The following is a 121896-nucleotide window of genomic DNA, read 5'->3' as shown; positions in this document are numbered from 1 at the left end:
AATAATTATTTTTTATAATTTAAATATATACTTACATAAATATATGTTTTAACAATTAAATATATGATTTAACATCTTCTAATCGACATTATTTTAGAGAGTTGTTATTAGCACCCCAATTTTACTTGTTACACCCTAATTTTTTAAATTATTTATCACACACCAATTAAAGATTAAAACACACTTCAACATTACAAAAATTTGGCTCAAATTATAATCTTAACATTACGGAACATTATAACCTTTGTTGAAATAAATTCAGTAGTTGTTAACAATTATATTTAGGCTCATATAAAATTTTAAACCCTAAAAATATAAATCTAGTAAAAAAAAAATTGAGAAAGCTTTTACTAAAACCCCAACTTTTACTTATTACGTCCATTTCACTTATTTTCTTTATTTTTAATCGGTGTGTGATAAATAAAAGTTGGGGGTGTGATCTGTTATTGACACACCAACTTCTACTAATGCCACACCAGTCCCACAAAGTTGTGTTTCAATAGTAACTCTTTTATAACATTATAATTGTAATTCAATGTTACTTCAGTAGTAAAACGAGATAAAAGGGCAGACAACTCGTTGAAAACATGTTACATATGATTGGAGTGGCCTTAGCAAAAGGTTTGTGTATCAATAGAACCTCTCTTTTTGGAAGTTTCTTCGTCACCCGTAGCAGCTGAAGGGTTAGTGCTGGAGCCGATCTCGACACCATTTTCTTCGATTTGAGCCCATCTCGACACCATCTTCTCCTGTGGAAATCGTTCAGGTATGTTCTCTCTCTTCAACCTGAGTCAAAGAAATCCAAAATCAAAGATCAAAGATGAGTTTTTTTTTTTTTTTCTTTTTCTAATACACCTTGAACGGGAAGGTGAGTTCATTAAGTTTGTAAAGAACTCAGAATCGAATCAAATATTATTGGGTATTCGACAATCTAATCGAATTCGAATTTAGACGTAGATTTGTAGTTACGTGTTATTAGAATCTCTAACTCTGAAATATTCATTTTTAAGTTTCTGAAACTCAGAAAGGTCGTTAAGATCAGAACCATGGCAACATCAACATCTCTTTCCCTTAAAGAATATCTAAAAAAATACGAAGCCAAAAACGAACAGGACAAGAAAAAGAAGAAGAAGAAGAAAAACAGGAAATCAAAAACAGATGCAATGGGTGTTCTTGTCGTGGATGAAGACCCGGTCTGGCAGAAACCCGTAGAACTTGGTGAAGAAGATAACTCAGATGTTTCAGCTGGTAAGCAATGAAAACCCTAACCCTAACCCTAATCTTTACTTTGGATTCAGTTAAAGAAAAGGAATTTTGATGAAAAAAATGGGTTTTTGTTGTTTTTTCTTATAGATGAAGAGAAACCCCAAGTCAACGAAGATATTGAAGTCAAGCGCATGAAGAGATTGGAGCAAATTCGACTTCAGCGTCCTTATGATGCTATTTCCCAGGATGGAAGTGGTTGGGTTTCAATATCTGATGCCCCAAAGCACTCAAATTCTAGTTTGCAAAATCCTGACATGTCCCCTCCTCGTCAGCGAAGAACTCGATACGATACACCCTCTCCAGAACCCGAACTAAAGGCTACAAGTTCAGGTAATGGAGATTCTGATCTTTCGCCACCGCGGCAGCGGAGACGTTTCACACCATCGCCAGAATCAGAGCAAAAGCGATCAAAGTCCATTAGCCCAGATCGGGATTTCTCCCCACCTTGGTTCTCCAAGTCTCAAATATCATCGGATTTCAGAAGGAAAAAGTCAGAAAGGCCTGACTCGCTTGATCTCTCCCCCCCTCGACGAGTTCATCCCCGTTCTGTGGAAGGCGATGCCTCTGTTTCTCAAGTGGAAGATCTTTCTCCCCCAAGGAAAGGAAGGAAGGAACGTGGGATGTTTGAATCAGCTGACCTTTCTCCCCCACGACGTATTCGTCGCTCCTCTCCAGATGGTGTGACAGATCTTTCTCCTCCAAGGAAAAGCAAGAAGGATACATCTTTGAAAGAGGGAGCGAGGTCTGGTTTGTTCACAGCCCAAGAAATTAAGAAAGAACTCGACCAAAAAAAGAAGGAAGAGTTGTCTCGGTAAGCCTCTTACCCAAGTTAATTTAGGCTTCGTCGAGTATAACCAAAACTTCAAATTGATAATTTGATTTTACCTTAATCCTTTGCAAGGTCTTTTATATGTCAAATTAATTGAGGAATGTTTATCTGAAAGACATGTTTCCCCAGGATGATTAGCTATGAGTATTTCTGTAGCTCCAGATCGTGAATTTGTTTACATGAAATGTTAGTGTATTAGTAAAATCTGCTTTAAGTACCTTTAGTTTAGATTGCGTTTAATTTCGTGATGAGAGCTCTATTCAAGCTGTTTTTCTGATGCATGTCCTTCACACAATGGTTACTAGAGGATATCTGGTATGCCAGTTGGAATGCCAATTTTTCGTATAAAAATTGCATTTGGGTTATCCTCTCCAAAAAATAAGTCATGTCAAATCCTCGTTCTCCATTCCATTTTCTCTAAATAAAATGTTTTCATTTTTCGGTTCACTGTACCTTAATTCACGTTCTTTTCACTTTTTTAGAACCTTCAAACTTGTAGATTACTTCTAACGTATCGATCAAAAAAAAAAAAGATTACTTCTAACGTCGCTGTTGTTGGTCTTAGTTGCACATGACTAAACAATCTCAATTGACTTTTGATGACATATTGGGACTCGTACATTTTCACAAGTGCGTTTGTTTCAGAATCCTCATCTCTGATGTGCCAATATATGAATATTATATACTTATCAAAAAAATAATAATATGAATATTATATTCCTTGACTGCCCAACTTTCAGCTCCGTAAAGCTTGTGCAGTCTTACTGCCTAAAAAAGAAAGAAAAAAAGTTCTTTATTATTAAAATGCAGCTATTTTTGTTTCCCATTTACCTTATAAGAAGTATACTAGTAATCAATGCTATGACTGGTGTACGAACCATAAATGTTTGTTTATATGCTTTTAATTTTGGTATATAATTTCTGAGGTGGGTTCATTAAATGGCTGATGACTGGATATACGATATCCTTGTAGGTATAAAGCCATGGATCCTTCTATGAGTGGAAGAGGTGCGGAACCTGTTTATCGTGATAAAGAAGGTTAGAGAAAGATCATGGTCTATAGTGTTTTTTTATTATTTCCCTTTAAATATCAGTACTTCAATTTTGGTATATTATGCCGAGAACTTTTCACTGCTTACATCTACTTGTTATGTGCATCTGACTAATCCGTACTGCAGGAAAACGGATATCGAAGGATGAACTCTTGAAATTGGAAAAAGGAGAAGAAAAGCCAAAGGTGAGTATACATAAGTAATTTTTTTCTTATCGATAAATTACTTGCATTAGTTACCGTATTTTAATTAACTGTAAGTTTCATAGAAAATAAAGAACAGGGTACATCAGGAGGCCAAGAAGACCTGTCTACAAGGATCTTACAAGAGAAAGATAAAACAAATGAAACACCTCTTTCCACAAGACATTAGCTTTCTCCTAAGCACGAAATCCTCGAGAAATAGTCCCTGAAACTCTCAGAAGTTTTGACTATCAGAAAATGAGAGCTTTAATATTACATCATGCATAGAAGCTTGATATTATAAAAAAACCCTTCTATTTCTTTCTTTCCAATGACCCCAAAAAATCATAAACAAAATCAATTATTGCATAATTATTTCCTTGAAGTTAAAGGTCATGGTATGCCAACTTTATAACAAGGATGAAACAAAGTGGGGAAGTTGACTTTAATTAGGAGTACGTTGTCTACTATTCCAACTCATTTCTTATCCATGTTTGTGTTGCCCCGGAAGATCGAATTGGAGCTTGAGAAGTTGGTTAGGGACTTCTTGTGGAATGACAGATTGGGCAATAGAATATTCCATCTGGTGAATTGGAAATTGGTTGGTTGACCTAGGAAGTTAGGTGGTCTGGGATTTAAAAGATTTAGATCAGTGAATAGAGATTTGTTAGGGAAGTGGTGTTGGCGTTTTGGTGTTGAGAGGGATGAGCTTTGGATGAAAATCATTGTCGCCAAGTTTGGGGAGGATGCAGGAGGGTGGAGTAGCTTGCCTAGTAGACTTTCGTTTGGGTGAGGTGTTTGGAAAGGCATCTTGAGATTGGGAGGAGCTTGGGGAGAACATATCCATTTTGAGGTAGGGAGAGGGGAGTGCATTCTTTTTTGGGAGGATTGTTGGTGTAGCGACATCCTTTGCAGTCTCTGTTTCTGGGCATATACTCTATGTCCCCGAGGAAAAGAATGCATGTTTCTACCTTCTTGGTCCCAAATGAGAGGGGTGAGTCTTGGGACTCGGGTCTTAGAAGAAGATTGAATGACTGGGAAATTGAAGATGCAATCTCTATCTTGGATATGCTAGCCTCAACGAGTCCTTCGATGGATAGGAATGATTGCCGGATTTGGAAAGTAAGTACTGACGGTCGATTTTCTATCCAGTCTTTTATTTCGTACTTGAAGGCAACCAAGAGGTGTCTTTTCCTTCTCTTCTTATTTGGTCTTCTAAGGTTCCAACCAAAGTGTCTTTTCTTTTGTGGTTGGTGGCTTTAAACAGACTTCCCACTATTGATATCCTTCGGTGAAAGGGCCTTGTGTTGATTGATTATTGTTGTATGCGTAAGTCAAGTGGGGAGTCAGTTGAGCATATCCTTATTCACACTAAGTTGGCTTCCACTATTTGGTCTCATTTCCTCTCTTTGTTTAAGGTCTCTTGGTGTCATCCTCGTTCGGTTTCTTTGCTTTTGTTTAGTTGGAAGGCACTTTTTCTTTCTGGCAAGGTAAAGATCTTATGGAACTTAACGCCCTTCGCAATTTGTTGAGGCTTGTGGAAAGAGAGGAATTCTCGTACCTTCGATGGGAAGGAAAACACTTTACAAGAGATTTTCTTCAATATCATTGGTTTGCTCTTTTATTGGTGCAAGCAATTCAAGGAATTTAGGGGCATTTTTTTTTTGAAGATCTTGTCTTTAGATGGTATAATGTTACTAGGGAGTAGTTGTTTTGTTCTTGTTGCTTTGCTTTGCCTCTTTGTTGTTTTCCTCTTTCTTTGTTTCTTTGTATCCTCTGAAGACTCCTTGCCTCCCATCAATAAAACTTTTACTTATAAAAAAAAAAGTGTGTGAAGGATCTACCGTAAAAACATCTTTGACATTGTCTAAGATACGTTCCAAAAGAACCCTTTTATGCACTTTTATTTCTTAAAAAATTCTGGTATTTCTCTCTTTCCAAAGATACAAAATGCTTGAAGAAAAGATAACTAAAAAAGCAGAAACCAACATTGGATATTCTTTGGAGTATCTTCTAACCTTCAAAATCTCCTCATTAAGGGTTCCAACTCTTGATCTTTTAATCCCAAGTCTTCTAAGAAGGGATCTCCAAATCCAGCTTGGATATGAACATTTAAAAAAAAAATTGTTCATGTGATTCGTACTCTGACAAACATAAGGAACAACGAGATGCCAGATTGAATCCTCTCTTCTTAAGATTATCCAAGGTCAAAAGCTTATTTTGCATCAACAACCAAGCACAAAAAGAGTGCTTGTTAATTCTCTTCTTGTGCCAATAAGTGTTGATCAAATCCCCTAAACGATTATTTTCCCCCAAGCAGATTTAATCCAGACCACTTCATCCTCTAATTCTGGAAAGGTTCTTGGGCAAGGCTTTTCAGCCAACATGCTCCATTCTAACTGTATAAGGTTGCTGTAAATGAATTCTTTGACCATGAAACACATCTGATACTCGAGCCTCAACGTTACTGCCAAACTGAAAGATAATTCTGTGTCCAAACAAGTCCACCAAAGGCTTTTCAATCCACGTATCTGTCCAAAACTTGGTGCTTTCCCCATATCCAATCAGATACTTGACCGAAGACTTCATAGTATTTTTCATTGCCACGATATTCTTCCAAACATTTGAACATCCCACAAAATTGGAATTCCAAACATTTCAAATATTTCCATATCTAGCAATACTCCAATTAGGCCAAAGGGAATCATTCTTCGAGATTAGAATCCAAATTAATTTAAGCATTCCAGCTTTATTCCAATCCTTGATCTGCCTGAGACCCAAACCTCCTTCTAGAAATGGTTTACAAACCTTTTTCCAGCTTAATGGATGAAAATAATTTAGTAAAGTAGGCCCTTTCCAAAGAAATCTTGGAAAAATAATTTCAATTTTCTTTATACCTTTGTTTGGAAGCATGAAAGCTGAAGTCCAAAACACATGATAGGAATTCAAGATTGGTCTGATCAATTCCAATCTTCCTGCAAACAATAAAAGAGCTGATTTCTACCCCTCAAGCTTCTTTTGGATTTTATCAACCAAAGGTTGGCACAAATACACAGTCAACCTTGAAGAATATAAAGGCAACCCTAAATATCTTACTGGAAGATCACCTCTATTTACTTGCAAAACATCCACACTATCCTGAATATTCCCACAAGCCAAACCATGAAAAATTTAGCTCTTTAAAATATTAGCTTGCAGACCCAACACATCAAAGAATTCATCCATAAGACTTTCTTATACCTTCAGCTGAATCTTTGGTATTTTCAGAGAACAATAACGAGTCATCTGCATAAATAAGATGATAAATACTAGGAGCATCTAGAATAGTTGTGGAGCAGTGATTTTATTTTCCCAGATTTTCCTTTTGCTGCACGCATGTAAATGCTTCCATAACTATGGTAAAAATGATAGAGGACACCCTTGTCACAGCCCACAATTAATAGGAAAATAACCGTGAGAGGATCCATTGATCAAAATAGACAACTTTGGAGATGTAATACACTTTATAACCCAAGTTATCCATTTACTGACACAACCTAGCTGGTGCAATATATTCTCTATAAAATCCCACCTCACTTGTAATAAGCCTTCTTCAAGTCAATCTTGATGCAAAATGCTTAGGTCCCGATGGGAGATGAAATTTTCTCACCATCTCATGTCCTAACAGAATATTATCTGTAATGGATCTCACTTTGATGAAAGCCGGCAGATTAGGATCAATTGTAGAAGGGAGAACTCTTTTTTTTTTTTTTTGAAAAGTATAATATATGATAAAGGAAAAAATACATGAAAACCCAAATACAAGGAGGCCGAGGAGCCTCACAAAGGACAAGAAGAAGAAAAAGAAGAAAAAATAAAAAAGCATCTCTAATTACAAAGGTCATTCCATCTAAAGACAAAATCCTCGAAAGAGAATCCTGCAATCTATTTGCCAAAAATTTCGAAATAAGTTTGTATAAAAAGTCACATAAGGCAATAGGTCTAATTTTTTTTTTTTGAAAACTTTGGCCCCTTGCCCTGTAGGAATAAGGCAAACCAAAGAAGAGTTAATGGATCTGAGCATTTGACCTGAATAGAAGAAAATTTCCACAACTTTTATTACATCCTCTTCCATAATATGCCAAAAGCTTTGAATTCTGCACAAAACCCATATGGTCCTGGAGCTTTACTCTTTGGAGAAGACAATTACATTAGTAACTTCTTCTCTAGTTATCCAATCCGCTAAAATCTTATTTCGAGCAACCAACGTGATGGACTTGAAATCAATGACTGGAATTTCTCCATTTGACTGGGGAGTATAAATATTTTGGAAATACTCTATCACCCTCCTCCCAATTTCAATCTTATTTTCCCAACTTCTTACCTTGGTCTCCCTCTTGGGGTGGATTAAGTCCAAATTGAGCTGGGACGGGGTTGTTGAATGAATTATTTGGAAGTGTGATTCTTGGTAGACTAGGTACTTGTCCTACGGTGGTAAAATCAAAAGTTCCCCGTCTGATATCCATTTTCTCCATTCTTATGTCAATTGTGAAGCAAATTTATAAATTGGTAAGAGACTTCTTGTAGAATGCTAGGGTGGTATCCTCAAATATCATTTAGTGGTAGGAAGTGTACCCGAAACCCAAAGAAAGGGGTGATTTACCATTTTGTAATCCAAATTTACGAATATAGTTTTAGTGGGAGAGTGGAGTATAACTTTCTTGCATTTGGAGGAGAGTCATTCATAGTAAATATTGGAGCAAAAACTTTGAAGGGAGAGTTATGGGTAAGAATTTCTTATGGATAAAAGGGTGTGGAAAGATATTCGAAGTGGGTTGGTTGAATTCAGCTAGGGACTTGGCTTCAAACTAGGTAAGGGCAACAAGGTACTCTTGTTCTTCTTAATATGGTTGCTGTGGTGTTAATTACATTAGGGATCATACTATGATTATTAAGGAATTTAAGGCATCTTTTTGTATCCTGATTTTTTCTTGCATATCTTTGTATATATATATCTATATTGGGCTATACCAATAGCCATATTTTAAAGTTTAAACCTTGGTCCTAATACACGGTCTGAAGCCACAAAGTTCCCATGTAAACAACCGTTAAAACTCTATAGTATAACTTGAAAACTTTGGACATTAACGCTCTGAATCCACCAGCTTATGATGAAAACAATACTTGGGATAAAATAGTTATCATTCAAGTTTACACTTGGGGGAACAGAGGGCTTTGACTGGTTGCTCTCAATTTATACATCTTTTGATTAAATACAAACTGATTATAATTTCCTTTGACCATCCTTAATTCTGTCACCATGGTACAAAGGACTCCAAACCATTTTTTCCGCCATCTAGGCTAGTCTATTCCCTTCACAATAAAAATTATTCTTAGCATTTTTCTAATAATGAGGTGTACTTTCTAGAAAGGGAGATCAGAGCTTCTGCTCATCCTTTTTATCATTCACAATTGCCTCTAGGAGCTGAATCTTCAATACGTCTTCTTGATTAGTCATAAACAACTTACCCATGGCCCTTAACACGACCTCAAACATTTGCGATTACCAACTTGTTGATTACCTAACTTCCTCACATATTAGAGAAAAAAGTATTCAATTTTCTTCTAGATCATTCTCAAAAGGCTTTTCAGTGCCCATAGTTGAATTTCTAGAATTGGTAGTTTCTTGTAAGAACTTTTCAGGTTATATTACTTACAATTGTATAATATTTTTATAGCTTTGTGACTTAACCATATTTCTTATACAGTTAAAAAATGTTCTGAACAAGACGTCATTAATATTCCCAACTTTGTGGTGGTTGTCCGATCCCTGCTTATTTTTTCCAAAAGAGATCATTCTCAGGCCTCGTGCTTTCAAAAAATTAATAACTATTAATAACCTGCAAGTTCAATGCTTATATAACTGTTTTGCTTATATTCCACTCATTATTGTTAGTGTTGAAAGCTCCATTCATTATTGAAAGCTCCATTCCTGTGAAAGCACATGTAATTTATACATCCATTCCTTCATGTTTACAGTTGATAATCTGTCATCCTTTTCTTGATCAGGAGAAGAAGTTGGAATGGGGGAAAGGCTTGGCTCAAAAGCGTGAAGTTGAAGCCAGGGAACATGAGTTAGAACTTGAGAAAGACAAACCTTTTGCTAGGACCAGGTGAATTTACACTGCAACAACCATTGTCTTATGTTTTTTTTTTGGGAGCAACTACTTGCAGATCACAAGTAACCCCCTGTGCACCTCAACCTTGAAAAGAGAGAGCTGCTATTGGCACTCCCTACTTTTACTTATTCCACCCCAATTAAAATAAAATAAGGCAATGGCTGAAAGTAAGTAAAAGTTGGAGTGCCAATAGAAACTCTCTCTCTTTTTGTGTAGATATCTATTTGTTAGATTTAGGATTTTATACAAGCCTAATCCTAATTGTAAACAACAGTTTAAGTTCTTTGAATGCGTTATAATACATTATAATATTGAGGTAATAACTTGAACCAAGCTTTTGTAGTGGTTGAAGGGTCTATTTTAATCTTTAATTGGGGCGTGATAAATAATTTAAGAAATTGGGGTATAATAAGTAAAAGTTGGGGTGCCAATAGCAGCTCCCCAAAAAAATACAGATTTTTTTTAGGTGCAAGAGACAACTTATGATCTACAAGTCTCCCAAAATTGTGTTTCGTTTTCTTCTTCCCTTCAACAAAGACACACAAAAAGATCTTTACGAGGTAATTGTATGTTATCCAAAAAAAAGAAAAAGAAAAAATACAGGGTCTGTCTCTTTACTTGCACTAACCCTCTCTTCAATTCCATATCTGTGCATCCACACTTCCCTTAGCCTACACTTCTCCATCTAATGGCATCTCATCATCACCACCGTCAGGACCATCAAACCCACTAGCTATTATTGTTGCTGTTATGGCTGCACTTTCTTCCCATCCATCGCCACCCTCTTAGTTGCAGTCCCACATCACAAACCCTTTTCTTCAAGTCATTGCCACCCTCACCTCCTTCAATCTTCACAAATTCCATCCCTTATTATCTCACGCAACTGTCGGATTGATCCCCTTGAATCCTCTCTTCACAACATTCTGTTTTCCCTCTACTCCTCCTTGTCTCTAGGAGATCCTGCTGTTCCTATCATCCAAACTCACTTCCGCACCCTCCTCGTTCGTAGATCAAATGGGCATCTGCAATCTAATGAGGCTTTTGTTTGTAGGGAGTGGTAGATGATTGCAAAGGGAAAAGATCGATTAGCTGAGAATTGGTTTAGTTCTTAAAGTTTGTTGATTAGATTTCAGTGAGAAAGCATGATATTTCTTCTAAAGCAACAAAAGCCTGAGATTTGCAGAGAAGCAAGGAAAAAAATCCTTCCTTTCTTCTTCTTTCCTTCAAGGAAAATAAAATTAGAGAGAGAAGGGTGTAACTTATTTCTTTTTAATTGAGTGTGCAAGCATAAAAATAGAGTGCAATACCGCAGTGTGTAAGTAGTTGCTCCCCTTTTTTTTTTTGTTTTTGTTTTTCCATTTAGATGTAAACATGTAATATTCTTGATATTAGAGGGCAAACATTTAGATACTTAAATCTTTTTCTTCAGAGAAACTATAACTTAAATCTTTTGCAGCATTGGCACTATCACCTCAACTCCATATCAGCACCTTAATGTTACTAGATGCATCCAGCAGGCAACTTAGGTTTCTTACAGGAGTGATATGTCACTTTGAAGTGGTCTATGGTCTTGTGGACAGTCTTAATAAGGGTTGGATTAGCCACTTGAGAGACCTTGATATTGGTTGGATAATCATGACTTCACATTTTTCCCCCAAAACATGCACTTAGAAAAACTGTTTCTTGTTCTTGGCTTACCTTATTGTGTATACACTGATCTCTAAAATGAATTTTGTTTGTAGAGATGATCCTGAACTTGACAAAATGTTGAAGGAGAGGGTTAGATGGGGGGATCCTATGGCACACTTGGTCAAGGTAACGGATTAACTTGCACTTGTATGGGTTCAACTAATGAAAGTGTTAATTTACACATGTTTTTCTGATTTTTTTTTTCTTTCAGCGGAAGCATTCTGAACTGATTTTGGAAGATTTGGGTGAGAATGAGAAGATGAAAGAGTCAGGGTTTTTGATTCCTCAGGACATTCCTAGTCACAGCTGGATAAAAAGAGGAATAGATGCCCCGCCAAACCGTTATGGTATAAGACCGGGGAGGCATTGGGATGGGGTCGATCGTAGCAATGGTTTGTTTCCTCCCCTCTTCAGTCTATAATTAGATAATTATGTTTTATCATGGTTCTCTTGAGCATTTCTTTGAACTGATTACTATCGATAAACTTTAAGGACTAGGGTTCAATTGGGATCCAAAATTTTGGATTCTTGTTAAAGTTTTTCTTATATATTTAGGGAAAATGTTGCATGGACTGAAGGAACATGTAGAGCTTGGACCGAGGTCCTAATTTGGACTGCTATGTTGGTCCAACATCACCTCAGCCCTCTAGATTTCATGGTCTAGATTGGGTTTTTAAAGAAAATTCTGTTTTTTTTTGGGGCCAGATATTGCCTTTGAGAATGGACGACCACTATACTCTCAAATTTGAAATTTAAATCCAATGTTGAAAAAAATGAGTTCCCCCCCCCCCCCCCCCCCAACACACACACACACACACAAAATATGAGTCCATCTATAGCTACTCTCTAATCATACTCCCAATTATTACACCCTATCATAGCCGTTGAGGTAATAGATCTGCTGGTGGATGTCAAAGCTGACATGGCGGTTTTTAGTTGTTTATAGATATGAGTTCATTTATAGCTACTCCCAATTATTACAACCTATCATAGCCGTTGAGGTAATAGATCTGATGGCGGGTGTCAAAGCTGACGTGGCGGCCTTTATAGTTGTTTCTTTGTGCTCATCTCAAGCCGACCCAAGCCAACAAATCTACAGCATATAAACAGCTGCACTTTATAATATTCTATTTATATAATTAAAGAAAAACACTGAGCACATTCTCCACCATTTTTAATGTTTTATGTATTCTCTCTAATCAGGGCCTTTTAACCATTCCTGGAGGTCTACTATTTTTTCCTTTTTTATGATTATTTTTTGGATTTAGAACTTGGGATTTTTTAGTTGATCATATACATGAATGCTTGGAGAACTTAGATGAGAACCGTTGAAACTTGAACAATGGAAACAAATAAACGTCAAGCTTCCATGGATTTTGGGTTTCCCATCTTTTCAATCATCATGATTGTCCGAACAACTAGACACCAATTGGAAGATTGAGAATTTAAACCCTTGTTGGCTAAAACATCAATACAAGGTTCACTAGTTTGGATTGACTGCACATGTTCTTGATGGGTGGGTAATTGTCAATGATCATAATGTTATTAGATGGACAAAGGGACTGATTTAAAAATAATAAAAATAGATGGACTAAGGCTTCTGATCTCAATTTCAGATCAGATCTGAAATTCTAATGGGCATCTCTCCTAACTGATATCTATTCAGGTTATAGATCTTTTCGATTGATGAATTTGCTGGAGAAATGGATCAGGATCATTTTGCTAGAAGAAAATATTGTCCCAGGATAGAAAGGGCGAGGTCCATCCAATGGAGTAGTTAATGCCAGGAGAAGCTTTGGCTAGTCTCTTGGAGAGGGCGGACTTGATCCAAAGGTCCCAAGTGAGTTTAGGGTTTATTAGGATTTAAAAAGAGATCCAGTCAAAAGAATTCATGTTTAAGAGGAAGAAAATCTAGTAATAATTTATATGACTTCAATGTTTAAAAAAATTCTGCATCACAAAGATCAATAATCACTTTATCAAGAATGTTACAAGAGGAGAGAGAGATAGATAGGGGTGAAGAAGGAAATAAGAAAGGAAAGAAAATGTGTAAATAAAGTTTTTTCTTTTAAAAGGGCTTGGCTAATCTTGAGCCGAGCCATGTTGAAGTTGGCTCACAAAAAATCAGCCCATTCAGAAACTTCTAACCCCATCAAAAGTGGTTTACGAAAGACCGTTGTCACGATTGTTGTCATTATTATTGTCCCTTGAACTGCCCCCATATATATATAGGGTCCCGTTGGGCAACCAACATTAGGGAGCCAACGCCTTTGTCCTATATGGGTTAGAAGTTTCGGAGTGGGCTGATTTTTTGTGAGGATGGTCTCTTTGGCGAGGAGGTCATCTTCACAAAAATCAGCCCAATCTGATACTTCTAACACCATCAAAAGTGGTTTAGAATTGTGGACTGTCGATTTTTTACCATTAATTTGTAAACCACTTTTGGTGGGGTTAGAAGTTTCAGATTAGGCTGATTTTTGTGAGGATGATCTCCTCACCATAGAGATCATCCTCACAAAAAATCAGTCCAATCTGAAACTTTTAGGCCATGTAGGACATTTTGGCTCCCAACGTTGGCTGTCGAGCGCTACCCATATATATATATTGTGTGTGCGTGCGAGATCTTTTAATTTTAACAAAAAAATTCACAAACATGTTGTTTACTTTGTTTTTGAATTAAAAGGTTTCCATCTTCTGCCAGTAGCGTAAACTCAATATTTGGAAGTATAGTGCTGTGCTCTGTGCGGGAGTGCATGCTTGACGTGTAATTTTACTTTGTTTTCAGATTAAAAAGTTTCCCTATTCCACTATTAGTGGCTCAATATTTCGAAGTGTTGTGCGTGGTCATGTGATTCTTGTTATTGATCTCTTTCTCTCTTGATAATTTTGCTCCCCATGTTTTGATACAGGAACCGAGAAGGAATACTATAAAAGAAAGAACGAAAAACAAGCTTCAGAAAGGGAAGCGTACCTTTGGTCTGTCTCTGATATGTGATGAGATGATCCAAGTAAGAAATATCTTATCGGCAACTGCTTCGTCATTGTATTCCTTGTCATTTTCAATCTAACAATGACCCTTTTGTGGCTTTTAATTGGAACTGATGCTTTAATGTGTGTTTTTTTTCCTTCAAAATCTCAAAGAATTGATTAGAACTGTATACAATTTATTTCAAAATGGCTAGATAAAAAGTTCTCAAGTTTCTTTCAGATATTTGCTTTTGAACATGTTGAAACCCATGCCAGTTTTGACAAGAGGTTTTTTATTATATTTTCATGTTTCGATGAGGAAGTGGTTGGAAGTTGGAACAAATCCCACACGAAAAGCACCTTGGGCTCCAAACAGAGTGGAATAGAGGACCAAGATTCATTGAACCGACCCCAAATCTTTGGGATATGGTCAGACAGACTTAAAACAATTCAAGTTCAAGGTCGGACGAGACATGCATCCAGTCCCATTATTGATCTCAGCCAAGTTTTTAGTCTTCCACTGTTGTTACGTCAAGTTCCTCGTATTAAGATTCCTGTCCGAGTACTATCCAAAAAGACCCTCCGACATTCAAATAAGCTTCTCAGAATGGTAAGTCTCCTGGTAAGTTGAAGAGGAAGAAGTACCCTCATTGGTTATGGATATTACATATCAACGAGTGCAAAGGACAGCAACAACCATCCTTGGTTTGTTGGCTACACTAACATGAAAATACCCATGTCTACCCAATCCAATGGCATGGACCTGACAACAAGAGTGTGGCATTGACACTAGTTGCCTTGCTCTCGAAGGCAAGGCCACAGAAATGTATATAAGGAGAACTCTTAAAAAGAGGTGGCAGTGGATTGGAGGATTGCTTCTTTCACACAAGACAAGACGAGACGACGAATTTGCTCCCCTCTAAATATTACAATATTGTCTTTGTAAATACTCTCTCTACCCTTTCACCAAATTCTCTCTTTTCTTATTCTTTGAAATGAAGGCTATTACTCCATTGACAACATCTACCTTCTCACTAGACCAGGATGGACCAGGCCAGCCTGAAAATTTCTTATACATAAATCATATAATAATTAGAATAAGTAACAAACAATTCTAATATACGATACGGGGTTGGGTTGAGTCACTCAACAGGTCTAACTTCCAAACTTGAACCTAGGTCGGACCTTGAACTCAACTCGACCCACAATAGACTGGGACAGGTCAACAAAATCTGACCCATTGATAGTCCTACCTCTCACACTATCTCAAACCGTATCCCAATACATTATTTAGTGGTACATATACAATTCTTAGGGTAATATACATGTGCTCATCTTGGTAGGGGGAGAAGTTGGCATTGGGTGATCATCAATAATCAAAACAAATTTTTTTTTCTTGCTGAACCAAATATATGCAATTGATCGATAAGCATGAATATTAATTATAGAGTAATGCCTCAGGATATGTGTTAAATTTTGAGAGATTTTATCGCCCCCTCAAATATGTGTTAATTCTTTTGCAGAATATGAATTGGGGTGGCATTAGCAAAAGTTGGAGTGGCAATAGATTCTCTCTAAATTTTTCGAAGAAAGTATTGTATGAGATACACGACTTTAGGTATTACGGCCTTGGTAGTTGGTATGTTGCAATTCATTTTCTAAAATCAATGTTAATGTTACACAATGCAAAAGATTTGCATGGATCACCTAAATTTTTAAGAAATTTTGGCAAATGATTTGTGGTACAAATAGTATTGCAAATCATTTGCAAAATCACAAGGAAATTTTTTATTGTAAAAATCACAAAAAAAAAAAAAAAAAAAAAAAAAAAAAAAAAAAAAAAACACAAACAGATTCGCAAAAAATTTCCCAATGATTACTAAATAATAGTAGATTATTCATAACAAAACATTTGCAGTGCCAATCATTGGCAAATGCAAATGATTTGTAGTGTACCAAACAGGGTTTGCATGTTTGATATGTCGTCACTTACATTGATGAGTAACACCCCCAAGATATCAACAAAGAACCGTCAGCAAGATATCGACATAACAATAACAATCTGATTATGCAAACTATAATACATAATTTAAGTTGATAAATATTCAAGAATGATTATGGGATTGATCAATATTAACCAATAATTATCCAAAGGGTTTCAAATCTTATGGATACTTACAAGGAAGTGTAGCCATTGCCATTGAGTCGATGTCCTGAGAGCAACGAATCCCCTTTGGTGAAGTACTTGGATATCTAGACTCATCTTCTCCTCCTGGATCTTCTTTCTATCTCCAAGAACTCAACACCTTATCATATCTTGTACATGTATACCATATATGGGAGTTTTTCAAGTTTTTGACTGAAAATCATACACATATAGGGGAATTGATGCACACTTAAATTGATGGAAGTAGAGGGCCTAGATCCTCTTTAAATTAGAAATCCAGCAATCACAGAATTCTAATCCTTTTCAAATAGAGGTTTCTCAAAAATTAGAAACTCTCAATCCACAACAATTCTTTTATGAGAAAATCCACAGCAATATAAAATGCAAAACCAAGGTTATAGGCTTAATGGGCCATCCAGCGGATCATAAGTCCAATAACTTTGTCTTTTATTCAATTAAGAAAATAATTAAAAGAGAATGTAATTTTGAGAGAAAGTACTTTTTAAAAAGTAAAAAATAATTTTTTCTTATTTTTCTTTTAGAAAATTAAAATTTTTATTTTTAAAAAAGTTAATACAAACAACATTTTAAGTTTTTCAACTCTTAAAAATTTAAAAAGTTACTCTTTAAAATGTATCCAAAATGATGCCTTACAATGGGAATTGTGAAATTGGATTAATTCAACTTTTAAGAATTATTATTAATTTTTATCTTAATGTAAAAAAATTCCTTAAGAATAAAAGAATGGGGTTCAAGATGACCAAGCTGAGTCCCCACTCAAGTCATTGGAAAAATCGGCCATGTCAACTGGCTTTTGTCTTTGGAGTAGATTGGGTTTTATGTTTTCTGAGGTATAATAATTTTTTTAGTGATTTAAATATTTATTAGAGTTTATCCATGCTGTTATGCACTCTTTGAATAAAAATCCATTTTCTGAAAGATCATGGTTTTCGTGCTTTGGTGGGTCATCTGAGATCCTTTCGATGATCTATGTTGTGTTGAAGGGATATCTATATGATCCGATCGATTGTGTAAGGCCTATGCTAGCAATAAAATCAGGGGAAGTGTATAAAAAAGATAGTTCTTTTCTATTATATTAGTATTTGTTAGTGATCCCGACTTGATGAGTCATTTCTTCCGTGATGAACTGTTGACACCAATCTTACATTTTTTCCCTCTGTGTATCAAGGAGAAATGTGGGGGGCTCAGTGAGAAGAGGATTGTACCATAAGAGAAGTAAGGATAAGGAGGTCAATCTGTTTCAAATATACAATATAGATTCTGGTAATGCAATGTAGTTGGACCTCATGTTGATTTGAATGAAGGTAAATTTTTGCTTGCTGGGCAAGAAGATAGCAAGTTACAAATTCTGTTTCGATTTATTTAAAACTAAGATTTTGTGTTACCATTCCACTTTATTATAAGAAAAATCATAATTATTTATATACAATATATAGTAATTTTTTTTAAAAACTAGTTTAAATGGTTTGATGTGTGTGAAATGAGATGACTCGGATGAGTGAGATATCGGGTTTTGAAACCATGTTTAAATTCTTGCTTTTGAATATCACGTTATCCAAATAGATCCACCATTAGGACTACAACTTGGATGGGTTGGGGATTAACAAACATGATTCTCTTGGACGTAACTTCCCAGACTCTGACCTTTTGCTTTTTCTAGACATAAAATCCCAAAGTAAAAGTTGGAATCTATAACAAATAAACCTTGAACTTTTATTTTCTAAATGGTCCCTCATTATTGGTGAACTTAACACTTTATTTATTTACTGTCGAGATCATCACTTTTTAATTATTGTCGAACTCGATGCTTTTTATTTACTATTGAATTCACCACTTTTATTTACCGTCAAGTTCATAATTTTTATTGTTGAACTCACCACTATTTACTATTGAAATCACCATTTTTTATTTACCGTCGAACTCGACATTAGTAAAACCCACCCATTTTCAAATTTTGAGTTTTTTCAACTAAAATACATGGAAAGATCGACTAAAATCTTAAGATAACGACTGATTTTGATGATTTCAACCTAAATGAATCATTCTTGATCGGTTTTCATCCAAGAACTAAGAAAAAAAATGAAAAAATCCTAATTTTTTATATATATTTTCAAAACGTTAAAAGAAATCCTAGAAAAAGACTTTTTCTTCCTTTTTAGATCCTTTCTGATGGAATGGAGTCTCCAAAGCTCAATTGAGATGTCAAAAACTAATTTATTTTGAATGAAAATGATGATTTCAAACGGTCAGGGCATTAATAGTAAGAATTGTAAGAGATAAGGTCCGGGACTGTTAAGAAAAGAAAAGTTTACTAGATGAATTATATAGATTCCGCCCAAAACTTAGGGACTGTTTAGAAAGAAATCTTTCTGTGAGGGTCCTTTTAAGCAATTTTCCCTAAAAGCTATGACGGTTAAATGTACAACAGTGTTGATTTGATCATTAAAAATATTGATACAGAACCTCCCATTGCATGCCACGTGGCACGTAACTTGCCATTAAGCTTGGCAATAGTCAAGACTCAAGACCCGAGCATCGTTATTATAAGGGCAGCTGCGCACAATAACACCATTTACCTTTAACGTGCGCCTCTGTCTTCATGGCGACGAGCTTGCCATGGCATCCTTTACTTCCTTCCTGCGCCTCCTCCTCAAAATCTCACGGGTACGGCCAACGACGTGTCCTCTCGACACGTCACGTAGTGAGAATCCATGCTTTTCGCAGAAGCGATTTTGATGGATTCGCGAAGCGAGTGGCTTCTGGGGAGGTGTGGAGGGACGCGTGGCGGAACGCCAATGATGGATTCGAACAACTTGTATACGACGGCAGGAAGACGGCGGAGCGTATCGACCGTCGATTTTCCGTGTCTCGTCGCTTCAGCTCTGTTGCTCAATCTGCCACTTATAGGGCCCGCGAACTCGATCGCGATTTCGAAATCGGGCGGCGTTGGCGCTCATTAACCCTAGATTTCTCTCGTAATTTCCCCAGGGTTTGTTTCCTCTTTCACTTAAAAATAAAAATATAGTGGAATTATGATATTTTTATGTGATTTATTTTTTAAATATATATATTTTTTTGTTTAATTTATAATTTTTATTGAAATTAGGAGAAGGGCATGTGTGAGTTAAAGTGAGGAATTGCATTTAGAATAATGGAAACATTCTTGATATATGGAGGGATTAATTTATTATTGAAATATTAAAACTGAGTAACTATGGAAGAAATGATTTTTTTAGGAAAGATCTCTTCAAAGAGTTTCATTTTTAATGCAAATGTATTTAGTATAAGTGTTTAACTTGAACTATCTATCAAAAAAAAGGTTTTAAGTGTTGAACTTTTGAAAAATCTCTAGGAAAATATGTTTTTAAAGGAGGGAAAATGGAGGGACCACGTGTTTTACAACATGAACTATGAAATGATGAAAGTGAAAAAGGGAGAATTCAAGTAATTGTTAGGGGGTCGCTTCAAGTGTTGAAGTTTAGGTGGATAAAAATAGAATAATGGAAATTGCTTTGAGACACGTAGTAATCTACTTTGTCTTATAGGCAACAGACGTCTCACTCTTCTTAAAGTCGAAGATGCAAATGAGTTGTTGGCGAATTTGTCTTTAGGATACAATAGAGCCCAGTTTTGCACTAACCTTGAGAGAATTTGTCACACATAATTCCTGATACATGATTGCCTCCTTTGGTAGAAAACAGAAAACAAGCTTTTTTAAAGAAGAAAATTAGAAAGATAGAGATTAAATTCTTTGATTAATTTTTCTTGACATAAATGATCTCTATATATAGAGATCAGTCTCAAAGAACACATACATTCAAAAATGGATAAAGGAACTCAATAGGTACGGAATCCATTGGAGGGTGTCCTTTGTGAGGCACCTTTTACACCGAAATCCAATTACACCTTTTGGAACGACTAGACACCCGTTTGAGTCTAAGAACTTGTTAAGTTCCCCGTGAGCCTATCCGGAACCCTTTGGGCCGGTTTGGAGCCTATCCAATAATTTGGACGGGCCCTTCTCTTTATTTCTCTAACTTTTTCTTTTCTTTCTTTCTTTTATATTATATTATAAAACCAAAAATTGTTTTATTTTTCCCATATAGCTAAAATGTAATTAGGGGCTCTCAAGGAGAGAGTCTTTGGAATGAAGAAAGAAGTGAGAAGAAACTTTTATTTATAGGTTTTAGAAACCTTCAAAAAAATTTAGAAAGCAATGTGAGATTTTAAAATATTTGAAAAAGAGAGGCAAAACCAATTTTTCATAAAACAAACTTTAATCAAAGTGACAACCAATAGAATTCTTCAATCTACATGACTTACTTTTTCGCTTTAACAAAAAACACAACAAACTTAAAAGTAATTTTCAAATGACCATTTAAAATAAAATAATTTTATTTGAATCAACACTAAATAAATATAAAATAAATTTATTTTTAACGTTGAGTAGTGTAAATAAAGAGAGCGAGGTTCTGGAATGAAGTCTTTTGTTGTTAAGAACCTAAATCAATACGCCAAAAGGCCTAGACCTATTGGATGCATCAAATTTAAGCCCACTTTTTAAGTTTGAGTCACGGAAAAGGTTACTTGGGAGGGCTATGGGCTACGGGAAAATACCCTAAGAAAAGCCCCAAGAAGTGTCCCAACCAGAGCGAAGTCGTCATGGACGTCGATTGTTGAGCATTGTCATTTGTTACGTGACTAAGTAGTTAAGGGATCAAATTTGATGCATTCCAACAGGTCTGGGCCTTTTGGTGTATTGGTTTAGGTTCTTAATATTTGTTCAATTCTACTTTGAATGATGAAACACGGTTCATGTCACCAATCCCAAATAGTTGAGATAGGGCATTGTGGATGACAATAATTTAGAAGGATCCTGTTTCATTTCTTATTCAAGAATGGACATAGGTTCATAGGTTGGTATATACTTACCTCTATTTGAAGTCCTTATTTGTAGATTTGCTAGTGGGATCCACCTGGATGTTGTGTTTGATGATCATTTTATTTATTTATTTGTTTATTTTGGGTGGTGGGGGTTGAGAAGTAATTTTAGACATTCCAATCTTATGTTATGTTGTCTTCGCCATGTTGTTCACCATCCTTGCCAAAAATCAATCCATTCTAACTTTGTTCAATAAACAAAAAATTGGCATGAAGTAAGGGTTCAATTGAGTAATTTTGTTTTTTATTCAAGTCAACTTTTCATGAGGTTTGGAATTTATGATTCGATTGATTTTCCATTTGGATTGTTTCTACATTGTGGACAATCATTGTGCATTTTGATTGTCCGATATGATATCAATGTGCGCCACAAAAGCGGGAGTATCTATAGTGATTAATTTAGACTAATACTATCATAGTTAATTGAGGCAATGTTTGTATATAAAATAATAGCGGCAGGGGTTAGAGTTGGGAAGTTTATAACTTTTTACATGGTGAAATTGGAATCTTTCTTCATAACAAGATGGATATGGAGAAATGTGGCCTAAATGGATCATAATGAATGACTTTCATTCCTCTTGCCTTAGTTTTTATAGAGTCGTTATTAACAAGGATACTTTGGTAGTGGAGTGGTTTTAATCGGCGCTTTAAAAGCATTTGAAGCATATGCCTTTAGGTGAGGCACCCCAATATGTTTTGAGGCTTATTATAAGTGAAGATGCATGTATGAAGTATTAGTAATAGAGTAATTGACTAGAGTTTTGTTAGGAAAGAATTTTGTGATATTGAAGCCCAAGACAGGTAAGTGATTGGAAATCAAAGGATGGAAGTGCCAGAGAGTGTTATGAATGCATAGTGATGGAAGGAATGCTCAACTTTAATTTTAGTGTAACATAAAGTTGAAACCCGGGGGGTTGTCCACCACTCTTGGAGGATGTATGGAAGATAAGAAAATGACTTTTTATTTTCCAATTTTCTTGAAGGTTTCTAACAATGTCAAGGTCGAAGTGGGCCCACACAAAATAATTAATTGGTTGGGACCATATAATAACTTTCATCTTTCGGAAAAAAATTATGCCATTTTGTGACTAGCCATTTGTTACCATGGTTTTGATACTGATAGTTAGAACAACACTCCCATTTCCTGTTAAAATTCAAGTATCAAAATGAACTCTTGCATTCATTATCTCTTCCATACTGATGTTCCATTATCTAGTCATTTCCTTCTCGATATACTATTTTTTTCGGCATTATAAACTTTTAGATCATTGATTCCCATTACCACAACCATATTTGATACCATATACTGTTAGTGAATAAGATGCATTGTATTAAGATGCATGAGATACACTGTATCATTGTTAGTGTATCTCATCACAAATGGAAGGTTGTGATGGAAGATATTCTAGATATTTATTGATATTTAGAATATATCAATAAGGATATTCTAGAATATTTATATTAGGTAGTTTCCATATATCTTGGTTGATTTAATGCTTATAAATACCTTATTGGGGTTTATGTAATATTCATCCAAGTATTATCCTTAAGAAATCACATTTCTACATTAAAAAAAAAAAAAAAAACTAGAATAATAGCAAAGAAGAAAATAAAAGAGATTTAGGTCCGGCGATGGTGCAACAATGTTGGTAGCGCCATCACTGAAGAAAGACACACCAAGATCGAGCTCCTAGTAGAGCTTAGTCTCCGATACCATGTAAATTTGCGGGTCTAACTCAAAACCGATTGGCTATGAGTGGAGAGGCCTAGGAGCTTATAAGGAGAGAGACAAGACAATTTGTATCAGAGTGGGCCTTTCTCTCTTTCACGTCACCCAGTTCATATCTCCACACGTGCAGGGGTGTGTAGAGTATAGTCTTACGTCGGACACAAATTGCCTTGTGCCTCTCCATTCATAGCCAATTGGTTTTGAGTTGGACCCCCAAATTTACATGGTATCAGAGATTAAGTTCTACTGAGAGCTCGATCTTGATGTGTCTTTCTTCGGCAATGGCGCCACCGACATTGTTGCGCCATTGTTGGACCTGAATCTCTTTTATTTTCTTCTTTGCTATTATTCTAGGTGTTTTTTCCCCAATAAAGACCACACCTCCTTTTATATCTCTACAAATCTCTCAATTTCACACATTCATGTTACACGATCTCATTTTTTTTCTATCTAAAATCTCTCCAATTAGAGTTATCATTTAAATCGCACGATCCTACTTTTTATGCTTTTGAGAGAGATCATGACAGGTCTGGTCTAGTAAGCTATCGGCTTTGACATACTCAAAAAGATCGGGATGCGACAGTGATGGACTTCATAGATAAATGGTGACCACCAATAAGCACGATTGACACTTCGGCAATCAATGACCATATCCATTAATGAGATCAAACAATCATTCAAGAAAATCAATTGCATATTCTTCTTCAAAGGACCATGCAATTGCAGGAGGATGTTAGAGAAAAAGATGCATTGTATTAAGATGCATGAGATACACTGTATCATTGTTAGTGTATCTCATCATAATTGGAAGGTTGTGATGGAAGATATTCTAGAATAATTGATATTTAAAATATATCAATAAGGATATTCTAGAATATTTATATTAGGTAGTTTTCATATATCTTGGTTGATGTAATGCTTATAAATACCTTATTGGGGTTTGTGTAATATTCATTCAAGTATTATCAATAAAATCATATTTCTACATATACATATTTGTGGGGATGTTCAATATTAGGTATGTGTTACTTGACACATTTGGCGGGTAGAGTATTTGAAGGTTGTATATAGCTTTATGATGCTCTACACAAGACTATTGTGTAACTCTGGTTGTATCTTCGCTTCATGTATTCTCATAAAATCATAGTTGTATTTTAACTGTGGGAGACACTTTGTCGATGTTTGACTCAAATTATATATATTATGAAATTCTGTGGAAGGCATAGACATAATTGAATACAATTATAAGACTTCGATGATTATATATATATGGGTCCCGTTCGGCAGTCAAAATTAGGGAGATAACGTTGGGTGCCAAAATTTGTCTTATATGGGTTAAAGTTTCAGATTGGGCTTATTTTTGTGAGGATGATCTCTATGGTGAGGAGGTCACCCTCACAAAAAATCAATACATTCTGAAACTTCTAACCCCATCAAAAGTGATTTACAATTAACGATAAAAATCGATGGTCTACAATTCCTCAACTTTGTAAACCACTTTTGATGGGGTTAGATGTTTCAGATTGGGCTGATTTTTTATGAGGATGATCTCTTGATGTAGGACATCTACAATCCTAACAATCCTAGTTAGAGTTTTACTAGGATTTCTATTTCTATTTCTACTTCTGGTAGGATTTCTATTTCATAGTTATATTAGGAGTACAATTCCTTGTTAGTTTTTAATTTGTTTTAAATTCGTTTTTATTATTTAGGCTATAATTAGAAGTGCTTAGAAGTGTCAAATTTGAGTTCTAATAGGAGTAGAAAGTTAGTATTATATTATAGATAGGTTAGGAATATTAATTTTTAATATTTTAGTAGGATTTTAAGTTATGATGGAGTTATCTATATAAGGAGCTCAAAATCCGAAAATCAAACACTTTAATTATCTTTCTTTTTTAATTACTTTTTAGCTTTATATTTTATTTTCTTTCAAGCTATTACTTGTTTATCAATTAAATTTATTGATTCAAATTGATTTTGAGTGTTTCATTGAATATAACTTATCGAATTTATTGATTTACACGTTTCTGTTACATCAAGTGGTATCGGAGCTTTTGCTATGATCTACTAAAACTGAATTGGAAGCCCAATTTGAGAAGTTTAATGAAGGTGAACATCTAAGTTGTGTTATTCGCAACTTATTGTTTGTACAACTTTCTTCTCGCTCCAACTCAAATATGGCAGTCAATGATATGATTGAGAACCTTCACAAGCTCCACGGACAAGTAAAAAAGAACCTTGAAGCTTCTAATGAAGAATACAAAGCACATGCCAATAGCATAGACGATTTAAGAGCTATGAAGAAGGAGACTTGGTCATGGTTTATCTTAGTAATGATCGCTTTCCTGCTGGAACTTATAACAAGACCAAGCTAAAGAAAATTGGGCCCCTTATATTTTGAAGAAAATAAACGATAACGCTTATGTGGTAGATTTTCTTGATGATATGTACATATCCTCGACATTCAATGTAAATGACATCTATCCTTATTTTCCGGAGGATGGCTTTTCTACACCTACATCAAACTCGGGGACGAGTTTTCTCAAAGAAAGGGGTATGATGTAGGACATCTACAATCCTAGTTAGAGTTTTACTAGGATTTCTATTTCTAATTCTAGTTGGATTTCTATTTCATAGTTATGTTAAAAGTACAATTCCTTGTTAGTTTCTAATTTATTTTAAATTCGTTTTTATTATTTATGTTATAATTAGAAGTGTCCAATTTGAGTTCTAATAGGATTAGAAAGTTAGTATTATGTTATAGATAGGTTAGGTATGTTAATTTTTAATATTTTAGTAGGATTCTACGTTATTATGATGGAGTTATCTATATAAGGAGTTCCAAATCCGAAAATCAAACAATTTAATTATCTTTTTTTTTATTACTTTTTAGCTTTATGCTTTCTTTCAAGCTATTGCTTGTTTATCAATTGAATCTATTGATTCAAATTGATTTTGAGTTTTCCATTGAACACAACCTATCAAATCTATTGATTCACACGCTTCCGCTACGTCATCTCTTCACCATAGAGATCATCTTTACAAAAAATCAGCCTAATCTGAAACTTTTAATCCATATAAGACAAATTTTGGCTCCCAACATGATCTCCCTAATGTGGGCTGCCGAACATGTCCCTATATAATAATAATTTCCAATTACCTTTATGTGCAAGCATATGAGTCAATTCATATTCCTACCTTTAACTATTATTGTTCTTATTTTCTTAAGGCCGATCAATTAAGGTATAGTTTTATGGACCAAAATTTCTTGAACTTTTAAGTCTATCTAAAATTTCCTGATAAATGACTATGGTGCTCTTGAAATTTGTAACAACTTGCTTCCCTCTAATTAGTAGTTGATACAATGAAATACTTTGTTGCACTGTTGATTGTCTTTATCGTTCTGCAATTGAGTTATTTGACTTTTTTTCCCTCTTAAAAGTTCAGTTTTGGTTTTTTTCAGATGTCAGCATGGTAAGTTTAAAATTCTTTTACTCCATTGTCCTTGCAGTACAGAAGACGGCTGAAAGATTTTCTGAATTCTCCACTGGGAAGAAATTTCATGGTGAGTATTTCCAAATGAAAAAATTGATTTATTTGGTGCTTCTCTTTCAATTTGTTGCCTAAGCTTCTTTTTCAGTATGTTGTGGTCTCCGCTTACGCATTTTTTTGTTGTTAAATTTTATCTCTTTGGTCTTTTGTAGATAATTTTCTTCCTATGGTTTGCATTATCTGGATGGTTGTTCCAGTTCTTGGTTTTTGCGACTTTGGTATTACCATTCGCTGCTCCTCTTCTCATTGGGACTGTTTCCAATAACTTTCTGATTGAGGTACTTTTACCGCTCCTTATCTTGCATTGTCAATGTTGGGTTAGCCTATTCAGTCTTATGCTGTAAACTGGTTTCCATAATATAATAATATATTCATCTAATAGCTGTCTAACCCATAGTCAGCAAGTTGGAGTTTGGGAATAAGCCGGTCAGAGGAAAAAATTGAAAAATTTGGTAACATCAGGAAAAAATCGAAAAAAGTCAGGAAAAAAACATCTTATGGATTTATCCTAGGGATAAGTATCTTTGAGATTAGTGTTATCAAGAAATTCATAAAATCTCAACCATTGGATTTTGTGTTTAAAGGGTTGGGATCATGTGTTTTTTTCATGAGTCATTCTTAGGAGTCAATGGATCCCAACCCATCATTAAATACCATTTTGAATTGTAATAATCAATTATTAAACCCATATTGATTTCATCCATGCATGCACAAGAACTAACCACATGTTCACAATATAGTCAAGATTTATATCGTTCAAAATATAAAAAAGATAACTATCATTAGTCCGAGTTAGGATTCTTCAACTGATCAAAAACATCAAAATCAATGGCATTCTCATTTACATCATTATTATTATATATTTTATTGGTAAAATGGTTACCTTTATCTTCATCAAGGTCATATTCTCTTGCTAGTGCGTCCATGTCATATTTCATAATTCAATTGCGAAGTTCATGATTTAATAATGAAATTCAAGATTTAATCGCGAAGTTCGTAAAAGTTGTGTCTTATTAAAAAGTTGCAATTAAATTGGTGAAGAAAAAGTCACAATTTAATCGCGACTTTTTCAATAAGTAGGAGACTTTGGTGACTATCTAACCATGCCGTTTACCCAGACTTTCTAATTATTGCAATTCCTTGGATGGACCAAGGGCCAATTTTTTTTTTTTTTTTTTGATAAGTATAAAATATATTAAGAAAAGAGAGGAACAAATACAAGTAGAGAAGGCCGAGGTAGCCCCTCAAAGAAAAGCAAAAACGAACAAAAAATACCAAAACATCAAAGATTACACAAGGAATTCCATTTAAAAACAAAGTCATCAAAATTAGTTCCTGCAAACCCTACGTTTAGATTTGACCAAAGGTACAAAAAACCCAAGATCTCCAAGAAAACGTCATGAGAACTTCTCGCCTTACTTGTGAACACCCTGCTATTTCTCTCGTTCCACAATCCCCAAGCAATAGTTGAGGGAAGCATAGCCCAGAGGAGTCTTTTTCCGGAGGAGAAAACATTATTGGCCCATTCTCCTAACAACAAGAATTTCCAAGGTAAGACCTAGTTAATACGAAAAAGCTCAAGGAAAAGGGACCGAATATCATGAGAAAAAGAGCAGTGAATCAACATATGGTCAACTGATTCTCCATCCCTCAAATAAAGGGGACAGTAGTTGGGAGTGATCCATCCTCGAGCAATCAAATTGTCCATCGTAAGAACCCTCCCTAAGAACCAAGGGCCAAAATTCACCTTGTTTTTGTTATTCTTACCATTTGATCGATCCATTTACTTATCAAAAAAATAATTGATTTGATTGATCCATTTTCTGTGGAAAAAATCTTAAAGTTAATGGTAGTTCACAAAAAGTACATATGCATGCACATGCACAGGGAGAAACACATACATACACACGCGAGTCACAGTCCTGTTGAAAAAATGAATTCTTTCAATATGCAACTTTTCAGTGTTACTACTTTCATGCTTTGTCCTGTACCTTAATCACATGTTGTTAAGGGTCCTACTTGTATTCTTCTTTTCCGTCCTCTAAAAGCTTTTGCTTTACAGAAGTGACTTTCCGCTTCTTTAGCACGTTTCACCACTCGAAAATCATGCCCTTTCCCTCAAGTGTTCCCACAATCTGGAATCCTGTTGTTAAAATATCAAATTTGTAGTTGAGCATTACGACCCTAAAATTAGTTCTCATCATTCAGAAAAATCTTCTCCTTGGTGAAATTTGTTCCCCTCTTCTATCTTTGTACATAGGTCGAGTGAGAGGAGTCCTTTTGGTTTTCCTCGGGAGAATCATTGCATATGAAACTTTCATGTTGAACGTTAATCATATTTTATTTTTGTTTTGTTTTGTGTGTGTGTGTGTGGGGGGGGGGGGGGGGGGGGGGGGAGGGGATGGAGTCGGGATGGCGGCGATTTTTTGAGATTCCCATCCACAAACTCGAGTGGATACTCGCACGATCAATCACATCCATGCGCAAAAATACAAAACGTGGTTCATCGACCAAACCAACAACTGCATCTTCAGGCTCCTAAGAGCCAATTCATTACTCTCAATTGTATTAACATCTCTCTCTATACAAGCTATATGGCCTTTTTTTGCATGAATTCTTCTCCCATGTCTCATAGGTGAAGAGCTTTTTATTTTAAAAAAAAAAAGCCTACCCAGACCAAAGATAGGAATAAACCCCTTAAATCCAGGAGTTGGTTCTATTTCCTTGCGGGATAAATTGCAATTTAATGTTTACCTCATCAGTTATGCCACATGGGCGTCCTGAATGGGAAGGTGCATATTCTGACCTTGAGATATGTAGAAGCTGAATTTGGGATATGTGCCAGACTGACCTTGGGATTACCATTGGATTGATCTCACTGACATATTGTTTGTTATTATTTAAGTTTTTGACATATGTGATATGTACTCCAATTATGACATTTCTGGTTTGACTTAACCTTATCCGCATTCTACAACAACAAAGCCTTACTTCAGCTTATCGATCAAAACAAGTAAATCTTGTGGTCTACTGAACAGGGGGAATGTCCTGCTTGCAAGCGGCAGTTCAGGGGCTTCAAGAACCAAGTTGTACGTTGCACGAGCTGTGGAAACATTGTGTGGCAGCCGAAGGGTGACTTCTTCTCTAAAGGTGGTAAAGGCTCTTCAACCTCCGAACCTGACATCATTGATATTGAATTCGAGGAGAAATGAGAAAAACAACATAAAATGGTGGCTGGTTAATCCTTGGGGTCACAAATAATTGAAGTAAAGAGAGATCCCCAAAAGCTTATAGTTTGCTCGAGTTCACTTCTCTCGTAAATGAAAGGTATTTATAGGAAATTTTCAAAATTTTGTTGTTATATTATAATCTAGCTTAAGCACAGGAAAGAAGGGTTGTTTGGCTGCGGGTCGCTCTATTCTATTAACATCAGTAGCTATCCACAGTTTGGCATGTTATGGAATATGGGAATCTGGATTACTATGTCCTCCAAGAGCTGAATTTATTTGTGTGTGTGTTTTTTTTTCTTCCTTTGTAATAGTGGATGACTGCATTGTTCTTCACTGCATGATTTTCACTTAACCAGTGACATGGGTTGTGGTACAAACCTGCCTTTGATGTTGAATGCTGTTGTGCTGTCTAAAACAATCCAATAGGCCACCCAAAACTCCTTCGATGTTGAATTGAAGATCTCACAAACAGAAGCGTATAGTGCTGAATTCAAGATGCAAATCTTCGAATTAGCCCTATATGTTACCAAAAGCTTCCATAACTATGTGAAAAAAGGGGAAAGTGGCTCCTCTTGTCTTAAATAATTGAAGTACCAGATGAAAGAAAACACTTACCCATTACCAGAAGGACGTATTTACTTGTTTGATAAATCTTTTGTAGTCTTCTTGTTTTTTTTTTTTTTCTTTTTTCTGAATAAAAAACTGGATTCAAACCTTTTTTGAAAATTTATCCCTAAAGCCTATTCTTCTTATTATGTTCCAAAAATTTAGTTCACTTTTTCTACATCTATCTTTTTATTCTTTGAATTATGCTGTGGTGAGCTCAAGATTGTACCTCATATTGCACATCTTGATGTGATAGTGTGTAGAAACCACATACTTTTCATTGAGATATGAGTCAAAAACATCCCGGGTTCCTACACATTTTCATGTAAGAATGTGAGATATGAGGTCCAATCTTGAAGTCACTCCAGCATGACTTTTTTTGTTTTTTTTTGTTTTTCTATTATCTGGAAACCTGTTTTTAATGAGGTCAGTAACTCACTGTTGGCGGGATTTGAACCTAGGTTTCTCGTAATATCACCCAGAGACTTTACCAACTAAGCTAAGCTAGGGAGCACATGCTATATCTATCTTACCCAGCACTTGTAGATAAGTTTCTAATTTGACATCTACTCATTAGTCGATAGGGCAAAAGTAATCTAATATTTTAGAGCTCAAGATAAAATGAAGCTGATAAAGGTGGTGTTGGGAAAGTTTTCTGAACTTTGAGGGTGAATATGTAAATTGTCTTAATGTTTGGGTACATTCCGTCTGAAAGATTAATTTAGGGACCAACTAGTTGCACACCAACCTAAAAAATTCTTTATTTTTTTATAACCTCTATTTTAACCGATTGCTTGCACGCCAATACATAACTTTTTAGGGTTTTATTCTTTATTCTTACTTGTAGCTTTGTATTCTCTGCTTGTACATTATTCTGCTAGTGCTTTGTGATTGATTTTGCTCGCACTCTCTTTGACTCCAACTTTGGGTACTGATTTTCTAATCTTTGTTTAGAAAATAATATAAACCCATGTATTTCAAGGGAACATAATTTTGTAAACATGGTTCCAACACGACAAAATATTTCTTGCAAAAATTATTGAACCAATAATAATTTCTGTGGGCATGGTTGAGGAAGAATAATTTTTTTTTTTTTTTTTTAAATAAAAAAAATGCAACACTATTTAAATTATTTCTGGATGTGAAAATGCCTCACAGGAAAATTATTTTTGCTCCACTGAATGTTATTCGCCTGTGCTAGTGCCGCTCTTAAAATAATAAATTTTATTTTCCTATATGCAACCAATCAGAAGGAATTCATTTTCCCATAACCATTTTCTTAAGGAATTTATAATCTCTTAGAAATGAATTTCCTACAATCATATGGACACCCTTATACCTTTTTTTCTCATTGATTTACAAGACAACAAAACAATAAAGTGTATATAGTAAATAATCAAATCTTATGACAAATAAGTAGCAATCTTGTTATCAAAACACGACATTTTCTAGAAATGTCTGGTAGCGAGTAAATAGCTTTACGAATGAATGGATTAGATCCATAGTTCAGTTGGTTTGCCACATTGCAAAGTAACTTTGAAGTTGTGGTGGGTTCGAGCCCAACTTACCCATCGAAAAAAAAAAGTTTTGCCACTGCTTTATGAAAAATTGTTAGGTATGAATATGTTAGATACTTTTGTCTCAATTAGGTTTTTTTGGAGAGATAAAAAAAAGAATAATGATTTTTTGACGCACCCCTTTAACATACGCCCCATGACATGGCATGTGTTAGAATCATAGATCTATTTTCCCGGGATACCTAATGTGTAATTGTACATCCTAAGAAAAGATTTGTGGTTCCAGACCATGCCACGTCTGGGAGCGTATGGGGGTGTATGTCAGAGGGGGTGTTAGAAAATCACGACTCAAAAATAAAATAAAATAAGGGTTTGACTTTTGAGAAGCAGATTGAGGACGAGGGTATTTAGGTCATTGCCAATTAGGGTTTTTCTTGTCATCAGTTTGAAAACTCATGAGGTATCTCAAATATTCACCAAAATCTGAGGGGTATATTTAAATTACACTTAACTTTTAGCCTTCTTAAACTCGCGCAGTTTCTTTCCCGCAAAAATTCAAAAAAATGACCGTTATAATTAACTCCACCAAGCCTACAATTCGCTTAACTTCTCTCTCTCTAGAAAAAATCCTCAGAACCCAACAAAACCTCTCCAAACCATCTCCAAGAATATGGAACAAATACGAACCCAAAACCAACGAATTCGAACATGAAGGGGTGCGCACGTTAACACTAAACCACCCTATCCTGCGCATTTTAGAATCATGCAAGGGCACCATCCAAGAATTCAACCAAATCCAGACCCAACTCATCATTTCCGGTCTCTTCCAACACTCCTTAGCTGCTAGTCGATCCATAAAGAAACTCTGCTCTTTGCCGTCTTTGATCCCTCTTGCTATCTCTTACTTCTTTCACCTTGACGAACCTGATGCCTTTATCTGTAACACAATTATCAGATCCTATGTGAATTCGAACGACCCAAATAGCGCAATTAGGTTTTATTATCGCCAAATGATCGGACATTGTATCCCACCCAATTTCTACACATTCCCTCTTTTGGCTAAGATTTGTGCTGAGCTCGGTTCGATTCGAGAAGGGGAGAAAACCCATGCCTTGATTGTGAAATTTGGTTTAGAAATCGATTTGTTTGTGAAGAATTCGATGATTCATATGTACTCTTCGGTACAACAAATTGCGTCTGCACGACAGATGTTTGATGAAAGTTCTGAGTCAGATTTAGTAACTTTGAACTCAATGATTGATGGGTATGTGAAGAATGGGGAAGTTGGTGTTGCTCGTAAATTTTTTGATGAGATGCCTGAGAGAGATATTGTGAGTTGGAATTCGATGATTGCGGGTTATATAAGCATTGAGGATATGGAGGCTGCAAAAGAGCTTTTCGAGTGGATGTTGGTTAGAGATGTTGTTACTTGGAATTCTATGATTGATGGGTATGCGAGGATTGGAAATGTTTTGGTAGCTCGTGAGCTTTTTGATCAGATGCCAAACCCAAATGTGGTGTCTTGGAATTCGATTTTGGCGCTTTACGTGCGAAGCAAGGATTACGACGAGTGCCTGAAATTGTTTGATCGGATTATAGTGGAAGGAGAGGTGAAGCCGAATGAGGCAACGCTCGTTAGCGTCTTGACTGCTTGTGCAAATTTAGGTAAACTTGATAGAGGCATGTGGATTCATTCCTATATAAATGATAACGGAAGAATCAAACCCGATGTGTTACTATCGACTTCTCTCTTGACAATGTACGCAAAATGTGGAGCCATGGAATTGGCGAGAGAAGTCTTCGATGAGATGCCTGAGAGGAGTGTTGTTTCGTGGAATTCTATGATAATGGGGTATGGCATGCATGGGTATGGTGAGAAGGCACTTGAGATGTTCTTAGAGATGGAGGAGAGAGGACCAACGCCAAATGAAGTAACCTTTATATGTGTCTTATCCGCTTGTACCCATGCAGGAATGGTGTTAGAAGGTTGGTGGTACTTTGATTTGATGCAACGGGTTTACAAAATAGAACCAAAGGTTGAACACTATGGTTGCATGGTCGATCTCCTTAGCCGTAATGGGTTGACAAAAGATTCACAGGAGGTTATAAGGAAGATGCCAATGGAAGGAGGATCGGCTTTGTGGGGAGCTTTGTTGTCAGGATGTAAAACCCATTCAAATTTCGAGCTTGGAGAGAGAGTGGGAAAGCGGTTAATTGAATTAGAGCCGAGGAATGTGGGGGCTTACGTGATGTTATCGAACATATATGCCATGGCAGGTAAATGGGATGATGTTGAGAAGGTGAGGATGATGATGAGGGAGAAGGGGTTGGAGAAAGTTGCCGGGTTTAGCCTTGTGACGCTTCCTGAGGAGGATGACTGTGATTCTGTTACGGTTACGAGTGATGGATCAATACATAAGAAGAGCATGGTGTACTCTATGTTGAGTGAAATGGGTGCTCAGATGAAGTTGTCATGTAGAGATGTTAGGGAAACTAGAGAAGGTTGGAGCTTTCTAGACCATAGCATTCTTTGATTTAATAGAACTTAAAAAAATCATGTAATTTAATAAACATGTTATACATCTGATGAGGATGGGTTTCGATTATCATATATATATTTTTAATTTTTAAAATTTCAAGATAAAATCAAATCTAAATGTGCCCAAACAAGGGTGGTAATATGTGTGGATTGAGATGGTTAATTATGGTGTTTGAAGTATGGTTAATGAAAACTCTTATAGCCGTTTTCACAGTAAAAGCCACACATTTGTGTTACTGTACTTTCATCCTGAGAACCAAGCATGGTTTGAAAACTCGTTATGATGTCTTCGTCTCATCCATGAACGAGACCAAGTCGTCTTGGATGAGTTTTCCGATACGTTTGAGTTGTCTCATTAAACAATGAGAAAAATGAATCGTGGTTTAAATCTTGTCTGATACGTTTGACTTGTCTATCTATCTTGTTGGTGGACGACAAAGCTACATATCGGACTAGTTGTCTCGTCTTGGACGAGATTTAAAACCATGATTGAGTCTCCATCTGATCAAGTCCGATTTGACATACAAATTATAAATAAATTTCATGTATTTATAAGATACAATAAGTTACCAAATCAGGCCCCTATTGGAGTAGAAATGATTGATCCGTAACCTATCCAATAAGTTACCAAATCAGATTCTAATCGGAATCCAAATACTTGATTCAGACCCAACTGTTTGGTTTAGTTTTTTTTTTCAAAATGCTAATTTTCAATCTTTGATTTGGTTGGAAAAAATAGTATTCTTATACAGCAATAGTCAAGACTTCTATAACAATACTCATTATTAGTTTTTTTACTAAAAAAAAATTATTTATATTTTTTCCTATAAAATCTTCAGAAACTTCGATTTTCACGATTAAAGTTCCATAAATCATCTACACAGATTCCATTGAACAATGTTAACAAAATCCCTTTTTCCCCTAAAAGATAAAATAGAAATACTTTTGAAGCAAACATTTATGGAAGAAAAATGATTGTAGAGGTTGCTAATGTTCCATTGAAGTCCTATATATTGAATGGTAGCGCCACCCAAATACAAAGGCATTTTTAACAACCTCTCGCCCGTGAAGCTGCAAAATATGAGGAATACTGATCAACCATCTAAAACATCAATCTCTCCAGACAACGATGGATCATTAAAAAGTTTATGGTGAAATGTTGCGACTATGGTTTCAACTAAGACACAACCAACACGTGCATTATTCATCACTATGTAACTAGATCATAGAGCTTCCAATCATAAGGTGGAATCGTAAGAGCACCAACTTCAAAAATATGCTAATGAAGTCTAGAAGACATCCTCATAAGCCATCTGATCCAACTCGAATATCAATCTGATGGTTAATGTGACCCTTTTACTTTCCTCTTTTTTTTTTTTTCCCTTTGGGTGAGACTAATCCCACAATCACACACACCACCCCCTCAGAGAGTCCTACGTGCAACTGGTTGAGTCAAGGGTGAATCGAGGGTCAGTCGGACCTTGGAGGGTGGCCCCAAGTAATTCATTGCTTCGTGGGGTTTTGAACACTTGACCTACCCTTCCTGAGGAGCTTATCAAGGCTTGGCTTGGCACTAGGCCAACCCCTTGGGGTTCTTTTACTCACCTACTTCATCACCCTTGATCAATCTTTTTATGTCCTTAGTTTATTAAATTTCCATTCACCTACATACATTGCTTGCTTTGTAAATTTGTTGGATTAGATTCCAACAGTTCAGGACAGAGGATTGAAGAAGAATCATCTCTAAAAAAAAAAAAAATGCACACTAAATTTCCAATATAATAAATATATATCTTCCTAAAGACTTTAATAGTTTATGAAATGAAATTCTTACTTTTCTCTAAGTCCCTACAAATTCCCATCTTTAAACTATCAAGTTTTCTCTCAAACCCAACTCAACAGAAACGTTAACATCAACGGGTATTTTCATTTCCATGTGATTCTTATTTACTCAAAAAAAAAAAAAAAAAAATCATTATCAAACCAAATGCTTATTTTACATTTCTCCATCTCTCTCCTACAATTTTCACTTTTTTTTTTTCTTGAATTGTATTTATTAATATGTTCAAATAAACATAAAACGTGGCCGAACTTTTTTTAAACATTATAGAGTATCAGCAGATTGCCATCATCATTTACAAGGGATATATGAAATAATTGTAGTCTCACAAAAGATAGCTTTCAATAAAGAGGTCAGCATTGCACCAAAAATTCTATTTTCTTTATCGAACAAGAATCAGAACAATCCTAACAAAAATGATTGAACTGAGGTTCCTCAAGATTCAAAATCAAGGACATTCTAGTTGATCGATGGGGGGCATGTAAAGCAATTTTATACTTTAGAACTGTTAAATCCAGAGAAGCCCAAATTATAGAAGATCGGATAAGGAGATCAGAAAGAGAATATTTGACATAAGGAAACCCTGAAGTACCTCTAGCTTTCAATGATATTTTGGTTTTTGATCTTGGCCAACTGAGAAACCAGAAGATCATGAACTTTACTCTTCAGCTGTAAAATGCAAACAGACAAAAAAGAAAACCAGAATTAGCTATAAAACCCAATTTCAAACTTGATGTATCTTTCGTGGAAAACAGCTTTAAGAATCCCGATGAGTAGATCATGAAACACAAATCCGCTAAAATCAGAAATGTAGAGGAACCCATTTATTATGTTTTTAAAATCTGTTTTTTGTATAACTACAGAAATATGGTCAATCCAACGAGATTCTGATAATAAAAAAATTGTCTGGAATCAGAATCTAATAATCTGAACCAAATGCGTTTTCCTCCTAAGAAATTTCACACAGAAAAATTTATAGAGCTGCTATTGGTACCCCAACTTTAACTTATTAAACCCTGATTTCTTAAATTATTTATCACACCACAATTAAAGATTAAAACACACCCTTCAAACATTACAAAAGTTTGGCTCAAATTATAATCTCAACATTACAAAACATTATAACACTCGTTCAAACAATTTCTGTAGTTGCTTACAATTATGATTAGGCTCATATAAAAACCTAAACCAAAAAAAAAAAAAATCTAGCCGAAAAAATAAATAAAAAATAAGTAAAAGTTGGCGTGCCAATAGCAGCTCTCAAAATTTAAGATGGCCATTTTTTTGGTCTGATTGTCCAAAAGAAATCAATAAATAGGATCATTTAATAATCTATTAGATTTGTAGAACTTCTTTGCAGAAGTGGAATCCCTGGATAGTGCATCACAAATTCACAATATGCTTTATGTGCGCCATATGTATATTATGCCATTGGTATACCATTTCTAAAGTCTTGGCTTACTCTGTTCTGTGGGTCTTGTGGGAAATATTCTATGACAAGATCAACTTGAAGTGATTGTCTATGCCTCTATTGAATTCCTTTCCATGATCACCAAAAATGGGAAAGATTTTTTATTTTTAAAGAAATTTTTAATGGATTGGATGGTAACAGTCACCCCATCAAGTTGGTTTTTGACAGAGACCCATCAAATGGTTGGTGGCAACCTCCTCTGCATGTGAGCCATTATCTATAGATTTGGGGACGGAGAGCATCCACTAAGGGTACCCCACTCAGAACCTAGGATCATCCTCAAATTCATATGTAGTTGGGAAAAATGATGGCAACAAAGTAGAATACAAAAAGGAAAAGCAAGTGATGTTAAATAACCTCGTTCAATCCAATCTCACTCGTCACAGATACATTGATGGCACCATCGGGTCCAGCCTTTCTATATCTCGCTACCTCAAGATCTTCCGCATCACCATCTTTTGTGATGAAGACAACAGGCGACTCTTTCAACAGATCACATTTCGAGACGACGTCAATCCAAAGGTGATCACTGAATCTTTCACGTACTTCTTTATATGTCACGAACTGCACAAGTAGTTCCCATCAGCACCAGAGTTGCCATAATAAAATGCATTTTTGAGAATTTAATCATGAAAGATATGATGTCGGTTAAAACATAAGATGTGGTGACAGTCTGAGGTTGCTCACATGATCAAAAACAAATATTTCTACCAAATTACCCAGTTGACTGGTAAAACCTGAAACCCAGTTTCCAGATCCAGGATTCTCCCCATAGCAAACCTAGAAGAAATTGTGAATCTCTATTTTATCTCACAAGAATTTATGAAATTATGTGTCATTACTTATTCTAGACCTGTCTTTCCACCCCCACTTTTAATGTCCTTGTCTTTATTTGGTTATAGTTGTTGTTGGTAGATTAACTGACTTCTAGAGAGCTTTTGAAGTTGAGTAAATTAATGGCAGTTTATGTTCTTTCCTTTTACGTAGGCATTTTATCTCAATTTCTTCCCAAATACCCAACCAACATTTAAAAAGAAGGTTATTATCATCATCTATACCTTATCACAAGTTGAAACATGAATCCTTTTTTTTTTAAATTGGTCTAAGAATTACATTAATGGAAAAAAGGAGTTCAAGAGGACCAACCAGATACAAGGAAAGCAGAATAAAGGCCAAAGACAGCCAACTGAAAATGAAATAAAACACCTTATTCTATAAAACATGAACTTTTTTCTTTTCATTTAACTCTATCAAGAGCCATATCTTCAGTCAAGGCATGTGTCCTCAAATCTTGTCTTAGTACCTCAATCCATGATTTCTGACCTCCAATTAATTTTCTTAGAGCCTTCAACTTGCACCAAAGTGCTCATCTTTAGTCAACAGTCTTTGTTTCCTTGTATATGCCCAAACTATTCTCCATCGACTTTATTTTACTTCCCAAGGGCAATTCCTAGATTTCTCTAATGAACTCGTTTATGGTAACACTCGTCCATCTAAACATATTCATAGCTACTACACTGATTCTACGAACATGTTTTTTGACTGGTATTATTGCAGTCCTATACAATTTTCCCCAGTTTTATTAGCATACATTGGTCACATAATACTCTAGAACTGTGCCTCCATTTTAGCCACCAAATGCTCAAATGCTAAAAGGCTTTGGAGGCATATCTCGGAAATTAATCCCTATTATCCTTGGTCCTCACTAAAGTTGCACACATATATTCTACCGCGGTCCTGCTAATTCTTAAATCTTACCAAAGTATCCTCCATAGGTCTAGTTTTGAATTCACTCCATCCAATTAGTTCAACCAACGCTACATAATTTGCAAATAATATAACCAACACTATATCCTCGCTTTCTTTCCTTTACTAATCCAAAATCAAGAAACAATATATGCATAATTGAGTGTAAATGAGGATGCCAAGATGGAAGAATGGAAAAACTAAGAAAGATAAAATTAGAAATGAATAGAAGCGTGAAATGTAGGAGTAGCCACGATAGGTGATAAACTAAGGGAGAGCCAATTGAGGTAGTGAGAGTGGATATTTACACACTAGAATTAACAACAAAGATGGCTTTAGAGATAATTTAATGGAGGAACAAGATTCATCCAGCTAAACCCAAATTTTTGGGATAAGCCTTGATGATGATTTCTTAAGTCTGGCTGAGCCTGCTGATTTGCCACTAGATTCAACAACAAATTATAAAAAATCAATTATTAAAGAGGATATGAGGCTAGCCAAGAGACTCCATGATGGGAACTTACCCAATATCTGGGGTACAAAATCTCAATTAAATACTTTACATCATAACTCTAATACAATTAAGTAAGAACCGATTCAAATCTTTTCCTGCTAAGAAGGTTCCCCTATCTTATATTAACAAAAGTAGTTTTACAACACCCTACCCACCAAAGTTCACTCTCTCCTTGCCAACATCAAAGTTAAACATCTGTGCTTCAGAGCATGTGATATGTAGAGCCTCATACGCATGGTCATGTGGTCATTAATTTGGACCAGTTAAATGTTTAGTGATTTCATGCTGCAAGCACCGTCAAGTGGTTCATGGTGGTCCCTCTTGTATTTTCTCTTTGGCACAAATTGTACTATGGAACAAGGTTCCAGAGTTACCCAATTCGTTAGTATGGAACCGAAACCGCGAACCAGTTCGCAGTACGGTTCGCTCTGGTCGTCAAATGCAGTGAATCAAAACGAATTCCATTTTACTTTAACTTTTTTACACCCCCCTCCACATATTCATAATATTTGAGATATCCCCCTCAAATTTCAAATTGCTAGTATGCCCCTTTGACCTTGATCTTTACTAATAGATTAATTAAAAATGACCAAATACCCTCATCGTCAATATATAAATAAAAAAACGATGATTGTTTTTTTTTCCCCAAAATATGTTATCTTCAATCATTTTTAACCTACTCATCACTTCAACCTTCAAATTCCCTCATCTCTGTCAACCCCTATGAACCGGGTTCATTCTTGAGTGGTGAACCCAAATTTGAACCGAGTGAACCCACGAATCAGGTAACATAGCTCTAGAACAACTTCTTTAGTTTGTTACTGTTATATGAAGTATTTATCGAATTAATGATTTGCATGGAGCCAATGATACACTTTTCCAATGAGAGGGCACGAAGGTGCACCATACCTGACAGACTTCATGGTGTTCGCATCATGAAACACCACTCTTAAATGCTAAGCGGCCTTTTAAGGCCAACAAATTGTATGCATAATTCCACATATATTCACTTATTTGTATGCATGCAGTCCATAGGGGAACTGTTTGCACAGCATCTAGCCTTGAGCTTACATCAAATCATTCGAAATATGATGAAGAAATAAAAGAGATAGATCATACCTGATCAGAAGGTGAGGACCCACATTCTCCTGATAGGTCATGGACATATAGTACTGCGGTTGGAAGATGTGAGAGGACGGCTAGCGTTAACTTCTCCAAATTATTTCTGTCCTCTTTAGGTTAAACAAGATGAAGATGAGAGAACAATAAGATAATAGGTACCGATCTATTCACAAAAACACACTTACCATCTTGTCTCTTCAAAAGGCCAGGAGTGTCTGTCACCTGTAATCAATCACTCAATTTCATCATTTTCTAGGAGTAATTAATATTTAGCATCATAAAATAATAACTAACCTGAAAACGCTGGTAGTTTACAGTAATGTGACCCATCAGAATCCCTCTAGTTGTGAACGGATAGTTGCACACCTGCACAAAAGAAGCAAAGTGTAACTGTCAAGGGAGATGTAAAAAATAGAGGTTATATACTGAACTCCTAGGAAAAAAAATATATATTTATGCAAATTATTATACCTAGAATTTTTAGAGAGCTGTTATTGGCACCCCAACTTTTAATTATTATACCCCAATTAAAAATAAAGAAAATAAGTGAATGGTTGAGAAGAAGTAACAGTTGGGGTGCCAATATAAGCTCTCTCGTGTTTTTCTTGTTAGATTCCTATTTTTGGGTTTAGGATTTTATATGAGCCTAACCATAATTGTAAGCAACTACTGATTGTTTGAATGAGCATTTTAATGTTTTGTAATGTTGAGATTATAATTTGAGCCAAACCTTGGTAACGTTTGAATGGCATCTTTTAATCTTTAATTAAGGTGTGATAAATTATTTAAGGAATTAGGGTGTAAAAAGTAAAAGTTGGAGTGCCAATAACAGCTCTCAATTTTTAGGAGAATTGCTTTTACCACCAAGCTTTTTTAACTCTTCCACCTTCCCGGAAGTAAAAGAGCAGTAAATAACCAAATCCAGAGGGGCAAATGGCTATTTGTTACTTTAAATATATCTATATATATATCTATATATATATATATATATATATATATATATATAGCTTTTCATTGAAATCCTTTAAACTATTCTAATCCACATAAACTATCCCAAATCTTTGGGATAAGGCTTTGATAACGATCATCTGCCTACCCTTGCAACTTGAACACAGATTAGATTTTGAATACATTACTAGTATAACTGGTATGGTTCAAGCATACCTCAGGTTTTCCTGTTGAGAGTACACGGACCAACGATGATTTCCCCACATTGGGAGCTCCAACAAGACAGAGTGTTGGTGTTTCTAGATCAACTACTGGCACAGCACGCAACGTCTGCAGACCCATTATCAAGGTTAATCCTTCAAAAAGAAAATCGTAATAATAACACAAGCTGATTGTTTTGAATATCAAGTTTAGAGTTAAAGTCATCTCAATGAGAATATGGTTAAGGAGAGACAACTCAAAACCAATTGGCAATGAGTGGAGAGGCCCAGGAGCTTTATACGGAGAGAGACAAGGTAATGAGTGTCCGATGTGGGATTAAACTCAACACGCCCCCACACGTGTGGGCCGGACTGGGCCAAAGCACGTGAAGATATGAATTGGGTGATGTGGACGAGAGAAAGGCCCACTCTGATACCACGATAGTGGAGAGGCCCAAGAGCTTATAAGGAGAGAGACAAGGCAATGAGTGTCTGTTGTGGGACTAAACTCAACAAATAAATCCAACAAAGACCTAATAAAGCAAACTAGGCTCTTTGTTTTCTCTGTATTGTGGGCCACCTCGGCCTCCTTCTCTCTTTTTTCTTTCTAATAAAATTTTACAGTAATAAAAAATGCAAACTAGCGGAACTGAAATATTACAAACCCAATCCCATATCCCCAAGAAGTCTTCAAAAAATACACCCTTAAACTCTCTAAAAATCTTACACAAACAAAAAATAAAAAATAGAAGGCTCAAAATTGATATGAGTATGTCTTGTAATGGGAGCTCTCTGTTCTCAAAATGCACATATTACGCTCCTAGAGAACCCAACAAATTGCAAATGGAAAAATGCTCCAACTCTCTTAGCCACCAAAAGTGCCGACCCAGCCAAGCCCAGATCACAAATACATCTCAATTGGAATAAGGAGGGCAACCTAAAATGCCAAACATGGATAAAAAATGGCACCACACCGACCTAGCCACCTTACAATGAAGTAGTAGTCTAGTAGATGATGCACATATTCACCATCTCTTTTACACATAAACATAAAGATTAGCCATACAGATTCCCCACCTAATAAAAGCTTCCAAAGTCAGAATTTTCATTGACACTGCCAACCACATAAAAAATGACACCTTATAAGGAACTCTTGATCCCCAAATCTGAATAGATGAAACGACAAAGAAGCCAAACACTGATAATCCATGGAGTTTATAAAGGGACTTGACCAAGAACTTATATACTTATACGAAATTTTGACAATAGGATTTATTTGTAAGAATGAGGTACAACTCCTTGTTCCCATGTCCCAGATACATAGACCTTAATAAGTCATACATTCTTAAGATTTATGCCAAACAATTAAATTCATCAGATAATGTGCTTTGACATTACTAAGATGCAACAAAATGTTATGAGGGCCAGAACTCGACAATTCAAATGTTAATTGGCTCATTTTATGGTTGAAAAGGCAGTCAACTACCTTGGCAATGTTTAAAAGATCATCTACTGCATTTCCTTCCAGTTTAAAAATCTCTTCGAGCTTCTTCATACCCTACAGATAAAGCCATACATATTTTGCTTAACCTGCTAGCCAAGGCAAATATTGACATATGTAGATGCACCCGAAGATGTCTTTCACAAGGATAAAGGCACTGACCTCATTCAACCGTTCCTCTGCTTCACGTTTTGATAACGACTGCCAACAAAACAATTTGAGTTCAGTCTTGTCTTTATAGAGAGAAGAGTGCATGAGATAAAATATACTAATATCCCATGAATTATGCCTTCAAGCATGTTAGAATTATAAAAAAGAAAAAAAGAAAAAAAGAAAAAAAAGAAAGAAGAATAAGAAGAAAAGGGAAAGTAAGATCATTTTAGGAGGAATCACAGCCGTAGTTAACTCCAACATAAACTAGGAATTGACTTTGACCACTTATACAGGTTTCTAGTTTCAGTGGGGAAAGTAAGATCGTCCTCACGTGCACCCTAAAAGTTATCAAATAGTATTAGGTGTTAGCATAATTCCAACCTTAGCACAGAGAGCGGCATGTTCCTTCCCAACAGATACCACCTTCTTTTTAAGAGTATTTACCCTTCCCAATACCTGCTAAAACCATAAATAGAGTCAGAAGAACCATAGCATGAGGCCAAGAACTTCATCTCTGAAAGCTCAAAAGCTTTTAAATGTACAAAACCATATGTAAAGCAATAGATACACTAAAACACCTCCATTGAAAATCATTCAGAAACTTTTTCTATTGCAATGAACAACAATAACCAAGAATGCATAAAATGAATGCTTGTGCATGTTTAAAAGACAAGTCTTTCATAGACTTATAACTATGCATCCACATAATGGGAGGTACGCCTATTTCCAATTTTTGAATGAAAATCTTTCAAGTACAATAAAGAAATTTATCAGCATACCATCTTCAATTTATTTAGAAGAGTGGGAAGCAACATTAGGATCCTCTATTCATGAAACTTTCATATAAAAGGGAAATATTACCGCTTCATAATTCCCATCTCCAAGAGTCAACTCAATAAGAGATCGTTCATATGGGTGCACATGTCTTTTGTTTGGAAACTTTTCCACATATTCTCTCAGTGGAAGCGCCAATTCCTAAAATTGGGGGAAAAAACAAATGTTAGATGCTAGTCTAGTAGCAAATAGTTACGCATTCAACCAACAAGAGGGCTACTACAAATAAGAACTTACTTTCATTAGAGCGTCGAGTTGCTTCGCACCTCTATTTCTCTCCCGCTTTGCAATATTGGCAATGCCTACGTTACATGCAAACTAAATATCACCTCCTGCACCTGGTTCCATGGACCAAGCTTTGAGCTAATTAACATCCATAGGAACTAGATGTGTAAATATTGCCACAAGAACATGTTACTTCAATCATTACCCTTTGTAGGTGAAACCCTTTTTGCCTTCCTCAGAGCCGAATAAAGAATATCAACTGAAGGCATCACCATGGGTAGCTTTTGAAATGCTCCAACAGTCTCAAGTTCTGCAGGAGTTTTGTCCTAGAAATGGAAAATTGTATGCAAAACAGATTCCAATTGACAATGTTTAGTGCAGTCTCATAGTTAGGTTAATCTATAATCTCCAATGAATCAACAAGATATCAGGAACAAGAGCTTGGAAGAAGTGTTCTCAAAACAGTTACGACCTTAAAAGTGCTAAATAATTATTTTTTTCAATGGTTATTTTTTTGCTTTAAAAGTGTTAAATAATTCAAAACTTTGAAAATGAACACTGTCGAAGGTCTTTGAGAATTGACTTATCCTCTTTTAAAATATATATATATATTTCATTCTTTCAGACACCCTTTTCTGTAGAAAAGTTCAAGTAATATTGTAGGGAATACCTCCTTGGAAGTTTCTGCTTTATTTCGGGTTTCGGGAACATAGCTACCATTCACAACTTCATAGGTGGTGGTCTGAATTTTCCTACAAAAGCATAATGTTGCATGGATCTCTGTTCCAGACACCGAAAATAAACCTGCATTTACCCATAAAAAGTACCAATAGAGGGCATGTTATTATGCGTACACCATTATCCAAGTAAAAAAGAAATATGAATTTCAAAAAGACTCAGTGGATTTAAATTTTACTCAAGAAAACCAAATATTATGGAAATTAAGAGATAAAATAGAAAACCAAACAGAAGACCCATTTTCTGGAGAGACACTCCAAACTTTTTCACTGCAGCAGCATTGTGTTCTCTGTAGATAGCGGCTGAAGTGGCGGGTCTAAAGGGAAGATGCATTTCTCCACCTCAGGCTCATTCAGCACAATAAAACTCTATGTTTATTTTATTGAACAAAGAGTTTCATTGAGGTTTTATTTTCTGAAGATTTTGTATTCAAGTGGGAAGAGCTTTGTTCTTTGTAAATTGAGTCAGGCGTGGTTGTTTCTTTCTTTTTTGGGGTTTCTTTTTTCTTCTTTTTTCTTTTCTTTTTCTTCTTTGCTCTGTAAGGGGGCCACCTCGTCCTCATGTTCTTCTCTTCTCTTTTTTAATAAAAATTATACTTATTAAAAAAAACATCTAAAAACTAAATGGACGCTGTACATAGGGAAAAAGGACGGGACATAGTATAGGGCACAGGCATGATGTGTACAAGTTCACTATCTGCGTGGCCAAACCATATGGTTGTTTATTAGATGGACAATCTTAATTGGCCATGCCATCCCTCCACATGGGGAGAAAAAAACAGCCACCGCATATAAGAGGTGTGAAGTTTCATGAGAAGATATAAAGAAGTGTGGAGTGTCATGAGAAGATATAAAGAAGTGTGGAGTGTCATTCTAGAAATAATTACTCAATGAACACAAAAATCGGCGATACCCATTGCAAGAAATGAAAGCATAAAACATAAAAAAGTGATATATGAGCTTGCTATCAAATGGGTAACCTCACCAAAGGATAGAAAAGAGATGGATTCGAATCCACTGAACTGTTTATCACAGCAGGAACAATAACCACTCAAAATCAAGAGATATATAAGGTTGAAAACAGTAAATTTTGAGAGATAATATAAAAACAGAAAACATAAGGGGACATTTGAGCTTCCCAGAAAAATGGTAGCTCACCAAAGGATAGAAATAGATGAATTTGAACCCATTTAAAGAGAGAGTTTTTTTTTTTCTTTTTTCTTTTTAGAGATTCTACAAAAATATGCTATAGGTGTCTATGCAGGAACACACCCAAAACTGTATGAAACACGAGCAGAAGGGGTAACAAAGTTGTAGAGAAGTGAAATTTGAGCTTCCCATTATACAGATACTTCACCAAATGATAGATACAGAGGCATTTGACCTCATGTGAGAGTGAAAAATAGAAAATTTCCTACGATTCTACAAAACTAATATATGTTGGCACACTTGCACAATCAATAACACCTATCAAATGGGTACTTCATCAAATAATGGAATGAGAAGGATTTGAAGTCGAGTAGTATTAAAAATGCAGAAATGTTACCATTCCTTCACACTTATACCTATCAAAGAAAAAAAAAATGAAAATTTGAAAGATTATACAGAACTCGGTATATGGGTATCAAAGTAGGAACAAAAATCGAACAAAAATCTACATGAAACTCCAACAAAAGAGAAAATAAAAAAATGGGTAATTGATATTCGAGCTTCCTATCAAATGGGTAATAAGAAAAACGAGAGAAAATGATGCATTTGGTGCTTTCGAATGAAAAAAAAAAAATTAGTAACTAAAAATTGTGTTTATTGCTTTTTTTAAGGAAAGAACTTGAAGAGGGACAATATTGAGAGACAGAACCTTTGGAAAGCTTGGAGCTCTTTAAGAATAATTTGGTGGTGGAAGGAATCTGCCATAGCTGCAAGAGATTGGAGGTAGTCCCGCTCATCCTTCAACAGCTCTCCTCCTCTCTCTCTCTCTCTCAATTGTGATTTTTAGTTGGGGCCTTGGGGTGTGATTGAGACATACCGCTCCACTTTTTGGTGAATAACTGATATACCCTGTTTTAAAAGTAATGATATGCGTCCTTTGACCTAGGTCTTCTCTATGAGATTTATCACTTTGACCTAAATGCCTTCATCTTCGACCTCTACTCCCTGACCAAAATCCTAGTATTTTCTCCCAAAATTTGTCATCTTCAAGCTCTTTGATGTAAACCCAACTAATACATCAAATAAAAACTTAGGTATTGATAAGTGATAGCGTATATAAACGTTGTCTTCTCGACCTCTCAGTTCTCATTACGGTTTTTGTCATTTCAAATTTAAGGTTTTTGTTAGGACTCTATGTTATTAGATCTAGTTTTCTATTTCAATTAAGATTTTAGGTGTAACTTAATTATTGATTTCGTTGGTGTTTTAGTAAGAGTGAAATTAGTAAGTTGTTAAGTGTAGGACTCTTAATTTATATATAGATATAATTTCATCACTAAAATAATAAGTGAATATTTCATTTAAGCACTCAAAATCAACCTTTCTCTCGTTTGAGTGGGACGGTTAGGAATTAGGCTCCTAACAGTTTTAAACTATTTTAGTAATTTCTTAAGTTCAAGTTCAACCATGCTATTAAAAACAGTTTCAACTGCAAATAATTGTTACAAACCAAGCTTATTGGCTTTCACTCTAAATTCCACAATTTAAGATGATGACAAGGAAGACTTGGAGAGACATTGCAGACCCTTAGAAGAGGCAAAAGAGCTTCAATTTCAGTTGATTACAAATGGGCTTAATCCAATTTTATTCGCGATGTAGAAAATTGTTGAAGTGTGTTTATAGTATCATCGAATCGATGAAGCGTGAAATATGTTTGATCTAATTACTCAAAGAGATTTGGCCGCTTGGAATTCTATTATTTCTAGGTACACTCAAATGGGTTGGGGAGGAAAGCACTTTAGTTGGTTTTACGAATTCAAGATGAGGAAGGATGATGGCCTAGTTCAATCATCATTGTTAGAGTAACTCCGACGAGACTCCATAATGACTAGACATTTTATTATAAAGAGTCATTGTAGATATTCAAGGGGTATGCATTCCAACAAAACTATCCAAAATGGCCCTTCCTAAATCTGCAATCATCGGTCAACTTCTTTTGCCTATTGAAAAAGTTTCTCTAAAAAATATTTCAAAATAGAGAGTCGGATGCAGAGTACATTGGAGTCCTTTCAAAGTCCTTTGGCTCTCCAAAACGATAGTTGGGAGGGGATGTAAAGCTCGAGTGCGTTGGAGTTGCTCTTACCAATTTGTCTATTTGTGAAGATGTTGGATCAATTGTGAATATTTCAGTTTCTCTCATCAACATGTAATCAAAATGCATGTTCAGTCTATTATGACCCGGATCGGATCAATTTTGAATTGATTGAATATGTAGTCAGATCAATTTTGGTTCAACAATTTAGTGATCCTATTGGATCCAAATCATATAACATAAAAACTGGATCGGATCGGTTTGATATTGATCTGGTATTGAACCAACTCATGCCAACCCTAGTTTGGAGTTTGGACAACATGAATGTTTTGTTGTGTGTGGGAATGTATGGTACATGAGTCATGCACATTATCACAGACATGAGCACACAAAGCTTGAATAGTTTGGGTTGACTGCATTAGGAGAAGTTTTACAATCTCGAAGAGAAAAACAAAAGACATGTATGATGACCAAGATAGTGAGAGAATGATATCCCACAATTTAATACTAAAGGGTTGTTTCTTGGAACCCCAAGGGTTGGCCTAGTGGCAAGCCGAGCTTGATAAGCTCCTCAAGAAGGGTAGGTCAAGTGTGAAATCCCACAAGCTATGAATTCCTTAGGGCCACCCTCTAAAGTTCGATCGACCCTCGACTCAACCAGTTGCACATAGGACTTTCTGAGGAGCGGTGTGTGACCGAGATATTAGTCTCACCCGAAGGGTGGGGACACCCATGATAAGCAACAAAAAAAAGTTGTTTCTTGACTTCCCACAACATAGGAACAAATAACAACAAATCTTTTACCAAAAAATTTAGGACTGGCTAAATGAATCTTGCTCCTTTGTTTTCACATTTTTTAAATTCTAAGTCTTTTTTGATTGAAAGTGAGTTCATATCTCCTTTTACTTTCTTCTGAGTCTTCCGCTCACTCTTTTATGATCTTCGAGTAGAATGTTTCTTTTGGATCTTTAATTTCCTTTGACATATGTCATACATCTTGATGTAGAATTTCTAGTATCCAAGCAACCAAACAATAGTTTCATTTAATATACGTCAGATTCTCCTCTTTTTTCCTGCTCTTAAAAATATCTGAGTTTGAGATGGTGACCCAACACATCCATTGAATATCAAGTATTTAGATGTAGGATTGTTATCTATGAATTAATCCTAGTCATTGAAATTTGAATTTACAGAGTCTGGATAATGTGTTTGTTTGTAAGGCATTTTTCTTGAGTTGAGTCATGATCAAGGGTGGAGTCAGGATTTTCTTATAGTGAGACAAACTATAGTTGTCCGATAAGATTAAAGAACATGAAGATGAGTGGTTTTTAGGAAAAAATTCTAGGATTTTTTTTGGTAGAGATTGTAGAAAAAGGCATTTAGGTCATTTCTTACTAGTCTATGAGAGAAGACCTAAGTGAAAGGGAAATGTCATCCAGGAGTGGGGGCAATTGCCAAAAGCTTGTTTTTTTTTTTTTTTTTTTTTTGGGGGGGGGGGGGGGGGGGGGGGGGGGGGGCTCAAAATATATCAAATTATCAAGAGGTTGACCTAATTTTATTTTATTTTAAATGTGGGGGCAAGTGCCCCCATAGTAAATCTGCCCCCATCATGATCCCGACCATCACCCCTATCGAAAGTCAAGTTCGGGGGAGGGGAGGGGGGAACTCAAAATATATCAAATTATCAAGAGGTTGACCTAATTTTTTTTTTTTTATAAATGTGGGGGCAAGTGTCCCCATAGTAAATCTGCCCCTATCATGATCCCGATCATTAAGTAAAAATTGTTTAGCTTAGTGATGCCCAAATTAAATAAACCCTATCGAAAATCAAGTACTGAAAGTACTAGAAATAATTTTATAACCATTACCCTATCCAAAACAACAGTATCAATTGAAATTAATTAATGAGACTAATCCTCATTACGAATATTCATATTAGAATCTCGTATCGAGACACATTTATTGTTTAGCAATACAATCAAGAACTTATTGAAACCCTAACAAAAGAACAACTATACCAAGAATCCAAAACCCTATCAAATATTACAAATGGAATGAAATGAATGATCAAATGTGCATATTGGCTTATCACTCCACTTGTATTCCTGTGTCGTATACCTCCCCAGCTTTCCAGTCCTGAGGTATATTATTGGTGGGCACAGCCCATGTCTCGTCTCCTTCGTCAATATCGCTCAACAACATTCTTATGGATAAAGGTCCACTTGGGGGTGAGACAACAGTCCATACCGCTCCATAACTCCGATCCAACAGTTTGCATGAGAAGTTTTGAGTCTGCAATTTTCGAATTACCAATCGTTGTTAAAAATATTTGTCCTTCCACTAAAGTATCATTCTCACAAAAAGAAAAAAAGAAATTTTTTTTTTAATATCTAGCATGAGCTTGTTTTCCGAGTTGACTCAGTAAATTGGTGCAATTGAATTTTGGGGTCGAGTCACCTTGAAATCCAATAGAGTCAAGTGGACTATGTGAGTTTCAAAACTATAGGTTTCCGAGTCGACTCGTCTTAGAAAACTGAATTGTAGAGGAGTGGGAGAAGAATTTAACATTACCTCACATAGCTGTACTGCAGTGACATCGTTCTTGCCTTGTTGATACCTTATAACAAAGGCTAAGTAATGAGGGTAGTTGCTGTTCTCATCAATCTTTATGGTGATGTTTCTGTTTGGATAGCTGCATGAAACCCTACAACAGAGGAACCTCCCATGTCAGTGTGTTACATGCATGCATGTCTTATAGTTTTTAAGCTATGTTTTAAAACTCTGCCCAAAACTTGATGGAACCAATTTACTGAGTCAACTCCAAAAATACACTGAGTTCTGTAAAAGTCCAACTCACCGAGTTATTATGCTATATATAATGATTTTGTGGAGATTGATAAAAAAATTAATAATAATTATTAAGTATTTATAAATTTAATCATTTTGTTTGACTTGACTGAGTTGACTCAACATGATGGACATTTGAATCAAGTCAATTCTATGAGTGTCGAGTCGATTTGGAAGAGTTAAATAAATGTATTAAAATTTTAAAATGCTTTAAAAATAATTTTAACATTATAAAATTTAGAATATATTAATTTCTGTTTTTCTTTTTAAAAACATTAAATAGAAGTTGCCACCTTGGTGAGTTGGTGAAGTCTACATGTAGTAATGCCAACCTGGGATCAAAATCAAACCTATAATAATAATAATAATAACCATCATCATCATAATCATCGTGATAATCTGACTCTAGCTCTTTTTTGTACGCTCTCTGACCTGGCAATTCACAGAACCGTAAATCTTTATCCTTGTGTATCCGAAAGCAAAGGATCTACGATTGTGTGATGGGCGCGTACAAAAAAGAGAGTCGGATTAACCTGACTCTAATAATAATAGCTTAGTAAACCTTCTAATATTCAGAGTAGACTCGAGCGAGTTCGTTTTGACTCGATGAGAGTTTTAAAACATTTATGGTTTTAAGACTTTGATCTCATGTTATGCTCTTACCGTCTGTATTCAATATCAACCACGCCAAGGTTTAGTAATGACGCAGCTGCATCTGTAGTTTGAGCCATCCTTCCAAAGGCTCCTCGAGTCATTATGAAGTCAGTGCGATCACTTGCACCATGATCAGTGATGACTACATTTACTCCCTTGTCCGAGCAATAATTACTATTGGTGCATCTCACCTAGTGAAAAATAAACAAGTAATTAACAAGTTTCGTGGATAAGTAATTGTCTAATAATGAGCAAAGATGTCGTTATGCTCAAGAAGATCTATTGAACTCATAATTCATCATATACTTTTTATGAATTTCAATTAAGGACCAATATGATTGTGCATGTCAAAAGAGTAGGAAAATTATTTCATTTGGAAAATCTAATTTAAATGGCGTATGCCTGTGGTCGCTACACATGCATGTCCAAAGGAATTCAATTTTCAAATCAAAACGATTTTCCACCATATGAGGGAAAATATTTTTCCACCTCCTAATATTATTCTCTTACATTAGACCCACCCCCAAAAATCTAAAAATCATAATTTTAAAACTTGGATGTGTCCATCCTTTCATGTCAAGTTGACAACTAGAGCCGGGATATGACAAGTTTATATATATATATATATTTTAAATATTTTAAAATAAATAAAAATAATTTTTTTCAATGATGGGGTGTCTGAACCCGTCCAACCAACAAAGGTGAGGCAACTGGCCTCTTAAAGTATCATATCTCACCAAAATCCTTTACATACATGTAATACCCTAGAAATCACACCTACCAAGTAAGTAAGGATAAATCCCTATAAAGGACCAAGGGCCTTGAAGACCTCTCCTTTTTTTAGGGAGGCCCTGACCACTGACAAAAGTAGAATCGTGATAATCTAACTCTCTTTTTTGTACATTTTTTGACCTAATAGTGCACATAATCATAATTAAATCTTTTTGCTTACAATTATGTGAAAGAAGAGCACCAAGAGCATTTGAAAAAGAACATCAAATTATCATGACTTATAAAAATAAGTATCTTGTGTTCATAAAAATCGTATATATAGTCAAATAATTCCGTTGAGCTTTTAACCTAATTTAGTGCATTTAATTTTGAGTTGATAAGTTGACTTGATAATTTGCCGAGTTGGCTCCATCAAGTTTTGGTGCTGAATCACCCCAAAATCCAATTGAGTCAAGTCGATTCAGCCAGGTTTCAAGTCGAGTTTCCAAGTTTTAAAACTATTCTAAAAGCTATGCCAACTCTTTTTTTCTTTTTTTTGAATAGGTGAAAACGAAACTGAAGAATCCATTTTCTTAAAGAATTCATTTTTCCAAGGAAATCAAATTCTCAACAAAAGAAAAAAAAACCATTCTTTACCTGGTAACATGCACCACACCCTACACCGTCCCTGTAGAGATCTGATGCTGCTGATACATCCCCACCATTGATTGTTGCTCCGAATGAACCGAACCCACACGCTCCATCTGCGAAATAAATAAGTCAAAAAAAAAAAAAAAAAACCATAAAAGCCGACTTTCCTCTAATTTTTTCCTTTTTCTGTCACCTTCTGTTCCATGTTCGTCCGAGTTCGGGTAGTACGCGGCACGAGAATGAATGAAACAGTCGTTACAAGTTGCGGAATCCGCTGAAGTTCCACTAAGAATCAAATATACAAGGAAGAACAAAAAGGTATGAAGAGGGAGGAGAGACATTGTAGGAAGAAGAACTGAGAAACCTTGAAGCAATGAAGCAAAGAAGAAAATATGGTGGGGAAGAGGATGATGAGGAGAGAGGACTTGAAGTATATTTATAGTGAGTTCTCTCTCTCTCTCACACATTTTTTTAATGGTAAAACTATACTTTTGAAATTCTGTTAAGAGGTTTGGTAGAGTGGAGGAATGTTGTTGTTAATTGACTTGCAAATGAAGAAGGACCCTTAGCAACCTTCTTAGACTTGCAATTACTTTTAACAAATAAACATGATTTATTATTTTTTTTTCTCTCCTTATTATTATTATGTTTTTTTTGTTTTACCTGTTGTATTGCAATTTTCCCTCCTATGTTGAATGGTTTGGTGTCTTAACTTAGAAAAAAAAAAAAATCACTTATATAGTTTTAGAAGCTAGAACCCATTGAGTCAACTCACACAAGTCGACTTGATTGGATTTTGAGGTGACTTGACCCCATGACTCGATGCAACCAACTCGTTGAATCAACTAATTAATTGAGAAGAGTTAGCTCGAAAATACACTGATGAATTGGGTTAGAAACAGTTGTGTTACTACGCGGCGATATATTTAAGATTTTCTTGGAGAGCGAAAAAATATTATTTAATTTAAAATACTAAAGTTCTAATGTTTTAAAATTTATAACCACCATGGGGGTGGCTGAATGGTAGTAACTTGGGGCCAAGGAATCTGCTCTTTCTATGGTCTCAAGTTCAAATCCCACTACCCATAAAAAAACCTTGGTGGCCACGCACCGCTCCACGTAGTGGGGTATAGCCTGAGTGCGGGGCGTAGGGACTAGTCTGGTGCGTGCAAACTGGCCCGGATACCCTTCGTTATCAAAAAAAAATAAAATTTATTGATCGTTTTAATTAATTTTTATTTGACTCAGTTGAGTCAACTCTTGAATCATTGACTTGATTTGATTTGGATTTTTTTTTATGTCGGGGGTGTCTAAACAGTAGGGGCGAGGTAATTGGCTTCTTAGATCACCATATCTCGTTCAAATCCCCTGAGTGCATGCAATACCCCATAAACTACACATACCAGGTAAGTTAGGATAAATCCCAATATGTGGCTAATGAGGAAGCTTGAACTCAAGATCTAATGGAAGACCCTACTTAGCCACTATACCTAACACTCGTTGGTTGATTTGATGAGCTTTCTAGTTGAGTTGAGCCCTGCGTATTAAAACTACACGTAATTAAGTCTAAAATTCTTTCACAATTTTTAAAAATATCTTGAAAATAAATGATAAATTTGTGATATTTCACACATTCTTTGAGATCATTTGTGAATCGTGTAGAGTGAATCAATGGCATACAAAAAGTGTGGGGTAAAAGAAACTTTTTTTTTTCTTTTTAAATTTGATCAAATATGTATCACCACAAGATAAGCATCACTCTAAACTTTGATCTTCAAGATGCAATAGATATTAGTCGAACTTGAATTCAAAACAATGTACATAGATTCTCTCATGGTCACGACTAAGTAAAGGAGCCAAAACATCTCCCCGGGAGGTTCAATGGTAATTTCAAATCCAATAAGCGATGAGAGGTCATAAGTTGTGTTGTTGATACCCAATATGAACAATATTTCCTTAGGGCCACCCGTAAGGATGTTCCCTCATTTACTTGGTGCGCGTAATGTGTGGGCGTTGCATGTGCCCGGGGGAGGGTCCCTTATGCCTTGGTTCCATCCTCAGTTCATCCGATCCCCCTAGTCGGACGTAAGTCCAAACACCTCATTATTAGAAAGAAAGAAAAAAAAAATGTCAAAACAAAAGGAAAGATATTAATTTAAAGGTTAGGATGTAGGTATAAATGTTTGCCGAACTTGAGTTCATAGTAATATACAAAGGTACTCTCACGATTCTGACCGAGTTAAGTAGCCAAAACAAAAGGGAAGACATTAATTTAAGGCCGGGATGTAGATATAGATATTTGTAGGACATGAGTTCATAGTAATATATAAAGATTCTCTCATGAGTCATGATTACGAGTGAGTAAAGTAGCCAAAACAAAAGGGAAGATATTAATTTACGGTTGGGATCGAGTGACTCGTGACAAGATAAGCATCACTGACACATCCAACCTACGAGACCACCAAAACATAACAGATGATATTAAGGGTCAAGATTTAGACAGATCCTGATCACACATATCCCAATAATATATATCTCTAGCTATAATAAAATCCCATGTCTGGTTTTGTGTTTTAATTATCAAGATCATGTATTAAATTGAGTCAATTTTCATTGTCACACGATCCCAGCTCTAAAGTCAAATCCTTAAAATCATAAAATAAAATAAAAAAAATCCTAATGTCACGTACAAACCTTTAAAATTTTTCATGAAATTAGTATAAAGAAAATATATAAATAAGACAATAAAATTAGAATGAGAGTACATGAAGTGAACCAAGAAGAATACTTGCACTTGTCATCTGACTTGAATGGTGGAGTGTAATCAATAAGTACTCCTTTGACATAAAATCGAGGTAAAATCATGAAAGGATTACGACTCAAGTCCCATATCTCAAAGTGCATGAAAATCAAAATTTCTATAAAAAAAGGCATTTGAAAACCAAACTATAGTCAACTTTTTGTGGTAATTGTCTATGTTTAGCTGTAAAAAAAATAATTAAGTTGACAATGTTGGGATCGAACCCTTGGCTTATGGGAACACTACTTGGCGTCTGGATCACGAGGCTATCGGTTTTGACCATAAAACTTACCTACCTCGGAAAATATTGAAAGAAGAATAATGTCGAAATTTCAAGGGGGAAGGAGGGGGACCTTAGTTTGGTGGCAATGCACTATGGTGCTCAAATCCCTTTAGCATCCCCTCCCTAGTAATAATGATGACACCTGACCAGGGATTAGGTTTATTGAATGCTTTCGAAGGTGATGGGAAAGACCCACGTCTTTATCAAAACATCACATTGTCCCCTCTTGTACCTTGTCTACTTAAGAGAGCTTCTATTACCATACTTACTTTTACTAAAAGCACCCAAAGATGTGTATTAGTTTATGGTGATTTACATATGGATTGGACTGCGGTTAGTAAAATTTGGTGTGGCAATTGAATCTCTCTTATTTAATTGGATGAATCTCCATTTCGTGCTCTGATTACGATGAAATTCCTAGTTTGGTATTGTTTATCTTAAAAACATGCATTCATCATTTTATAACTTACAAACCCTAGAGTTTGTCACTTTTGATATCTACGAATTCATTGGTGTACCAATGAAGTCATTGCTTATAAAAGGGACAAATTCACTCGTCATGAATGTCTTGAAAATTAAAATGAACAATGCACCGAAACTAGAATTTGGACATTAGTTGTGCACGTTTTGAAAAAAAAATCCTTTTTTAAATTGTGTTTGCTTCTTCAACTTGAGAGTTTTTATTGATAACACACCAAATAAGGATATAGATACACCAAAAATGATTTTTTTATTTTAAAAAAAGAGAGAAATTTGAAAACAAACGTGACAACAACCCGACAACAATCAAACTTTGGATTCTTCCTTGATTAGTTTATCGCTATATAGTCATTTTTAATAAATAAAATGATCATTCAGACTCCAAATTAAACACCTATTTAATTTGAGTTGTGCTGGTGTAACATTGTGAGAGACATCAGTTGACGTGGATGTGTATTAGAACCATAGACACTTTTTATCGAGATACGAGTGAGATCTCAATGAAAGCATCTATGGTTCTGTGCACACCAATGCCCCTCACGATGTCCCTCACAATGTTACTTCAGCATTATTCATTTAATTTAGAGACCTATTGCCACATCGACTTTTACTTATGGAAATGCATTAGTTAATGAAATTACATATCACACCCCGAAGAGGTGAATAGAGGGGGAAATTTCTCTTCGTCAAACTCTTTGGAGAAAAAGAAACTTTTTGTAAAAAGAGGTGGAAGAAGAATGAAGGCTCAATATTTTTCTTATGAAGCAGTAGTAGTAGTAATAGTGGTGGTGGTGTGATCATAAAAGGCAAAGATAGATCGACTCCAAAGATTAATGCATTGAGTCGTGTAAATTGGTGCGCTCGAACGTATGTGATTGATACGAGGTTGATGTGGCAAGCGCACAGAACCATAGATCTTTTTCTTCAGGATACTCAAAGAAAAAGATCTATGATTTTGTGCACTTGCCACGTCATCACCGCTTATGTTTTAGCGTGCCCTTTTATCATTAGTATAATACATTATAAGTAAAAGTTTGTATGATAGTTCTTATTATTTAGATGAGTAATGACAGTGCAGCCCACACACCACACTCATTAGGAGCATATCGATCCGATATAATTTTAATAATTTAAATAAAATATTATCAAAACGCCCTTCTCTGTCGGCAAGTATTTTAAAGTATTAATCTTCTAACTAAGAAGAAGAAAGTAAGGGTACAATAATTTAAAAACAAAGAATGATTAACTGCATCTAGCTGACATTTTGATTTGGAAGATTGATGTATTACAAGTAAACATTGGTGCGACAATAGAAGTTTTCTTGATTTTGAACAGTGCACACGTCACATCAATTAGAGGCCCATTGACACCCAAGTGTATTTTTGATTGAAATATACACTTGTTGGCCAAAGGGGTATCCCCGACTTGGTGAAAATAAGTCTCTTTAGAGGCCCACGTTGAACCCTCAACCCCGTGTGCCAATATCCAAAGTCTGCACTCGATTTCGAACTCACGACTAAAGAGGAGTAAACTCTTTTCGCTACATCTTACCCCGAACCACACCCTTGATGTGCTAAATGAAAGATATTATACATTGATGGATTTTTAGTGTGGAAATGGTGTTTTTCTTATTTACTGAATAGGGGAATCTGGTTAGGCAGACTTGGACTATGTGATGGCAGACCAGGCAAAGGAAGACTCCCTAAAAAGTTCACAAGGTTGAGTGACATAAAGATCCATATGAACACATCAGCAATGACATGGATAGCAATTTAAGGGTGTGGACCCCCAAATACTTAGGATATATATCTAAGTGTCATTTTCAAAGTTATATAATCTAGTCTTTGTTTTTATCAAGACCCTATACATCTTGGCACTCTTTCAATGATTTAGACCCAAATTAAGGTTTGGGATTGGTAATCAAAGAACAAAAACAAAAAAGGGTTTGGGGTCTTCTTTACTGAGACTAAGGGTGTGTTTATTGCTTTGTGGACTTTTGATTCCACATGGAAAATCGGATTCTCACAGCAAAAATAATTGGTTGGAATCTATTGCAACCAATATAAGAGAGTCCGACTTAAATAAAAATCAATTATTTTCAAATGAAGAATAAGATGGGCATATCACATTTTCATCAAAATTTTGATTTTTTGACAGATTTTTCTAGCAATCAATCAACCCTAAGACACTCACACATGTACATACATGCAAAGGCATGCCTGCTATGCATTGCGAGACATGTTCTTGGGGTAATATTTGACAAGTAATGAACATGGTCACAAAGTTGGAATACGGATTTAAAACGGCAAGGAAAAACTTATAAAAAAATCATAGAAAACACAAAAAAAAAAAAAAAAAAATCTATATATTTAATAATACATAATATATTGTTTTTATTTATTCTATATTTCCAATATATAATGTTCTCAAACATAAACATGTTATGATGCCAAAAAAGGTTTATGTATATATGTTCTAATATATTTTTTCAATAATAAATTATTGAAAAAAATGAAAAATCATAACATCATGATATTATAATCAAATCCCACATTAAAAAGAGAAAGTGTTTAATTTTAATTTTATTTTTTTGAAAAAAAGTTGTTTAAAATGAAAAAAAAAAAAAAAAAAAATGTTACTTTATATATATATATAAGAAAGATGTGATTTTTTCAAAAAGTCGAATTTGTTTTATTATTTTAATCTTCGCCTCTACTCCCTCACCAAAATCCTAGCATTTTCTTCCAAAATTTGTCAGTCTTCAAGCTCTTTGATGTAAACCCAACTAATACATCAAGAAAAACTTAGGTATTGATAAGCGATAATTTGATATTAACATTGTCTTCTCGACTTCTCAGTTCTCATTAGGGTTTTCATCATCTCAAATTTAAGGTTTTTGTAGGGACTCTACATTATTAGATCTAGTTTTTTATTTCAATTAGGATTTTAGGCGTAGTTTAATTATTGATTTCGTTGATATTTTAGTCAGAGTGGAATTAGTAAATTGTTAAGAGACTCTTTATTTATATATAGATATAATTCCATCACTAAAATAATAAGTGAATATTTCATTTAAGCACTCAAAATCACCCTTTCTCTCGTTTGAGTGGGACAGTTAGGAATTAGATTCCTAACAATTTTAAGACTATTTTAGTAATTTCTTACAGTTGTTCAAGTTCAACCATGCTATTAAAAACAGTTTCAACTGCAAACAATTGTTACAAACCAAGCTTATAGGCTTTCACTCTAAATTCCACAATTTAGGGTCTTGTTTTACCAAGATGATGACAAGGAAGACTTGGAGAGACAATGCAGACCCTTAGAAGAGGCGACAGAGCTTCAATTTCAGTTGATTACAAATAGGCTTAATCCAATTTTATTCACGATGTAGAAAAGTGTTGAAGTGTGTTTATAGTATCATTGAATTGATGAAGCATGAAATATGTTTGATCTAATTACTCAAACAGATTTGGCCGCTTGGAATTCAATTATTTCTAGGTACACTCAAATGGGTTGGGGAGGAAAGCACTTTAGTTGGTTTTACGAATTCAAGATGAGGAAGGATGATGGCCTACTTCAATCACCATTGTTAGAGTAACTCCGACGAGACTCCATAATGACTAGGCATTTTATTATAAAGAGTCATTGTGGATATTCAAGGGGTATGCATTCCAACAAAACTATCCAAAATGGCTCTCCATAAATCTACAATCATCGGTCATCTTCTTTTGCCTATGGAAAAAGCTTCTCTAAAAAATATTTCAAAATAGAGAGTCGGATGCAGAGTACATTGGAGTCCCTTCAAGGTCCTTGGCTCTCCAAAACGATAGTTGGGAGGGGATGTAAAGCTCGAGTGCATTGGAGTTGCTCTTACCAATTTGTCTATTTGTGAAGATGTTGGATCAACTGTGAATATTTCAGTTTCTCTCATCATGTAATCAAAATGCGTGTTCGGTCTATTATGACCCAGATCAGATCAATTTTGAATTGATTGAATATGTAGTCAGATCGATTTTGGTTCAACAATTTAGTGATCCTATTGGATCCAAATCATATAACTTAAAAACTGGATCGGATCGGTTTGATATTGATCTGGTATTGAACCAACTCATGCCAACCCTGGTTTGGAGTTTGGAGTTTGGACAACATGAATGTTTTGTTGTGTGTGGGAAGTATGGTGCATGACTCATGCACATTATTACAGACATGAGCACACAAAGATTGAATGGTTTGGGTTGACTGCATTAGGAGAAGTTTTACGATCTCGGAGAGAAAAGCAAAAGACATGTATGACGACCATGATAGCAAGAGAATGATACCCCACAATTTAATACTAGATGGTGAAATAAGTTGTTTCTTGGAACCCCAAGGGTTGGCCTAGTGGCTAGCCGAGCCTTGATAAGCTCCTCAACAAAGGTTAGGTCAAGTGTGAAATCCCACGAAGTTATGAATTCCTTGGGGCCACCCTCTAAGGTCCGGTTGACCCTCGACTCAACCAATTACACGTAGGACTTTCTGAGGAGCGGTGTGTGTGACCAAGAGATTAGTCTCACCCGAAGGGTGGGGATACCCATGATAAGTTAAAAAAAAAAAAAAGTTGTTTCTTGGCTTCTCACAACATAGGAACAAATAACAACAAACCTTATACCAAAAATTTTAGGACCGGCTAAATGAATCTTGCTCCTCCGTTTTTACATTTTTTAATTGAAAGTGAGTTCATATCTTCTTTCACTTTCTTCTGAGTCTTTCGCTCACTCTTTTAGGATCTTCGAGTAGAATGTTTCTTCTGAATCTTCAATTTCATTTGACATATGTCATATATCTTGATGTAGAATTTCTAGTATCCAAGCAACCAAACAATAGTTTCATTTAATATATGTCAGATTCTCCTCTTTTTTCCTGCTCTTAAAAAAATTTGAGTTTGGGATGGTGACCCAACACATCCATTGAATATCTAGTATTTAGATGTAGGATTGTTATCTATGAATTAATCCTAGTCATTGGATTTCGAATTTACACAATCAGGATAATGTGTTTGTTTGTAAGGCATTTTTCTTGAGTTGAATCATGATCAGGGGCGGAGCCAGGATTTTCTTATAGTGGGACAAACTCTAGTTGTCCAATAAGATTAAAGAATACGAAGATGAGTGGTTTTTAGGAAAAAAAATTCCAGGGTTTTTTTGGTAGAGGTCGTAGAGAAAGGTATTTAGGTCATTTCTTATTAGTTTATGAGTGAAGACCTAAGTGAAGGGGCAATGTCATTCAGGAGTGGGAGCAAATGCCCCCACAGTAAATCCGCCCATCATGATCCCAACCATAAAGTAAAAATTCTTTGGCTTCGTGATGCCCAAATTAAATAAACCCTATCGAAAATCAAGTTCAAAAGGACTAGAAATACTTTTATAACCATTACCCTGTCCAAAACAACAGTATCAATTGAAATTAATTAATGAGACTAATCCTCATTACGAATATTCATATTAGAATCTCGTATCGAGACACATTTATTGTTTAGCAATACAATCAAGAACTTATTGAAACCCTAACAAAAGAACAACTATACGAAGAATCCAAAACCCTATCAAATATTACAAATGGAATGAAATGAATGATCAAATGTGCATATTGGCTTATCACTCCACTTGTATTCCTGTGTCGTATACCTCCCCAGCTTTCCAGTCCTGAGGTATATTATTGGTGGGCACAGCCCATGTCTCGTCTCCTTCGTCAATATCGCTCAACAACATTCTTATGGATAAAGGTCCACTTGGGGGTGAAACAGTAGTCCATACTGCTCCATAACTCCGATCCAACAGTTTGCATGAGAAATTTTGAGTCTGCGATTTTCGAATTACGAATAGTTGTTAAAATTTTTTTATCTAGTATGAGCTTGTTTACCGAGTTGACTCAGTAAATTGGTTCAATTGAATTTTGGGGTCTTGTCATCCAATTGAGTCAAGTCGACTATGTGAGTTTTAAAACTATAGATTTCCGAGTCGACTCGTCTTAGAAAATTGAATTGTAGAGGAGTGGGAGAAGAATTTAACATTACCTCACATAGCTGTACTGCAGTGACATCGTTCTTGCCTTGTTGATACCTTATAACAAAGGCTAAGTAATGAGGGTAGTTGCTGTTCTCATCAATCTTTATGGTGATGTTTCTGTTTGGATAGATGCATGAAACCCTACAACAGAGGAATCTCCCATGTCAGTGTGTTACATGCATGCATGTGTTATAGTTTTTAAGTCATGTTTTAAAACTCGGTCCACAACTTGAGGGAACCAAGTTGCCGAGTCAACGTGTTGACTTTTCTCAGTCAACTCCAAAATGCACCGAGTTCGGTAATAAGGTCCTCCTCACTGAGTTATTATGCTATATATAATGATTTTGTGCAGATTGATACAAAAATTAATAATTATTATTAAGTATTTATGAATTTAATCATTTTGTTTGACTTGACTGAGTTGACTCAACATGATGGACATTTGAATCAAGTCAATTCTATGAGTGTCGAGTCGATTAGGAAGAGTTAAATAAATGTATTAAAATTTTAAAATGCTTTAAAAATAATTTTAACATTATAAAATTTAGAATATATTAATTTCTGTTTTTCTTTTTAAAAACATTAAATAGAAGTTGCCACCTTGGTGAGTTGGTGAAGTCTACGTGTAGTAATGCCAACCTGGGATCAAAATCAAACCTATAATAATAATAATAATAATAACCATCATCATCATCATCATCATCGTGATAATCTGACTTTAGCTCTTTTTTGTACGCTCTCTGACCTGGCAGTTCACAGAACCATAAATCTTTATCCTTATGTATCCGAAAGCAAAGGATCTACGGTTTTGTGATGGGAGCGTACAAAAAAGAGTGTCAGATTAACCCGACTCTAATAATAATAGCTTAGTAAACCTTCTAATATTCAAAGTAGACTTGAGCGAGCTCGTTTTGACTCGACGAGAGTTTTAAAACATTTATGGTTTTAAGACTTTGATCTCATTTTATGCTCTTACCGTCTGTATTCAATATCAACCACGCCAAGGTTTAGTAATGATGCAGCTGCATCTGTAGTTTGAGCCATCCTTCCAAAGGCTCCTCGACTCATTATGAAGTCAGTGCGATCACTTGCACCATGATCGGTGATGACTACATTTACTCCTTTGTCCGAGCAATAATTACTATTGGTGCATCTCACCTAGTGAAAAATAAACAAGTAATTAACAAGCTTTGTGGATAAGTAATTGTCTGATAACAAGCAAAGATGTCGTTATGCCCAATAAGATCTATTGAACTCATAATTCATTATATACTTTTTATGAATTTCAATTAAGGACCAGTATGATTGTGCATTTAAAAAGAGTAGGAAATGATTTCATTTGGAAAATCTAATTTAAATGACATATGACTACAGTCACCACACATGCACGTCCGGTGGATTTCAATTTCCAAACCAAAATCACTTTCAACCATATGAGGGAAAATATTTTTCCACCTTCTAATATTATTCTCTTACTTTAGAACCACCCCTAAAAATCTAAAAATCATAGTTTTAAAACTCAGATGTGTCCATCTTTTCATGTCAAGTCAACAACTCTAGAGTGAGAATATGACAAGTCAATAAAATATTTATTTATTTTTAAATATTTTAAAATAAATAAAAATAATTTTTTTTAATGATGGGGTGTCTGGACCGTCCAACTAACAATGACAAGGCAATTAACCTCTTAAAGCATCATATCTCACCCAAATCCCTTAGGTACATGTAATATCCTATAAACCACACCTACCAAGTAAGTTAGGATAAATCCTTATGAGTGGCCAAGGGTTTCAAACTCAAGACCTCTCCTTTTTTTAGGGAGGTCCTAACCACTAATAAAAATAGAATCATGATAATATGACACTCTTTTTTGTACGTTTTCTAATCTAGCAAATTGCAAAATCATAATTAAATCTTTTTTATTTGTGTATCCCAAAATAAAAGATTTACGATTTTGTGAAGGGAACGTACAAAGAACATCAAATTATCACGACTTATAAAAGAATTTATCTTGTATTCACAAAAATCGCATCTATAGTAAAATAATTCCGTTGAGCTTTTAACCTAATTTAGTGCATTTAATTTTGAGTTGATAAGTTGACTTGATAATTTGCCGAGTTGGTTCCAACAAGTTTTGGTGCTGAATCACCCCAAAACCCAATTGAGTCCAAGTCGATTCAGCCAGGTTTCAAGTCAAGTTACCAAGTTTTAAAACCATTCTAAAAGCCATGCTAACTCTTTTTTTTTCTTTTTCTGAATAGGTGAAAACCAGACTGTAGAATCCATTTTCTTAAAGAACTCATTTTCCAAGGAAATCAAACACAACATGAAAAAAGCCCATATTCCATGGTCCAAGACGTCGAATTTTTCATCGTCGAATATATATATATATATATATATATATATATATAGGGGACGGTTCGAGGGACGTGCTGAAAGCCAGCTGAGAAACAGAGGATTGGGAGTCGTTGGATATAAAAGAAACAATGGTCTGGATTGCATGATACGTCAAATCGTTTCTTTTGAAACAAAGGTAATAAATTTCAAATACCTCCTTTTATTTTGTTTTAATTGTTTTTTTCTATTTAAAACCCTTTTTTATTGAAATTGTTCTATGGAAAGATACCCACTTTGATTGGGTCTCTGTCTAGTCTTGAAGAGCTCTATCTAGCCAACAACCGTCTTCAAGGTCCAATCCCAGAGAGCTTCAATGGGTTGATGAGCTTAAAAAGGCTTGAACTTCAAGAGAACAAGCTATCATGTGAGTTTCCCAACATGGGTTCTCTAAAAAACCTCTTTTTCTGAGATTCCAGCAATAATGGTATCTTAGGAAGATTTCCTGCTACCTCCTATATCCATCAAGTCAAGAAAATAGAATGAGGGGCCTCGAGAATCTGTCAAAAGTGGAGTAAATTTCACCTTAGATGACACACCCCCTGTCTCCAAAAGGAAGGTATCCTGTTGAGCTTGACACGGTTGGAAGACCATATGAGAAAATCCCTCCATATTTTTTAGTTGTCTGAGACACAACCAACAATTTGTCATGGCCGAGGCCAAGCAACTCAGCAGCCAACCCAAAGAGCCCTCTGTTTTGTTGCCTGCAACCAAATTGGAATTTCGGGAACACATCCGATGGAGATAGGGTTAGTGTTTCTTGTGCAAAGTATCCTAAAGAGTATGATCGATCGCCATATTGGATACCGTAAATTCAAGTAGAGGTGGATTTAGAACACTTAGGAATAGTGCTCATGGCCGATCTGAGTTGATAGCACTCGGTAGTTTTGCATGAGATGTCGGAATACGATGTTGACTGAGATGGATCGAAGATTGGTTCTTGTTGTCAATAGCATGATCTAGTGCATGGGTTTGAAACCGGGCTCTGCTAACGTGAGCCTGGTGGATAAGAGGGTTTTAAATAATAATAGGTGTCCAATGAGTTTCTTCTTCTGTAAAGGTGGAGTTCAGAATTTGTGTTAGACAGTGAGACAGTGAGAGAGATAAGAGGGTTTTAAATAATAATAAATAAAAAAATAATAATTAAAACAAAAAAGAAGGAGGTATTTGAAATTTATTATCTTTGTTTTAAAAGAAACGATTTGACGTGTCATGCAATCCAGACCTTTGTTTCTTTTATATCCAACGACTCCCAATCCTCTGTTTCTCAGCTGGCTTTCAGCACGTCCCTCGAACCGTCCCCATATATATATATATATATATATATATATATATATATTTTACGGCCAAATTTGTCAAATTAATGGAAGATGAGAGAAATTTGACACCTTTAAACCATCAAAGATGGGGAACATAACAAAACTTGAAGGCACTTGACAGTGAAAATTCGATTTCTACAATTTGTGGGCCTTGGCCTGTCGAAATTTCCTCTAGAAAATTTTAATTTTCAGATAATGATATTCTCCACAAAAAAAAAAAAAAACCATTCTTTACCTGGTAACATGCACCACACCCTACACCGTCCCTGTAGAGATCTGATGCAGCGGATACATCACCACCATTGATTGTTGCTCCGAATGAACCGAACCCACACCTTCCATCTGCGAAATAAATAAGTCAAAAAAAAAAAAAAAAACCATAAAAGCCGACTTTCCTCTATTTTTTTTTTTTTTTTTTTCTGTCACCTTCTGTTCCATGTTCGTCCGAGTTTGGGTAGTATGCGGCACGAGAATGAATGAAACAGTCGTTACAAGTTGCGGAATCCACCGAGGTTCCACTAAGAATCAAACATACAAGGAAGAATAAAAAAGTATGAAGAGGGAGGAGAGACATTGTAGGAAGAAGAACTGAGAGACTTTGAAGCAATGAAGCAAAGAAGAAAATATGGTGGGGAAGAGGATGATGAGGAGAGAGGACTTGAACTATATTTATAGTGAGCTCTCTCTCTCACACACACATTCTTTTAATGGAAAAACTATACTTTTGAAATTCTGTTAAGAGGTTCGGTAGAGTGGAGGAATGTTGTTGTTAATTGACTTGCAAATGAAAAAGGACCCTTAGCAACCTTCTTAGACTTGCAATTACTTTTAACAAATAAACATGATTTATTATTATTTTTTATCTCCTTATTATTATTATTATTTTACCTGTTGTATTGCAATTTTCCCTCCTATGTTGAATGGTTTGGAGTCTTAACTTAGAAAAAAAAATCACTTATATAGTTTTAGAAGCTAGAAACCATTGAGTCAACTCACACAAGTCGACTTGATTGGATTTTGAGGTGACTTGACCCCATGACTCGATGCAACCAACTCGTTGAATCAACTAATTAATTGAGAAGAGTCAGCTCGAAAATACACTGATGAATTGGGTTAGAAACAGTTGTGATACTACGCGGCTATATATTTAAGATTTTCTTGGAGAGTGAAAAAATATTATTTAATTTAAAATACTAAAGTTCTAATGTTTTAAAATTTATTGATCGTTTAATTAATTTTTATTTGACTCATTTGAGTCAACTCCTGAATCATTGACTTGATTTGATTTAGATATTTTTTATGTTGGGGGTGTCTAAACCGTAGGGGCGAGGCAATTGACTTCTTAGATCACCATATCTCGTTCAAATCCCCTAAGTGCATGCAATACCTCATAAACTACACATACCAGGTAAGTTAGGATAAATCCCAATATGTGGTCAATGAGGAAGCTTGAACTCAAGATCTGATGGAAGACCCTACTTAGCCACTATACCTAACACTCGTTGGTTGATTTGATGAGCTTTCTAGTTGAGTTAAGCCCTGCGTATTAAAACCACACGTAATTAAGTCTAAAATTCTTTCACAATCTTTAAAAATATCTTGAAAATAAATGATAAATTTGTGATATTTCACACATTCTTTAAGATCATTTGTGAATCGTGTAGAGTGAATCAATGGCACACAAAAAGTATGGGGTAAAAGAATCTTTTTTTTTTCTTTTTAAATTTGATCAAATGTGTATCACCACAAGATAAGCATCACTCTAAACTTTGACCTTCAAGATGCAATAGATATTAGTCGAACTTGAATTCAAAGCAATGTACATAGATTCTCTCATGGTCATGACTAAGTAAAGGAGCCAAAACATCTCCCGGGGAGGTTCAATAGCAATTTCAAATCCAATAAACGGTGAGAGTCTATAAGTTGTGTGGTTGATACCCAATATGAACAATATTTCCTTAGGGCCACCCGTAAGGATGTTCCCTCATTTACTTGGTGTGCGTAATGTGTGGGTGTTGCATGTGCTTGGGGGAGGGTCGCTTATGCCTTGGTTCCATCCTCAGCCCATCCGATCCCCTTAGTCGGATGTAAGTCCAAACACCTCATTATTAGAAAGAAAAGAAAAAAAAATGCCAAAACAAAAGGAAAGATATTAATTTAAAGGTCAGGATGTACGCATAAATGCTTGTAGAACTTGAGTTCATAGTAATATCCAAAGATACTCTCATGACTCTGACCGAGTTAAGTAGCCAAAACAAAAGGAAAGATATTAATTTAAGGCCGGGATGTAGATATAGATATTTGTATAACATGAGTTCATAGTAATATATAAAGATTCTCTCATGAGTCATGATTACGACTGAGTAAAATAGCCAAAACAAAAGGGAAGATATTAATTTAAGGGTGGGATCGAGTGACTCGTGACAAGATAAGCATCACTGATACATCCAACCTACAAGACCACCAAAACATAACAGATGATATTAAGGGTCAAGATTTAGACAGATCCTGATCACACATATCCCAATAATATATATCTCTAGCTATAATAAACTCTCATGTCTGGTTTTGTGTTTTAACGATTGAGATCATGTATTAAATTGAGTCAAATTTCATTGTCACACGATCCCAACTCTAAAGTCAAATTCTTAAAATCATAAAAAATAATCCTAATGTCAAGTACAAATCTTTAAAATTTTCCGTAAAATTAATACAAAGAAAATATATAAATAAGACAACAAAATTAGAAGGAGAGTACATGAAGTCATGAAGTGAACCAAGAACAATACTTGCACTTGTCATCTGACATAAACGTTGGAAGTACCCCTTTGACATAAAATCGAGGCAAAATCATAAAAGGATTATTACTCATGACCCATATCTCAAAATGTGCATGAAAATCAAAATTTCTATAAATAAATAAAAAAAGCATTTGAAAACCAAACTATAGTCAACTTTTTGTGGTAATTGTCTATGTTTAGCTGTAAAAAAAATAATTAACTTGACAATGTTGGGATCGAACCCTTGGCTTATGGGAACACTACTTGGCGTCTGGATTACAAGGCTATCGGTTTTGACCATAAAACTTACCTAACTAGGAAAATATTGAAAAAAGAAAGATGTCGAAATTTCAAGGGGGGAAGGAGGGGGACCTTAGTTTGGTGGCAATGCACTATGGTGCCCAAATCCCTTTAGCATCCCCTCCCTATTAATAATGATGACACCTGACCAGGGATTAGGTATATTGAATGCTTTCGAAGGTGATGGGAAAGACCCACGTCTTTATCAAAACATCACATTGTCCCCTCTTGTACCATGTCTACTTAAGAGAGCTTCTATTGCCACACTTACTTTTACTAAAAGCACCCAAAGATGTGTATTAGGTTATGGTGATTTACATATGGATTGGGCTGCGGTTAGTAAAAGTTGATGTGGCAATTGAATCTCTCTTATTTAATTGGATGAATCTCCAATATAATGAAATTCCGAGTTTGGTATACTGTTTATTTTAACTACCAATACATGCATTGGTCATTTTATAACCTACAAACTCTTTGAGTTTGTCATTTTTGATATCTACGAATTCACTGGTATCAAATTCATTGGTATACTAGTGAATTCGTTGCTAATAAATGTGACGAATTCACTTGACATGAATATTTTGGGAACTAAAATGAACAGTGTACCGAAATTAGAATTTGGACATTAGTTGTGCATGTTTTGGGAAAAAATCTTTTTTTAATTTTGTTTGCTTCTTCATCTTGAGAGTTTTTATTGATAACACACCAAATAAGGATATAGATACACCAAAAATGATTTTTTTTATTTAAAAAAGAAAAAAGAGAAATTTGGAAACAAGTGTGACAACAACCCGACAACAATCAACGTTTGGATTCTTCCTTGATTACTTTATCACTATATAGTCAATGTTTTTAAAACTCGAAGAACTTCTCACTCGATTAGAAACCTGGTTAGAGTGCAATCTTTAATAAATAAAATGACCATTCACACTCCAAATTAAACACTTATTTAATTTGAGTTGTGCTGGAGTAACATTGTGGGGTGACATCGGCTGACGTGCATGTGTGTTAGAACTATAGATACTTTTTATTGAGATACGAGTGAGATACTAATGAAAGCATCTATGGTTCTATGCACACCAATGTCCCCTACGATGTCCCTCACAATGTTACTTGAGCATTATTCATTTAATTTAGAAACCTATTGTAACATCGACTTTTACTTACAAAAATGCATTGGTTAATGAAATTACACATCACACCCGAAAGAGATGAATAGAGGGGAAATTTCTCTTTGTCAAACTCTTTAGAGAAGAAGAAACTTTTTGTAAAAAGAGGTGGAAGAAGAACGAAGTCTCAGTATTTTTCTTAAGAAATAGTAGTAGTAGGGGTGTGATCATGAAAAGCAAAGATAGACCGACTCCAAAGATTAATGCATTGAGTCGTGTAAATTGGTGCACTCGAATTAACGTGGTCAATATGAGATTGATGTGGCAAGTGCACAGAACCATAGATCTTTTTCTTCGGGATACTCAAGGAAAAAGATCTATGATTTTGTGCACTTGCCACGTCATCACCGCTTATGTTTTAGCGCGCGCCATTTTATCATTAGTATAATACATTATAAGTAAACGTTGGTATGATAGTTCTTATTATTTAGATGAGTAATGACAGTGCAGCCCACATACCACACTCATTAGGAGCATATCGATCCGATATAATTTTAATAATTTAACTAAAATATTATCAAAACGCCCTTCCCTGTGGGCAAGTATTTTAAAGTATTAATCTTCTAAATAAGAAGAAGAAAGTAAGGGTACAATAATTTAAAAACAAAGAATGATTAACTACATCTAGCTGACATTTTGATTTGGAATATTGATGTATTACAAGTAAACATTGGTGTGACAATAGAAGTTCTCTTGATTTTGAACAGTCCACACGTCACATTAATTAGAGGCCCATTGACACCCAAAGTGTATTTTTGATTGAAATATACACTTGTTGGCCAAAGGGGTATCCCCGACTTGGTGAAAATAAGTCTCTTTAGAGGCCCACGTTGACCCCTTGTGCCAATGTGTCAATTTTATCCAGTCTACACTCAATTTCGAACTCACGACCAAAGAGGAGCAAACTCTTTTCGCTACGTCTTACCTCAAACCACACCCTTGACGGGCTAAATGAAAAATATTATACATTGATGGATTTTTGGTGCGGAAATTGTGTTTTTTCTTATTTACTGAATAGGGGATTCTGGTTAGGCAGACTTGGACTATGTGATGGCAGACCAGGCAAAGGAAGACTCCCTAAAAAGTTCACAAGGTTGAGTGACATAAAGGTCCATATGAACACGTCAGCAATGACATGGATATCAATTTAAGGGTGTGGACCCCCAAATACTTAGGATATATATCTAAGTGTCATTTTCAAAGTTATATAATCTAGTCTTTGTTTTTATCAAAACCCTATACATCTTGGCACTCTTTCAATGATTTAGACCCAGATTAAGGTTTGGGATTGGTAATCAAAGAACAAAAACAAAAAAGGGTTTGGGGTCTTCTTTATTGAGACTAAGGGTATGTTTATTGCTTTGTAGACTTTCGATTCCACATGGAAAATCGGATTCTCACAGCAAAAATAATTGGTTGGAATCGATTGCAACCAATATAAGAGAGTCCTACTTAAATAAAAATCAATTCTTCTCGAATGAAGATAAGATGGACATGTCACATTTTCATCAAAGTTTTGATTTTTCGATGGATTTTTCTAGCAATCAATCAACCCTAAGGATATGAATGATGTCAAGAGAGAATGATTAAAGGAAAATGCAATTTTCCACATACCCGACTTGATCATAGAACTTCAGGGCAGAAAAATACTTTGACTGCTAATGCGGAAAAATGATCAGACATTCACAAACATGTACACACATGCAAGGGCATGCCTGCTATGCATTGCGAGACGTGTTCTTGGGGTAATATTTGACAAGTAATGAACATGGTCACAAAGTAGGAATACGAGTTTAAAACGGCAAGGGAAAACTTAAAAAAAAATCATAGAAAACGAAAAAAAAAAAAATGTATATATCTAATAATTCATAAGATATTGTTTTAATTTGTTCTATATTTCCAATATATAATGTTCTCAAAGATTATTATACATGTTATGATGCCAAAAAAGGTTTACATATACATGTTCTAATATATTTTTTCAATAATAAATTATTGAAAAAAATGAAAAATCATAACATCATGATATTATAATCAAATCCCACATTTAAAAAAAAAAGTGTTTAGTTTTTTTTATTTTTTGAAAAAAACTTGTTTAAAATGAAAAAATCGTGATTTTATATTTACATATATATATAGATGCTATTTTTTCAAAAAAATCGAATTTGTTCTATTGTTTTAATCGTGAGAGGTATAAGACGCATTTTTTTTTTCTTAAAAAAGCACAATTTTTTGTTGCCATGGTAGTAAATGAGAAAAGATTATTCACAATAGCGTTAAGCATATGGAATGGGGGTGGAACCAAGATTTTCTTTTAGTGGTGGCAAACTTATAGTTAATTGGAGGGGGAGGGGACAAAAATTGGAGGGAGTGGGGGCAACAGGGCCAAACGGAGCATATCAGTAGTTCAAAATACATGGGTATCTCGAATTTAAGCATAAATTCAAGGGTATCTAAAATGCCCAAAAGAGTTGAGTGGGGGCAATTGCCCCCAATGTCTCCTTACTAGCTCTGCCCCTAGTAAGGAATGACTTGTAAGTGCCCAAACGCACCACACATTGTGTATGAATACGATGGCTTTGCCGCCTAGAACTATAATTAGTTTCTTTCAATCAATGAGGAAAATGAAGTTTCAGGAAAAGAAAAAAAGACAAAACTACAATAAAAAGTGATCATTTTGAAAGGATAACATCAGTCAATGAGGAAAATGAAGTTTCAGGAAAAGAAAAAAAAGACAAAACTACAATAAAAAGTGATAATTTTGAAAGGATAAGGCCAACCACATTGCATTGATCCATACGATACATTTGAAACATGTTGATATCCTTATCCTTGCATCTTGCTTCTCTCATAATACAATCCTCTTTCCACATAGCCTTCCTTTCTACTCAATCCACAATAGTAAATAAGAATAAGAGAATATTAAAAAATATGTATATTAAAAAAAAAAGAAAGATAAGAGTAATTAGTTGTGACTCGATCTCTAAAAGAATCTTTTTGTCGCTAATTATTTATTGAAAAAAATTACGAAGCTCAACATGAGGGCAGAAAAAAAAATTGTAACTTGATATCGGAGATATCCCTATTATTTAAATGGAATTATTTTAGAATTATGAGTCATTTTCATTGATCACCAGATCCCGACCTATTTCTCAATGAAACGTTGAGCAAGATTGAGAGTGAATCAACTATAATAAAATGAAACAACTCATATGTAATAAAGATTGGTTTAGTAAAGAATGAAAAAAAAAAAAAATTGTAACTAATTGATTTTGTAATTTTTAACAAATGTAATTATCCTTTTAACTTCATTTATGTAGAAATTCTCAATATGTGTATGATCGTAATGAAACTCAACTTGAAAGATGGACCTAGACCCTATCAAGCCTGATTAGATTCCATGTCTCCATCATGAATAAGAGTACTGGCATTGAAAGAAAAATCTATTTATTCGAATGGATGTCGATATCAAAATCAATAATATTAAAAAGGATCCTAACCTTATTAAAGCGAGTCGGGTATCTGGGTAATGGGAGAGTATTATGCCAAAATGTTTGAACCAATGTAATCATTTCTTGATGCCCACCTACGTCCCGTTCAGAGAACTACAGATCATTTATCTCGGGATATATATAATTATAAATCTTTTTCTTGTGTATCCCGAGACAAATAATCTACGATTTTATGATGGGGTGTGTGTTAGAGGGGGCGTCATATTATCACGACTTTGTTTTTTTAATAGAGTAAAAAAAAAATAGTCGTGATTTCTAGCGCCTACTTTGACACACACCCCTTGATCCATAGATTTTTATCCCTCAAGATACACAACTATACATCCCCATAAATATGTGCAATTGTGTTTCTCGGGGAAAATAATTTACGTCAAGGGGGTGTGTGCCAGAGGGGGGCGTCAAAAAATCATTATTCTTTTTAATATTTACAAAAATGGTTGCATACATAATTTCATAACTACTTTTACCAAGACAGTTATATATATATATATTGGAATGCTAACGTCCAATACGTCATGGGGACGTATTATTGAAACAAAAATGTTGGACATTGCTAACGTCCCTATGAGGTCTTGGATGTTAGCATTCCCCATATATATATATATATATATGGGGAATGCTACTTCGGTAAGACGAGCAACCCTTAAACTAAAAAAAAAAAGGTGACCATCCCCCTGCCCTTATTTCTGCATTTCATTCTCTATTTGGCTCGTCTAATTTAAAATGAGAAAGGTCTTGGATGTTAGTGTAGACACCCAAATTTAAACGAGTCCTTAATACAAAATGTCCAAAAATACTCAAAAATTGGAATGGGCCTCAAGACTCGAACTCTCAAAAAACTTGTTTATTTGTCGAAATAAATTGTCTAGGACCCCTTCTTGCTTGGCCCATGGTCTAGGAACCTTCCCCCCTTTTCTTACCATCATCACCTCACCTCTCAACTCAACCCTAATCAAATTCAACCAAACTCAATCCTACACATACTCTAACCCTGTCAATTTCAACCCAACACATAAGCCCTTTGAACCTAAAACCCAATCCAAAACCTAAGCCCAAGTCACAACCCAAGCCCAATAATCACAACAAATCACCATAAGATATCAATGATCATCACAATATAACACATGTCACCACCACAACTCACCTCCATAATTCATCTACCAATTACATCACATTTATATAAAATGCCAATCTACCCACATCTCAACCCACACCCATATCATAACCTACCCCTTTCATTATCTCTAAATCCCTTATCACAAGCCACTCCCACATTCTTTCCCCTAATTAATTCACCTAATACACACCCTTACATCTCTTTGACACATGTCACTATCTCTTCCACCCTCCCAAAAAAAATTAACAATCACTCTTTTATACCACCATTCTTCTAACCAAAATCTACTACATTCAACTCACCTAACACTCAACTCAAATGGGTTAAAAGATCTAACTCATTTGAATCAAAAGAAACCTACTTACACCCCCTTCCACAAATACCCTTCACCCAATCCTAAATTTCACACACTTTATTCATAAACCTCAGATCATTCTACACTTTACCATTTCACCTCATTCTACCCCTAAAAATCCTTCTAAAGTCCTATAACCCTCCCCTCCCCCTCCCAAACTCTCAACACAATTTCCCCCAAGATTTGACTCTCCTATCAAACTTCAACACTCTCCACTATCTCAACCTCTCTAAAACCCTTACTCAACTCTTCTAAAATTAACTTCTTCACAACCTTAAATCAATATTAAAGAAGCATTATCCATTATCACCTTCAAGGCTTAAAAGTTCGAAGTTAAGAAGCTCATCACTTAAAGGTCAAGAAGAAGACTCAAAAAAGAGGAAGAATAAGGTAGGGTGTGAAAAAAAAAATTAAAAAAAAATCCTCTGCCCCCTTCCATAATCCCATTTCTACTTCTCCCCTCTCATTCTTTTTATTATTATTTTTAGATTGACTCTAAGATGTAATCCAAACCCTTCTCTACTTCTTGTAGATTGGGCTTCAACTCGATCGAAAGGATAAAGATTGAAAACCCCTTTTCAAAATTATCTCTAAAAAATCCCTACACTAATGCATATATCATAAAAATATTTCAAAACTAAGTTATTAGGCCCTTTTATTATAAAAATAGGCCCTTGACCAAAAAATCTAGATTTTTCAAGATCTTCCAAGGTATGGACCATGATAGGACCTTTTCTTCAATAAGAAAACCCTCATTGTTTTAAATTGAAATCGAAGTCCTTCTTACTCGAGGATACAAATTGGATTTTTCTGATTTTTTTTTTCTAAAATTGATCGAATCCAATGTTACCATCAATAATGGAGGGAATAATGTGTTTAACACCTTCCTTATTCCCTAATATGGATCCCCTTACCTAAATCTTAGGTGGACCAACATGTTTATCCATATGAGAGACACTACTAAAATAATTTTTACAAAACTACTTTTCGGTTGCCCATTTACACCATTTTCTAAAAAATAATAGTGGTGACTCCATATCCAAGTAATAGAGATCATCGAACTCAAAAATCTCATGTCTATAATTAGCATTGTCCAACATTTTTTTTTCAATAATACCCTTTGTTTTATTTTTTAGTGAAAAAGACTGGGGCATATTAGTCTTTTACACTATAAATACATTTATTATGCCATTAATAAATGCATTTATTATGTTGGTATTGATTGCCAAAGCATTTACTATAAAAATATATATTTAATTGAAAATACTTAAATGATCATAGCATTTATTATGTAAATAAGTATTTATTGTATAAAAGATCAATACATCCTTTACTTTTTCACTAGGACTTAAAATGGGTTGAATTTTATCCGAAAATCGAGTGAACCGAATTCAATTTTTAGTGGATTTGATTTCTTTAAGCATATCTGAATTAAAATATGAGTTACATATGGGTTGATGTCCTTTGGCCCGAGTCGGATACGGGTCGAATAAAGACTCATCCCTATATCCGAATGATATTTTATTTTGTATATTGTATGTTACATTTTTTATATATTTTTAGTCTATCATTTATCAACAAATGAGTATTAGGTGTAGTGGTCAAAGCTTCTTTTCAAAAGGAGAAAAGTCTTGAGTTCAAATCACATTTAAGCCATATTTTTTAATAAAATACTTTGTAATTGTTTGAAATTATCCGACCCGAATCAATTAATTCAATTGGATCAGACTCGAATATGGGTTTAGTGAAAGTAAAAAAATCGGATATAATTTGAGCTAATAGGATTTGAGTCGGATTTGGACCCGAATTAAAAATCCAGATATGGATATAGGTAAACGCATATCCAACCTAAACCTAACTTGTTTAAGTCATCTTTTTCACTAAGAAACAAAACGGTGAAAAAAGTGTTAGACAATGCTAACGTCCCCAAGACGTATTAGACGTTAGCATTCCCCATATATATATTACCATGTATTTGTTTACTCTTCAAGTGAACCTACATTCAACTTAAGGGCATAAAGGTAAATTTAATAACTCTATTGTATATAATGACCGTGCATCAAGTAATTGTGTTTTCATGAAAACAATTATGAAATTGGGTATAAAGTGTAGGTTTAGTAATTTTGTAAAACACATGGCTAATCTAGTAATTTCCCACACCCTAAGTGATTGAAATTGAATATCTCGACTTATTCTATTACATGTTGGAAAATTTATGTGGGATTGGGTCTCGAACCTAAGAACTAATCCCATCCCAAAAGAAATGTGCATTATTAAAAAAGAAATTCCTAAAGGGCTTAGAGTTGTCTACCTTTAACTAACTTATATAATGTTTTATACAATCCAATTGTTGAGATTTATCCTTAGAATATGTATCTCCGAGATATGCATTATCAAGATATGCATATAAATCTTAACTGTTAAATATTGTATCTAAACGGTTGGGATCATGCGTTTTTTCATTAGTTAACGGATTCCCAACCCTTTATACAAAGGAAAATCCTAGAGGGGTTTTCTTTTTCACTGTGTTTCATACTGCATTGTGAAAGCGCCCTTGATCCGCGGGGTGCGCGGATCCGCTTTTGACCCTTGAGGTTTGGGAGTCGCCACCTAGTTATTACGGTCTAGGAACCAAACTGACTCTAAAAAAGGCAAACATTACTAATCTACGAAAGAAAAAAAAGGGTCAGGGGATCACGTTACGAGGTTGGAAGGTGTTAGACACCAACCCGGCCCGACCAAAGCCGGTCTCTACTAATTTCCCAAATAAATTACATTGCTAAAAGACCTAGATAATAAAAAAAATTAAGAAATTATACATTTCCGAAGACAACTTTATCGTTCCCTCAGATCTGATTGAGTAACTCCTTGTATAGTACTCCTCGCTTCGTTCTGTCTTCGGATCTGATTTCTGATCTCCGCGGCAAAGTATCTCTTTCTTAGATCTGGGTTCTTTGAATTTTATTTTATAGATTTTGGGTGTTTTTGAAGGGCTTTTAAGTGTTTTTCAAGCTAAAATCGAAGTATGGGTGTTAGGTAAGGAGTTGGGGCTTCAAAACTAGGGTTTATGGGAGGTTAGGGGAACTTTTTGACCTACTTCTCTTAGGGTTTTTGATTTGATACGAAAATAGGGTGTGAGGACCCCTTTTTATAGATTTTTTCTAGAGTTGATTTAGATAGAATTAATGTTTAATTAGAATTCTTTTAGTTAGAGTTGTATTTTAGTTAGAATTATTTTAGGTAGAGTTGTATTTTAATTAGAATTGTTTTAGGTAAAGTTATATTTTAATTAGAACTCTATTAAATAGAGTTATTATTTAATTAGAACTTTATTAGGATTTTGACTTTTGGTCTTAATTGATTGACTTTAAGATTTTGACTTTAGTCTTAATTAATTAACTTTAATTTTGAATTTAATCTTACTTGATTGACTTTAATACCTTGACTTTATTCTTGCTCAATTGACTTTAATTTTTTGGAGAACTCTCCTCTTTATATTTTTAATTCTTTGGACCCCCAAATGGAGGGGTCCTTAAAGAAAATATCTTGCGAACCCTCAACAATTTTGCCTGAGAGCCCGATTGATCGATTTTTTTAGTTCAAAATTTTAAATTAATTTCATTAATGTTTCACTTTAATTATTTATTAATTTCAAAATTTTTAATTATGAAAATTGTGAAATTACCGTTTTACCCCCGGAGAGGACTTTTCGCGTTTTAAGTCGGTTTTTTATGCTCCAAGATGTTTTAGAATCGATTTTTCGTAAGGAATTCAATGAAAATATTGAATTGTGTCATTTATGAAGTTTTTTGTGTGAAATGATCGTGAAATTTATGAGGGTCATTTTCGTAATTTTGTTAAATTATGTTAAAATTGGCGAAATGATTTATTTGATTTCGATTTATTGTTTTATGTGTTTGAAAGGGTTTTCCTAAGCGTAATGTAAGCTCTAGGGATATTTTAAGTTTAGGGGTATTTTGGTAATTTGATAATTTTTTAGTGATTTTTATCGTGAAGCTTCTTTTTGTTTGAAAAATAATGATTTCTAAGCTTTTGGGGTTATATTTTCCTAGCGTAGCGTGGTTTCTACAGTTTTGTTAATTTGAGATACCTCATCCGAATTTCTGAAACATATCTGATAACAAAATAAAGCATTTGAATAATCATCCATCATTGGGAACCGTTGCGATTGGTTTGACGAGTTGATTAATCAGGCGAGTGCAAAAATGGGGTGTCTACACATTGATGTAGTGGTCATAGATGTATTTCCTCGAGATACAAGTGAAAAGCATCGTATGGTTATATGTGCACCTCCTTGTCAGCACAGTGTGAAACGTAGTGAAAAACAAAGTCCCCACAACACGACTCTTCTACAAATGTTATGAAGCCAAACTTCCCTATTTTCATTTGAACTATAAACGTTAACTTTGTTTAAGATGTCCAAAATACCCTTATATTTTTTTCAAAACAAACCGGAAGACTTTGCAATTCTTTCAATACTACACCCAATGTTGTAAGTAATGTATGTCTAGTAAAGGTGTCCATTAATCTAGTAAAATCCAGCCCAATAATTATTAATCAGATCGGGTTGAGCAGGTTGTCACATGCCCCGAGAGAGAGATGAATGGGTTGTTCATTTTGGGTGAGGTTAGTTGGGTATCGGGTCAACCTGATCCATTGACACGGTTAGGAGAATAAAGATGAGCATAAACAGCCCAACTCCAATCTCAGCATCTGAAAATGCTTTGGGCTAAACTACTTTGCCAAATTTGGGTTCATTAGCCCAATTTTTTTACAAAAACATGTTTCTCTATACATGTCCAAACTATCTAATACTTTAAAATAAAATCCATCGTGATCCATCATTAGACCAATAATTATTGACTATCAACCCATAATAGAAACTTGATATAAACCACTAGGGGTTAGCTGAGTTGGTAAGACTGACTGGATTTGCTCCTCAAGTCATGCCTTCTAATATTTATATGCCCTTCCATTAAAAAGGTGACTATTTAATATTGTACACGTGTCGAGTCAGATGATATGTGTAATTTATCAAAACAAAAAATAAAAAAACACTTGATATATCAAATTTTATTGATTTACTAGAATATCATCACAATGGAGAAGTTTGCATTGTTAGACCTAGGGTGTCGGGAAGACTGCTATTTCACTCATTCGGAGAGGGATGAACTTATTCGGGGAGGAAAAGACCTCGTTGGTGTTATGCCAGAACATATTTGTAACCATTTGTTATACGTATGAGAAGAACGCCTAGTGGGAAGCAAATTATTTAGTAGCTAATTGATTCTAACATGTGTCAAGACACGTTGGAGCACCCATATCAAACATCATAGCGAATGTCCATGACACATGTCTATCATGTGAGGGCATCCTGAAACCTAACAAATTTTAGTTAAGAGGGGCACCCCATCTTTTTAAACTAGATTTACATATCGATGGAAAGATCCTAGAATGCAACAACAACTGTTTCCAAAATGTTTCTTACGAAATCCATATGGTTTCACTTTATCCACATTTTTTCTTCTTCTGACACCTTCGTTCTATTTTTATTTATCTTCTCATCTCTACAACAATCTTTAAATTATCATTGATTGTCTTGTTTTAAGTAGAAAGTCGAAATCACTCTTCTAAGCTTTCACTTAGTTAACACCATCAAGAGGATTTTGTGACCCGGTAAGCACTGGACTATATCCGAACCAGCCCAAACTCGACCTGGCCTATTGAAAATCCTAATTTTTTAGAGATGCTATTGGCACCCCAACTTTTAATTATTACACAACAATCCATTTGTAAATAACTTCTTAATTTCAAAAGGATTGGTGTGTTGTAAGTAAAAGGAGGCTTGGCAATATAATTTCTCTTAATTATTTATCACACCTATTTAAAGACTAAAACACATCATTCAAAAGTTACAAAAATTTGGTTCAAGTTATTATTGCAAACTTGCAAAAGAGTTATAAATAACACATTGAAACAACATCGAACAGTTCGTTTACAATTAGGATTAGGCCAATATAAAATCTTAAATAAAACAAAGAGAAAATCAGTCACACACACAGACTGGCACCCCTACTTTTGCTTATTCTGAATCATTGACTTAGTTTTTATTTTAACACACCAATATATGCACTTTCAAAAGGATTGGCGTGCTTGAAGAATCTCTCTTTTTAAGGGCAGTAGCCCTTCCTTTTTAGAGAACTGATATTTACAGACCAACTTTTACTTATGACACGCACAATCTAAATGTAAATTTTAATTTTGAAAGGATTGGTGTGTTGTAAGAAAAGGTTGTTGTGGCAATAGAATTTCTCATTTTTCTTGGAAAGAGGACATTTTTGTTTAAAGAAAGGCAGGAGTCCTATTTTGTTTTTGTTTTTTGGCATGGACTATATACACCCACTTTTTTGCTCATTCACCCCTTTTCCAATAAATCGCAAAATTACTTGTCACACCCACTTTAAAAAAAGACAAATTTTGCTTTTAGTAAGAAGTTACTGAAAAATTTATATTGCAACTCGATAGGATCCTACCGAATCCACCTTAAAGGACTCGGTAGAAACTTATTAATTGATGAATTCGGTACTAACTTACCAAATGAAGCTTTGTTTGATTTTTTTTTTTTTTGGCTGTCGAGATTTTCTAACAGCTACTGCAATAGAAGTTGAGGTTTCCACGACCATTGCAAACGTATTTTACAAGTCCTAAGGGGATTGCGGCTTTGACCACGAAATCCTAATTAAAACTTATGTAAGTTCAAAGTAGAAGAAGAAGAAGAAAAATGAGAAAGTGAAAGACTAGTTCTTGGACAAGACCATGGTCTATGGACTGGGCGAAGCCTAGATATTGGCCCAATCTATTGTCTACAGGGATACTTGGTTATAAATAATAATAAAAAATAAAAAAGGATGGTAGGTGAAAGCAGTAAAGTGGGTGTAGACACTCCAATTTGAACGGTTCCATGCAAAAACCCATAAAAAAAATTGTATTTTTAAAATCAAAAGGGCCTAAGGGCTCAAGCCCTCAAAGGTTGTTTTTCATTTCGAATAAAATGCCTTAAACCATCCAATAGTCTTATGGACCCACAAGAAGTTTTATCTAACTTCTAAACCCACTCATCTTCTTAATCCATCATCATTCTAATCTTAAACCTAGAATCTAGTCCTAAGCCCATCTAGAATCCACCACTCATAAACCACGTTTAAGACCCAAACCCTTTTCAACCTTATCTTAAATCAATTTCTAACTTAAACCTTAACTAATTTCAAACCTTTACCCAAGATCCAACCTACAAAAGTCTACTCAAGTCCAATACCCTACTTATGTCCATATCCAAGTCCAACACTACCTTAAAGCCCAATTTAATGTGTAACAAGTTACACAAGTCCATTTTTTTTAAAATGGACATGTGTCACCACCACATTCAACCTCCCAAATCAATCAACCTAACATAATCTTTACCTTCAAAAGCTATACACACCACTCTTCGAGTAAAATGTTTCTTTTGGATCTTTAATTTCATTTGACATATGTCATATATCTTGATGTAAAATTTCTAGCATCCAAGCAACCAAACAATAGTTTCATTTAATATATGTCAGATTCTCCTTTGTTTTCTTGCTCTTAAAAAAATTTGAGTTTGGGATGGTGACCCAACACATCCATTGAATATCTAGTATTTAGATGTAGGATTGTTATCTATGAATTAATCCTAGTCATTGGATTTCGAACTTACACGGTAAGGATATTGTGTTTGTTTGTAAGTCATTTTTCTTGAGTTGAGTCATGATCAGGGGTGGAGCTAGGATTTTCTTATAGTGGGGCAAACTATAGTTGTCCGATAAGATTGAAGAACATGAAGATGAGTGATTTTTAGGAAAAAATTCCAGGATTTTTTTGGTAGAGATTGTAAAAAAAGGCATTTAGGTCATTTCTTACTAGTCTACGAGAGAAAACCTAAGTGAAGGGGCAATGTCATCCAAGAGTGGGGGCAATTGCCAAAAGTTTGTGGGGGAAACTCAAAATATATTAAATTATCAAGAGGTTGACGTAATTTTTTTTAAAAAAAAGTGGGGGCAAGTGCCCCCACAATAAATCCACCCATGATCCCAACCATAAAGTAAAAAATTGTTTACCTTAGTGATGCCCAAATTAAATAACCCCTATCGAAAATCAAGTACTGAAAGGACTAGAAATAATTTTATAACCATTACCCTGTCCAAAACAACAGTATCAATTGAAATTAATTAATGAGACTAATCCTCTTCATATTAGAATCTCGTATCGAGACACATTTATTGTTTAGCAATACAATCAAGAACTTATTGAAACCCTAACAAAAAAAACAACTATACGAAGAATCCAAAACCCTATCAAATATTACAAATGGAATGAAATGAATGATCAAATGTGCATATTGGCTTATCACTCCACTTGTATTCCTGTGTCGTATACCTCCCCAGCTTTCCAGTCCTGAGGTATATTATTGGTGGGCACAGCCCATGTCTCGTCTCCTTCGTCAATATCGCTCAACAACATTCTTATGGATAAAGGTCCACTTGGGGGTGAGACAACAGTCCATACTGCTCCGTGACTCCGATCCAACAGTTTGCATGAGAAATTTTGAGTCTGCAATTTTCGAATTTCGAATCGTTGTTAAAATATTTGTCCTTCCACTAAAGTATCATTCTCACAAAAAGAAAAAAAGAACTTTTTTTTTTAATATCTAGTATGAGCTTGTTTTCCGAGTTGACTCAGTAAATTGGTTCAATTGAATTTTGGGGTCAAGTCAACTATGTGAGTTTTAAAACTATAGGTTTCCGAGTCGACTCGTCTTAGAAAACTGAATTGTAGAGTAGTGGGAGAAGAATCCAACATTACCTCACATAGCTGTACTGCAGTGACATCGTTCTTGCCTTGTTGATACCTTATAACAAAGGCTAAGTAATGAGGATAGTTGCTGTTCTCATCAATCTTTATGGTGATGTTTCTGTTTGGATAGATGCATGAAACCCTACAAAAGAGGAACCTCCCATGTCCGTGTGTTACATGCATGCATGTGTTATAGTTTTTAAGCCATGTTTTAAAACTCGGTCCACAACTTGAGGGAACCAGGTTGCCGAGTCAACGTGTTGACTTTGCTGAGTCAACTCCAAAAATGCACCGAGTTCGGTAATAAGGTCCTCCTCACTGAGTTATTATGCTATATATAATGATTTTGTCCAGATTGATAAAAAAAATTAATAATTATTATTAAGTATTTATAAATTTAATCCATTTTGTTTGACTTGACTGAGTTGACTCAACATGGTGGACATTTGAATCAAGTCAATTCTACGAGTGTTGAGTTGATTAGGAAGAGTTAAATAAATGTATTAAAATTTTAAAATGCTTTAAAAATAATTTTAACATTATAAAATTTAGAATATATTAATTTCTTTTTTTTTTCTTTTTTTTAAACATTAAATAGAAGTTGCCACCTTGGTGAGTTGGTGAAGTCTACGTGTAGTAATGCCAGCCTGGGATCAAAATCAAACCTATAACAATAATAATAATAATAATAATAATAATAATAACCATCATCATCGTGATAATCTGACTGTAGCTCTTTTTTGTACGCTTTCTGACTTGGTAGTTTACAAAACCATAAATCTTTATCCTTGTGTATCCCAAAGCAAAGGATCTACGGTTTTGTGATGGTGGGACCGTACAAAAAAGAGAGTCAGAATAACCCGACTCTAATAATAATAGCTCAATAAACCTTCTAATTGGAATTAATGAAATTTTTATTCAGAGTAGACTTGAGTGAGTTTGTTATGACTCGACGAGTTTTAAAACATTTATGTGTTTTAAGACTTAGATCTTATGTTATGCTCTTACCGTCTATATTCAATATCAACCACGCCAAGGTTTAGTAATGATGCGGCTGCATCTGTAGTTTGAGCCATCCTTCCGAAGGCTCCTCGACTCATTATGAAGTCAGTGCGATCGCTTGCACCATGATCGGTGATGACTACATTTACTCCTTTGTCCGAGCAATAATCACTATTGGTGCATCTCACCTAGTGAAAAATAAACAAGTAATTAACAAGCTTCGTGAATAAGTAATTGTCTGATAATGAGCAAAGATGTCGTTATGCTCAATAAGATCTATTGAACTCATAATTCATCATATACTTTTTATGAATTTCAATTAAGGACCAATATGATTGTGCATATAAAAAGAGTAGGAAAATTATTTCATTTGGAAAATCTAATTTAAATGGCGTATGACTGCAGTCACCACACGTGCATGTCCGGAGGAATTCAATTTCCAAACCAAAACGATTTTCCACCATATGAGGGAAAATATTTTTCCAACTCCTAATATTATTCTCTTACATTAGACCCACCCCCAAAAATCTAAAAATCATAGTTTTAAAAACTCGGATGTGTCCATCTTTTCATGTCAAGTCGACAACTCTAGAGTCAGCATATACCAAGTCAATAAAGTATTTATTTATTTTAAAATATTTTAAAATAAATAAAAATAATTTTTTTAATGATGGGATGTTTGGACCCGCTCAACTAACAAGGACGGGGCAATTGACCTCTTAAAACATCATATCTCACCCAAATCCCCTAGGTACATGTAATTAATACTCTAGAAACCACACTTACCAAGTAAGTTAGGATAAATCCCTATTGGTGGCCAAGGGTCTTAAACTTAAGACGTCTTCGTTTTTTAGAGAAGCTTGGACCACTAATAAAAGTAGAATTGTGATAATCTAACACTCAATTTTATATGCTTTATGGCCTAGCCTAGTAGTTCGTAGAATCATAATTGAATCCTTTTCTTTGTATATCCCAAAGCGAAGGAGTACGGTTTTATGAAAGGAGCGTACAAAAAACATCAAATTAACACGACTCATAAAAGTATTTATCTTGTATTCACAAAAATCATATATATAATCAAATAATTCCATCAAGCTTTCAACCTAACATAGTGCATTTAATTTTGAGTTGATAAGTTGAATTGATAATTTGCCGAGTTGGTTCCATCAAGTTTTGGTGCTGAATCACCCTAAAATCCAATTGAGTCAAGTCGATTCAGCCAGGTTTCAAGTCGAGTTACCAAGTTTTAAAACTATTCTAAAATCCATGCCAACTCTTTTTTTTTTTTTTTTTTCGAATAGGTGAAAACCAAACTGTAGAATCCATTTTCTTAAAGAATTCATTTTTACAAGGAAATCATATTCTCAACAAAAAAAAAAAAAGAAAACCAATTCTTTACCTGGTAACATGCACCACACCCTACACCGTCCCTGTAGAGGTCTGATGCTGCTGATACATCCCCACCATTGATTGTTGCTCCGAATGAACCGAACCCACACCTTCCATCTGCGAAAAAAATAAGTCAAAAAAACGAAAAAAAAAAACAAAAAGAACATAAAAGCCGACTTTCCTCTAATTATATATATATATTTTTTTCTGTCACCTTCTGTTCCATGTTCGTCCGAGTTCGGGTAGTACGCGGCACGAGAATGAATGAAACAGTCGTTACAAGTTGCGGAATCCGCCGAAGTTCCACTAAGAATCAAACATACAAGGAAGAACAAAAAGGTATGAAGAGGGAGGAGAGACATTGTAGGAAGAAGAACTGAAAGACTTTGAAGCAATGAAGCAAAGAAGAAAATATGGTGGGGAAGAGGATGATGAGGAGAGAGGACTTGAAGTATATTTATAGTGAGTTCTCTCTCTCTCTCTCTCTCACACACACACACACACACACACACACACACACACACACACACATTCTTTTAGTGGTAAAACTATACTTTTGAAATTCTGTTAAGAGGTTTGGTAGAGTGGAGGAATGTTGTTGTTAATTGACTTGCAAATGAAAAAGGACCCTTATCAACCTTCTTAGACTTGCAATTACTTTTAACAAATAAACATGATTTATTATTATTTTTTCTCTCCTTATTATTATTATTATTTTTTGTTTTGCCTGTTGTATTGCAATTTTCCCTCCTATGTTGAATGGTTTGGAGTCTTAACTTAGAAAAAAAACCACTTATATAGTTTTAGGAGCTAGAACCCATTGAGTCAACTCACACAAGTCGACTTGATTGGATTTTGAGGTGACTTGACCCCATGACTCGATGCAACCAACTCGTTGAATCAACTAATTAATTGAGAAGAGTCAGCTCGAAAATACACTGATGAATTGGGTTAGAAACAGTTGTGTTACTACGCGGCTATATATTTAAGATTTTCTTGGAGAGCGAAAAAATATTATTTAATTTAAAATACTAAAGTTCTAATGTTTTAAAATTTATTGATTTAATTAATTTTTATTTGACTCATTTGAGTCAACTCCTGAATCATTGACTTGATTTGATTTGGATTTTTTTTATGTCGGGGGTGTCTAAATCGTAGGGGTGAGGCAATTGGCTTCTTAGATCACCCTATCTCGTTCAAATCCCCTGAGTGCATGCAATACCCCATAAACTACACATACCAGATAAGTTAGGATAAATCCCAATATGTGGCCAATGAGGAAGCTTGAACTCAAGATCTGATGGAAGACCCCACTTAGCCACTATACCTAACACTTGTTGGTTGATTTGATGAGTTTTCTAGTTGAGTTGAGCCTTGCGTATTAAAACTACACGTAATGAAGTCTAAAATTCTTTCACAATCTTTAAAAATATCTTGAAAATAAATGATAAATTTAATATATTTCACACATTCTTTAAGATCATTTGTGAATCGTGTAGAGTGAATCAATGGCATACAAAAAGTGTGGGGTAAAAGAATCTTTTTTTTTTCTTTTTAAATTTGATCAAATATGTATCACCACAAGATAAGCATCACTCTAAACTTTGACCTTCAAGATGCAATAGATATTAGTCGAACTTGAATTCAAAGCAATGTACATAGATTCTCTCATGGTCACGACTAAGTAAAGGAGCCAAAACATCTCCCTGGGAGGCTCAATGGCAATTTCAAATCCAATAAGCGGTGAGAGTCCATAAGTTCTGTGGTTGATACCCAGTATGAACAATATTTCCTTAGGGCCACCTGTAAGGATGTTCCCTCACTTACTTGGTGCGCGAAATGTGTGGGCGTTGCATGTGCCAGGGGGAGGGTCCCTTATGCCTTGGTTCCATCCTCAGCCCATCCGATCCCCTTAGTCAGATGTAACTCCAAACACCTCATTATTAGAAAGAAAAAAAAAGTGCCACCACAAAAGGAAAGATATTAATTTAAAGGTCAGGATGTAGGTATAAATGTTTGCCGAACTTGAGTTCATAGTAATATACAAAGATACTCTCATGATTCTGACCGAGTTAAGTAGCAAAAGGGAAGACATTAATTTAAGACCGGGATGTAGATATAGATATTTGTAGAACATGAGTTAATAGTAATATATAAAAATTCTCTCATGAGTCATGATTACGACTGAGTAAAGTAGCCAAAACAAAAGGGAAGATATTAATTTAAGGGTGGGATCGAGTGACTCGTGACAAGATAAGCATCACGACACATCCAACCTACAGGACCACCAAAACATAACATATGATATTAAGGGTCAAGATTTAGACAGATCCTGATCACACATATCCCAATAATATATATCTCTAGTTATAATAAAATACCATGTCTGATTTTGTGTTTTAATGATCAAGATCATGTATTAAATTGAGTCAAATCCTTAAAATATAAATAAAAAATAATATTCCTAATGTCACGTACAAATCTTTAAAAATTTTCGTGAAATTGGTACAGAGAAAATATATAAATAAGACAATAAAATTAGAATGAGAGTACATGAAGTGAACCAAGAAGAAAACTTGCACTTGTCACTTGACATGAACGTTGGAGTGTAATCAATAAGTACTCCTTTGACATAAAATCGAGGCAAAATCATAAAAGAATTACTACTCTTGACCCATATCTCAAAATGTGCATGAAAATCAAAATTTCTATAAAAAAAGGTATTTGGAAACCAAACTATAGTCAACTTTTTGTGGTAATTGTCTATGTTTAGCTGTAAAAAAATAATTAAGTTGACAATGTTGGGATCGAACCCTTGGCTTATGGAACACTACTTGGCGTCTGGATCACGAGGCTATCGGTTTTGACCATAAAACTTACCTAACTAGGAAAATAGTGAAAGAAGAATAATGTCGAAATTTCAAGGGGGAAGAAGGGGGACCTTAGTTTGGTGGCAATGCACTATGGTGCCCAAATCCCTTTAGCATCCCCTCCCTAGTAATAATGATAACACCTGACTAGGGATTAGGTTTATTGAATGCTTTCGAAGGTGATGGGAAAGACCCACGTCTTTATCAAAACATCACATCCCCTCCCAACTTAAGAGAGTTTCTATTGCCATACTAACTTTTACTAAAAGCACCCAAAGATGTGTATTAATTTATGGTGATTTACATATGGATTGAGTTGCGGTTAGCAAAAATTGGTGTGGCAATTGAATCTCTCTTATTTAATTGGATGAATCTCCATTTGGTGCTCTGATTATGACGAAATTCCTAGTTTGGTATGCTGTTTATTTTAAAAACATACATTCATCATTTTATAACTTACAAACTCTAGAGTTGTCACTTTTGATATCTAAGAATTCATTGGTATACCGCTGAAGTCATTGCTTATAAAAGTGACAAATTCACTCGTCATGAATGTCTTGAAAATTAAAATGAACAATGCACCGAAACTAGAATTTGGACATTAGTTGTGCACGTTTTGAGAAAAAACCCTTTTTTTAATTTTGTTTGCTTCTTCATCTTGAGAGTTTTTATTGATAACACACCAAATAAGGATATAGATACACCAAAAATGATTTTTATATTTTAAAAAAAAAGAGAGAAATTTGAAAACAAACATGACAACAACCCAACAACAATCAACCTTTAGTTTCTTCCTTGATTACTTTATCGCTATATAGTCAATGTTTTTAAAACTCGAAAAGCTTTTCTCACCCAATTAGAAACTTGGTTAGGGTGAATTTTTAATAAATAAAATGATTATTCACACTCCAAATTAAACACCTATTTAATTTGAATTGTGCTGGAGTAACATTGTGGGAGACATCAATTGACGTGGATGTGTGTTAGAACCATAGACACTTTTTATCGAGATACGAGTGAGATCTCAATGAAAGCATCTATGGTTCTGTGCACACCAATGACTCTCACGATGTCCCTCACAATGTTACATCAGCATTATTCATTTAATTTAGAGACCTATTGCCACATCAACTTTTACTTATGGAAATGCATTGGTTAATGAAATTACACATCACACCCTGAAGAGGTGAATAGAGGGGGAAATTTCTCTTCGTCAAACTCTTTGGAGAAGAATAAACTTTTTGTAAAAAGAGGTGGAAGAAGAATGAAGGCTCAATATTTTTCATACGAAGCAGTAGTAGTAGTAGTAGTGGTGGTGGTGTGATCATAAAAGGCAAAGATAGATCGACTCCAAAGATTAATGCATTGAGTCGTGTAAATTGGTGCGCTCGAACGTATGTGGTTGATACGAGGTTGATGTGGCAAGCGCACAGAACCATAGATCTTTTTCTTCAGGATACTCAAGAAAAAAGATCTATGATTTTGTGCACTTGCCACGTCAACCACATCATCACTGCTTACGTTTTAGCTCATTATTTTACCATTAGTATAATACATTATAAGTAAAAGTTGGTATGATAGTTCTTATTATTTAGATGAGTAATGACAGTGCAGCCCACACACCACACTCATTAGGAGCATATCGATCCGATATAATTTTAATAATTTAACTAAAATATTATCAAAACGCCCTTCCCTGTCGGCAAGTATTTTAAAGTATTAATCTTCTAAATAAGAAGAAGAAAGTAAGGGTACAATAATAATTTAAAAACAAACAATGATTAACTACATCTAGCTGACATTTTGATTTGGAAGATTGATGTATTACAAGTAAACATTGGTGTGACAATAGAAGTTCTCTTGATTTTGAACAGTCCACACGTCACATTAATTAGAGGCTCATTGGCACCTTTTGTGATTTAAATGAAATATACACTTGTTGACCTAAGGGGTATCCCCGACTTGGTGAATAAGTCTCCCGAGGGGCCCATATTGAACCCTCAACCCCTTGTGCCAATGTGCCAATTTTATCCAAAGTTTGCACTCAATTTCGTACTCATGACCAAAGAGGAGCAAACTCTTTTCACTACGTCTTACCTCAAACCACACCCTTGACGGGTTAAATGAAAAATATTATACATTGATGGATTTTTGGTGTGGAGTGTTTTTTCTTATTTACTGAATAGGGGATTCTGGTTAGGCAGACTCGGACAATGTGATGGCAGACCAGGCAAAGGAAGACTCCCTAAAAAGTTCACAAGGCTGAGTGACATAAAGGTCCATGTGAACACGTCAGCAATGACATGGATAGCAATTTAAGGGTGTGGACCCCCAAATACTTAGGATATATATCTAAGTGTCATTTTCAAAGTTATATAATCTAGTCTTTGTTTCTATCAAGACCCTATACATCTTGGCACTCTTTCAATGATTTAGACCCAAATTAAGCTTTGGGATTGGTAATCAAAGAACAAAAACAAAAAAGGGTTTGGGGTCTTCTTTATTGAGACTAAGGGTGTGTTTATTGCTTTGTGGACTTTTGATTCCACATGGAAAATCGGATTCTCACAGCAAAAATAATTGGTTGGAATCTATTGCAACCAATATAAGAGAGTCCTACTTAAATAAAAATCAATTCTTCTCAAATGAAGAATAAGATGGGCATATCACATTTTCATCAAAGTTTTGATTTTTCGACGGATTTTTCTAGCAATCAATCAACCCTAAGGATATGAATGATGTCAAGAGAGAATGATTAAAGGAAAATGCAAATTTCCACATATCTGACTTGATCATACAACTTCAGGGCAGAAAAATACTTTGACTGCTAATGCGGAAAAATGATTAGACACACACACATGTACACACATGCAAGGGCATGCCTGCTATTCATTGCGAGACATGTTCTTGGGGTAATAATTGACAAGTAATGAACATAGTCATAAAGTAGGAATACGGATTTAAAACAGCAAGGGAAAACTTCGTAAAAAATCATAGAAAATGGAAATATATATATATATATCTAATAATACATACGATATAGTTTTAATTTATTCTATATTTCCAATATATAATGTTCTCAAACATAATTATACATGTTATGATGCCAAAAAAGGTTTACATATACATGTTCTAATATATTTTTTCCATAATAAATTATTGAAAATAAATGAAAAATCATAACATCATGATATTATAATCAAATCTCACATTAAAAAAAGAAAGTGCTTAGTTTTTTTTTTTTTTGAAAAAAACTTGTTTAAAATGAAAAAAATGTCACTTTATATATATATGAAAGATGCGATTTTTTCAAAAAGTTGAATTTATTTTATTGTTTTAATCGTCAGAGGTATAAGACGCGTTTTTTTTTTCCCTTAAAAAAGCACCATTTTTTGTTGCTATGGTAGTAAATGAGAAAAGATTATTCACAATAGCGTTAAGCGTAAGGAATGGAGCTAGGATTTTCTTTTAGTGGGGGCAAACTTATAGTTAATTGGAGGGGAGGGGATAAAAATTGGAGGGAATGGGGGCAACAGAGTTAAACGGGACATATCAATAGTTCAAAATACAAGGGTATCTCGAATTTAAGCATAAATTCAAAGATATCTAAAATGCCCAAAAGAGTTGAGTGGGGGCAATTGCCCCCAATGTCTCCTTACTAGCTCCACCCCTAGTAAGGAATGACTCGTAAGTGCCCAAAGGCACCACACATTGTGTATGAGTACGATAGCTTTGCCGCCTAGAACTATAATTAGTTTCTTTCAATCAATGAGGAAAGTGAAGTTTCAGGAAAAGAAAAAAAGACAAAACTACAATAAAAAGTGATCATTTTGAAAGGATAAGGCCAACCACATTGCATTGATCCATACTATACATTTGAAACATGTTGATATCCTTATCCTTGCATCTTGCTTCTCTCATAATACAATCCTCTTTCCACTTAGCCTTCCTTTCTACTCAATCCACAATAGTAAATAAGAATAAGAGAATATTATATATATATATATATATATATATATATATATATATGTATATATAAAGAAAGGAAGATAGGAGTAATTAGTTGTGACCCGATCGCTAAAAGAATCTTTTTGTAGCTAATTATTTATTGAAAAAAATTAAGAAGCTCAACATGAGGGCAGAAAAAAAAATTGTAACTTGATATCGGAGATATCCCTATTATTTAAATGGAATTAATTTAGAATTATGAGTCATTTTCATTGATCACCAGATCCCGACCTATTTCCCAATGAAATGTTGAGCAAGATTGAGAGTGAATCAACTTTAATAAAATGAAACAACTCATATGTAATAAAGATTGGTTTAGTAAAAATTGAAAAAAAAAAAAACAAAAAATTGTAACTAATTGATTTTGTAATTTTTAACAAATGTTATTATCCTTTTAACTTCATTTATGTAGAAATTCTCAATACGTGTATGACCGTAATGAAAGTCAACTTGAAAGATGGACCTAGACTCTATCAAGCCTGATTAGATTCAATGTCTCCATCATGAATAAGAGTACTGGCACTGAAAGAAAAATCTATTTATTCGAATGGATGTCGATATCAAAATCAATAATATTAAAAAGGATCCTAACCTTATTAAAGCGAGTCGGGTATTTGGGTAATGGGAGAGTATTCTGCCAAAATGTTTGAACCAATGTAATCATTTCTTGATGCCCACCTACGTCCCCTTCAGAGAACTACAGATCATTTACCTCGGGATAAATATAATTATAAATCTTTTTCTTGTGTATCCTGAGACAAATAATCTACGATTCTGGGATGGGGCATGTGTTAGAGGGGGGCGTCATATTATCACGACTTTGTTTTTTTAATAGAGTAAAAAAAATAGTCGTGATGTCTAGCGCCCACTCTGACACACACCCCTTGATGTGGCATGGGCTAGATCCATAGGTTTTTATCCCTCAAGATACACAACTGTACATCCCCATAAATATGTACAATTGTGTTTCCCGAGGAAAATAATTTATGGTTTTGGCACATGCCACATCAAGGGGGTGTGTGCCAGAGGGGGCGTCAAAGAATCATTATTCTTTTTAATATTTATAAAAATGATTGCATATAGAATTTCATAACTACTTTTATATATATAGGGGAATGCTACTTCGGTAAGGCGAGCAACCCTTAAACTAAAAAAAAAAAGGCGACCATCCCCCTGTCCCTATTTCTACATTTCATTTTCTATTTAGCCATGCCTAATTCAAAATGAGAAAGGTCTTGGACGTTAGTGTAGCCACTCAAATTTAAACGGGCCATTAATACAAAATGTCCAAAAATACATAAAAATTGGAATGGGTCCCAAGGCTCAAACTCTAAAAAAACTTGTTTATTTTTCAAAATAAATGGCCTAGGACCCTTTCTTGCTTGGCCCATGGCTAGGAACCTTCTCCCCTTTTCTTACCATCATCACCTCACCTCTCAACCCAACCTTAATCAAGTTCAACCCAATTCAATCCTACACATACCATAATCCAATCAATTTCAACCCAACACCTAAGTCCCTTGGACCTAAAACCCAATCCAAAATCTAAGCCCAAGTCATAACCTAAGCCCAATAATTACAACCAATCACCATAAGATATCAATGATCATCACAATATGACACATGTCACCACCACAACCTATCTCCTTAATCCATCTATCAACTACATCACCTTTCTATAAAATGTCAATCTACCCACATCTCAACCCACACCCATATCATAACTTACCCCTTTCATTATCTCTAAATCCCTCATTACAAGCCACTCCCACACTCTTTCCCCTTAATCAATTCACCTAACACACACCCCCCACATCTCTTTGACACATGTCATCATCTCTTCCACCCGAAAAAAAAAAAAAAAAAAAAATCAATCACCCTCTTACACTACCATTTTTTAACCAAAACCCATTACATTCTACTTACCTAACACTCAACTCAAATGAGTTAAAAGATCTAACTCATTTGGATCAAAAGAAACTCACTTACACTCCCTTCCACAAATACTCTTCACCTAACCTTAAATTTCACACACTTTATTCATAAACCTCATACCATTTCACCCGATTCTACCTCTAAAAGTCCCCTCCAAAGTCCTATAATCTTCCCCCCCCCCCCCAACTCTCAATACAATTTCCCCCAAGATTTGACTTTCCTATCAAACTTCAACACTCTCCACTATCTCAACCTCTGTAAAATTCTTAGTCAACTCTTCTAAAATTAACCTCAATCTTAAATCAATATTAAAGAAGCATTGTCTATTATCACCTTTAAGGCTCAAAAGTTCAAAGTCAAGAAGCTCATCACTTCAAGGGCAAGAAGAAGACTCAAAGAAGAGGAAGAAAAATGTAGGGTGTGGATAATAAAAAGAAAGAAAAAAACCATTTCCCCCTTCTATTATTCCCCCTTCTACTTCTCCCCTCTCATTCTTCTTATTTTTATTATTTTTTTAGATTGACTCTAAGATGTAATGCAAACCCTCCTCTACTTCTGATAAATTGGACTTCAGCTCGATCGAAAGGATAAGAATTAAAAAATCCCTTTTCAAAATTATCTCTAAAAAATCCCTACACTAATGTATACACCATAAAAATACTTCAAGACTAAGGTATCAGGCTCTTTTCTTATGAAAATAGGCCATTGACTAAAAAGTTTATATTTTTCAAGATCTTCTAAGGTATGGACCATGATAGGACCTTTCTTCAATAAGAAAACCCTTATTGGTTTAAATTGAAATCGTAGTCTCTCTCACTCGAAGATACAAATCAGATTTTTTCAATTTTTTTTCTTTCATTCAAAATTGACTGAATCTAAGGTTACCACCAATAGTGGAGGGAATATGGTGCTTAACACCTTTTTTATTCCCTAATATGAACCCCCTTACCTAGATGTTAGGTGGACCAACACGTTTATCCATTTGAGAGTTACTACTAAAGTAATTTTTACAAAACTACTTTTCGAGTGCCCATTTGACCTTTTTTTAAAAAATATGGTGACAACTCCATATCCAAGTAGTAGAGATTTTCGGACTCAAAAATCTCATGTCTACAGTTAGCATTGTCCAACATTTTTTTTTAATAATAACTTTTCTCGTTTTGTTTTTTAGTGAAAAAAACTAGGGCATGTTAGTCTTTTACACTATAAATATATTTGTTATGCCATTAATAAATGCATTTATTATGTTTTTTTTTATAAGTAATAATTCATTCATATAAGAACACCAAGCCAGTCGAGATGACCAGCCTAGCACGACCTTACAATACGGAACTATTCATAAGGAATACAACAAATCCCATCCCAATTAAAAATAAAATCCTCGAAGAAAACCCCCCTAAATTCCTTAAAAATTTTGGATCAAAAGAATATAAAGCCCACAATGGACATAATTGTCTCTCCACAATCTTTCTGCTTTCCCTCGAAGATATGCCTATTTCTCTCAAGCCACACCCCCCAACAGATTGCAAATGGTGTAATACTCCACAACAGTCTCTTCGCACCACCAAACGAGTAACCGGTTGAAGACCAACAAGTAAACAGCTCCTTTAGAGTTTGAGGAAGACAGGATACAACTCCAAACAAATTAAAAAAATGCACCCATATACCATGTGTAAACTTACAATGTAGAAGAAGATGATCTGACGATTCTCCATTATCCATACATAGCACACAACAACTCGCCCCACACAAACCACGTTGCATAAGAAAATCCACCGTTTGAATTCTTCCTAAGGACGCTGTCCATGTGAAGAACGCAACTTTACTTGGAACTCTAGGGCCCCAAATTGAAACATGAGGAAAAGAAATATTTGCATTGTCGCATAAGGAATGATAGAACGAGCGCACCGAAAACTTTCCATCCTTACTCGCCATCCACACTCTCTCATCCTCCCTACTCGAATGAAATTCTAAGCGTAAGGCTCCACCAACTAATCTAACAACATCTTCAAGCTCCAAATTGTCGAGTCCTCTCCGAAAACCAAGGTCCCATGCCCATTCATCGCCTATGGACTGTTGAAATGATGTGATTGGACTCCCTTTTTTTGAGGATATGGAGTACAAATTCGGAAAAACCTCCATAAGTGGTCAGTTTTCGCACCAAATATCTTCCCAAAATCTTACCCGATTACCTTGTCCCACTTTGAATTTAATTCTCGGATTGAACAACGGAATGATCTTCATGATACCTTTCCACATCCCACATCCATGAGGATGTCTAACTGACCCGCTTTCCCACTCCGTCCGTCTGGCGCCATACTTCCCTTCTATGACTTGTCTCCACAAACTATTTCTGTCAGTCCCAAATTTCCAAAGCCATTTTCTCCTCAATGCCAAATTCATAGTCCCGAGTCTCCTAACTCCGAGGCCACCATATTTCTTGTCTGAGCAAACCCGTTTCCAACTCACTAGATGGTGCTTCCTACTCCCAACTCTATCATGCCAAAGAAAGTTGCGAAAAAGCTTATCTAGTCTTTATTCCACACTTCGGGGCAATGCAAGTAGAGAAAGAAAGTAAACTGGGATACTAGATAGTATACTTTTAACCAGAGTCAATTTGCCTCCTTTTGAGAGATAATTAGCTTGTCACGCCGCTATTTTTCGCTCGATCCTTTCCACTATTGGATCCCAGATCTCCACCCTCCTATATGGGGCCCCTAGCGGCAACCCCAAATAAGTAGAAGGTAACCTGCCCACATTCCAACCCATCGAGGCCGCAAGAAGAGTGACACACCTAACCATGCCGATTGGAAATATCTTACTTTTCCTCATATTAACTGGAATACCCGACACCGCTTCAAAGCAACAGAGCATACCACTTAGCCTTCTTGTCTGCTCAATAGAGTCGTCTAGGAAAATTAATGTATCGTCTGCAAATTGAAGGTGCGAAACATTAACATTAGCTCCTACTGAGAATCCTGCAAAGAATCCATTCGAAACCCCTCTCTCCATCATCTTTCCAAGCGTTTCTGCCACAATAATAAATAAGAATGGGGATAAAGGATCCCCTTGTCGAAGACCCCTAGAACTTTTAAAAAAATCATGGGGTGATCCATTCACCAGAATCGAGAAAGAAGGAGAGGACACGCATGTCATAACCCATGATATCCATCTTCTACCAAAACCCATTCTCCCCAACATGTATTCCAAGAATTGCCAACTGACATGATCATAAGCCTTTTCCATATCCACCTTACAAACCACCCCTGCCTTGCCAGACTTCAATCTAGAATCGATACACTCGTTTGCTATTAGAACCCCATCCAGAATTTGCCTCCCTTTGATGAACGCACTTTGACTCCCCCCAATCAACCCTTGGATAACACCTTTTAGTCTTTTTGCAAGGATGCTCATGATAATTTTGTAGCTAGTGTTCATCAAACTTATTGGCCTTAGGTCTTTGATATCTTCCGTCCCCATCACTTTAGGTATCAAGGCGATAAAAGTGCAGTTAGAACCGAGATCTAGCACGCCATCTCTAAAAAATTCCTCAACTACCGCAATGAAATCACCTTTGATGATCTCCCAACAAAATTTGTAGAATTCCACAGGGAAATCATCCGGACCAGGAGCTTTATCATTCTTCATGCTAGAGATAATATCCCAAATCTCACCTTCTTCAACGGACCTTTCCAACCACACACGTTGACCCTCAGAGATTCTATCAAATTGCAACAATTCGGGTTTAGGTCTGATGCGAGATTCGTCGGTATACAACTTCGAGTAGAATTCTACGATTCCTTTGGTGACCTCCTCTTCCCTTTCCAAACATTCTCCATTTACCATTATTTTTGTAATGCGATTGTTTCTACTTCGGGCATTAGCCATACAATGAAAAAACTTCGTGTTGCCGTCCCCTTCTGTAGACACCCCATTTTTGCACTCGCCTGATTAATCAACTCGTCAACCTGATCGCAATGATTCCCAATGATGGATGTGTATTCCATTACTTTATTTTGTTACCAGAAATGTTTCAGAAATCCGGATGAGGTATCTTGAACTGATAAAACTATAGAAACCACGCTACGCTAGGAAAATACGACCCCAAAAACATAGAAATCATCATCTTGCAGACCAAAAAGAAGCTTCACGATAAAAATCACTAAAACTTAACCAAATTACCAAAATACCCCTAACCTCAAAACAACCCTAGAGCTTACGCTACGCTTAGGAAAACTCTTTCGAACACATAAAATAACAAATTCGAATCAAATAAGTTATTTCACCAATTGTAACAAAATTTGACAAAATTACGAAAATGCCCCTCATTAAGTTCACAACCATTTCATACAAAAAATTTCATAAATAACAAAAACTAATATTTCCATTGAATTCCTTACGAAAAATCGATTCTAAAACATCCTAGAACATTAAAAACCGACTTGAAACATGAAAAGTCCTCTCCGGGGGTAAAACGGTAATTTCACAATTTTCATAATTAAAAAATTCGAAATTAATAAATAAAACATTAAATAATTAAAGTGAAACATTAATGAAATTTATTTAAAAATTGGAATTAAAAATCGATCAATCAGACTTTCAGGTAAAATTGTTGAGGGTTCGTGAGATATTTCTTTAAGGACCCCTCCATTTGGGGGTCCAAAGAATTAAAGAAATAATGGAGAAGGCTTCTCCAAAAATTAAAAGTAAATCAAGCAAGACTAAAGTCAAGGTATTAAAGTCAATCAAGTGAAACTGAAGTCAAAATTAAAGTCAATTAAGCAAGACTGAAGTCAAGATATTAAAAGTCAATCAATTAAGACTAAAGTCAAAACACTAAAAGTCAATCAAATAAGACCAAAAGTCATAATAGAATTCTAATTAAATAATAACTCAATCTAATAGAGTTCTAACTTAAAAACAATTCTACTTAAAACAATTCTAATTAAAACACAATTCTACCTAAAACAAGTCTAACTAAAACACAACTCTAATTAAAAGAACTCTAATTAAATACTAATTCTATCCTAATCAACCCCTAAAAACATCTATAAATAGAGGTGCTCACACCCTATTTTCGTATCAAATCAAAAACCCTAAGAGAAGTAGGTCTAGAAGCTCCCCTAGCCCCCCATAAACCCTAGTTTTGGAGCCCCAACTCCTTACCTAACATCCCCCTTTCAATTTTAGTCTAGAAAATCCCTAAAATCCCTCCAAAAATACCCCTAAATCCGCAACAAACTTGAAGAGTTCAGATTCAAAAACAAGGAGATACCTTGATCTAGGAGATCCGAAGTCAAATCCGGAGACAGAACGACGCAAGGGAATACAGTACAAGGAGCTCTTTTTGTCAGATCTGAGGGAGCAAAATCCTTGCTATCGGAAAGGTATGAAATTTTTTATTTTTATTTTTATCTAGGTTTTTAGCAATGTGATATATTTGGGAAGTTAGTAGAGACTGGCTTTGGCCGGGCGGGGTTGGTGCCTAACACCTTCCAACCCCGTAACATGATCCCCGAATTCAGATTTTTTTTATGGTAGATTAGTTATTTTTATCCATGTTAGAGTCAGTTTGGTTCCTAGACCATAATAACTAGGTGGCGACTCCCAAACCTCAAGGGTCAAAAGCGGATCCGCGCACCCCGCGGATCGAGGGCGCTTTCACCTTCCTTAAGCCATCTAACTCTAGACTTCTGTTTCCAGCTAATCTCTTCCATAAGTGCCAACCTTTGGTACTTCTCACGAAGGTTCATTCTCATTGTCCTGTCATCCATCGAAATCGGATTTAACTCTTCCCTTTGGTCTATCTCCTCAATTCTCAATAAGGCCTCTTTTTTTTGTATGTCCACCTTTCCGAAAGATTCTTTATTTCATTCTTTTAGCACCGCTTTTAGAGCCTTCAACTTCTTTCTAAACACTTCCCCTGCTGTTCCTGAACAAGCAAAACTCCTCCACCAATCTGTTACCAACTCCTTGAAGTTAAGGTGTTTCAACCACATAACTTCAAAGCGAAATGGAATAGGTCCCCTCCCAAAAGGCCCTGCTTCTAGTTGAATAGGGCAATGGTCTGACACAGGATTTGGAATGACCGTCTGAGAAAGTTGACAAAACAACAAAGCCCAGTCATTTGAAACAAGAAATCTGTCCAACCTGTTCAGCGTTGGCACATCTTGTCGATTAGACCAAGTGAAGCTTCTACCCTGCAGAGGGATGTCTACCAACTTGTTTCGGTTCACAAACTCTCCAAATCTCCTCATCTTAGTAGTTATCATCGATCCCCCTTGCCTCTCACAAGCTAATCTTATAACATTAAAATCCCCCCCAAGCACCACGGACGGTTCCAATACACTCCCACATCATCCAACTCCTCCCAAAATTGTTTGCGTTCCCACTCTTTAGTAGGGCCATACACACCCGAGAACACCCAATTGTCTTCTTTACCAACACACTTGCATAAAATTGACACAGAAAAGGCTCCCACTAAAGATCCTCAACCACAATCGTTTTTTTATCCCATAACACCCAAACTCCCCCTGCTGTCCCATTAGCTGCTAGATACTTCCACCCCATATTCTGAATACCCCAAATGTCTCGTAAAACCCCCTTGTTCACTTGATTTAACTTGGTTTCTTGTAAGGTTACAATGTGAGGCTTATACGATTGTAGAAGTGACTTAACCGAAGCCCTTTTATTTTTATCGTTGAGCCCTCTCACATTCCAAGATATAATTTTAATTGACATTCTTCCCATTTAGTTTCCTCCCACTCCTCAAGACTACAGATGTGCCGGCCTTACTTGTAGCCCCTGATTTTTGGAGCTCTTGGACCTCCTTAGCTAACCTCACCCTCAGTTTCTTCACTCTGTTTTCATCTATCCCTTCCAATCCTTTCCCTTTACATAGGTATCCTTGTTGACTCATCTCTTCCTGATCCCCCTCTGCCCGAAGAATGAATTCCACCTCATCCCGGAGAGCGATTTGTTCTTCCTCTACAGGATCTTCCTCTCTAATCACTGTATTGAGACATTCTTCAATCCCATTCCTCTTCTTGAGTGCTAGTTCTAACAAAAGGCTGGACCCTTCCATTTGTCCTTTTGTATTCAAACCAGCAGACCAACTGATCTCATTTAGATTACTAATGATCCAATCAGCTAGAGTTTCCACCACCTGATGTTTTGTTCTTCCTCCGCCCCAACTCCTCGAATTATCTTCTATATCTACTTGTACTAGTGGTATGGACTCCGAACCCATTTCTACCTGTGTATCATTAACTGCATCAAACCTTGCATGTTCTCCCCCTTTTACACTCTCCCCGTTATCATAGCTTTCCCCTTGAGTTTTTGCCCCCTCAACAGATTGAAGGAGCTGTAGGAATCCACCCTTTCCGGCTTCTCTCATGCCCCCCCTCCTTATATTGTCAGTCACCTCCTGTGACATCACCTCATGTCCTACCCATTGAGTTTCAGCTCTTACCATCGGGTCACGTGTTATTATGTCCTCTTGTGCTGCCAACTTGCCCCCCTCCAAGACTACTGTCTCTAAGCATCCATCTTCTAACACCACACACACATCTATAGGTGAGTTTGGACGTTCTGTCCGCTTATCCTCTAAGCATATTAACTCATCTCCAGCAGCTTCACAGACTTTACATTTATCCAACCCATCAATCATAATGGGCTCCTTCCTTAACATATCCATTATGAGATCACCCTCCAAAAATAAGACATCCATGGGCTTTTCTGCTATGGGCTCACAAACATTCCAACCAGCCTTATTAAAAACAGTATTACAAGCTATTAACGCCTCATGGTTAATCATACCTGAGAGCTTTGGATCGGCTGGATCAGGCTGCAATAACTCAACTTCTAGCTGGTTGTTCCTCATGGGCTCGACCTGATCCTCCTCTAAACGGGCCCAACTCAAACCTGAATGGTTTGGATCAGTTGGGCCAGACTACACCAACCCGCATGCATATTGATTATTCATCATGGGCTCGGCCTGCTCCATCTCAAACACGACATGATTCGTACCTGAAGGCTTTGCAACATTTGGATTAGAAAGCACCAGCCCGCAGTTGCTTTGGATTATCCTCATGGGCTCGGTCTGATCCATCTCCAAAAGGGCGCGATCCAAGACTTTCGGCCCACTAGTCTCTTCAAACATGGACTTGGCCCCTTCAGTCCCTTCCTTGTCCAAACTCAAGGTTGAGTTAGAAAATGCCCCTCTACCATCAGCCACGTGTTCAAGTGTTATAGGTTGATCTGTTTGTTTACTATAGAGATTCGATCCCACTAGTAGCTCCTTGGACCATGTGTTGCTTGTACCACACACCTCCCGTACATCAGCTACAGTAGCCTTGCCTTTCCCATGATACTTTACATTGTCCTTACAACCTTCCATTTGACCCACCTCTACAGTAGTTGCACTCAAGTTTGCATTAAATGCATCTAGCTTGTGTTGATTTGATACAAACAAGTCTGTTTTGCTAAATCCCAACTTTATCTTCTCCAACTCATTGATTACCAAAGTATTTATTATAAAAAAAGATATTTAATTCAAAATACTTAAATGATCATAGCATTTATTATATAAACAAGTATTTATTGTATAAAAGACCAAGATTAGGATCCTCTATTCAGGAACTTTTATATAAAAGGGAAATATTACCGCTTCATAATTCCCATCTCCAAGAGTCAACTCAATAAGAGATTGTTCATATGGGTGCACATATCTTTTGTTTGGAAACTTTTCCACATATTCTCTCAGTGGAAGCGCCAATTCTTAAAATTGGGGAAAAAACAAATGTCAGATGCTAGTCTAGTAGCAAATAGTTACGCATTCAACCAACAAGAGGGCTACTACAAATAAGACTTACTTTCATTAGAGCGTCGAGTTGCTTCGCACCTCTATTTCTCTCCCGCTTTGCAATATTGGCAATGCCTACGTCACATGCAAACTAAATATCACCTCCTGCACCTGGTTCCATGGACCAAGCTTTGAGCTAATTAACATCCATAGGAACTAGATGTGTAAATATTGCCACAAGAACATGTTACTTCAATCATTACCCTTAGTAGGTGAAACCCTTTTTGCCTTCCTCAGAGCCGAATAAAGAATATCAACTGAAGGCATCACCATGGGTAGCTTTTGAAATGCTCCAACAGTCTCAAGTTCTGCAGGAGTTTTGTCCTAGAAATGGAAAATTGTATGCAAAACAGATTCCAATTGACAATGTTTAGTGCAGTCTCATAGTTAGGTTAATCTATAATCTCCAATGAATCAACAAGATATCAGGAACAAGAGCTTGGAAGAAGTGTTCTCAAAACAGTTATGACCTTAAAAGCGCTAAATAATTATTTTTTTGCTTTAAAAGTGTTAAATAATTCAAAACTTTGAAAATGAACACCGTCGAAGGTTTTTGAGAATTGACTTATCCTCTTTTAATATATATATATATTTCATTCTCTCAGACACCCTTTTCTGTAGAAAAGTTCCAGTAATATTGTAGCGAATACCTCCTTGGAAGTTTCTGCTTTATTTCGGGTTTCGGGAACATAGCTACCATTCACAACTTCATAGGTGGTGGTCTGAATTTTCCTACAAAAGCATAATGTTGCATGGATCTCTGTTCCAGACACCGAAAATAAACCTGCATTTGCCCATAAAAAGTACCAATAGAGGGCATGTTATTATGCGTACACCATCATCCAAGTAAAAAAGAAATATGAATTTCAAAAAGACTCAGTGGATTTAAATTTTACTCAAGAAAACCAAATATTATGGAAATTAAGAGATAAAATAGAAAACTAAACAGGATACACATTTTCTGGAGAGACACTCCAAACTTTTTCACTGCAGCAGCATTGTTTTCTCTGTAGATAGCGGCTGAAGTGGCGGGTCTAAAGGGAAGATTCATTTCTTCACCTCAGCCTCATTCAGCACAATAACACTCTATGTTTATTTTATTGAACACAGAGTTTCATGGAGTTTTTTTTTTTTCCGAAGATTTTGTATTCAAGTGCGAAGAGCTTTGTTCTTTGTAAATTGAGTCGGGCGTGGTTGTTTATTTCTTTTTTGGGGTTTCTTTGTTCTTCTTTTTTCTTTTCTTTTTCTTCTTTGCTCTGTCAGGGGGCCACCTCGTCCTCATGTTCTTCTCTTCTCTTTTTTAATAAAAATTGTACTTATTAAAAAAAAAAACATCTAAAAACTAAATGGATGCTGTACATAGGGAAAAAGGACGGGACATAGTATAGGGTACAGGCATGATGTGTACAAGCTCACTATCTGCGTGGCCAAACCGTATGGTTGTTTATTAGATGGACAATCTTAATTGGCCATACCATCCCTCCACATGGGGAGAAAAAAACAGCCACCGCATATAAGAGGTGTGAAGTGTCATGAGAAAATATAAAGAAGTGTGGAGTGTCATTCTAGAAATATTTACTCAATGAACACAAAAATCAGCGATACCCATTGCAAGAAATGAAAGCATAAGACATAAAAAGTGATATATGAGCTTGCTACCAAATGGGTAACCTCACAAAAGGATAGAAAAGAGATGGATTTGAATCCACTGAACTGTTTATAAGGTTGAAAACAGAAAATTTTGGAAGATAATATAAAAACAGAAAACATAAGGGGACATTTGAGCTTCACAGAAAAATGGTATAGAAAGAGATGAATTTGAACCCATTTAAAGAGAAAGTTTTTTCTTTTTAGAGATTCTACAAAAATATGCTATAGGTGTCTATGCAGGAACACACCCAAAACTGTATGAAACACCAGCAGATGGAGTAACAAAGTTGTAGAGAAGTGACATTTGAGCTTCCCATTATACAGATACTTCACCAAATGATAGATTCAGAAGTATTTGACCTCATGTGAGTGAAAAATAGAAAATTTCCTAAGATTCTACAAAACTAATATATGTTGGCACACTTGCACAATCAATAACACCTATCAAATGGGTACTTCATCAAATAATGGAATGAGAAGGATTTGAAGTCCAGTAGTATTAAAAATGCAGAAATGTTACCATTCCTTCACACTTATACCTATCAAAGAAAAAAAAAATGAAAATTTGAAAGATTATACAGAACTCGGTATATGGGTATCAAAGTAGGAACAAAAATCAAACAAAACTCTACATGAAACTCTAACAAAAGAGAAAATAAAAAAATGGGTAATTGATATTCGAGCTTCCTATCAAATGGGTAATAAGCAAAACGAGAGAAAATGATGCATTTGGTGCTTCCGAATGGGAAAAAAAAAATTAGTAAATAAAAATTGTGTTTATTGCTTTAGTTAAGGAAAGAACTTGAAAAGGGACAAGATTGAGAGACAGAACCTTTGGAAAGCTTGGAGCTCTATAAGAATAGTTTGGTGGTGGAAGGAATCTGCCACAGTTGCAAGAGATTGGAGGTAGTCCTGCTCATCCTTCAACAGCTCTCCTCCTCCTCTCTCTCTCTCTAGGGGTGCAACTTGGTTCGGTTCGGTTCGGTTCAGTTTGAGGTCAAATTGGAATCAAACCGACATAAGTCGGTTCTATTAAATAAGAACCAGAACCGAACCAAATTTCATTGGAACCAAACCAACCCAAACCGAATTAAAGTCGGTTCAGTTCGGTTCGGTTCCACGGATTGCAAATATTTTATAAATTATAAGTAATATTTTTTAATGAAAATATAAACATAAAATTTCATATAATAAATCACAAATCTATCTATAAAAAGCCATTAGTTAAAAGATCACTAATCTATGTACTAACTCTTAAAATAATTCTTAATAATTACTATATACATATATATTTATTTATTGCATAGGGGTTCGGTTCTCGGTTTGGTTCAGTTTTATACAAGCTTGATCCGAGAATCGAACCAAATTGATCGGTTCTTCATTTTCGTAACCCGGAACCGAACCGCAACTTGTACCAAACTGAACCAAATCACCCCAAAGCTATCGGTTTGATTCGGTTCTCGATTTGAACCAGACCAAGTTGCACCCCCCTCTCTCTCTCTCTCTCTCTCTCTCTCTCTCTCTCTCTCAATTGTGATTTTTAGTTGGGGCCTTGGTGTGTGTTTGAGACATACCGCTCCACGGTTTGGTGAATAATCGATATACCCTGTTTTACGAGTAATGATATGCGTCCTTTGACCTAGGTCTTTCCCATGAGATTTATTACTTTGACCTAAATGCCTTAATTTTCGACCACTACTCCCAAAATCCTATTATTTGCTCCCAAAATTTGTCATCTTCAAGCTCTTTGATGTAAACCCAACTAATACATCAAAGAAAAACTTAGGTATTGATAAGTGATAGCTTATATTAACGTTGTCTTCTCGACTTCTCAGTTCTCATTAGGGTTTTCATCATCTCAAATTTAAAGTTTTTGTTAGGACTCTACGTTATTAGATCTAGTTTTTTATTTCAATTAAGATTTTAGGCGTAACTTAATTATTGATTTCATTAGTGTTTTAGTAAGAGTGAAATTAGTAAGTTGTTAGTAGGACTTAATTTATATATAGATATAATTCCATCACTAAAATAATAAGGGAATATTTCATTTAACCAGTCGAAATCACCTATTCTCTCCATGGCTTTTAAACTTAGTATTTGTCTCGTCTCGTTCAGTTTTGATATCGAGTCGTCTCGGATGAGTTTTCCGATACGTTTGAGACGTCTCGTGAGACAAATCAATAAATTGAATTGTGACTCGTAAATCTCGGTAAAAAAATGACTTTGTGAGTTGGTCTCGTTCAGCTCCGATACCAAGTTAACTTGGGCAATACGTCTCGGTCTCGGATGAGTTTAAAAACCATGTTTCTCTCTCGTTTGAGTGGGACGGTTAGGAATTAGGTTCCTAACAGTTTTAAGACTATTTTAGTAATTTATCAGGTTTCTTATAGTAGTTCAAGTTCAACCATGCTATTAAAAACAGTTTCAACTACATGCAGACCCTTAGAAGAGGCAGCAGAGCATCAATTTCGGTTGATTACAAATGGGCTTAATCCAATTTTATTCACGATGTAGAAAACTGTTGAAGTGTGTTTATAGTATCTTTGAATTGATGAAGCATGAAATATGTTTGATCTAATTACTCAAAGAGATTTGGCCGCTTGGAATTCAATTATTTCTAGGTACACTCAAATGGGTTGGGGAGGAAAGTACTTTAGCTGGTTTTACGGATTCAAGATGAGGAAGGACGATGGCCTAGTTCAATCACCATTGTTAGAGTAACTCCGACGAGACTCCATAATGACTAGGCATTTTATTATAAAGATCCGTTGTAGATATTCGAGGGGTATGAATTCCAACAAAACTATCCAAAATGGCTCTCCTTAAACCTACAACCATCAGTCATCTTCTTTTGCCTATTGAAAAAGCTTCTTTAAAAAATATTTCAACATAGAGAATCGGATGCAGAGTATATTGGACCCCCTTCAGAGTCTTTTGGCTCTCCAAAACGATAGTTGGGAGGGGATGTAAAGCTTGAGCTCGAGTGCGTTGGAGTTGCTCTTACCAATTTGTCTATTTGTGAAGATGTTGGATCAATTGTGAATATTTCAGTTTCTCTCATCAACATGTAATCAAAATGCGTGTTCGGTCTATTACGACCTGGATCGGATCAATTTTGAATTGATTGAACATGTAGTCGGATCGATTTTGATTCACAATTTAGTGATCCTATTGGATCCAAATCATATAACATAAAAACTGGATCGGATTGGTTTGATATTGATCTGGTATTGAACCAACTCATGCCAGCCCTGGTTTGGAGTTTGGACAACATGAATGTTTTGTTGTGTGTGGGCATGTTTAGTGCATGAGTCATGCACATTATCACAGACATGAGCACACAAAGATTGAATAGTTTGGGTTGACTGCATTAGGAGAAGTTTTACGATCTCGAAGAGAAAAGCAAAAGATATGTATGACGACCATGATAGTGAGAGAATGATACCCCACAATTTAATACTAGAGGGTGAAATAAGTTGTTTCTTGGAACCCCAAGGGTTGGCCTAGTGGCAAGCCGAGCCTTGATAAACTCCTCAAGAAGGGTAGGTCAAGTGTGAAATCCCACGAAACTATGAATTCCTTGGGGCCACCCTCTAAGGTCCTGTTGACCCTCGACTCAACCAGTTACACATAGGACTTTTTGAGGGCCGGTGTGTGTGACCAAGAGATTAGTCTCACCCGAAGGGTGGGGATACCCATGATGAACAACAACAAAAAAAAAAAAAAAAAAAAAGTTTTTTCTTGGCTTCCCACAACATAGGAACAAATAACAACAAACCTTATACCAAAAATTTTAGGACCGACTAAATGAATCTCGCTCCTCTGTTTCACATTTTTTAGATTCTAAGTCTTTTTTGATCGAAAGTGAGTTCATATCTCCTTTCACTTTCTTCTGAGTCTTCCGCTCACTCTTTTAGGATCTTCGAGTAGAATGTTTCTTTTGGATCTTTAATTTCATTTGACATATGTCATATATCTTGATGTAGAATTTCTAGTATCCAAGCAACCAACTTTTTTCTTGCTCTTAAAAAAATTTGAGTTTGGGATGGTGACCCAACACATCCATTGAATATCTAGTATTTAGATGTAGGATTGTTATCTATGAATTAATCCTAGTCATTGGATTTGGAACTTACACGGTAAGGATATTGTGTTTGTTTGTAAGTCATTTTTCTTGAGTTGAGTCATGATCAGGGGTGGAGCCAGGATTTTCTTATAGTGGGGCAAACTATAGTTGTCCGGTAAGATTGAAGAACATGAAGATGAGTAGTTTTTAGGAAAAAATTCCAAGATTTTTTTGGTAGAGATCGTAGAAAAAGGCATTTAGGTCATTTCTTACTAATCTATGAGAAAAGACCTAAGTGAAGGGGCAATGTCATCCAGGAGTGGGGGCAATTGCCAAAAGTTTGTGGGGGAAACTCAAAATATATCAAATTATCAAGAGGTTGACGTAATTTTTTTTTTTTTTAAAGTGGGGGCAAGTGCCCCCACAATAAATCCGCCCCCATCATGATCCCGACCATAAAATTGTTTAGCTTAGTGATGCCCAAATTAAATAAACCCTATCGAAAATCAAGTACTGAAAGGACTAGAAATAATTTTATAACCATTACGCCGTCCAAAACAACAGTATCAATTGAAATTAATTAATGAGACTAATCCTCATTACGATTAATATTCATATTAGAATCTCGTATCGAGACACATTTATTGTTTAGCAACACAATCAAGAACTTATTGAAACCCTAACAAAAGAACAACTATACGAAGAATCCGAAACCCTATCAAATGTTACAAATGGAATGAAATGAATGATCAAATGTGTATATTGGCTTATCACTCCACTTGTATTCCTGTGTCGTATACCTCCCCAGCTTTCCAGTCCTGAGGTATATTATTGGTGGGCACGGCCCATGTCTCGTCTCCTTCGTCAATATCGCTCAACAACATTCTTATGGATAAAGGTCCACTTGGGGGTGAGACAACAGTCCATACCGCTCCATAACTCCGATCCAACATGTTGCATGAGAAGTTTTGAGTCTGCAATTTTCGAATTACTAATCATTGTTAAAATATTTGTCCTTGCACTAAAATATCATTCTCACAAAAAGAAAAAAAGAAAAAAAAAATTATCTAGTATGAGCTTATTTACCGAGTTGACTCAGTAAATTGGTTCAATTGAATCTCGGGGTCGAGTCACCTTGAAATCCAATTGAGTCAAGTCGACTATGTGAGTTTTAAAACTATAGGTTTCCGAGTCGACTCGTCTTAGAAAACTGAATTGTAGAGTAGTGGGAGAAGAATTTAACATTACCTCACATAGCTGTACTGCAGTGACATCGTTCTTGCCTTGTTGATACCTTATAACAAAGGCTAAGTAATGAGGGTAGTTGCTGTTCTCATCAATCTTTATGGTGATGTTTCTGTTTGGATAGATGCATGAAACCCTACAAAAGAGGAACCTCCCATGTTAGTGTGTTAGTTGCATGCATGTCTTATAGTTTTTAAGCTATGTTTGAAAACTCTGCCCAAAACTTGATGGAACCAATTTGCCGAGTCAACTCCAAAAATACACTGAGTTTGATAAAAGTCCATCTCACTGAGTTATTATGCTATATATAATGATTTTGTGGAGATTGATAAAAAAATAATAAATACTATTATTAAGTATTTATAAATTTAATCCATTTTGTTTGCCTTGACTGAGTTGACTCAACATGGTGGACATTTCAATCAAGTCAATTCTATGAGTGTCGAGTTGATTAGGAAGAGTTAAATAAATGTATTAAAATTTTAAAATGCTTTATTTTAAAAATAATTTTAATATTATAAAATTTAGAATATATTAATTTCTGTTTTTCTTTTTAAAATCATTAAATAGAAGTTGCCACCTTGGTGAGTTGGTGAAGTCTACGTGTAGTAATGCCATCGTGGGATCAAAACTAAACCTATAATAATAATAATAATAGCCATCATCATCATCATCGTGATAATCAAACTCTAGCTCTTTTTTGTACGCTCTTTGACCTAGCAATTCATAGAACCATAGTGTATCCCAAAGCAAAGAATCTACGGTTTTGTGATGGGAGCGTAGAAAAAAGAGAGTCAGATTAATCCGACTCTAATGATAATAGCTTAGTAAACCTTCTAATTGGAATTAATGAAATTTTTATTCAGAGTAGACTCGAGCGAGTTCGTTATGACTCGACGAGTTTTAAAACATTTATGGTTTTAAGACTTAGATCTTATGTTATGCTCTTACCGTCTGTATTCAATATCAACCATGCCAAGGTTTAGTAACGACGCGGCTGCATCTGTAGTTTGAGCCATCCTTCCAAAGGCTCCTCGACTCATTATGAAGTCAGTGCGATCGCTTGCACCATGATCGGTGATGACTACATTTACTCCTTTGTCCGAGCAATAATCACTATTGGTGCATCTCACCTAGTGAAAAATAAACAAGTAAATAACAAGCTTCGTGGATAAGTAATTGTCTGATAACGAGCAAAGATGTCATTATGCTCAATAAGATCTATTGAACACATAATTCATTATATACTTTTTATGAATTTCAATTAAGGGCCAGTATGATTGTGCATGTAAAAAGAGTAGAAAAATTATTTCATTTGGAAAATCTAATTTAAATGGCATACGACTACAGTCACTACACAGGCATGTCTGGAGGAATTCAATTTCCAAACCAAAACAATTTTCCACCATATGTGGAAAAATATTTTTCCACCTCCTAATATTATTCTCTTATACATTAGACCCACCCCCAAAAATCTAACAATCATGGCTCTAAAACTTGGATGTGTCCATTCTTTCATGTCAAGTCGACAACTCTAGAGTCAGAATATGACAAGCCAATAAAATATTTAATTTTTTTAAAATATTTTAAAATAAATAAAAATAATTTTTTTTAATGATAAGGTGTTTGGACCTGCCCAACTAACAAGGGCAAAACAACTGGCCTCTTGAAACATCATCTCTCACCCAAATAAACAACACCTATCAGGTAAGTTAAGATAAATCCTTAGGAGTAGCCAAGGGTCTTGAATTCAAGATCTCACCCTTTTTTAGGGAGGCCCTAGCCACTAATAGAAGTAGAATCGTGATAATCTGATACTTTTTTTTGTACACTTTCTGACCTAGCAGTTCGTAGAATCATAATTAAATCATTTTTGCTTGTGTATCCCGAAATAAAGGATTTACAGTTCTGTGAAGAGAGTATACAAAGAGCATCAAAGTATCACGACTCATAAAAGTATCTATCTTGTGTTCACAAAACCGTATATATAGTCAAATAATTCTGTCGAGCTTGTAACCTAACTTAGTGCATTTAATTTTGAGTTGATAAGTTGACTTGATAATATGTCGAGTTGGTTCCATCAAGTTTTGATGCTGAATCACCCCAAAATCCAATTGAGTCAAGTTGATTCAGCCAGGTTTTGAGTCGAGTTACCAAGTTTTAAAACTATTCTAAAAGCCATGCCAACTCTTTTTTTTTTTTTTTTGTTTGAATAGGAGAAAACCAAACTTTAGAATCCATTTTCTTAAAGAATTCATTTTCCAAGGAAATTAAATACAACGTGAAAAAAGCCCGTATTCGATGGTTCAAGGCCGTCAAATTTCATAAAATTTGACAAACTAAGGCGTCGAATTTTTCAACGTCGAATATTTTTTTTCTATGGCTAAATTTGTCAAATTAATGGAAGATGGGAGAAATTTGACGCCTTTAAACCATCAAATATGGGGAACATTACAAAATTTGATGGCACTTGACCGTGAAAATTCGATTTCTACAATTTGTGGGCCTTGGCCTGTCGAATTTTCCTATAAAAAGTTTCAATTTTCACATAATGATATTCTCCACACAAACAAAAAAAAAAAAACCATTCTTTACCTGGTAACATGCACCACACCCTACACCGTCCCTGTAGAGATCTGATGCAGCTGATACATCACCACCATTGATTGTTGCTCCGAATGAACCGAACCCACATGCTCCATCTGCGAAATAAGTAAGTCAAAAAAAAAAAAAAAACATAAAAGCCGACTTTCCTCTATTTTTATTTTTTTTTCTGTCACCTTCTGTTCCATGTTCGTCCGAGTTCGGGTAGTACGCGGCACGAGAATGAATGAAACAGTCATTACAAGTTGCGGAATCCGCCGAAGTTCCACTAAGAATCAAACATACAAGGAACAACAAAAAGGTATGAAGAGGGAGGAGAGACATTGTAGGAAGAAGAACTGAAAGACTTCGAAGCAATGAAGCAAAGAAGAAAATATGGTGGGGAAGAGGATGATGAGGAGAGAGGACTTGAAGTATATTTACAGTGAGTTCTCTCTCTCTCTCTCACACACACATCCTTTTAATGGTAAAACTATACTTCTGAAATTCTGTTAAGAGGTTTGGTAGAGTGGAGGAATGTTGTTGTTAATTGACTTGCAAATGAAAAAGGACCCTTAGCAACCTTCTTAGACTTGCAATTACTCTTAACAAATAAACATGATTTATTATTATTTTTTCTCTCCTTATTATTATTATGTTTTCTTGTTTTACCTGTTGTATTGCAATTTTCCCTCCTATGTTGAATGGTTTGGAGTATTAACTTAGAAAAAAAATCACTTATATAGTTTTAGAAGCTAGAACCCATTGAGTCAACTCACACAAGTCGACTTGATTGGATTTTGAGGTGACTTGACCCCATGACTCGATGCAACCAACTTGTTGAATCAACTAATTAATTGAGAAGAGTCAGCTCGAAAATACACTGATGAATTGGGTTAGAAACAGTTGTGTTACTACACGGCTATATATTTAAGATTTTCTTGGACAGAGAAAAAATATTATTTAATTTAAAATACTAAAGTTCTAATTTTTTTAAATTTATTGATTTAATTAATTTTTATTTGACTCGTTTGAGTCAACTCCCGAATCATTGACTTGATTTGATTTGGATTTTTTTTATGTCGGGGGTGTTTAAACCGTAGGGGCGAGGCAATTGGCTTCTTAGAGCACTATATCTTGTTCAAATCCCCTGAGTGCATGCAATACCCTATAAACTACACATACCAGGTAAGTTAGGATAAATTCCAATATGTGGCCAATGAGGAAGCTTGAACTCAAGATCTGATGGAAGACCCTACTTAGCCACTATACCTAACACTCGTTGGTTGATTTGATGAGCTTTCTAGTTGAGTTGAGCCCTGCGTATTAAAACTACACGTAATTAAGTCTAAAATTCTTTCACAATCTTTAAAAATATCTTGAAAATAAATGATAAATTTTTGTATATTTCACACATTCTTTAAGATCATTTGTGAATCGTGTAGAGTGAATCAATGGCATACAAAAAGTGTGGGGTAAAAGAATCTTTTTTTTTTTCTTTTTAAATTTGATCAAATATGTATCACCACAAGATAAGCATCACTCTAATTTTTGACCTTCAAGATGCAATAGATATTAGTCGAACTTGAATTCAAAGCAATGTACATAGATTCTCTTACGGTCACGACTAAGTAAAGGAGCCAAAACATCTCCCTGGGAAGCTCAATGGCAATTTCAAATCCAATAAGCGATGAGAGTCTATAAGTTGTGTGGCTGATACCCAATATGAACAATATTTCCTTAGGGTCACCCGTAAGGATGTTCCCTCACTTACTTGGTGCGCGTAATGTGTGGGCGTTGCATGTGCCCGGCGGAGGGTCCCTTATGCCTTGATTCCATCCTCAGCCCATCCGATCCCCTTAGTTGGATGTAAGTCCAAACACCTCATTATTAGAAAGAAAGAAAAAAAAATGCCAAAACAAAAGGAAAGATATTAATTTAAAGGTCACGATGTACGTATAAATGTTTGCCGAACTTGAGTTCATAGTAATATACCAAGATACTCTCATGATTCTGACCGAGTCAAGTAGCCAAAACAAAAGGGAAGACATTAATTTAAGGCCGGGATGTTGATATAGATATTTGTAGAACATGAGTTCATAATAATATATAAAGATTCTCTCATGAGTCATGATTACGACTGAGCAAAGTAGCCAAAACGCAAGGGAAGATATTAATTTAAGGGTGGGATCGAGTGACTCGTGACAAGATAAGCATCACTGACACATCCAACCAACAAGACCACCAAAACATAACAGATGATATTAAGGGTCAAGATTTAGACAGATCCTGATCACACATATCCCAATAATATATATCTCTAGTTATAATAAAATCCCATGTCTGATTTTGTGTTTTAATGATCGAGATCATGTATTCAATTGAGTCAATTTTCATTGTCACACGATCCCAATCCTAAAGTCAAATCCTTAAAATCATAAAAAATAATAATCCTAATGTCAAGTACAAATCTTTAAAATTTTCTGTAAAATTAATACAAAGAAAATATATAAATAAGACAATAAAATTAGAATGAGAGCACATGAAGTGAACCAAAAAGAATACTTGCACTTGTCAAGTAACATGAACGTTGGAGTGTAATCAATAAGTACTCCTTTGACATAAAATCGAGGCAAAATCATAAAAGGATTACTATTTGTAGATGCGGATTTTCGCTCTACTTCGAGATGCTCTTCCTCCCTTTCGTAGCCCGCTCAGATCTGCAAAAGAGTCCACTCCGACGTCCAAGTCAGAGATTTAGTATAAAAGAAATTAAAGTTTGAAGGGGGAAGAACAATCATACCTTTTAGCTCATTTGTCCATCTATATATATAGAGATGAGACTTTAGGACTTAATTGGATCCCACTATTGATTTTACCCTTCTCCAACTTAGAAGGGAATTTTGGGATGTATCTCGTACATATTTGGTATTTTCCGTCGAACTTACCGTCGTATATCCATACCAAACTCGAATCCCTATGTGCCACGTGTCACCCCTCGGTTTCTAGCGAGAAATATCCTCCACAATACCCCCTCTCGGGGGTTTGGACTTTTAGTCCGAGCGCCCGAGAATAAATGAATGGTACTATGTGACATGTGGTCACGCACCCCATAACTTATCATTTTTTTATTATTGATTGCGCTTGGTGCCATCATAAACCCGATCTCCAAAGCCAATAGATATAACGCCCTACGGTAGGGTTTGGAACATAAATCAATTAAACCCACCCCTAATGGATGGACTTGCGTCCCTTATGAATCAGTCGTTATATAAAAAAGACAAAGACGAGTTAACCCGACCCTGATTGATCGGGCTTGGTTCCCTTCACTCGCCAAGATTTTCGTTGCGTGCCGACCCCCTTACGGTCGAGATTTGCTCCTATCACAAGCTAGGATTTTCGTTAAATAGTAGAATACCCAATCGAAATCCCAGATCGAGTTTGGATCCCGAAATGATCCAAGATTTTGATAAATAATAGAATAACTGATCGAAGTCCCGGATCGAGCTCGGCTCCCCTGATGGGCTATGACTTTGATAAATGATAGAATAATCGATCGAAGTCCCAGATCGGGCTCGGCTCCCCTGATGGGCCAAAGCTTTGATAAATGATAGAATAACTGATCAAAGTCCCAGATCGGGCTCGGCTCCCCTGATAGGCCAAGGCTTTGATAAATGGTAGAATAACCGATCGAAGTCCCAGATCGGGCTCGGCTCCCCTGATGGCCAAGACTTTGATAAATAATAGAATAATCGATCGAAGTCCCAGATCGGGCTCGGCTCCCCTGATAGGCCAAGGCTTTGATAAATGGTAGAATAACCGATCGAAGTCCCAGATCGGGCTCGGCTCCTCTGATCGGCCAAGGCTTTGATAAATGATAGAATAACCGATCGAAGTCCCAGATCGGGCTCGGCTCCCCTGATCGGCCAAGGCTTTGATAAAAGATAGAATAACCGATCAAAGTCCCGGATCGGGCTCGGCTCCCCTAATGGGCCAAGGCTTTCCGCTACACCAAACCCCTCGGTTGGGCTCGACACCAGTGAAGGGCCAAGGCTTTCCGCTACACCAACCCTTCGGTTGGGCTCGGCACCAGTGAAGGGCCAAGGCTTTCTTTGTAGACCGACCCCCAACAGTCGGATTTTGCACTAAGTGGTCCCGTATGACCAACTTAGGATGTGGACCGGACTCCCCATATGAATCGGGTGTGTGTCAAGTTCTTCTACTTCCTGCATCTTTAAAGTAACAGTAGACACGCAACAATAATAATTGCATAAACTAATAAGGCAATTAGTTCTCAATCCAATGTTGTCGATCTACGTCATTGCTTAAAACATCATAGTTTGATCGAATCCAATGTATAAATCAATCTCTTAAGTCAAACCCACTCGGCTCGTTGAGTCGATGCTAGTGAGTTGGGGTTGGTTTCCCCTTTGACTCGGTGAGTCGGGGTTAAATTGAACCCCCACATAGATTTTCCCATAATCCATTGCGCTATTTGACTCAGATGAATTCTTAATTATTCGTTACACTATTCGACGGAGTCACCTTGTCTCGATCAAAATTTTGAATTACAAACTTAGTAGCTCGACTTAGTGGAATCCCTCAACTCATCGAGTTTCTAATTGATAAATTCAATTCATCGGAGTCTAGTGACTCGGCATGTCGGGCTTGGTTAAGCCCCCAATTTATTCCATTTTACTAGCTTAAATGGGTCCCGACGACCATCAACATAACATTTGATGCAAACCCCTTACCTTTATATTACGACTCTACTTATACCATACGATTTGGTAAGTCGGATCCGGGTTAAGTCTTCAAATTACATCACTCTGCTCGATGAAAGTCCTAAAATTTGACTCTTGAGTCGAGCTTGCATTTAACCCCCCGAGTCACTTTTATGTTGAATTAACTCGAGAGATAAATTGGGTCACGTGGCACCTTACTATGGGCGGCACAATACGTTGATTGACTTGATTGAGTTAACAATTAAGTAACTCAATGCGACTTGGCGGGAATTAGGAGTCCTATATTAGACTTAAATCATTCCCCCCCCCCCCTCCCCCCTTTTTTTTATTATAGAAAGTGTGCCCCCACCCCAATATTCTTTAACCACTGACCTTACTATCCTCTTCCAATATTAAGAAGAGATTTTCATACAAAAATGATGTATAATCAATGCACCAAATCCAAACCCAATTCCCACTTTAAGCCATTTTTTATATTTCTGCTTGATTTGCTAAATGGTTACTGATTTTAAAGAACGTCAACAATTGATATGAATGCATCACAGCATCACTCATCAACTCTTGATGAGCTGTATACATCAAACCGACTTCCACTTTTTTTTTGTTTTCTACTTACCATTCAAAATGCTTTAAATAAAAGGTAAGTAAAAGTACCTGTGCACGTCATTGATTCACTGTACCACTCATTAACACATTTCCTATAATTTGGTCATAAATCCTGACGATATCATTGCTTCAGCTTTCCTTGTAGATGAAGTCACCAAGGTTGGAAACCGCTATTAATGGCTACCTCTTCTCTAGCAGGCAGATCTTATAGATAAAAGAAAGAAAATGCCGATGCCTACGTCTTCGACCTCTCAAGTTGAAGCTCCACAAGAGGTCCGAAGGTTAGTCTGCCAACGTGTTTGATTCGTCGTTCACAGCACTCTAACAGATAAAACTTCCTCAAAACCTATAGAAGTAGAACAAAGACAGCAAAAATTCCAACCAATTTTCTATCACCTCTTCCTTGATTCCATAAGAGCAAAACCAGTGACAGTAGCCCAAGAGTTAGCAAAAGTAGAGGAAGCAAGTTCAAGCTGACCAAGGTGATCAGCAAACATGACAGATACTAAGGTGATAGAGTAATAAGAAAGATTGGTGATGATCATAGGTATAGAGAAGAAGACTTGATGCTTGGCCTCCTCTAAATCCAAAACCTTCTTCTTCCACCCTCCACTCTTTCTCTCTTCTCCTTCAGATTCCAACAATGGTGTTCTTGTTGAAGACATCTTCTCTCTCTGTTTCTACGTTTTTCTTTGATTTAAAAGGTGGATCACCATACAAATTATCAAAAACGACTCTTTTTTTATATTTCTCCCGAATACAGCAATCACTTTTTCGAAATCTTCCCCCGTCAATTAATCCCATTTGGTGAAATCGTAGTTCATATTCGAGAATCCCACAGACGGCGCCAATTGTAGATGCGGATTTTCGCTCTACTTCGAGATGCTCTTCCTCCCTTTCATAGCCCGCTCGGATCTGCAAAAAGAGTCCACTCCGACGCCCGAGTCAAAGATTTAGTATAAAAGAAATTAAAGTTTGAAGGGGGGAGAACAATCATACCTTTTAGCTCATTTGTCCATCTATATATATAGAGATGAGACTTTAGGACTTAATTGGATCCCACTATCGATTTTACCCTTCTCCAACTTAGAAGGGAATTTTGGGATGTATCTCGTACATATTTGGTATTTTCCGTCGAATTTACCGTCGTATATCCATATCAAATTCGAATCCCTAGGTGCCACGTGTCACCCCTCAATTTCTAGCGAGAAATATCCTCCACACTACTCATGACCCATGTCTCAAAATGTGCATGCAAATCAAAATTTCTATAAGAAAATGTATTTGGAAACCAAACTATAGTCAACTTTTTGTGGTAATTGTCTATGTTTAGCTGTAAAAAAAATAATTAAGTTGACAACGTTGGGATCGAACCCTTGGCTTATGGGAACACTACTTGGCGGCTGGATCACGAGGCTCTCGGTTTTGACCATAAAACTTACCTAACTAGGAAAATAGTGAAAGAAGAATAATGTCGAAATTTCAAGGGGGAAGAAGGGGGACCTTAGTTTGGTGGCAATGCACTATGGTGCCCAAATCCCTTTAGCATCCCCTCCCTAGTAATAATGATGACACCTGACTAGGGAATAGGTTTATTGAATGCTTTCGAAGGTGATGGGAAAGACCCACGTCTTTATCAAAACATC

At 35.5% G+C, this 121896-nt stretch overlaps 9 protein-coding genes and 1 long non-coding RNA gene across 14 annotated transcripts; 3 read left to right on the top strand and 7 right to left on the bottom strand.

The window, feature by feature from the left end:
• The first annotated feature begins 608 nt into the window (after window positions 1-608).
• LOC147391435 (pre-mRNA-splicing factor of RES complex protein) lies at window positions 609-15163 on the top strand. 2 transcript variants are annotated; one of them, XM_086457859.1, is made up of 10 exons: window positions 609-766; window positions 1011-1248; window positions 1354-2077; window positions 3069-3133; window positions 3274-3332; window positions 9378-9481; window positions 11230-11302; window positions 11388-11568; window positions 14086-14184; window positions 14467-15163. In XM_086457859.1, the coding sequence occupies exons 2-9, from the start codon at window positions 1047-1049 to the stop codon at window positions 14169-14171; spliced, it is 1494 nt and encodes a 497-aa protein (XP_086313985.1). In that variant the 5' UTR covers window positions 609-766; window positions 1011-1046; the 3' UTR covers window positions 14172-14184; window positions 14467-15163. The 2 variants fall into 2 exon arrangements, with proteins under 2 accessions (XP_086313985.1, XP_086313986.1); XM_086457860.1 differs by having other exon boundaries at window positions 610-766; window positions 1025-1248.
• Window positions 15164-18858: 3695 nt separating this feature from the next.
• Window positions 18859-30179, top strand: LOC147391434 (uncharacterized). Its single transcript, XM_086460167.1, has 4 exons — window positions 18859-19320; window positions 26516-26569; window positions 26709-26834; window positions 29595-30179. The coding sequence occupies exons 1-4, from the start codon at window positions 18931-18933 to the stop codon at window positions 29766-29768; spliced, it is 744 nt and encodes a 247-aa protein (XP_086316293.1). The 5' UTR covers window positions 18859-18930; the 3' UTR covers window positions 29769-30179.
• Window positions 30180-32230: 2051 nt separating this feature from the next.
• LOC147391433 (pentatricopeptide repeat-containing protein At3g29230-like) lies at window positions 32231-34521 on the top strand. Its single transcript, XM_086417227.1, has one exon. The coding sequence runs from the start codon at window positions 32473-32475 to the stop codon at window positions 34441-34443; it is 1971 nt and encodes a 656-aa protein (XP_086273353.1). The 5' UTR covers window positions 32231-32472; the 3' UTR covers window positions 34444-34521.
• An 840-nt stretch (window positions 34522-35361) lies between these two features.
• Window positions 35362-47773, bottom strand: PDE318 (P-loop containing nucleoside triphosphate hydrolases superfamily protein). 3 transcript variants are annotated; one of them, XM_086459714.1, is made up of 15 exons: window positions 47598-47773; window positions 45673-45806; window positions 45208-45328; window positions 45015-45079; window positions 44805-44918; window positions 44325-44399; window positions 43953-43991; window positions 43776-43847; window positions 42306-42419; window positions 41436-41507; window positions 41327-41363; window positions 41139-41251; window positions 38117-38323; window positions 36881-36957; window positions 35362-35519 (listed from the first exon to the last, which is right to left on the bottom strand). In XM_086459714.1, the coding sequence occupies exons 1-14, from the start codon at window positions 47683-47685 to the stop codon at window positions 36883-36885; spliced, it is 1326 nt and encodes a 441-aa protein (XP_086315840.1). In that variant the 5' UTR covers window positions 47686-47773; the 3' UTR covers window positions 35362-35519; window positions 36881-36882. The 3 variants fall into 3 exon arrangements, with proteins under 3 accessions (XP_086315840.1, XP_086315841.1, XP_086315839.1); XM_086459715.1 differs by lacking the exon at window positions 35362-35519 and adding an exon at window positions 36648-36793; XM_086459713.1 differs by lacking the exon at window positions 35362-35519 and having other exon boundaries at window positions 36648-36957; window positions 47598-47772.
• A 3085-nt stretch (window positions 47774-50858) lies between these two features.
• Window positions 50859-54236, bottom strand: LOC147391431 (expansin-like B1). The gene is made up of 5 exons (XM_086459662.1): window positions 54037-54236; window positions 53850-53956; window positions 52491-52672; window positions 51552-51684; window positions 50859-51272 (listed from the first exon to the last, which is right to left on the bottom strand). The coding sequence occupies exons 1-5, from the start codon at window positions 54182-54184 to the stop codon at window positions 51069-51071; spliced, it is 774 nt and encodes a 257-aa protein (XP_086315788.1). The 5' UTR covers window positions 54185-54236; the 3' UTR covers window positions 50859-51068.
• An 8578-nt stretch (window positions 54237-62814) lies between these two features.
• LOC147391430 (expansin-like B1) lies at window positions 62815-67872 on the bottom strand. The gene is made up of 5 exons (XM_086417132.1): window positions 67590-67872; window positions 67399-67505; window positions 64427-64608; window positions 63459-63591; window positions 62815-63243 (listed from the first exon to the last, which is right to left on the bottom strand). The coding sequence occupies exons 1-5, from the start codon at window positions 67735-67737 to the stop codon at window positions 63040-63042; spliced, it is 774 nt and encodes a 257-aa protein (XP_086273258.1). The 5' UTR covers window positions 67738-67872; the 3' UTR covers window positions 62815-63039.
• Window positions 67873-84680: 16808 nt separating this feature from the next.
• LOC147391429 (expansin-like B1) lies at window positions 84681-88176 on the bottom strand. Its single transcript, XM_086457342.1, has 5 exons — window positions 87894-88176; window positions 87690-87796; window positions 86297-86478; window positions 85298-85430; window positions 84681-85045 (listed from the first exon to the last, which is right to left on the bottom strand). Exons 1-5 carry the CDS (start codon window positions 88039-88041, stop codon window positions 84842-84844), a joined length of 774 nt encoding a protein of 257 aa, XP_086313468.1. The 5' UTR covers window positions 88042-88176; the 3' UTR covers window positions 84681-84841.
• Window positions 88177-102362: 14186 nt separating this feature from the next.
• Window positions 102363-102749, bottom strand: LOC147391428 (uncharacterized). Its single transcript, XM_086459065.1, has one exon. The coding sequence runs from the start codon at window positions 102747-102749 to the stop codon at window positions 102363-102365; it is 387 nt and encodes a 128-aa protein (XP_086315191.1).
• Window positions 102750-105361: 2612 nt separating this feature from the next.
• LOC147391427 (uncharacterized) lies at window positions 105362-107960 on the bottom strand. 2 transcript variants are annotated; one of them, XR_015183233.1, is made up of 4 exons: window positions 107838-107960; window positions 106006-106139; window positions 105559-105679; window positions 105362-105466 (listed from the first exon to the last, which is right to left on the bottom strand). It is a non-coding gene; the product is annotated as an uncharacterized LOC147391427 (long non-coding RNA). The 2 variants fall into 2 exon arrangements; XR_015183232.1 differs by having other exon boundaries at window positions 105365-105430.
• Window positions 107961-112140: 4180 nt separating this feature from the next.
• LOC147391426 (expansin-like B1) lies at window positions 112141-115304 on the bottom strand. Its single transcript, XM_086417133.1, has 4 exons — window positions 115097-115304; window positions 114912-115018; window positions 113268-113449; window positions 112141-112452 (listed from the first exon to the last, which is right to left on the bottom strand). The coding sequence occupies exons 1-4, from the start codon at window positions 115242-115244 to the stop codon at window positions 112167-112169; spliced, it is 723 nt and encodes a 240-aa protein (XP_086273259.1). The 5' UTR covers window positions 115245-115304; the 3' UTR covers window positions 112141-112166.
• Between the last annotated feature and the right edge of the window lie 6592 nt (window positions 115305-121896).

This window comes from Akebia trifoliata, chromosome 11 (assembly GCF_017979445.1).
Source record: "Akebia trifoliata isolate Shusen 1 chromosome 11, ASM1797944v1, whole genome shotgun sequence".
NCBI lineage: Eukaryota > Viridiplantae > Streptophyta > Magnoliopsida > Ranunculales > Lardizabalaceae > Akebia > Akebia trifoliata.
The sequence above is the reverse complement of the archived record's forward strand: the minus strand, read 5'-3'. Positions and strand labels throughout refer to the sequence as shown.

Coding starts and splice junctions, on each gene's coding strand:
- LOC147391434 (XM_086460167.1), top strand. CDS start 18,931: ATGGCGACGAGCTTGCCATGGCATCCTTTACTTCCTTCCTGCGCCTCC. Junction 26,570..26,708: donor CACTGGGAAGAAATTTCATG/GTGAGTATTTCC, acceptor GGTCTTTTGTAG/ATAATTTTCTTCCTATGGTT. Junction 26,835..29,594: donor CCAATAACTTTCTGATTGAG/GTACTTTTACCG, acceptor TCTACTGAACAG/GGGGAATGTCCTGCTTGCAA.
- LOC147391430 (XM_086417132.1), bottom strand. CDS start 67,737: ATGTCTCTCCTCCCTCTTCATACTTTTTTATTCTTCCTTGTATGTTTG. Junction 67,506..67,589: donor GGACGAACATGGAACAGAAG/GTGACAGAAAAA, acceptor TTTATTTCGCAG/ATGGAAGGTGTGGGTTCGGT. Junction 64,609..67,398: donor GGTGTGGTGCATGTTACCAG/GTAAAGAATGGT, acceptor ATTTTTCACTAG/GTGAGATGCACCAATAGTAA.
- LOC147391435 (XM_086457859.1), top strand. CDS start 1,047: ATGGCAACATCAACATCTCTTTCCCTTAAAGAATATCTAAAAAAATAC. Junction 11,303..11,387: donor CTATGGCACACTTGGTCAAG/GTAACGGATTAA, acceptor TTTTTCTTTCAG/CGGAAGCATTCTGAACTGAT. Junction 11,569..14,085: donor TGGGGTCGATCGTAGCAATG/GTTTGTTTCCTC, acceptor GTTTTGATACAG/GAACCGAGAAGGAATACTAT.
- LOC147391428 (XM_086459065.1), bottom strand. CDS start 102,749: ATGAGGAGATTTGGAGAGTTTGTGAACCGAAACAAGTTGGTAGACATC.
- LOC147391426 (XM_086417133.1), bottom strand. CDS start 115,244: ATGTCTCTCCTCCCTCTTCATACCTTTTTGTTGTTCCTTGTATGTTTG. Junction 115,019..115,096: donor GGACGAACATGGAACAGAAG/GTGACAGAAAAA, acceptor CTTATTTCGCAG/ATGGAGCATGTGGGTTCGGT. Junction 113,450..114,911: donor GGTGTGGTGCATGTTACCAG/GTAAAGAATGGT, acceptor ATTTTTCACTAG/GTGAGATGCACCAATAGTGA.
- PDE318 (XM_086459714.1), bottom strand. CDS start 47,685: ATGAGCGGGACTACCTCCAATCTCTTGCAGCTATGGCAGATTCCTTCC. Junction 45,080..45,207: donor AAGGGTTTCACCTACAAAGG/GTAATGATTGAA, acceptor CATGTAACGTAG/GCATTGCCAATATTGCAAAG. Junction 41,364..41,435: donor TAAACTACCAGCGTTTTCAG/GTTAGTTATTAT, acceptor GATTGATTACAG/GTGACAGACACTCCTGGCCT.
- LOC147391429 (XM_086457342.1), bottom strand. CDS start 88,041: ATGTCTCTCCTCCCTCTTCATACCTTTTTGTTCTTCCTTGTATGTTTG. Junction 85,431..86,296: donor GTTGATATTGAATATAGACG/GTAAGAGCATAA, acceptor CCTCTTTTGTAG/GGTTTCATGCATCTATCCAA. Junction 85,046..85,297: donor CTGCAGTACAGCTATGTGAG/GTAATGTTGGAT, acceptor CGAAAATTGCAG/ACTCAAAATTTCTCATGCAA.
- LOC147391433 (XM_086417227.1), top strand. CDS start 32,473: ATGACCGTTATAATTAACTCCACCAAGCCTACAATTCGCTTAACTTCT.
- LOC147391431 (XM_086459662.1), bottom strand. CDS start 54,184: ATGTCTCTCCTCCCTCTTCATACCTTTTTGTTCTTCCTTGTATATTTG. Junction 53,957..54,036: donor GGACGAACATGGAACAGAAG/GTGACAGAAAAA, acceptor TTTATTTCGCAG/ATGGAGCGTGTGGGTTCGGT. Junction 52,673..53,849: donor GGTGTGGTGCATGTTACCAG/GTAAAGAATGGT, acceptor ATTTTTCACTAG/GTGAGATGCACCAATAGTAA.